Source organism: Eschscholzia californica, unplaced genomic scaffold (assembly GCF_041429995.1).
Source record: "Eschscholzia californica isolate CP2 unplaced genomic scaffold, dmEscCali1.0.p SCAF_6, whole genome shotgun sequence".
NCBI lineage: Eukaryota > Viridiplantae > Streptophyta > Magnoliopsida > Ranunculales > Papaveraceae > Eschscholzia > Eschscholzia californica.
In genome coordinates, this window is record NW_028238483.1 from 42,522,498 (window position 1) to 42,659,620 (window position 137,123).

At 35.9% G+C, this 137,123-nt stretch overlaps 21 protein-coding genes and 4 pseudogenes across 51 annotated transcripts in view; 18 read left to right on the forward strand and 7 right to left on the reverse strand.

Annotated features, from left to right (window-relative positions):
• Positions 1-375: 375 nt before the first annotated feature.
• On the forward strand, positions 376-6,522 carry LOC147535183 (calcium-dependent lipid-binding protein-like). Its single transcript, XM_086646562.1, has 11 exons — positions 376-1,244; positions 2,233-2,334; positions 2,992-3,042; positions 3,407-3,527; positions 4,126-4,247; positions 4,384-4,482; positions 4,633-4,713; positions 4,812-4,894; positions 5,029-5,254; positions 5,625-5,792; positions 5,937-6,522. Exons 1-11 carry the CDS (start codon positions 1,140-1,142, stop codon positions 6,324-6,326), a joined length of 1,548 nt encoding a protein of 515 aa, XP_086502688.1. The 5' UTR covers positions 376-1,139; the 3' UTR covers positions 6,327-6,522.
• Positions 6,523-6,880: 358 nt separating this feature from the next.
• On the reverse strand, positions 6,881-9,650 carry LOC147535184 (uncharacterized). Of its 2 annotated transcripts, none has more exons than XM_086646563.1 (4): positions 9,528-9,650; positions 9,077-9,204; positions 7,953-8,068; positions 6,881-7,804 (listed from the first exon to the last, which is right to left on the reverse strand). In XM_086646563.1, exons 2-4 carry the CDS (start codon positions 9,182-9,184, stop codon positions 7,300-7,302), a joined length of 729 nt encoding a protein of 242 aa, XP_086502689.1. In that variant the 5' UTR covers positions 9,185-9,204; positions 9,528-9,650; the 3' UTR covers positions 6,881-7,299. The 2 variants fall into 2 exon arrangements, with proteins under 2 accessions (XP_086502689.1, XP_086502690.1); XM_086646564.1 differs by having other exon boundaries at positions 9,077-9,211; positions 9,528-9,648.
• A 2,102-nt stretch (positions 9,651-11,752) lies between these two features.
• LOC147535185 (glycosylinositol phosphorylceramide mannosyl transferase 1-like) lies at positions 11,753-15,255 on the forward strand. Of its 2 annotated transcripts, none has more exons than XM_086646568.1 (5): positions 11,753-12,549; positions 13,369-13,765; positions 14,164-14,327; positions 14,419-14,489; positions 14,930-15,255. In XM_086646568.1, exons 1-5 carry the CDS (start codon positions 12,239-12,241, stop codon positions 15,088-15,090), a joined length of 1,104 nt encoding a protein of 367 aa, XP_086502694.1. In that variant the 5' UTR covers positions 11,753-12,238; the 3' UTR covers positions 15,091-15,255. The 2 variants fall into 2 exon arrangements, with proteins under 2 accessions (XP_086502694.1, XP_086502696.1); XM_086646570.1 differs by having other exon boundaries at positions 12,032-12,549; positions 14,167-14,327.
• A 408-nt stretch (positions 15,256-15,663) lies between these two features.
• Positions 15,664-21,500, reverse strand: EDA30 (O-fucosyltransferase family protein). Of its 3 annotated transcripts, none has more exons than XM_086646565.1 (11): positions 21,082-21,500; positions 19,836-20,075; positions 19,589-19,676; positions 19,250-19,320; positions 19,084-19,172; positions 18,705-18,948; positions 18,212-18,324; positions 17,958-18,048; positions 17,590-17,718; positions 16,649-17,202; positions 15,664-16,561 (listed from the first exon to the last, which is right to left on the reverse strand). In XM_086646565.1, the coding sequence occupies exons 2-11, from the start codon at positions 19,995-19,997 to the stop codon at positions 16,105-16,107; spliced, it is 1,998 nt and encodes a 665-aa protein (XP_086502691.1). In that variant the 5' UTR covers positions 19,998-20,075; positions 21,082-21,500; the 3' UTR covers positions 15,664-16,104. The 3 variants fall into 3 exon arrangements, with proteins under 3 accessions (XP_086502691.1, XP_086502693.1, XP_086502692.1); XM_086646567.1 differs by having other exon boundaries at positions 19,836-20,103; positions 21,082-21,472; XM_086646566.1 differs by having other exon boundaries at positions 19,836-20,112; positions 21,082-21,472.
• Positions 21,501-29,202: 7,702 nt separating this feature from the next.
• LOC147535187 (receptor-like serine/threonine-protein kinase At2g45590) lies at positions 29,203-35,783 on the forward strand. Of its 17 annotated transcripts, none has more exons than XR_015227613.1 (5): positions 29,203-31,688; positions 33,315-33,446; positions 33,972-34,242; positions 34,388-34,542; positions 35,431-35,783. XR_015227613.1 is itself a non-coding variant. In XM_086647754.1 (3 exons), the coding sequence occupies exons 1-3, from the start codon at positions 29,578-29,580 to the stop codon at positions 34,691-34,693; spliced, it is 2,217 nt and encodes a 738-aa protein (XP_086503880.1). In that variant the 5' UTR covers positions 29,203-29,577; the 3' UTR covers positions 34,694-35,783. The 17 variants fall into 17 exon arrangements, 3 of the variants coding, with proteins under 3 accessions (XP_086503880.1, XP_086503879.1, XP_086503881.1); XR_015227615.1 differs by having other exon boundaries at positions 33,378-33,446; positions 35,453-35,783; XR_015227609.1 differs by lacking the exon at positions 33,972-34,242 and having other exon boundaries at positions 33,301-33,526; positions 34,480-34,542; positions 35,453-35,783.
• A 6,381-nt stretch (positions 35,784-42,164) lies between these two features.
• On the forward strand, positions 42,165-43,094 carry LOC147535188 (uncharacterized). Its single transcript, XM_086650176.1, has one exon. It carries the CDS (start codon positions 42,165-42,167, stop codon positions 43,092-43,094), a length of 930 nt encoding a protein of 309 aa, XP_086506302.1.
• A 406-nt stretch (positions 43,095-43,500) lies between these two features.
• Positions 43,501-49,825, forward strand: LOC147535189 (BRI1 kinase inhibitor 1-like; annotated as a pseudogene).
• On the forward strand, positions 44,321-46,287 carry LOC147535190 (uncharacterized). The gene is made up of 2 exons (XM_086646571.1): positions 44,321-45,741; positions 46,044-46,287. The coding sequence occupies exons 1-2, from the start codon at positions 44,679-44,681 to the stop codon at positions 46,076-46,078; spliced, it is 1,098 nt and encodes a 365-aa protein (XP_086502697.1). The 5' UTR covers positions 44,321-44,678; the 3' UTR covers positions 46,079-46,287.
• A 922-nt stretch (positions 49,826-50,747) lies between the features above and the next one.
• On the forward strand, positions 50,748-52,282 carry LOC147535191 (transcription factor bHLH118-like). Its single transcript, XM_086649147.1, has 3 exons — positions 50,748-51,007; positions 51,123-51,491; positions 52,171-52,282. The coding sequence occupies exons 1-3, from the start codon at positions 50,912-50,914 to the stop codon at positions 52,255-52,257; spliced, it is 552 nt and encodes a 183-aa protein (XP_086505273.1). The 5' UTR covers positions 50,748-50,911; the 3' UTR covers positions 52,258-52,282.
• A 4,805-nt stretch (positions 52,283-57,087) lies between these two features.
• LOC147535192 (transcription factor bHLH118-like) lies at positions 57,088-60,288 on the forward strand. 2 transcript variants are annotated; one of them, XM_086646573.1, is made up of 5 exons: positions 57,266-57,730; positions 57,854-58,228; positions 58,571-58,627; positions 59,536-59,932; positions 60,136-60,288. In XM_086646573.1, exons 1-4 carry the CDS (start codon positions 57,635-57,637, stop codon positions 59,563-59,565), a joined length of 558 nt encoding a protein of 185 aa, XP_086502699.1. In that variant the 5' UTR covers positions 57,266-57,634; the 3' UTR covers positions 59,566-59,932; positions 60,136-60,288. The 2 variants fall into 2 exon arrangements, with proteins under 2 accessions (XP_086502698.1, XP_086502699.1); XM_086646572.1 differs by lacking the exons at positions 59,536-59,932; positions 60,136-60,288 and having other exon boundaries at positions 57,088-57,730; positions 58,571-58,840.
• A 1,235-nt stretch (positions 60,289-61,523) lies between these two features.
• On the reverse strand, positions 61,524-66,739 carry LOC147535193 (Protein kinase superfamily protein). Of its 2 annotated transcripts, none has more exons than XM_086646574.1 (4): positions 64,726-66,739; positions 64,168-64,557; positions 64,002-64,052; positions 61,524-63,268 (listed from the first exon to the last, which is right to left on the reverse strand). In XM_086646574.1, the coding sequence occupies exons 1-4, from the start codon at positions 65,807-65,809 to the stop codon at positions 61,830-61,832; spliced, it is 2,964 nt and encodes a 987-aa protein (XP_086502700.1). In that variant the 5' UTR covers positions 65,810-66,739; the 3' UTR covers positions 61,524-61,829. The 2 variants fall into 2 exon arrangements, with proteins under 2 accessions (XP_086502700.1, XP_086502701.1); XM_086646575.1 differs by having other exon boundaries at positions 64,846-66,735.
• A 1,003-nt stretch (positions 66,740-67,742) lies between these two features.
• On the forward strand, positions 67,743-68,931 carry LOC147535194 (3-O-acetylpapaveroxine carboxylesterase CXE2 pseudogene; annotated as a pseudogene). The gene has a single exon (XR_015227371.1). The product of XR_015227371.1 is annotated as a 3-O-acetylpapaveroxine carboxylesterase CXE2 pseudogene (transcript).
• Positions 68,932-69,308: 377 nt separating this feature from the next.
• Positions 69,309-71,665, reverse strand: LOC147535195 (3-O-acetylpapaveroxine carboxylesterase CXE2 pseudogene; annotated as a pseudogene). The gene has a single exon (XR_015227373.1). The product of XR_015227373.1 is annotated as a 3-O-acetylpapaveroxine carboxylesterase CXE2 pseudogene (transcript).
• A 936-nt stretch (positions 71,666-72,601) lies between these two features.
• Positions 72,602-74,219, reverse strand: LOC147535196 (3-O-acetylpapaveroxine carboxylesterase CXE2 pseudogene; annotated as a pseudogene). The gene has a single exon (XR_015227372.1). The product of XR_015227372.1 is annotated as a 3-O-acetylpapaveroxine carboxylesterase CXE2 pseudogene (transcript).
• A 795-nt stretch (positions 74,220-75,014) lies between these two features.
• LOC147535197 (3-O-acetylpapaveroxine carboxylesterase CXE2-like) lies at positions 75,015-76,291 on the reverse strand. Its single transcript, XM_086646580.1, has one exon. It carries the CDS (start codon positions 76,187-76,189, stop codon positions 75,173-75,175), a length of 1,017 nt encoding a protein of 338 aa, XP_086502706.1. The 5' UTR covers positions 76,190-76,291; the 3' UTR covers positions 75,015-75,172.
• On the forward strand, positions 76,287-79,466 carry LOC147535198 (glyoxylate/hydroxypyruvate reductase HPR3-like). Its single transcript, XM_086646581.1, has 2 exons — positions 76,287-77,457; positions 78,750-79,466. The coding sequence occupies exons 1-2, from the start codon at positions 76,990-76,992 to the stop codon at positions 79,272-79,274; spliced, it is 993 nt and encodes a 330-aa protein (XP_086502707.1). The 5' UTR covers positions 76,287-76,989; the 3' UTR covers positions 79,275-79,466.
• A 5,789-nt stretch (positions 79,467-85,255) lies between these two features.
• LOC147535199 (gibberellin 20 oxidase 2-like) lies at positions 85,256-87,463 on the forward strand. Its single transcript, XM_086648336.1, has 3 exons — positions 85,256-86,121; positions 86,209-86,530; positions 86,949-87,463. Exons 1-3 carry the CDS (start codon positions 85,610-85,612, stop codon positions 87,210-87,212), a joined length of 1,098 nt encoding a protein of 365 aa, XP_086504462.1. The 5' UTR covers positions 85,256-85,609; the 3' UTR covers positions 87,213-87,463.
• Positions 87,464-98,610: 11,147 nt separating this feature from the next.
• On the reverse strand, positions 98,611-100,504 carry LDOX (leucoanthocyanidin dioxygenase). The gene is made up of 2 exons (XM_086646579.1): positions 99,704-100,504; positions 98,611-99,351 (listed from the first exon to the last, which is right to left on the reverse strand). Exons 1-2 carry the CDS (start codon positions 100,411-100,413, stop codon positions 98,787-98,789), a joined length of 1,275 nt encoding a protein of 424 aa, XP_086502705.1. The 5' UTR covers positions 100,414-100,504; the 3' UTR covers positions 98,611-98,786.
• Positions 100,505-103,391: 2,887 nt separating this feature from the next.
• LOC147535201 (PGR5-like protein 1A, chloroplastic) lies at positions 103,392-107,065 on the forward strand. Its single transcript, XM_086646582.1, has 11 exons — positions 103,392-103,788; positions 104,552-104,661; positions 104,769-104,865; positions 104,956-105,056; positions 105,237-105,293; positions 105,443-105,519; positions 105,948-105,999; positions 106,083-106,193; positions 106,294-106,391; positions 106,487-106,562; positions 106,843-107,065. The coding sequence occupies exons 1-10, from the start codon at positions 103,587-103,589 to the stop codon at positions 106,554-106,556; spliced, it is 975 nt and encodes a 324-aa protein (XP_086502708.1). The 5' UTR covers positions 103,392-103,586; the 3' UTR covers positions 106,557-106,562; positions 106,843-107,065.
• A 1,171-nt stretch (positions 107,066-108,236) lies between these two features.
• Positions 108,237-109,531, forward strand: LOC147535202 (expansin-A7-like). Its single transcript, XM_086647739.1, has 3 exons — positions 108,237-108,479; positions 108,632-108,947; positions 109,136-109,531. The coding sequence occupies exons 1-3, from the start codon at positions 108,299-108,301 to the stop codon at positions 109,446-109,448; spliced, it is 810 nt and encodes a 269-aa protein (XP_086503865.1). The 5' UTR covers positions 108,237-108,298; the 3' UTR covers positions 109,449-109,531.
• Positions 109,532-110,345: 814 nt separating this feature from the next.
• Positions 110,346-113,565, forward strand: LOC147535203 (Peptidyl-tRNA hydrolase family protein). 5 transcript variants are annotated; one of them, XM_086646586.1, is made up of 9 exons: positions 110,346-110,637; positions 110,757-110,985; positions 111,090-111,174; positions 111,273-111,340; positions 111,872-111,922; positions 112,005-112,078; positions 112,515-112,573; positions 112,657-112,733; positions 113,104-113,565. In XM_086646586.1, exons 2-9 carry the CDS (start codon positions 110,827-110,829, stop codon positions 113,233-113,235), a joined length of 705 nt encoding a protein of 234 aa, XP_086502712.1. In that variant the 5' UTR covers positions 110,346-110,637; positions 110,757-110,826; the 3' UTR covers positions 113,236-113,565. The 5 variants fall into 5 exon arrangements, with proteins under 5 accessions (XP_086502712.1, XP_086502717.1, XP_086502714.1 ...); XM_086646591.1 differs by having other exon boundaries at positions 110,387-110,637; positions 110,852-110,985; XM_086646588.1 differs by having other exon boundaries at positions 110,448-110,637; positions 110,804-110,985.
• Positions 113,566-114,507: 942 nt separating this feature from the next.
• On the forward strand, positions 114,508-115,782 carry LOC147535204 (expansin-A18-like). The gene is made up of 3 exons (XM_086648230.1): positions 114,508-114,727; positions 114,934-115,249; positions 115,355-115,782. Exons 1-3 carry the CDS (start codon positions 114,535-114,537, stop codon positions 115,665-115,667), a joined length of 822 nt encoding a protein of 273 aa, XP_086504356.1. The 5' UTR covers positions 114,508-114,534; the 3' UTR covers positions 115,668-115,782.
• Positions 115,783-117,106: 1,324 nt separating this feature from the next.
• On the forward strand, positions 117,107-118,519 carry LOC147535205 (uncharacterized). Its single transcript, XM_086649049.1, has one exon. It carries the CDS (start codon positions 117,197-117,199, stop codon positions 118,136-118,138), a length of 942 nt encoding a protein of 313 aa, XP_086505175.1. The 5' UTR covers positions 117,107-117,196; the 3' UTR covers positions 118,139-118,519.
• A 3,722-nt stretch (positions 118,520-122,241) lies between these two features.
• On the forward strand, positions 122,242-128,029 carry LOC147535206 (B-type cell cycle switch protein ccs52A-like). The gene is made up of 10 exons (XM_086646577.1): positions 122,242-123,123; positions 123,207-123,329; positions 123,479-123,583; positions 125,948-126,127; positions 126,231-126,293; positions 126,378-126,572; positions 126,901-127,002; positions 127,103-127,165; positions 127,282-127,350; positions 127,619-128,029. The coding sequence occupies exons 1-10, from the start codon at positions 122,539-122,541 to the stop codon at positions 127,670-127,672; spliced, it is 1,539 nt and encodes a 512-aa protein (XP_086502703.1). The 5' UTR covers positions 122,242-122,538; the 3' UTR covers positions 127,673-128,029.
• Positions 128,030-136,905: 8,876 nt separating this feature from the next.
• Positions 136,906-137,123, forward strand: part of LOC147535207 (agamous-like MADS-box protein MADS3) — a 6,442-nt gene continuing 6,224 nt past the window's right edge. Inside the window, exon 1 of one of the 2 annotated variants that reach the window (XM_086646585.1) lies at positions 136,906-137,123. This exon is cut by the window's right edge and continues 632 nt beyond it. The gene's annotated coding sequence lies outside the window, so the exon portion shown is untranslated. The other variant, XM_086646584.1, reaches the window with a different exon arrangement.

A 137,123-nucleotide genomic window follows, 5' to 3' on the forward strand; every position in this document is an offset into this window, starting at 1 on the left:
AAATAGTAATATATAGACGATTCAGATTGTAAAAAAAAACTTCACATTTAACTTTTGTTTCGAACATGATCGCATGTATGCCATTGCAACGTAGTAATCTGGAGAATAATTCACTCAATCTTCGGTTCGATTGAAAAGAGAAAGTAAAAGATACATATATTGTAACACTTTGGGTATGATTGTTGGTTTAGAGGAAGTTTTATCAACTCATATGTTTATCATTTTTAAGTCACAAATAGTCATACGTTCTTATGACAGTTCTTCATATTGCTATATGCGAAGTAGGATTCAAAGTCTCACACACAAAATTCATACTAATAATTCGATCACGCAACTTTTAAAAGCTAATTCGCACCCATTGCTTTGTGATTACGAAAAAAGATATCCTAAAAATATTACTACATAAAAGTAGAAAACACATTCTAGGCAAGTTCCAAGTCCCAAATATGACAGTAGTGACGCTCACCCACACCCACGCTATAAGACAGTGAACAAAACCTAAGTTGTAAGTAGGTGAAGAACTCAACCAGATCATGAGATAAAAAAAACTGTCGAAATAAGAAAGAAAACGGACGAACAAGTGGGACTTGAAATTGAGTCTATTCTTGATGAAATAAGTGTTTTCTAGAGAGAGAGAAAATATAGAGAGAGAAGGTGAGGGACCTTCTTTCCTTCTTTGAATGGCCTACTACTACTACTACTAAATAATTCAGTTTCCTCCTAATGGTCTTCTTGAAAGAAAGAAAGAAAGAAAGAGAAGAAGAAACCAAAAGCTCCTCCTCCATTAGTGTGTGTATGTGTGTTTATGTTCGATAGAGACGGATATAGTATAAAGTTTTAGAGAGAGAAAGAGGTCTTCTTCTCTTCATCACTACTTTCGAGAGAGAGAAAGAGAGAGAGAGAGAGAGAGAGAGAGAGAGAGAGAGAGAGGATAATAATTTCAATCTGTGAAAGAAAAAAAAAAAAAACTTATTACACGACGATTGAGAGAGAGAGTCTCATTAATTTCAACTTCATTTTGTAACGCTTCTCTCTTCCTTTTTCTTCTTCTTCATCATACAGTATTGTTTTAGTAGAGAGAGTCCAGATCTTTGAAGAAATTGAAGTTTTAGGGTAAAGTTGAAGAAGAAGAAGAAGATATGGGTTTAATTTCTGGAATGTTGATGGGGATACTTTTTGGGATCGGTTTAATGGCTGGTTGGTGTCGTATGATGAACCATCGAACCACCAAACGGATTTCCAAGGTATACAAACTCTCCGCTTCCTTTATTAAGTACTACTTTCTATTCTTTTGACTCGCTTGTTTGGACTCAAATTTATATGTTTTTGATTGAATGCTGAAAGACCCAAGACCTAGAATTTATCATGTTTCTGTACTCTAAATTTAGAATCTAAATATGGGTCTTCCACATTTCTAGGGTTATGTTTCTTCTGTTCTAGATCAATATATGTGATGTTGATCTTATCAGATTCATCTTGACTAGATAATGGATGGGTATGTTATTTTGAACTACTTTAGAAAAATGGGTTGGAAAGGATTTTAGTTAGATTGTTTATTCAAATGTTATCATTGTATATGTAATGGAGCAAGAAATTAGGTATCTTTTGCTTCTCCAGCCAAAAGCTTGTTCAGGACCATTCTGTACTTGCAATCAACTACATTTTGTATTAAATCCAGACTTGTTTTCAAACTTTAGGAATAAGTGTTTGAGTAAACTTCATTTAGGAGAAACAAAAATTATCGACTCAACATTTCATTTTTTTTTCTTTTGTTCCATTGCTTGTAGAGATGTATTAAGAACACCATCTCAAAAAAATGTTTATGGAAGTTTTTTCTTATCTTGTGTTTAGTTATGGTGGACAAGATTCTGGGTCGTGAAACCAAATGAAACTTTAGTTATTTGTTTTCTTCTTTTTCTTTGTGGTATGGCACTATGGCGATCTGCAGAAGTTCATGTAATGATAACGAGGTGAAGAGATGAGGAATGAAGATTGAGTGTCGCTTTTTCCCCCCTATAAGTGTGATTATGATAAAGAATTAAGGATGACTATCGAACACTTCTCGATTCCTTATGATTTCATTGTATAATTACTGAGTGCCTTAGGACTAGAGAAATAATGCTTTTATCTTGCTCAATGCTCGGGAACTACACTTTCTTGGAATACTATTATGTCTAATTTATGTAAATTAAGTTGTTTGTTGATTGTTCTGCACTGTTATTGATTCCACAGGCAGTTGATATTAAACTTCTGGGATCCCTTAGCAGAGAAGATTTGAAGAAGATCTGTGGTGATAACTTTCCTGAGTGGATATCTTTCCCTGTGTATGAACAGGTTAATTGTTTTTCTAGCTCTATTTCTTCTTTCCCAGTTATATTGCTGAAATTTTAGAAGGTGAGTTATGAACCTTGAAACCTACCCTCTTTTGTTTGCTTATGACAATGTATACCTTTATAAGAAACTGTTTATTTTTCTTAAACTAGTTAGGTTTACTTTAGGTTACGAGTTAAAAGATGTTAGTTACTCAAGTGCCGAGCTAATTGTATCACATCTTTTTGAATTATCAAACAGCAAAATATCATTATATTAGTCCTTGAATCTTATATTTGAACCCTTTCCCTTTATGGTGGGGTGAGAAAATAATTTTTTTATGATGTATCGAGAGGTTAGTCTAACTCTGCTGGTCCAGCATCAGTTTCACTAGTAGGTTTTAGTTCCTGACTGTGATTATGCATTATTGAGCCTGACTAATTATATGAAATACTTACTGCACACTCCTCTCTCGGGGTGTTGCTTTAAAATTATCATACTTATTCGCAAATAGTTTTCTACGTTATCGTCATCTGCACAGAATGTTCATCTGTTTATACTTAGAACTTCATGAGTAACAACGGCATACATGCTATTTCGGCTCCAACTTTGGTGTAGGACATAGATGATGATCTATATGATTTCTATCTCCATGTACTTTACTTATGTTAATTTATACAGGTAAAATGGTTGAACACGCAACTCAGCAAAATGTGGCCTTTTATAGCAGAGGTACCATTCTTTCTCTTTCTCTTAAGCTCATCTATCCACTTTAAGATGTGCTTTCTCTTATTGAACTAAACCGTCACTAGATTCTCTTATATTTATTTTAACAAATATGAATTTCTTAGAGAAAATTACTAGAGGCTAGTGCAGAAACGTACGAAAAAAAACTCCTAGGAAGATATTCTGTTGGATTTAATCTAAGCGAACTACATAGGAGCACACTCTTTCAGTCAGAAAATTACTGTCTACTGACATTTGTTTATATGATCTTACTAATGTTTCATTCGTGTTTCTAGCATGCCATGGACATCTGATGGCTAATTTTTTTTTTCTTTAAGTTGTTAAAGTTGTGCTTGTTGTCACTGCTCAGGCTGCATCAATGGTCATACGAGAATCAGTTGAACCACTATTAGAACAGTATCGTCCCCCAGGAATCACTTCAATGAAATTCAGTAAATTGTCTCTCGGAAACGTGGCTCCTAAAATTGAAGGTTTTATTTTTTTCACCTGTGCTTTAACATGATCTACGTATTTATGGTTAATTTAATGTAATATTTTACCTTCAATTATATTTGTGAATAGAAAGAGGATAACCATTAGTTACACTGCTTATTTTGCTTTATTTCTAAATCTTGACTTCTCTCTTTACATTCTGCAAGCGAAGAATGAATGACTTGACCCACATTAGTAGCACTGGTGGATAGTATAGTCTACCAGATACTCATGTTTGGTTGAAATACTAAATTGTGTCCCTTGCCTCCTTGGTCTAGTTGTGGTTTAGTGTGTGCAGAGGTTAGTAGTTGGTACTTGGTGAAATTACTTCTTAATTAGATGAATCCTATGATCAGGGCATTGATCCAAACAATGTTTTCATCTCTCTTTCGTTTGAAAGCATTAAGCTTCTGACGCTCACATCATATAATTAGGTATTTCAAAGTAAAACAGTCAACTGCAATATCAGTGGTGAGTGTTACTTGGGTATATGTTAATGAGGTTCATTTCATTTGTTCTATTTTATTGCAAATATCGAACATCTCTATTTTATCGTTTGAGGTAGAGATTCACCAGCAGATGCTTGAATTGATGCAGGCATTCGTGTTCAACGTCTTAAGAAAGATCAGATCACAATGGATATTGACCTTCGATGGGGAGGTGATCCAAGCATTATTCTTGCTGTGGAAGCAGCACTTGTTGCTTCAATCCCAATTCAGGTTTGTGGGTCGTCAGCGTCCTCATATTGTCGCACGATACTAAATTTTCTTTTCATTTTCTCCTCTTTTCAGCTTAATAAGTCACCGCTTGGACGAGGACGTTGAAGGCTTAATTATTTATTATGCTCTCTTGCAGTTAAAGGATCTTCAAGTTTACACTGTTATTCGTGTTATCTTCCAACTCACCGATGAAATACCCTGTATTTCTGCTGTTGTTGTTGCTTTACTCTCGGAGGTATACATGATTATAATGTGATTAATGAAACAGAACGTAATTGGCCATCGTTTTTGTTGTGTAATTTCATTTCTTCACTTAACAGTCTTTTTTAAGCTTGAACTATATATTTATGATTTGAGGTTGACTAATATTTGGTACTTAAATCAGCCAAAGCCTAGAATCGATTATACATTGAAGGCTGTTGGAGGAAGCCTAACTGCAATTCCTGGACTTTCAGACATGATAGATGTAAGTTTCATTTACAATGGTCAACATGAATAATTGTCTGATGCATAGACTTTCGATCTCGATTGATTTTAAGCTCCGTTTTTTTCTACCCTTCGCAGAATACTGTGAATACTATTGTGACAGACACGCTTCAATGGCCTAAGAGGATTGTCGTTCCTATTGCTGTAGGTGTAGACACAAGGTAACTATTGATTTACTCAGTTTCTTCTGTTGATATCAATATTTCAGTACCGTTCTTTTTTAGTATATTACTGTACATTTTATTGGACAGTATCTTTTGGGATCGATTGTCGTTCAGAACTGTTCATTTTGCAGCGAGTTGGAACTTAAACCACATGGGAAGCTCACTTTGACTGTAGCCAAAGCAAATGATCTGAAGAATATGGAAATGATTGGTAAATCTGATCCCTATGCGGTTATGTACATTCGACCTCTATTCAAGGTCAAAACAAAGACCATAGACAACAACTTGAATCCTGTTTGGAATGAAACGTTTGAGCTGATTGCTGAAGACAAGGAAACACAATCCGTTATCTTCGAGGTTTGTTTGCTATTATTGTAAATATTTTGATGCTGCACTTCCAATATATTAGAGTAGCCTGCAAACAATTGAAGTAGCAATATGAGGAAGAAAGCTGTAGCCATGTGATACAATAAATATAGGTTGTATACTTGCAATTCACGCCGGTTATCAATGCTTCTATTGGACTGAAAAGTAGTACTAACTTTGGTTTCCGAAAGCATTTCTCTGTTGTATTCGTAAATAGAGTCGTTGTACATTATTATCTGATCCTTTATTTATTTGCCTAAACTAATCCTGATACTATCTATTCTCGGCCATGTCGATACTAAGCTTTTTGACTGATCATTTTTATCCATGAAATAACTGTTTGTCTGCTTTTATGGAACAGGTTTTTGACAAGGACGATGTTACACAAGACAAGCTCTTAGGCATAGCAAAATTACCTCTGGTAGATTTGGAGTCCGAAACTCCAAAAGAGATTGAACTGAGATTACTACCATCTCTCGACATGCTAAGAATTAAAGATAAGAAGGATCGTGGAACTATAACCATAACGGTAAGTCGGTCTACATCATCCTTATTTGAAATAGTTTTTCAAGTTAAACAGGTATCATAAACCATCTTGTTTTCGACAATGATCTGTGTCGGTATATTTCCTCTTATATCTACTTTTGAATGGAGAGATAAATTTGGTACACAGGTCTTGTACCATGAATTCAACAAGGAAGAGCAGATGCAAGCCTTCGAAGAAGAAAAAAGAATCCTGGAAGAGAGGCAAAAACTGAAAGACGCTGGTGTGATAGGGAGCACGATGGATGCACTTGGTTCTGGAGTCGGACTGGTAGGGTCTGGTATTGGAGCTGGTGTTGGGCTTGTTGGCAGTGGACTCGGGGCTGGGGTCGGGCTTGTTGGTAGCGGAATTGGAGCTGGTGCAGGAATTGTTGGGTCGGGTTTTGGTGCTGTTGGGAGCGGCCTCAGCAAAGCAGGGAAGTTCATGGGTAGGACCATTACTGGTGGGCATTCTAGTTCAAAAAGAAATGGCAGTACCACTCCAGGTGCCCCCGAAAATGGGGATCCAAAACAAGCCTGATCTTTTTGTATATACTAAAACTTCAGCGAATACCACTTCAATCTTTGCCATTTTTACGCTTATGAATGTTTGTTACAGATACAATTCTGACTTCTGCTTTTAGTATACAATCTTAAAACCTTGGTTATGCTAGATTATAGTATCCACTTGAAGAGTATGACATAATTCATCAGCAGTTGCTGATATGAACCCTTTATCACCTTGTATTTGGTTATGCTTGAAGTGCAACTTCTTTTCTTCCTAATTTAGTTGAGAAATAGGAGACTGCTATAGGGGTCGAAAAGGAAAAACTGTGGTTCTTTTTCATTTTCCAAGTCCGAATCGTCGTCTGGTTCAAGTGAATCTAAAATCAATCCAAATCAGTTATTTAAACGAGTCCGACATCATTTATCAAATAGAAACATACATTCTAAAGTGTCACTATGAGTCTATTCAGACCTCGAGCCAAATTTCATATGTTCCAACTCAACCTTTGATAGGTAACTTGAACTCAATTTAACTCGAACTCAATTTAACTCGTAGATGTTCTAGGTAACACAGTTGAACTCAATCAGTAAATCTCCGATAATATCATTATATATTCTGAAAGTAGTGCTGATATAGATTTGAGAATAATCGAAGACACTAGTTACAAGGAAGCTGAAGTAACAGTGATCAAAATTCAAGAGTAATTTCACAATTCAGTTTTGAGATGTACACAAAATTCAGTGCCATAGTTGATCCAAGATTCATAGTGTAGTTCAAAAATCATATTTTTATCAAGTACCTTTAGCCTTCAGGAGACCATTTAACCTGAACACCTCTAGGGTTCTTCTCCCCATAATTCAAAACCAAGCACCAGACTTCTCTTCTTTCTCTATCTGATTAATCTGTAAGTATGCGCTTTAGAATCTTCTATTGTTGATTTGTTGAAATTAGATCTAACTGCTTACTCACTTGTACACCCGTCAATATTTAGTTTGACTTCTGATAGTCAACCAAACCCTGGAGGAACATCAGGATCTTCATCACTGCAGTAGATTACTTGCTTATTATCTATAATTGTAGTAAATCCAGGTGGGGCATCCGGGGAATTGTTACTCGATGAGAAATCCTGTTCCCAGCATGGCTCTTCTTTAATCTTTTGAATTGCACCATTTTCATGAGGTGTGGGTAGCTGCTTTTCTTCTTGATCTTCGGCCTTGTCATTGCTTGGCTGTTGATTGGAAGTAGTAAAGCCCGGAGGGTCTTGTAGTTCACTTTCATGCAAATTATCTTCTCTTTCAGAGGCAGAGATTGTTACCGAATTGTTCTTTGGATCTTCGCTGTGCCTTTCTAGGTTATTGTTGATAGAAGATAATTCGTTCACTTCCTCTACTTTGGGGTTCGATAACTTGTTATATACAGACTCAACCGTCTCCCTGATTTCATCTTTCATTCCACTACTTGATCTTATAATTTCCCAGACCCCGTCAGATATCTGACCCATTACTTCGTTCCTGCGAAAGTGATTAACCAATATCTGTAATTATATTGCATTCTAATATTATATCCCTCTCTAAAGGAGGTAAATTTAATTACATAAATACAATCTCCCTATGGTTACCCAGTGAAATGTTCCTTGATAGATGAGATTCACGAACTTACCCGATCTCTTCGTGAATAGCATCTGAAAGTTGTCTAGGTTTCAATTTCTCGGCTCCTAGATTATTAATGGCTGCTGACTGCTTCACAGCTGCAATAATGTTATTGCGTAATTCTTCCTGCAAGGATAGTCATAAAATATAATTATATGATATACAGTAACAAGCAGTCACGAAATTAGCACATCAGTGTCCCTGATTTTCCTTATATGTCTATGCCCTATGGTTTTGTATATATGTATCTGTGAACATCTAAAACAAACATCAAGTTTTTGCAAGGAAGAATGTTCACATGCCTTAAATATGGGTCGAAGTCTTACCCGGGTTGTGACCCAAGAAACCCCCAAAATTTCGGGCCTATCCGTTTACTTATGTTTGCCCTACTCTTTTTTTTTTTTAATATTGTCCTAGTCTTATAAAGGGTTGTTATCAATGTAAGGCGGCATCCAATTTTCGGTTTTGGGGAGAGAGTTACAGGCGGATGAGCGTTTGGATTTTAACGAGTTACCAATACTAAAGCCCTTGAGAAATCTTTGTATCTTGTTTTTCGTTCATACTGAAATTCACCGCATCGTTGTTTGCTGTGGAGTAGGTCTCACCAACACGTAAATTTCTTGTGTATGTGTAACATTTTACTTTCATTATTGCTTTTCTTGGTTTGTTTGTTTGTTCTTCGTCATAACAAAGAGAAACAAAACAGAGTTCGTTCACAGACCATTTACATTCTTTTCTATAATGGCACTATATGTACGCATTCACGGAACTCTATCACCACTAATCCACTATGAAAGGGCTCATCACCATTTGTTTCGTTATGTCTCTTTCGATTATGATAAATTGGACTTTCCTAATCACACCCACAGTTCAGAAAATAACTTTTTGGAAACACCATAACATGAGATAGAAATCGAATTTAGGACATAATTAAAACTTCGATCTACTCAATTTTTTACACCTGCAGAACCCTTCTAATATCAACTTGATCTACTAACATCTAAAATCTAGAAAAGCTTCAACCATTTTCCGAGAGCATTGAAATTTGAAACTATAAAGCTCCTTAGGACCAACAAACCAATGTATTGGACTCAAAAATCAAACCCTAAAGAGAGAAAAATGGAGAGAACTTACATTTTCCTTGAGCTTTCGGATGATCTTGAGACGTAGTCTATCGAAGTCACCTTCATCTTTAAGCTGGGTGATAACCTCATCAGCACTGATGTTACCCACATTCTCCATTCACAATTTGTTTAGTTTTCCTATAACCTAATACAAACTTCTATCAACATAAAAATTGAACTTTCCTTAACATAATAGAAGAGGATATTTAAGATGTAAAACTTAACCTAAAAATCAAGAAAAATAAATACCAAATTTGACGAACTTGGCTTCAATTATACAGACATGGGTATTGAACAATATCAACAAGAATGCATAATCAAACCCATCACAAATTGAATTCTATGAAAGTTCTCAAACATGATTTCGTTTGTAAATTTGTTCAAAGTGTGGGTACGTTAGGATAGATTAAAATTGAAGGATAAAAAGATGAAACCCTAGAGAGAGAGAAAGAAGTACTTACGTTTTCAATCTGAGCTTCTTCGTATAAACCCTAACAAATTCAAATTCACCCTCTTCCTCTTTCGGACTTGTGCTTGTTTCTCTACTGTAGTTGGTTGGAATTGTAAATAATTGCTTAAAAGACGGAGAATTATTCCATGTAACGCTTTTATAATGTTGTTTTATTACGACACAAGGAATAACTTCTATTTAGGTGTTGTTTGTACACCTACTTTTGAAATTTCTTAAGCGACTCTGGAGACAAGATGAAGTGGGTATAAACGACCTACTTTAAAATTCCAAAAGTCACCAGATGGATATTTGATTTTTTTTTTTTGTTGTAAAGGATCCATATTTGATTGAGGTGCACAATTTATCATTTATAGTATATACTTTGTATTATTAACGTCCCATAATTGTCTTTAGATCATATTTTAGTACTAGAATATTATGTCTAATTCCCATCCAAACTTTATTCGAATGAGATTGATTTGTTTGAAGGATATGTTCGACAAATAGGTCAAAAATAAGTCTTATTCTTACACCATTTGGGGCGAAAGATAAGCTATATTTCTTAATAGAGTTTGGTGATTGGTTGATTCATCTCAAGCTTATTCTATTTACATCCCTAAAAACAGGACGATCGTGGTGTGCATTTCTTAATTGTGTTATTAAGGGTACATATAAAAGTAATTTCTTTAGGAATAACTTTTTACGGCGTTTACCCTTCATGAGTGTCTTTAGTAAAATTTCATTGCTATTAGGAGTATATAAAGATCATATAAAGATAGAGGATTGTTTTGTTAAAAGATATTATCATAGAAGGATGAGATTGACTCATCTAAACGACTCATTTGCCAAAGAGGTGGGAACGTTAACATATTTCTTATTCCTAGAAGATTTGGGAGAAAAAGAAAGTTGGTAAACCATATTTATTAATAGAGATTGATGACGATGATATATTAGTTTATTTCAAACCCGCTCCATTACATTTCTAATCAGACAGGCTGATCGTAGTGGTGAGCGATAAAGAAGTACAAAATGCTTTCATGACTGTCAATGTTAGTTAAACTTTATTTGATTGAAAGGTTTTTTTCCATCTTAAAATTTGAATAGGTACAACTAACTTTCTACAATGGATAAAAATTAGAAAGTATCAAAATGATACTGTAGTTGTTAGAGTTATTTCTCAAATAGCCCCTAACTTTGTGACAAGTTTCCTGCCTAACCCCTAACTTTATCAATAATTTCCGTATGACACCCTTTTTCAGTTATCTTTAATATTCCGTTACTCTCTCTGCCACATCATTGATCACGCCACATCATCGTCTTCCCCGACAGGGGTCGCCGGCCAGAAATTTGACCGGTCGGCGACCCCTGTCGGGGAAGACGATGATGTGACGTGATCAGTGATGTGGCAGAGAGAGGAAATGAGCTGGAGGAGAGAGAGTAACGGAAAGTTAAAGATAACTGAAAAAAGATGTCATACGAAAATTATTGATAAAGTTAGGGGCTAGGCAGGAAAATAGTCACAAAGTTAAGGGCTATTTGAGAAATAACCCTACTTGTTATTAGAGAAGAAATAGAATGTCAAAATCTATTACTTAAAGTGCCCTTTTACCATCCCCCAATTCAGTCCCTCCAAAACACTCTTTCTCTATTTCATAAGAAAACAAAAACTTATTCATCTAGACCTTTAATTGCCCCATCATAAGTGGCAATCTCAATTATTTTTCCTATCATTAAAACCTTCAATAAGGTTAGTGTTTAACCATTTTATGAATAATTGAGTTAGCGACAAGTGGAGTAATTACTTTTAGTTTGATGACTTCTGGCAAATTCTAGATGCTTTTTTTTAAACTAACCATTTTCCAGGCTTGTAATTCTCTTCACTGCCTAACTACACGTAATTAAAATTGGGCCAATTGTTTTAATGTAGTAAGAAAGAAGATTATCAATGTTGTCACTACTACAATCGTTATTCTCTAACAAACTTCATATCTTCTCTCAATTCCATGAAACATATATTGTACAATACAACTCAAACTACGTATTGCAACTAGCGGAAAGTAGAGTTCTATATAACAACTCAACTTTTGATGCGTATTTCTCATCAAAAAAAAAAAAAAAAATTTTGATGCGTATGTCATAGTCACATGGCATTTTTCATACTTTTCAACAAAAAAAAAAGTCATTTTTCATACATTGAAATAACTGATGTAAATGCATGTCATAAAGAAATCAAAATTTTAGTTCTCTATAAAGTCATGTCTTTTTTTTGAGAAAATCAGATATCTTTTTCGCACTAAAACTACATAGCAATTCGATGTAACCAAGTGCATTTCTTTTACACTCAAATGTGAGTATATGTTCTTTTTTTCTCCATTGAAGATCATGAGGCCGGCAAACAACAAAGAACATGCTTGTTTCAATCCAACCTTTAAACTTGAACCTTTTTCTAGGGTTAATTTGGTCATTTTGTCAACAATGCAGATGTATATATAAGCGTGGCTCCAAAGCCAAACTGCCTCTATTCTGTATTTGAAAAGCTTCTTTTAAAAACAAAGCTCACTGCTAAACTAGTTATACAGTGTTACCGATCTCATTAGAAGCTCAGGTGAGATAAAAAAAAAATGTCTTCTTTCTCTAAATCACCATGAATCTCGCCTGAACTTAAGCTACAAACTTCAGTGATTTGATCTCTATCGTTCGATTGATGGACGTGGGCCCACAATGGGGCCGTCCATTGTTATGGGTCTGAGAGGAGATCCTCTTTCTCTTTCTTCTTCTTCTTCAACAATTCAAATCGGAAATAATGGCTTTGATTCACCGGCGAAAGAAAAAGCGGCAAGAGTTGGAGTTTACAACTTTAATAGTAGATCTCCGATTTTGATCCGACGGTTAAGATTGATTATTGGGTGTACTAAGATTAAAATCCTTCTTTCCTTATGTATTCTGTTTGTTCTTCTTTGTATTGGTTCTAAAATTGGTATTTTTATGGGATGGAATCCACATTTCCCTTCCTCTGTTAGTTCTCCTTCAAGGTAAATTCCCCCCCTTTTTTTTTCTTGATTGTTTTTAGTTTTTTTTGTTGTGGGTTTTGTTTGATTTGTTGTGGGTAAGTAAGGGTTTTTGTTGAATTAATGATCTGAATTAACAGAAGAAAAAAATGTGCTAAATTTAGTAAGAATCTTTAAAGGAAAATAGGGAGTAAATTTTAGTTGACCAAAGATGATACTTTATGTTGAATTTTATACCATGTTGAAGTAGTAGTACATAAATGGGCTAGGGTTACATATGGATATAATGGTAGTGTTTAATTGAAGTTAAATTAGAAATGCAGTTTATGGAATTCAGATGACAATTTGGAAATCAACTCTAAGAACCCAAAATTAGCTTCGATAACTAGTACCTTTTCTTTGAAATGAGATGGGTGTAGGACTTGTTACTCTGATTAATCTAAATGATCCATCTAGGGATGGAATTTGTCTCAAGTATCGTAATTTGCATTTGTTTTCGAGATAATATTTTCTTCTCCTTCCATTTGGGAAGGTTTTTGTTATTTTTCGGCGGGCTAAGAGTTCTCTGTTTCGTAGCCTTCTGACATACATTTGATCATATTACAAAACTGTATAAGATAGCCTTTTCTATGTCATGGTAGTCGTTTCCTTTCTTGCACTTAGCCTCAACATGAATCAACTAGGCTATAGAATCAATACAGTAATGTATTGATATTACAAATTTACAACTAGTTAACCTACATAATGGCAAAATTGATTTGATTAGACCGACATATGATTATTCTTAAATAGAAGAAATACGAATAGTAATGGTGTATTTGAATACATGACATTTTTTCGCAGGGGTGGGTACACGGTACTGATTAACACGTGGAAACGAAATTCTCTTCTTAAGCAAGCTGTGTCTCATTATGCATCTTGTAATGGAGCTGAGGCAATACATGTGGTGTGGAGCGAACGTGATCCTCCGTCAGACAGTCTTAAAAGTTATCTGAAAAAAATTGTGCTTTCCAAGTCTCAAATGGCCCACAAACCTAACTTTAGGTTTGACCTAAATGAGGATGATAATCTAAATAATAGATTTAAGCCAATCAAAAACCTTGGAACAGATGCAATTTTTTCTGTTGATGATGATGTCGTTGTTCCATGCCATACGTTAGATTTTGCATTCACCGTATGGCAAAGTGCTCCCTCAACAATGGTTGGATTTGTCCCCCGCATGCATTGGCTGGATGGAAAGGTGTGTAGTTCTTTCGTACCCGTGACATTCTTTTATGAAGTTATATCGTGGAAGTAGTACTTACTAGAAGGAAAAAAAAGGAAAGAAAAAGTTTCAAACTTTACTATTCTAGTTTGGAAATTTGAAAGTGGAGATGAAACCGTTCTTACCTAACTTCTAATATAGCTATTCTTATCAACAAAATTGGAAATAGTAAACATGTTTTCTTCTTTCTTTGCGTGATAAAGGCTATAAATTTTTACTGTGAGAAAGATAATAGGATTCAAATATTTTTAGAGATTAAACTTTGGAATGAATATAGATTTATAAAGTACCTATAACCACATTACATGTTTGTAGTCTAATTTCCATGAACCATCATTTATAAAGTTTATTATGGTTTGCTTATTTTACTGTAGAAGGATGGTAATGCATATTACAACTACGGGGATTGGTGGTCAGTTTGGTGGATGGGCACTTACAGTATGGTCCTCTCAAAAGCGGCATTTTTCCACAAAAAGTATTTAGATATGTATACGCTTGAGATGCCCTCGTCGATTCATGATTATGTTTCAAGGGAAAGGTTTGTCTAGAATTCATTTCGTCCTAATCTATTCATTGTAGATTGTGCGTCTTAGGATGCCTAATTCTGATTCTTTCATGTTATCTTGCAGAAATTGTGAAGATATTGCAATGTCTCTTCTTGTTGCCAATGCCACGGGTGCCCCTCCAATCTGGGTAAAAGGTAATTTTTGCTACAGATATGACTCCAAAGTAACATATGATTTTTTTCCATCCTTTTGAGGCACCGTTATCTAGAGTAACGTTGGCATTTGAGAAACTCTGAGATTAAGCGACAAAACTCAAGCATAACGGACACTAAATACTACTACCTAAACAATGTTTGAATACATTTCCCCTGAACGGAGGAACTACAAACCCCACGGTTGGCAAGGTCGTGATTCCACCCACCCACCACACCACCAAAATGCAAGGATATATAAGTATCGTGAGACGACCACATGTCCTCCATCTACATAAATCACCTACTAAATGCTTGGCCCATGTACATTAGAAGAATTAGAAAATGCTCACTTAAAGTGTCTTAACACAGATTCAAGGTTCACTTTTCTTACAGAATCTTTAGTACAGTTAGTGACTTACTGAAACTATCTACATTTGCAGGGAAGATATATGAGATTGGATCAACAGGCATCAGCAGTCTGAACGGCCACAGCAATGCAAGGAATAAATGCCTTAACGATTTTATTTCTCTTTATGGAGAAATGCCTCTAATTTCGACCAACGTCAAGGTGGTGGACTCAAGACATGAATGGTTCTGGTAGCATTGGAGATTGTCTCTCGATTTTCTTATCGGCTTTTCCACTTTTTCCTTAACCTATTTTAGAAGGTTATTAGTTCCTCATTTTGTGTTTTCATTTGTTTTGTGAAGAGAGGGGAGTGTATTCTTGTACTTAGATTTTAGTAGAATCAAATTCCCCATTTGAAAACCCAGCAGATTACTTTGTCTCCATTATTAATTGTTTGTTCTTTTCATTGTCTCTGAAAATGAATTTGCCCTTGAGCGGCTCCTCGTATTTGACCAACTAGTCCACTTAGTCCCTGTATTATGACTAATAGACTACTCCAACCCCTAATTAACAGCCCCTAAATGTAGAGAAATTACGGCATGACAGTCAGACCAGCGAGTTGGCCAAATGTTGGAGCCATTGAGAACTAACCTTTATCTGAATATAAATCTGCTTCAAAAAGATCAAGCAACATTTTAAAATTTAAGAGATGAAGAGTTCATCTTCATAAAAAGAAGAAAACATGAGTTCCCATTTCTGTAAAGAGAAGATTAAAATTGCAGATAAGCTAGAAATTATTCCAATAAACAATTCTTCGACAAGAAGAAAGCGCCAAAAGGTAAAATTGCATTAAAATATGAGGTCAAATACTAACTTTAAATTGTACATATAAAGATCTAATGTGTGTAGGTAAAAAAAAAAAGAAAAAGAAAAAAAATAGCTTTACCCATGGCTGATCTGCTCAAGAATAAAAAAATTTGTAAAACTCTTCCAATGTCGAATCTTCTCTGCACCCAACAGAGCTTCAGTTTTCTGGTCCATTAAAGCCGATCCAATCAGACACTGAAAAAGATTTCGACTATGCCTCTTAGTCTCGGAAGAACTTGTAGATCTTAAGAAAAGAATTATATGTTTGTTTTGTTTCTTGCCCTCAATCATCAAAACTTCGATTCAATAGCGACAATTTCAGCCGGGAAAATGGTTACTGCAAAGTGATTTGCCTCAGAAACTGATGGAGAACTCCGTAATTTATATACATGTATATTCTTCCTAGTCATCAGGGTCCATTTCCTCGTCATGATCCGTGGACGAGTTGGAATCTGTTCTATTACCCGTTTCATCAGATTCTAGTTGCCCGTCAGAATCTGTTTCATCTTCTGATACTTCACTTTCACCTCCGTTGGTATCATCTTTCGAAGTTGTTGATACCGAAGAAACTGTTGAGAATCCATGTTTCATCCATTTGGGACACTCATCTTCACCTCCATAAAGTAATTGATCTTTCTCGTCCTTTATTATTGGAGTTCTGGAAGCTTCTGAGGTTCGACAAGAACATTCTGGGAGTGGGTGAGAAAGGAATGAATTTGGTTTCGACAAACGAGATTCCCTTATTAGGCCTTCCTCACTCAAACTCTTGTTAAGATGTTCTTGAACGGAAAGTGTCCAATTTCGCCTCGGATAATATAAATGATCACTGATATTACTGAACTTCTCAGCAAGAAATTTTCTGTTTTATGAGACCAAATCATCAGACAAAATTATCAAACAATTCAAGCGATAGAAAAAACAGAAAACAGGTCATGAAGTTAATTACCTGTCAGGTCGATATGTTCTAACAGATGCCATCTCATATAACCTATGGCCCATCACTAAGCTTGAAAAGTCAGGCATGCCACTACCATCATTGTTAAAACCCGGAAAGAACGCGTCTGATTCTACTGAAACAATATAATCAAGAGCATCGAATATAAGCCTGTGGGCTTGAGTTCTCAGGTCGATAGGTGAAGGGTCGGGCTCTTTATCTGTCTCAGTGATCCAACCATACCAACCTTCTTTTTCGTGTCGATAAATAGGTCTATCTGGTGGTGGAGGAAGAGGCCGAGGCCTAGGACCAGCCATCTTCCATTCATATTCAAGTTCCTCCTTGCTTTTTGTCAGTAAGGGTTGATATTCCTCTGAAGGAAGAGGAGATTCAGGCCCAAATAGGTTTAATAACTCTTGCTTACTGCACAAGGAAGTAAGATCAACCAAGTTGCCGTACATGGCCCGTAGAGGAATCAGAACTCGTTGTCCGCCAAATATTTCAGAACCCGCTAAGTATATTATTGTTTTAGGAGGATAACCCATGGTACGAAGGAGAAGTCCCACCTGCAAAAGTTAAAACTTATAGCCTTTGCCATGGAAAAAATTGTTTGATATCAAATACAATCTACCATCCATAGATCATCACACGTCTCCTGCTTGGTCTCTTCGGAGAAACCTATAGAAAGCGTTTAAAAAAAAAAAACAGTTGTCTATATCAAAGTTTTAGCTGGGCCAAGAACAGGTCAGTTTCTATGGTAGTTTGGTATGAAAAGATCAAAAGAATGATGAGGAACCAAACAAGTTTCATCAATCCTTTTTCTCATTTTCTTCAGGTAATTACAAAATTGTAGCATTTGAACATAAACCAAACTAGACTTGAATTAGTTACCCATTTTTCAGAGCAAAAAGTGAAAGATTTTGCCATTGGAACTGAAATTGCAGTGCTTTTACCTCTTCAGGCATGAGGGGACACGAGCCGTTTAGTCTTCTCAAATATGAATCGATACTTAGTTCTTCATTTAAAATTCCTTGTTTGATCATCTGTGCCCTTCTGTATTGTATCAGTTCGGTATGAACATCCTAGAAAAACAGAAAACCAGTACAATGATAAATATTCATTTATTCCTTGCCAATCAATGAAGGTGCGAGGAAAGGAAAACACAAACTAGGTAGTAAACCGGCTAAGCATTTCGAGTTGCTAATAGTAAGATCTTTGAACTAATCAAATAGACTAAATCTGTTATTAATAAACATCGAGAGACAAGTAAAGTAGGGAAATAGTTTGAAGAAAACTTGACAAAAGAAGAGGAAAAGGTAACCTGAAAAAGCTCAGCACAACCACTATAAGCCAGTGAATCTCGTTTAAGACCGGGATGAATAGCAAGATATGGTTGGCCCCAAGCTCTTAACCTGTTAAGAAAAAGTGGAACAGTGAATATGTGACGGATAATTTAAGCTTCCAGTGCGACATGAGCATAAGATCCTGCATATGAGGCAGAATATGCGATAACACTTGCAAACTAAAAGTCCGCAATCTCAATGAGTAAGAAATCATATAATGCGAAATCCGTACCTCTCCACCATCTGGTGCCCAACCATCTGAACTTCAGGTCGGAAATGAAGAGCATGGAAGGCCACACGACATCTTAGTCTCTGATACTCGGCCATACTAGGGGGAAGGTGAGACTGCAAATAAAGTGACCATAGCATTAGGGAAAAAAAACTTTGAACCCCCATAGATGATTGAAAATCCACAATCCAACAAGTGATCGAATGAAGGACACAACAAATATCAATATGGATTAGCTCATTAGCCGCACAATCATATGGGTAGAAAAAGAAGCAAGTGGGACTTCGATGCAATAGAAAAGATCAGGAGGTTAAAGGCATCACAAACTATACGCTCTCACTAATGACTACCATAAGTTATAGAATATAAACATCAATAAGAAAACCTAAAGATTAGCCAGTTTATTCAACTCAATTTGCACTGAAGTTTACGTTACTATGCAAAAAAGATGAGCTTGATTGAAATTTTAAACTGCAATACTGGAGTTCGGGAATACCTGTAAGCCTCCACCGTCTGTAAGCACCAATCCAACAACCTTGTTTCTCCTTAACTTCGGCAAGACTTCTCTGATATAGAAATTTGGAGAAGTGGAGCTTTTAGGCTTAAACGTGGGAAACTCATTTCTTTTTCTTGCATCCTTCAAACCTTTTGGCAGACTCCTCACAACGATTACATCTTTTGTAAGAGCCGCAATGAATTGATCCTCGTCGTAAAGATAAGAAAAGCTCTTGAATTTGTAACTGAACATGTATAAGAATAAGAGTTCAAAGGAATTAACTATGAGTATTAAAGTTTTATTTGAGTCTACTACAAGAATAAAATCGGACGGAACAAGAAAATAGGAAGAATTGAAAAAACAAGCAATTAGTAGCAACCTGACGCCTTTTGAGCGGGTGGTATCTTGTATCTCTGGAATGACAAGAGTAGCATTTAGAAGCCTGGATATGGTGACAAGATCACAAATCTAGCAAATTGACAAACATTACAAACTCTCAGTAGCAATTACAATAAAGTGAACTTTCAAGATGAAAAGGTACCCACCGAAGATCTTATCTTCTCGAATCCGCCAAAAATCTTGGCATAAATGAAACCATTGTTCTGCTCATTTGGAACTACAACGAAAATTAACAGTTTATTCATTACGCTTACATATGATGACTGAATACTACAAAATGATACAATACCCAAATTATCAACCAAGTCACTAAATATATGATGAAAGTCGAAAAGAAAAATAAGAAAAATGGCATTTCAAAGTTCAATGCTGAAAAATAATTTATTAATCACCATAGGGGTTTCGGTGCTGCGACGAGGTTCTTTTCAATGCAGCAAGATAAAAAGATAAAATATTTCTATCATTGTACTTCAACTAAGTCTTACCAGGATATTTGTTGCTTCTGGGATTAGCATATGGTTGCAAAAACTCCAAAGGCTTCACGCTCCCCCATAACTTTCTATAGCGAGCGCTCTTCAAGGTTATATACATAAAATTATTAGAGATACGTACAAGTTATCAATTCATACTACATCAAGTACTTCAAATAAATGCAAGAAAATCAAGTCGAGAAAATCAAAGACAACAAATTGAATCAATAAAAGATTAAACAACAGCAAGAGCAAATTTTACCTCTCTGCTAACTCGAAGAGTAAAATCATCACGATTACCCGACCAATTGAACCGTCTTAAATCAGCACTTGAGTACTTGGCCAGAAGAAGATGTACCAGCAAAGACACCAGAGACAATATAAGTCCACCGAGGGCTGCCCATTTTATCTTGGATTTTATCATCTTGCTATACAGCAAGATTTCCCAAGAAGAATACTCCCAAAATTCAACCTATGGCTTGCAAAGTGGTGACATCAACACCTTCGAGACAGCATTAAACCGAAGAAAACTGTAAAATCTGAGAATGAAGGCTAATGAAACCACATGCAGAAAGAGACTCCAATAATAATATTTGAAAATAACAAAACAGTAGGCAGACGTCACTACATCGAAGCTAATCCAGATGACCCAATCGAAAAATTGCTCGCCCTAAACATGTTTTAGGTTGTCTTTATTTTTTAACAATGACATGAGAATTTGTATTACATTTAGTTGAAGTCACTTGTTTAACGTGGGTTTCTCTACGCTTACTATCAAAGTAAAACAAGATCTTAGAACTAGTCATTTTTTTCAAATCCAAATTAAATTTTTAGCTGAAAACAAATGAAGACCACAAAGTCTACTACCACCCCAGCAAACTCCATAAAATCCAGATTCAAGTCTAGAAAAATACCAACTTAGTGACATACTGATGTGGTGAGACATGAAACCAATCTACATATACCCATTCATACATTTATTTGCCCTTGACTTATGTTCCTCTAATAAGGCACTTACGAAAGCTCAGTATAAACTTTCTCTATATAACAAACACTAGTATCCATTTCCATCCAATATACACATTATCAAAAAATTGAAATGCTCAAATCATCAACCAATGAACCCAAAATCAGAACAATGCATCATCAGTCACAGCAAACAAATCCCAAAACTGAGTTAAACCCATTTGTCCCAGTTCATTAGCAAGAAAACTAGAAAAGGAATCACATTTAGAAGTTTATACTAAGTATTACCTTTATTGAGCAGCTTAATATATCATCACTTCAATCAAATAGATCAAAATTTGAATACGATTCATAAGAGATGAATAAGATTCAAATTCTAAATACCCAAATCTTAAAAATGCATGAACATGAAAACCCAGATCAAATAAAGTGTATAAACGATCTAATTAGATCCAGATTAAAGAAACATATAGATCTAGGGTTACTTACATATTTGAAGAAGAATAAAAAAGATAAAAGAGACAAAGCATTAAAAATCAAACCTTGGGATATTGAATTGTTTTTGAGTCTCGAGATCTTAACAACGATTGAGAAAAATTCAACTTTCTTCTTCTTCTCTCTCACGCGGAAGCCGAGTAGCTAAGAAAAGGAGCTTCTTTCAAGTTCCAACTCTATTCAGTTTTTAATAATAATACTCTCTGTTTTATGGGTTAATAAGTCTTCTTCTAAACAAAACAAAATTTCCTGCTTTTTCTGTATTTGTTTATAGTAATGGAAAACATGAATGAATTAACTAGTTTTTTCTTTCATGTAGAGATAGAGATAGAGAGAGAGAGAAAGAGAGAGAAAACCCAAAAAAGTCTTACCGACTGATCGATTTGTTGATTTATACCACCAATTTTTTCAGTCAAAATAGGTTTCTGTACTTTGTTTGGGTGCCCAAATCTGGAACTTTGCTTTTGTATAAACTCCCTCTCATAGGGGGGCCTTATGGTGTTTTTATTATTTTTGTAGTTAATTTCGTTTTGATCCCCAATTTGTGACCAACTGGCTATTTTGTCCTATATAACTAGGGTTAAAGTTTTTTACTTTTACGGATATACCCTTGTGACATTTTTGTAAATATATTGGGTTGTTATTGTTACCCACAACATCACTCTCTCGTGCTTCATTTTCTGAATCCTCTGCATCATATCTCTTTTTCTCCACTTTACCTCTTCTTCCTCACTATGTCTTTGAAAAACATAACTTGAAGAAAGAGAAAAGGAAAAAAAATGTTGTACTTTTCGCTTAAAAAACACATGCAATGAGAAAAAAATAAGAACCGCGAACTTGAAGGTGTATTGAGCTTCAAATTAAATAAAAGGTTCATTCCGCTTTGACCCCTAATTTGTGACTAACTCACCGATTTGGCCTCCATAAGTATATGGCAGTTCGTTTTGGCCCAAACGATAAAAAAATTCAACCTTTGGAGCCCAAAATGAAATTAAACTTAAGTTGTTTTAAGACACATATTTCCACCTCATCTTTCATTCTCTCCTCCACTTCATTCCTCCCTCTCACCACCTCATCCTTCTTCTCCGCCAAAGGGTCGTCGGGCGGAGCGGCAACCTCCGCACGACGACTTTTAACCCAATTTTTTTTTTAAAAACTTCTTCCTATTGTTCGAGAAGATGGATGAGGTGGCGAGAAAGATAGATGAAATGGTGGTGAGAAGTGATGAAATAGAGGAGAGAACGATAGATGAGGTGGAAATAGATGTTTGAAAATATTTAGGTTTAATTTCATTTTGCCCCCTAAGGATATTTTCAAAAAATTGATTATTTTTTATTTATGAGGGTCAAAACGAACTACAGAACACTTATATGAGTAAAAACGATGAAATGGTGACAAATTTGGGAGCAAAACGGAATTAACCCTTCAAAAGACCACCGCATGAACGTTGAAAGCTTAAAAATCGAATATGGTATAGTATTTCTTGTTTTCCAAGCATTTTGTGGTGGGAAAATCCTTCTAATAACCATTAATGAAGCTTTTCAAGTTTTTAAATGGCCAACAGCGGGCAGTCCAGTTAGTAAGTGCATCTACTTCTCAATGCGGAAGTCTCAGGTTCGATTTCATGGAAGTGGAAATCCAGGAATATTGAATTTGGGTATAAAAAAGTAGTTTGTGTGGGCTTTAGGCCACTAATTTTGTCGGCTTTAAGCCAGTAGTAATTCGGCAGTTATCGTGTTTATCACATCGCTTATCTAGTTGGCATAATATTACAAATTTCTTTGACCATTACCTGCTTGTGATCAGTTGACCATACGGGCTTCCTCGATCCAATCAGCGAATTCCAGGCTAACCACTAACTTAATAATGAATACAAATTCAATTTTGAAAAACATAAACAATTAAACTTAACTAGGGTATATCCCGTGCCCTAGGGCACGGACACTTGTATCAATCAAATGTTACGAAATTTATTGTTATATTTTATTGAGAGAGAGAGAATTTTTATTAGTTATTATTTTTTTTTGTTTCTTTTCTCTTAAATTAGTTATTATTTTATTGAGAGAGAGATATTAATTTCTTTTTTTAACCTTTGAATTTTATTTTATTTCTTTTTTTTCTTAAATTAGTTATATTTTATTTCTAAGAAAGAAGCGATTATTGTTTTTTAAATAGGTAACTTTATTTCTACGAAGGACTATATTTTAAATTTTGAGAATGGCATTTAGACAATATCTTATATATAGAGGGAGATTGTTATTAGTTATTATTATTTTTGTTTATTTTCTCTTAAATTAGTTATTATTTTATTGAGAAAGAGATTTAATTTCTTTTTTTAACCCTTGAAATTTATTTTGTTTCTTTTTTTGTTAAATTAGAATTTTTATTTCTAAGTAAGAAACGATTATTGTTTTTTAAATAGGTAACTTTATTTCTACGAAGGATTATATTTTAAATTTGAGAAGGGCTTCTAGACAATATGCATAATTAAAAAAGGATGTTTGTCCCAGTCATCGTTTTCCCTTCTGTTTTATATAATAGATATACGAAATTGGGTCGAAGATACAATTTTAAATTTTTTTTAGTTAAAAAGACAAATTATATATATATATTTTTTTTTGTTAAAAATTCAATTTTTGTATTTTTTTGGTTAAAAACCCAATATTTTTACAAAGGTGTTGCAAGGCGTAGTAAGACATTGCAAAGCCTTTGTAAGGTGTTGCAAGGCGCTCAAAAGATGTTGCAAAGCACTTGTAAAGTTGTCGCAAGGCGTTGCAAAACTGTTGCAAATTAAAAAAGTACCTAGTGAGCTGGAGAGTAAAAAAAATTGACTAATCCTTTTAATCGAAGTCCAAATTTTTTGAGAATTTTGGCCAACTTTCTCTAAACTTAATAAAAAACGTTAACGTAGTTATTGATTAAAGAGTCAAAAATCACAAAGTTGAGAGCAAGGGAGAGGGACTGCAAAGCAAATGTTGTGGAAGACGAGAGAGAGTGGACTGTGGAAGGAGAGAAGAGAATTGACTCAAAGAGACAGTGTTCGTGTTAATGATCTATATATCGGCAACCAGGAGACCTCGCGAAGATGTGTTTAGAAGCCTCTAAGGTTTCATTGTCCAACAATTAGGAGGTCATTTTGAAAGGAAAATTTGGCCAAAAATCCTTAAAAAAATTGAGTTTTGGTTAAAAAGAATTTATCAACTTTTTATAGACTTCAGCTCTCTATGGCATTTTTGTAAATTATCTAACATAGGGAAAAGACGAAACTAACCTTGTTGCTAAGCAGTTTGCAAACCAGATTGCAAAGCTCTGCAAACCAGATTGCAAGATCTTTGCAAGACAAACCAAATTGCAAAGTAGTGCAAACCAGTTTGCAAAGCTCTGCAAACCAGATTGCAAAGCTATGCAAAGTCATTGCAAGGCAAACCAGATTGCAAAGCAATGCAATTCAAGAATGTAAAGCTCTGCAAACCAGATTGCAAAGCTTTGCAGACCATATTGCAAACCAGTTTGCAAAGCAATGCAAACCAAATTGCAAACTAATGCAAACCAGTTTGCAAAGCAGTGCAAACCAGTTAGCAAAGCTTCACAAGCTAAGATTCTAAGGGCAATTTCGGCATTAGAAATGGGAGTGCTTTTAGAATTGTCCTTCAAGACTATTTCCAAACTATATATGGGGCGTAAAAAAACAAAAAAATAATTTGTCTTTTTGACAAAAAAAAACTTGAAATTGGACCGGAGCCCAATTTCCTGATTTTGAAACACCCTTATATTGACCATTGGATCATACCCTCAAAATAAGGGTCACATATATCGGGTAGCGGTGTAGGTCGGGTCGGTCGGTCGGTCAATTCCATCGGACCTTGACCACTCGGGTTCAACGGGACGATAACTCGGTCAAGGCCCTTTTACTACTTCCCGCCCATTATTTATCAGTTTGACAAAACGGGTATGCCCATGATGAGAATCGGGGACCTGCGATTAGGGGTGGGAATCGGACGGGTTCGGACGGGCTCGGGCAACTATGAGCCGGACTCGGGCGGATCGGGCTCGGATAAGCCAAGCCCGCGATAGGGAGTCGGGCGGATCGGGCCGGACCAAACCCTCACTACAGGAGCCCGTAGCCCGTCCGAGCCCGGATGCCCGAACGGGTTCCAACGGGCTCGGGCCAGACGGGTTCGGGTTATTTTATTTAAAAATATTAAAAAGCACAAATCTTATATAAAACAAATAACTACTTAAAATTACATTCATACATCTTTGGAAACAAATAATTACTTAGAATTACATTCATACATTTTGGAAACAAATAATTACTTAAAATTACATTCATACATCTTGGAAACAAATAATTACTTAAAATTACATTCATACATCTTTGGTGTTTCAAAACTTCTATGATCAGATCTGATAAAGCATTTAGTTGGATCCAATCAACAAATTGATCTTCATTCAAATCACTTGATCTTTCTTTCTTCAGAAACACTCTCATGATCATCTTCCACAGATCCATCAAGATCTTCAATTTCCCCATCATTTGAAGTTAAAGAAATCAAACATTCCTTAAAGTTTATTATCATCACCACAAAAACAATTAAAACTTTGTAGGCTTCAACCAACTCATATGAATCTCTTACCTTTACAAAGTCTACAAATTATACAAATTTTTAGAAATGCTACATACCAAAACAGACTTTAGAAATTCTACAAACTAAAACACATCTTGTTAAAAATACAAGATGGAAGATCTGTTAAATGATATTCATATGAAATTCATCATCACCACAAGAAAATAAAAAACTACATGGTATCTCTTATTTTTCTAAATATCTACAAACTAAAGATACCTAAAATTCACATCACAGAAAGTTATATGATCCAAAAAAGAGATAACAAAGCCTCTAAAACATATCATTCACAAAATTTAAAAAAAAACCCTAACAATCCAAACAATCAAATCCACCCAAAATAACAAAATTAATAACCTAAATGCCTAAAAAGAATAAAAATTGATGTTTATAAGCTTTAGAAAGAACCAAAAACAAAAAGATTAGAAGAAATGTTGATCATCTAAATCGTTGGTGGTAGCTGCAAACCCTAGATTTTGTTTATAAGCCAAGTAACAACAGAAACTACATATTATCATCATCACATCAAAATAATTCAAAAAAAAAAGTAACAACGAAGTATAACGAGGTATAACGGAACAATAATTTCCTTCGTTCAGAACCTACATATCACCATCATCACATCGAAAAAAAAAATAACAACAGACTATCATAAAATAAAATCATTCAAAGTTGAGTTCGAAGGCTTAACCGCGTCATTTGATCCGTAAGGCGTATACCACTGAACCGAACATTTAAAGATGATGGAGAATCTCATAGATAAAATCATAAGAAAATCTCATAGATAAGATCATAAGAAAATCATTCAAAGTTAGGTTTCGGTTCGGCTAGTTAGAGAGAGATGCAGAGAGAGGGAGGCGGAGAGAGAGAGAGGGAGGCAGAGAAAGAAGGAGGCAGAGAGAGAGGCAGGTTAGGTTAGGTTTACGGTTTTAGTTTTTGGGGGAGGTTTTTATAAGGAGATGAAGGGCCAAGGTGTTTAGATCCAACGGCTGAGGCCTCTCAACCGTTGGATCTAAACAATTCACGCGGATCGGGGATGTAGGGTTGCCGGGTTTATTTAATAATCGGGCTCGGGTAGCGGGCTGACACTATCGGGCCGGGACTCGGACGGGCTTAACGGGCCGGGACTCGGAATTGAGAACCTGTCCGAGCCCGGCCCTATTAGCCCGTTATATCGGGCCGGGCTAGCCCGACTCGGGGCTGCTTCGGTCATCGGTCTCTCACGGTTCGGGCCGAACGGGCCGGATCGCGGGTTTCCGGACCGTTTTCCCAGCCCTACCTGCGATCCACCTCGGACTCGACTGTACTCGTGTTGGTTTGGGCCTACTTCGAGAACACCACTAATGAAGCTTGAAACTCGAGAATGAATATTGGTTTCAGACAAACTTATGATCGTCTTAATGGAGAGACCGATTTTTCAAAAAAATCTTAAATTAGAAAGGTTTGTGTTAGAAGATTTTTCAAAAAAAAAACTTAAATTAGAAAAAAACATAAATATTTCTAAAGGTTATGGGGTATATGTAGAAGGTTAGAGTGGAAACTGAAAAAAAAAATGAAGTTATAGTAAGGTTTGTGTTAGAAGGTTATAGTAGAATTTTAGAAAAAAAATGAAGTTATATCGTGCCATTATCTTTACAAAGAAGTGAAGAACTACCTTCTTTACTGTATACACTTATTCTTTCCCCTTTCACCCTTTGGCTGTATTTTTTTAAACTCATCAATCCAACCAACTGATGGAAGATCTTCAAGTTGCCTTCTTCCTCAAGCCTATTTTTGATCATATGAGGGCCTTTTGTGGAAAGCAAGGCAACCACAAAAGTCTTACTTTACTAAATTGCAACAAATTTGGTAGTTGTTTGACATTATTACTATCATTTATGGGTCTCATATAAATCTTTATCTGCCTTGCCAGCATAGGATTCTATCCTAGGCAGTGTCTTTCTTGATTTTGTATCCGGATGAGCTCATATAAAATCTTTATCTTTGTTTGGTTCTATAATGTTGATATGCCATCATGCTTGTTGAAATTATCTTATTTTCTTATGTCCTACGAAGTAGACCTTTTTAAAAGTTAGAAACCATTTTCTTTATGTCATTTTAAAACCTTAGAATATGAATGACAAATTCAAGAGCCTTATTGGAATTGGCATCTAAAATAAGTAGAAGTGATAGAGTTATGATCAATTTTTGCAATGACCTACTTCTATGTTTTAAAGGAGATATTTATTTAATGGACAAATTGTTTAGATATGAAAAATAGTAGGCGACTTATTTTTTCTTGACAAATACAAATATTTTACTAGAATGACCAGTTGTAAACATCTCTATCAAACGCAATACCAATGTCACACAACATTTTCTTTTTGGGTTTGACTTCTCATGTAAGTGGGTTTTATTATTATAAAATAATATAGTACTTTAAAATATTTACAAGTGTTAATATAAAAATGGATTTGTTAATGAGATCTCACCCCATCTCCATTATCATAAAATAATGTCTTTTTGGATGGTCGAAATATTTGAGGATAAGTTACCTAATTGACATTAAAAACAATATATCAAGGAATTAAATTTGATTATAGAATTAAAACAAAAAAATTGTGAAATGAACCTATAAAATTTTGTGAATCCACAAAGGGAAAGTGATCGTCTACTTGTGAAAAATGTGTTGAAGTGGACCGCAATTTGAAACAAATGGGCTAGATCTCGCGCCCACTGATCAACGAATAGAGAGTGAAATATGGCCGTCCACATCCAATTTCCATCCCATTTGGCCCATACTATATATATTTTTTTTGTTGAAACAACCCATACTATATATTTTTTTTTGATGAACAACCCATACTATATATTTGGTAGGGGAAACATCACTTGCTGTTTCGTGTGGGTCCTAGATGTTGACGTGTTTCTTCTCTCAACCATTATAGACCATAAGCAAACTATGTCTTTTCCTATCTCTAATTAGTTTGAGAAGTAACAAAAGTCGATTAACATTTTGAAAATTCCAATGTTACCCTCTTACTTCTTCCATCTAGTTCCCCTTGTACGAATCTAAACATGTAAGTATAGATTTATTCCTAGTGTAATTTCGTCATTTAATCTATTTAATAAACTATTTAGTTAAATAACCAGAACATGTCAAAGTAGTACTATTGCTTACGAAAATAGAGCACGCGAAGAACACCAGCAAAACTGTGAAGATGTAAAAAGAACAAAATGTGTTTAGGAAATATCAAAAAGAAGAAAAGTAATCAAAACTTACTAATTATTTTGATTAATACAATTTTTCATAAAAAGAATCTCAAAAGAACAGTTGTTATATGACGAAAATAAAGAGGGTAAATTCCATTTTGCCTCCTATTTGCGAACCAATTGAAAATTTTAACTTATTTCTTCGTCAAACTTAGTCTCTAAACTTAGATTAGCCGTATTTCTTTTCTCTTTGACCGTTTCTCTTCATCTTATTCAACCTGAAGTCAAAGACACTGACAAAGAGCGGCTTTCTTTGTTGACGAGTTTGTTTGGCACTAGAGAGGATCAAGAGAGCGACAAATGGAAGAGGAAAAAGTTTGGAGAGAAAGGGTAAAAGAGTAACGGAAAATGACAAATCAACTTTAGGGTGCGAAATTTGACAGTTGAAAAACACATGGGGGCCAAATTTCCGAGTTTGTCACAAATTGGGGGCTAAAATAGAATTAATCCAACTAAAGAAGTAAAGGATACGCCATTAATGTAGCAGAGCAGTGAAGAAGAAGAAGACGAGAAGTAGTTCTTACAGGAGAGAAGAGATAGAGACTACTAGAGAGAGAAACTGATTTCCAGACTCTTCTTTGGTCTGAAAGCATCAAACTTTGTCCTTCCACAAGTAGTCTTTCAGTCAGTAACCCATGATAAATCTTCATCACTATTATTATCATGCCTTCTCGTCAACTATCATCACCTCCGATGATTTCACAAGCGGTAGCTTTAACATCGCCGCCGATCAACAATCAAACCATAACCGAACAAAGTCAATCTCATCAGAATCACCGCCGTCACTTCCCTGTCGTTCCTATGGTCGTCACCGTCGTCACTGCACTATTTATGTTACTAGTTCTAGCCGTTTTGTACCGGAAACTTTCCCGTAAACGTACTGCTCCGGCAGACCTAAAACCACCGCATCGATTCCCTTACTCGGTCCTCCGCCGCGCTACTTCTTCTTTCTCTGCTTCGAATCGTCTAGGTCAAGGCGGATTTGGTTCCGTTTTTAAAGGTACGCTTCTCTCAGGTCAAGAAATCGCTGTTAAGGTAATGGATTCTGGTTCTTTACAAGGTGAAAGAGAATTCCAAAACGAACTTACTTTGGCGGGAAAAATTGACTCTAAATATGTTGTTTCTTTGATCGGATTTTCTTCTGATCAGAAACGTCGCCGGATGTTGTTAGTTTATGAATTGATGCATAATCGTAGTTTACAAGATGCTTTAATTGATCGGAAATGTCCTGAGTTGATGGAATGGAAGAAACGTTTCACCATTGCCATTGATATTGCTAGAGGACTTGATTTTCTTCATTATTCTTGTGATCCTGTTGTGATTCATGGAGATATTAAACCTAGTAATATTCTATTAGATTTCGATTTCAATGCGAAGATCGCTGATTTTGGTCTTGCTAGATCCAAGATTGAAGAAATTGCTGGTGAAATTGTTCCTGGAGTTTCAGGAGTTGAGATCGCAGAAGAGGAGAAAGAGATCGGCAATGGATCGGAGAAGAAGAAGAAGATTGAGGGATCTGATATTAGTGTAGGCGAGGATAATGGATCTATAATTGAGGAAACAGAGAGTGTTATGACTGTGGAGATTTCTCCGGAGAGATTTAGTAGGGTTCCGGTGGCAGAAGCATCACCGGAGGCCACCGTTGTATTGGAGGTATCACCGGAAACTGTTACTGTGGATGCGTCTGAAATCATGGATAGAACAAGTGTATCAGAAGGAAATTTTGATAAAGTCAGTATGGATAGTAGAAGAGATCTGGTTGGTGATGGAACTCCAAAAAACAGTAGAAAGAAGAGTCTTGCAGGGAAGGATTGGTGGTGGCGACAAGATAGTGGTTGTGGATCTGAATCAGGAGGTGTAAAAGATTATGTAATGGAGTGGATTGGAACTGAAATTAAGAAGGAGAAACCCAAAAATGAGTGGATTTCTTCATTAGGAGATGACACAACTAAAACAAATTCTAAACCAGATAAGAAGAAACAACATAGAAATCCTGAGTGGTGGGCGTCACTAGATGATGAGAAGATGAAGAAGAAGGAAAAAACCAGACCTGCTAGAGAATGGTGGAGGGAAGAATTTTGTGAAGAACTTAGTAAGAAAAAGAAGAAGAGAGAATTGAATTCTAGTAATGGAGGAGAAAATTGGTGGGAGAAAGATGAAGATTTAAATCCTGATCATAAAAACAAGACGAAGAAGAAGAAGAAAACTTTGGGTAGTAGTAAAGGAAGTGTTGATTGGTGGTTAGATGGTTTAAGTGGAGAAATTCGGTCACATCGACGACGAAATAGTCAAGATTTGGTAAGTGGAGAAATTCCTAAAAGTGGTGGAATTAGTAGTACTCCTAGTATGAGAGGCACAGTATGTTATACTGCACCAGAGTATGGTAGTGGTGGGCTTCTCTCTGAGAAATGTGATGTTTATAGCTATGGTGTTCTTTTATTAGTTCTGGTTTCTGGTCGCCGGCCTTTACAAGTTACAGCTTCACCAATGTCGGAATTTGAACGGGCTAATCTCATTTCATGGGCTAGGCATCTTGCTCGAAGTGGGAAACTTCATGAATTATTTGATCCAGCTCTTCAATCTTTGGATCAAGAACAGGCACTTCTTTGTGTCACAGTTGCACTCCTCTGTTTGCAACGATCACCATCTAAACGACCCACTATTAGGGAAATTGTTGGAATGCTTTCCGGTGAGTCTGAAGCTCCCCATTTGCCGTTCGAGTTTTCGCCATCTCCACCATCTGGTTTCTCATTTAAATCCCGTAAGAAGGCTCGGTGAGTTTTTCGAAGGTTTTAATTAACTCGTTTTGTTATGAACAGTAGTTTACTAATGTAGGCTATATTTATTCAACATCTTGTGTAGACGATGATGTAAAGAAAAATAATTGCATTAAATGGTAGTGAGCTCTTTTTCTTTGATTTGTTTCAGCTGTGTACTTAAGTATATTTGTTTGTTTGATCACGACTTTAGTCAAGCAGTTATGCAATAGATTAGAGAGACCAAAGACAAGGATATTCAAATCCCGCTTTTATTATATTCAGAAGTTCACAAATCTTTGGAACTCATAACTGAATCTTTCTACAATTGTTTGTTAATTTGTCGACAATTCGTTCTGCAACTTATCCGAGGTAGGCTTAGCTTTGCCCAAACTCCATTTGCTGAATACATGATTAACATTCTATTATTGGTGATTGCCTTCTGCAACTTTACATATTCTATTGTGTAATATGCAAATATTTACTGTATCTGCTACCAGGGAAGGAGATATCCTTTTTCCGGAAGTAAGAGATCTGAATTTTCGCGGCTTTCTGCTTTAAATGCTCATAGGGCTTTGTCAATTATTCTCATAGTACAAGATCCCATGATTTTGTGTCCTGTTATGACATGTCGAATCGAGCATATTAAGCTCTTTGAAGATCAGGTTTAACTTTCTTGGAAGTCATATATGCTTTAAAAAGCGGGGCTTAGTGCCTAGGCGCCGATTACCTGGAAATCGGCTATGAGCCGATCGACTAAGGCCTGAAGCGCTAACCGATTTTAAAGCCCGAGTAAATCGGCGCGTGTAGCTGACTAGCCCCAAAACGCCTAGTCGGCTAGGCGCCGATTAACTCAGGCCGGGCCAGCATGCTTAACATTTGTTTTTTTTTCTTTTAAAAAACGAGATTTCCTGATCAAGGGGTTTGGGGGTTTCCAAAACAAGCAGCTGAACTCATCTCTCTCACTATCACTAATTTTTCTTCTCTTTCTCTCTCTAAGTAAGCTAGTACTAAGTTCTAACTTGTTTTTCATCTCTATCTTTCTCTATATTGTAATGAATCAAACATGTCTATAATTGCTATAGTGTGAGTTCGTGGACTGATTTTCTCTATAATGTCAATAACTGCTTGAATTTTCTTCAAATTTCGGAGTTTATGGACTAATTTGGCTCATTGATGGACTAATTTGGCTCAATATGGACTGGTTTTGTTATTTAATTGATTGATTTGGCTCTTCAATGTAAATTTTTGGGTTACCCATGAATGAAATATGAGTTTGCAGGCTAATTTGAGTTTTAATAAACTTAATATTGTGTTAATTGTAATTATATTATATTATGTTATCTGAAAGAAATACGAGATTATGAAAAGCCTTTATATTATTCGAGATATTTTGGCTATTCTTGTTAACTTCATTCGTTAAGGAACTCCTATCCAAACTTCATTGGGTATGAGTTTGGTTATAACATGCGCATGACCTTGAAATCTTGAACACATGTCCGTTGACTTCTCATGCATCCATCACTACAATTACACCTCGAACATGAAAAGCCTCTAAAACATTATCATGAAGAGTTAATGTTGAGAATTTTCTGCATATGTAAACGTATTCTGTTTTGTTAATTTTGAGGTACATACTCACAGTCCTTGGTGAAAGCTGTAAAGCTTTCGCATCTCTCATCTCAAGAAACCTAATTCGTTGGTTAGGGAGATGTAAACACGCTTAGAGGCATGGCGAAGTACTGCATCAAAATGGAATTGGTAGGCGAAGACAAGGTACAGAATTTGAACTTCATACATTGCTGGCAGCATGTGTAGGTATTCGACTGGAAAGAACGGAAACACAATCCATATCTGTGAGAAACTACTGCTTGTAGAAATAGCAGGTCTTGTCTTTTCAATTTTTTGTTTGCTAATGTCCTAGTCCTGTTTGCCTTATCTGTTCATGTTTTATATTCTGATGCTGGTCATCTTCATTGAATCATTGAAACGGCTAGAATTGATTCTGCACTCCGGCAGCAGTTCTGACTATTTTTCCGTGCATCTTAAATCCACAACTAATGCTGTTTTTCTTTCTCGTTGTAAAGTTTTTTTTTAATGAAAATATAGGAGTATGATTGGTGTTCAACACCAGACAAGCAGTCAGAGTGTGCGAGTAGAAAACAAAAAGTAAAGGACTTGGATGTGCAGTATATGTGCATAATTTCTTGCCGTCACTTATGCTTTGGTTTTAGTTATTACTTTGTGTTTACTCTCACATAAACAAGATATTACATCATTGCTTATAAATTTTGTTCTTAGATGAGTATAGCGGTGACAATAAAGCTTGGAGGCCCAAAATATCTTCACATCCACTCTAGTATATCAGAGCCCATGGACGTCTGAAGCCCTAATATGGGTGGTGCGCCCCATGTGTCCCTATACCAACTCCTAGATGAGTATGCGCAAGTGCATACAAGTTATAGCAGACAACTTGTATAATAGTGGCAAGTATCCACTGAAATATTCCCTTAGTTTTACACACGCATGTCCATATTGACAAAGCTTCAACGAAATAAATGCAACACAGTAGGTATGTCCACCTCGACTTGTCGTTAGACAGTTGAAGCATAACTGTATTAGTCTGAATGATCTACGCCTACCTATGTGTCGATCAATCTCTAGTAATAACTTTAGTTTCCTTGTCCTTTTTTTCTATTCCGGTTTGAATTTCACAGGTTAGTGATTTTGATGAAGGAATGGTCATTGATCAGATGCCGTCTTTTAGTTTTTGATGCTAGAAGTGTAAATCTGGATGTATTTGATTCAGCTTCAAGATAAGGATGCTTTCTTCGGTGCAAATTCTGGACATATTGGTAAAGATATCTTTCAGGTATTTAATTGATTCTCATCTTGTTGACACTTTCAATTTTCCATGGCTTTGCTGGCGTTGGTTTAGTGTAGCCTCTCGACTGAAACTCTTTTGTTCCAACTGACCTAGATATCTTGGAATTGAATCTTCACAAAAATACCATTTCTCTTGAGTCAGAGTCGAAGGTATTCCTTTACTTCATTTACGTCAGCGACACCTGTTTTTAGCTGGTAAGTCTGTCTTTGGGGCTGAACCCATTCTTCTGGGTTTGGGATTCCCTCTGCTAGGGAATCCTATTCCGCCGTGTACTAAACACTATTTCAGAATGGGATTGTTGATAATTGTGTTCCACTCCAGCAAGCCAAAATGGCCCAAATCCTAATATATAAGCAAACCAACCACTCGAGAGTCTAAAGTCAAGAGGGAAGCAACTTGAACTTGCTTCTCAATGGTGACCGAGTCAGTAACTTCGAAAATGCTTTGCCGGATTGTGTCCGTAGGCATCTTAGGGAAGTAGTCATTTTGGTCTCCGAATGATCCTTGTTTACTTTAGGCCAACAATCTGACACAGCTGATTTGTCTGGATTAGATGAATAAAACGAAAATCACGCGGGTCAGGAATTTTCTTTATGAATTTTATCTTCTTCCACCAATTTCGAAATAGGTTTTCCTTTTTCACTTGCAGCGTAAAACATTTCTGCGATTACACCTTAAGAGTCTTTATTAGATACCATGTTATGAGCTCTTGACACATCTCTCTTTCTTGGAATGAATATTGATGGGACGATTTAGTCTGTGGTGATTTGGGCTTTTGACGGTGTTGATTCGTTTTAAGTTTGTTTAACTTGTGTCTGGTTAGAACATTAGCGAATGAGAATGGCTTTATGTCTTATGACATGTTTTTGACAGGCAGGACCGGTTCAATTTGCAGGGGAGATTCTGTCAGATTATGTTTCATCCATGAACAGCGGGGCGACTTCTATACCCACACTTAGGGCACAGGGTTTTACTATCTAAAGAATGAACCTAGGATCACTGATGATGTCCTTGGCCCAACATTTCACTACTTGAAATTAGTGGATCAGATTGTTATGAGTTATGTTTTGATGAAAACAATTATAATATTGACATCAAAAGTTGACCAGATTCACTTAGCAAAAGTTGGCAAGATTTGATGATCAAACAGTATCATTTTTTTTGTGTGGTTCTCTTCAAGTCCTACCTACTAAATAGTTCTTAATGTGATTGTGTTAAGGATCAAATTATGGAAATCTTTCTCAATTGGCATATTATATCATATCAAGGATTATGTATCTGCCAACCCCACATCCAATGGTGCAAATTTATATTGAGGATAATCATGATTATCCATTGATTTGACATTACTTATCCCACAAACTAGGGTTTTCAAAGTGGATGTCTTAAGATCTTTTTTTTGGATCTTCATCTAAAAAAAAAAGATCTTATTTTTGGAGAGAATAACGTCTTTCTTTTTTTGGATAATTAGACTTAAAGCCCCATCTAAATTATTTATGTCCTAATAACCTCAAGTAATAATATTCCAGAATTCTACCTTCTCTGGAGATCGAATCCGAGACCTTTGGAGTATACGTCAATATCTTAACTACTGGGGCAACCAAGTGTTGAGTGAGAGAACAACATCTTGAACCATGGGAAGAATCACTAAAACTATGTGGCCTCCTAGGAATTTCTGGGTTCCATACTTTCTTTTGACATTTGTCCGTTTGAAAAATACAGTGACAACACGTGGACATTCAGTTGTTAGCACATAATGAATGTGATTGTGTTAATGCCACATAATGAATTGAAAGAACGATTTGGCAGACACTAAGGTATACAAAAGTAATATCAAGAAAAGAATTAGAACGAAGCCTCTGTATATGATTGTGCTAAAGTTAGATACACAGTACGAGAAGCAAACTTAGTAAGCAAATTAGAGCTTGAGTCTTGCATTGGAGATGCTCTTAGGCTTAGTTAGTGGGAAGGGACCCAAGAGTCTAAAGTGTTGGAACAAGTCTTTCCATCAACACATACGATTATTTTTATTTTAAACTTCAATTCAACTACCATAAATCCAATAAATTTCAATTCAACTACACTAAACTCTATAAACATCAATTCAAGTACCCTAAACCCCATAAATTTCAACTCAACGACCCCAAACCATGTAAATTTCAATTCAACTACCCGACCATTTAACTATATAATTCAATTTTCTACATTTATATCTGTCTCATTTCTTCATCTCAAACCACACCAAAATCACTGTTCATTTCTAATCAAGTATTCAAGTTCAACTATACATTATGGAAATTAAGATATTTCAAAAGAAAACCTAATGGATAAAATTTTGCAAGACGAATCAACGTACTTTTGTCGAAAGGGCAAAACCTCTAGATGGATTCCAACATGCCATACAAAGGAATCGACTCCAACACCGGAACCGACTGCAACATTGGTAAACCCTCTCAGATTTACTTTATCATTTTACCAATAGATTTGTTATTCAAGATGCAAACCTATTTACATTTGATGAAGCTTTTGTTGGGAATAACAAATGAAGATTTTCTATACCTTTCAAGAGAGAAGTAGGCGGAATGCACAAAACATTTCAAACTTCTATCACTATCAAGTGGAGATTTTCTATACCGTTATTGATATGCTACTTCAAGAATTAAATGCTCGTGTCACTGAGAAGAAACCGAGTTGCTCCGTTGTGTGGGATGTTTGAGTCCATCTATAAGTTTTGCCCTTTTCGACACAAGTAAGTTGATTTGTCTGGCTGATTTTTATCCGTTAGATTTCAGTAGTGTTGTCACTATGCTACTTAGTTCCCAGCTTGATAATTACATTTACGATATGAGGCAGAATGATGATTTCTCAAAATGTAGATGGGATTTGAGCTCTTGCAAGAACATTGTTGGGAACTGGAAGAGATAAAGTATTATTTAGTGGATTTGCTTATTATTTTAGCATTAACTTTGTCGGTTGCAACTGCCTCGGTTGAAAGAGTTTTTTCATATATGAAGTTAGTCAAGACTCGCTTGACAAACAAGATGAGTTATGCGTGGTTGGATGATAGTTTAGTAGTTTTTATCGAAAAAAGTGTTTTTGTGAAATTGATATTTAGTCGATTATGCAAATATTTTAAAACATTAACTCTCGTAAAGATCAATTGCGTTTGTAATCGTTGATGTATTATTATAACTAGTTATAACCCGTGCCTCCGGCACGAATAATGTTATTGGACTAATTAAGTTTAATTGCTTCGTCGTTTGACACGTACGTGGATTTCTGATGATTCAATCTATGTAAAACGACATTTATGGAAAACATAATAAAACCCTTTAATATATTGTTGTTTTTTTTGGAGTCTCAATCCGAAGAACAAATTTGTGGTAAAATAGTCATTTCCGGTTGTTTCAACCAATAATAGGCTCGTATAGTTGAGACTTATTTTACTCAGATTACAAAAGAGTCCAAAAATGCAAATGCCATAAGTTTGAGTCGGAATCAAATGCACGAGTTGACTATGATATTTGAAATTGGAAAAGAAAACCACTATGGATCATTTAAATTACTCCCAACTCTTGTATCCACGTAATAACTTCATCTACAATTAGGAGAAAAAAAAATAGCAAATATGAAACAAATAACAAAATAATATTTGATTAAGGTGAAGTACACAATCTGGTTTTGTACCATAGACATTGTTTCAAATTAATATGGGTTGTTGATTTTGTGCTTCTGAATGATCGAGGTGATTCTTTTTGTTGAACTATGATCTAGGTAATTGATTTCACAACTCAAGTACGCTTGATTTCAGCTTCATTTTCAATGTATGTGTGAAGAATATATGAATCATTAAGTGCTTTAGCGACAAACTGACAACAATATCCAAATAACTTAGTCTTTCAAGATTTTTTTTGTAAATCATCATAAAACAATGTATATTTAATTTTTGAAACGCACTTAAACGAATATTGTATCCAGATATGCGTATTGAACAACAACACTAACCTTGTTTTAGCAAGATCATTAGGTTCTATAAAGGATCTATGTGCTAATTATGCTCAAATATCTCAATCATCAAAATGTTGTGACGTCATTCGACACTGTATCGATATTTTAACTTATTAAAACGTTGAAATCCTAAAAATCATTGAAAACGAAGTAAGAGAAAGGCAAAGTCTATAAAAATAAAATAAAAGCTTAATTGGTCCGTTATATTAAGGTTTATAGACAAAATACTCAATCTCTTGATCATCCCCTCTAATATAAAAATATAAAAAGTCTTATGATAGAAAAAATATTAACACATAGGAGTGACTAACAAAACTAAAAAAGATATTTCTCCCATTCTACATTGGTTTTCGTATTTATTGTTTCCAAATTGGTTTCGTATTAATTGTTTCCAAATACATCTTTTTTAATAGATGGGTTAATTTTCAAATGACTCCCAACTTTGTGACCAGCTTCCTGCCTAGCTCCCTACTTTAGCAAATATTCCTATATGACCCCCTTTTTCAGTTATCTTTAACTTTCCGTTACTCTCACTCCTCCATCTCATTTCCTCTCTCTGCCAAGTCACCTAACACGCCACATCATCATCTTCTCCGGCATGGGTCGTCGGCCGACCAAATTTTCGGCCGGCGACCTTCAAACCTAAATTTTTTTTCTCTTCTTTTTCCTATCTCTCTCCTGTTTTCTCTCTCCTGCTTTCTCTCTCTTCCCCTCTCTTCTCACTCGTTCTTTCTCTCTAATTTTTTTTTTAATTTCATCTCTCCTCTCTCTAAACTCCGGCGAAGGGGGTTTCCCTTCGCCGGAGGTCAGGCAGACCTTGAAGGTCTGTTCCGGCAGACTGTGAAGGTCTGTTCGAGCAGACCTTGATGCTCGAACAGACCTTCCAGATCTGTCGGAATAGACCATGAAGGTCTGTTTCGGCAGACCTTCAAGGTCTACCCGACCTCCGGCGAAGGGAAACCCCCTTCGCCGGAGTTTAGAGGGAGAGAGAGGAGAGATGAAATTAAAAAAAATATATATTTTTTTTAGAGAGAGAAAGTGAGAAGAGAGGGGAAGAGATAGAGTGAGAATAGAAGGGAAGAGAGAGAGTGAGAAGAAGAAGAAGAGAGATCGAGGAAGAGAATATTTTTTTTTTTTAGGTTTGAAGGTAGTTGACCGGAAATTTGGCCGGTCGGCGACCCATGTCGGAGAAGATGATGATGTGGCGTGTTAGGTGACTTGACAGAGAGAGGAAATGAGATGGAGGAGTGAGAGTGACGGAACGTTAAAGATAACGGAAAAAGGAGGTCATATGGGAATATTTGCTAAAGTAGGGGGCTAGGCAGGAAGCTGATCACAAAGTTGGGGGCTATTTGAGAAATAACGCTTAATAAATCTATTTTCATATAATTTGTTTGGGTATTAATTGTTCCTAAATTAATTTCCGAATTAATGTATGAACTTTAAAATTGCTCGGACAATATATCTTTCTATAGTTTCCAAATTGGACTAAATTTTCTCGGCATGTTTCCATACTATGGCAATTTGGAAACCAACTGGGAATGCCAACTTTTTTGACCTGTTCAATACAGAAAACACTTTTTTTGCCTGTTTCCATACTATAGCAATCCGGGATCCGAGTAATATACTATGGCAATGTATGAATAAAATGTTTCCAAATTGTTTTTTCATGGGTTGGTATTAATTAGGAGAAATCGATTTTATATAATAGATTTGATTTAGACCTTTGATATATCCTTAATAGCAAGGGATTATATTGTAAAAATTAAAGGGCCTCTAGACAATATCCCGTGTAATAATCTATATATTACACGGGATTATTTTGTATAATAGATTTGATTTTTCTAGATATATTTGTATCAATCAAATGTTACGAAATTTATTGTTATATTTTATTGGGAGAGAGAGAGATTTTTATTAGTTATTATTTTTGTTTCTTTTTTCTTAAATTAGTTATTATTTTATTGAGAGAGATATTTAAATTTTTTTTTTAACCCTTGAAATTTATTTTTTTTCTTTTTTTCTTAAATTGGAATTTTTATTTCTAGGAATGAAAAGATTTTTTTTTTAAATAGGTAACTTTATGCATACGACGGACTATGTCTTAAATTTTGAGAAGGGCTTCTAGACAATATCCTTTATAAAAAAAGATTTTTATTTCTCAGAAGGAAAGGATTATTGTTTAGACAATATCATTTATCCAAAAAAGATTTTTAATTATACGAAGGAAAAGATTATTGTTTTTTAAATAGGTAACTTTATTTCTACGAAGGACTATATTTTAAATTTTGAGAAGGGCTTCTAGACAATATGCATAATTAAATAAGGATGTTTGTCCCAGTCATCGTTTTCCCTTCTGTTTTATATAATAGATTAATGAATATAAGTAATTAAATGGAGGTATTCATGGGGCATTCAAGGCCTCTCGTGGTCTTAGGCAAGGGTGTCCTTTGTCACCCTACCTTTTTATTTTAACTACTCAATCTCTATCCCTACTTATTTTTCACTATGAGACTTGTTGTCTGTACAATGGATATAAATTGAATAAAAATAGCCCCCCAATTTCCCACCTACTTTTCGCAGATGATCTGATTCTCTTTGGTGAGGCAAACTTACCAAATCTTCAGGCAATTCTTATGATGATGGAAGAGTATGCTGGTTTTTCAGGACAGGCAGTAAACTTTGATAAGTCTTCTATTTTCTTTGGTGCAGGTGTTCCTCCTGAAATACAAAATGAATACATTGTCAGATTACAAGCTCCTAGAATGACAGATAGAGCTAAGTATTTAGGATCATTGATCATGAAAACTGCAAATAGAGTTGAGAACTACACTTGGTTAACAGACAAATTCAAGAAAACATTGGCAGGATGGAAGCAAGGTCTAATTTCACAAGCAGGGAGGACAGTTCTTATCAAATCTGTTCTAAGTTCATATTGTACTTATGCATTTAGCTATCAAAACATTCCTAAAACAACTATCAAGAATCTAGAGAAGGAAGAGAGATGCTTTTGGTGGGGACATGATGTGGAAAACCATAAATTGCATTTCATAAGGTGGGATATAATAACTTCTCCAAAAAAACTTGGTGGACTTGGTATAAGAAAGTTAAATGAGGTCAATGACTCAATGTTAGCTAAGATGGCATGGAGAATTCTAACAAATAAAGATGCAATGTGGGTTCAAATACTAAAAGCAAAATACCTTACAAATGAGGACTTTTGGGATGTATCAATCAAAAACTCCAACTCCCACTTCTGGAAATCTATGTTACAAATCAGGGAGGTGTTAAAAGCTAATTGCTGTTGGCAAATAGGCAATGGAAAGGAGGTGAAAGTTGCTAAAGACCCCTGGTTAATGGATTTACCACAAAAAAGACCTCAATTAATCAAACCTCTTCCAAATAATATTAGCACAGTATCTGATTTACTATTAGTGGGATCAAATCAGTGGAATCAAGCAATACTCAGTGAATACTTTGATCAACCCAGCATAAATGCTATTAACAGTATATACATTCCCATAACAGATGAAGTTGATAGACTAGTGTGGTGCCCAACAAAACAAGGTAATTTCTCTTCTAAATCTTATTACTCTTTAATGATTTCTCCTCCTGTATTACCAGATACTATAAGGAATTTTCCTTGGCAAAAACTCTGGAATAAAAAGAACATGGATCCTAAAATCCAAGAATTTATCTGGAAACTAATTCATAATGGAGTGGCCACATTGGAGAATATCAACAAAAGAATACATCATATCAATCCTTATTGTAAGCTATGTAATATGCAGGAAGTAGAAAACATATCTCATTTATTTGGTAACTGCCCTATTTTCATTAACCTTATTGGTATTACTAATGATGTGGATCTGTTACAGCTAGGGTTAGATCCTATTTTGAATCTACAGAATATTCTAAACAAAGGCAATGAAGGAAACAAAGTTTGGTATAAATTCACTTATCTGATTTGGATATGGTGGAAGCATCGTAACGAGTTGCATTTCAGGAACAAACCAATCGAGTTGAATAGGGTTTGGCTTTTGACAAAATTAGAGTTAAATCGAAACCCTAATACTTTGATTCACATGCAACCCGAACCTTCACAACAGGATCAAACTTGGATTCCACCATTGCATGGGAGATATAAAGTGAATGTGGATGGAGCTTTCAGATCTCAAGGAGCCTCGGCGGCAGCTGTAGTTAGGGATTCGAATGGAGTAACATGGAGAACAAGAGCAGTGACATTTCCCCCCATTTCGGCGTTACATAGCGAGATGAAAGCTTTTGGCTTGGGGTTACAAATGGTGGAGGAGTTGTCGATATATGAGGCAGAGATTGAAGGCGATTCTAGGGTTATGATTTCCCTACTAACTGAAGCTTCACCAGCTATCCCATGGAGATTGAAGTATGAGGTCGAGCTAATTAGGGTTAAAGCAAGAGAGTACAGGATAAGCTTCACTTATTGCCCGCGGAATGCCAATAATGCCCCTCATGAATTGGCATATGGACTCTTGGTCCCGGGTCCTTAATATTATTTTGTTGTTAATTTCTCGTTACTTTTGTAATGAACTTTGTGATTAATGGAATCAACAGTTTCAAAAAAAAAAAAAAGTATTTTGTTAAGGCCGCGGCTTTGGGGAATAAAGAAAATTCTCTGGGGAATAAAGACTTTTCTTAAAATTAGTCAAATAAGATTGACTTTTTATGTTTCTTTTTATTGCTAAGGGGCTTCTAATTTTAGAAGATGCTATAAAAAAGGCTCCTCCATCTCATCACCTCTCTCTGCCACTTCATCTTCTCGACACCTCATCATCTTCTCCGGCGAAAGTCGCTGGCCGGCCAATTTTCCGGCCGACGACCTTCAAACATAAAAATTTTTTTTTTTTTTAATTTTCTCTTTCTCTAATTTTTTTTCTTTTCTCTCTCTCTCTCTAGAACATATCTAGAGAGAGAGAAGGTCTGTTCGACAAGATTTGTTTGTAGCTTTTACAAACCCTCTTCAACCTTCCTCAACACATGACAAAACCGTCCTTATCTTCATCTGCAATTGATCTTTCCCCTGCTGATGAAATCTTTTTTCATGGCCATCTTCTCCCTCTTGACCTCCTTTCCCACTTACCCATCTCTACCACTTCATCCTTTGATTATCTTACTACCCAAAAACCCATTACAGAACTTGTATTAGAACATTAAAAACCCACCACCATCATCACCAAAAGTGATGATAAGAACAACACAAGCAGTATCAATGATCAGCACCAAAGCAATAATGGAGGAACAAAGAAAAGAATAAAGGCAAAGTCTTTCTCAATATTCAGACCAGCGAAATGGCGAAAGCAATGCGAAAATAAAGATAAGAAAGAAGAAGACACAACAACAACAAAAACCAAGGTGAGATTTGATGCAAGTAATATGTTAAAAAGATATCTAAGAATGGTAAAACCACTTTTGTTCTTTAAAGGGAAGAATAAGAAATGTGAATTGAACAGGAAATCTCATTCATTTTTGACTAATTCGAGTTCGAAATTGAAGCAAGAAGAAAGAGGGATAAGAAGAAATTCAGTATCAGCACCTGTTAGAGAGTCAATCCCACTCGGTCACAACCGAGTGGGTCGGTCTCAATTAAGTCCTAATTCTATTAGGATTACTAGTCTTAGTTCTATTAGGATAAAGATAGAGTTTAGTTTTTCGATTTTACAAGACTCCTAAGTTGTAAACCTATAAATATGTATCTCTATAGCCAATGTAATCATCAAGTTGTAAGTGTTAATAAACAAGGTATTTACCTATCTCTCTCTCACTATCAACTCTCTATCTCTCGGTTCACTCAAGCCTCACCATCATCATCTCTCTCGGTCATAACCGAGAGACGCCATCATCAACTCTCGGTCATACCCGAGAGCTTCAAGCAGTCAAGCTCGGCCATAGCCGAGAGCTTGTCATCATCTTCCTCCTCGGGTTTCAACCGAGAGCTTACTCAATCACTTCATCTCTCTCGGTTTCCACCCGAGTGCTTCCTCCATACCTCGGCTTCATCCGAACTATCACTCATAGGTATTTATCGTTTCACATGGTATAAGAGCCTTCAATTATTTTTTTTTCTCTCTTGAATCATGACTACTCCCGAAGTCTCCGAAACTTCTCAAATTCATGCAATCACTAATAGTGGACCGTTTGAAGTTCATCACTCGGATTCTCCCACTACTATTATCATCACACCGCTTTTAACCGGTGATAACTATTCCTCATGGTCACGAGGAATGTCAAAAGCCTTACGAGCTAAAGGCAAACTCGGTTTTGTTGATGGAAGTATCGATAAACCTACCGATCCTATCGAACTAGAACAATGGGGACGATGTAACGACCTTGTTTCTAGTTGGCTTATTAATTCGGTTGATCCACCTCTTCGATCATCAATATTATATGATGAGACAGCCTATGATATATGGCATAATCTCTATGACCGTTTTCATCAACGGAATGCTCCAAAGATTTTCCAACTCAAGAGAGCAATTTCTTGTCTTAAACAAGACAATTTCGATGTTTCCACATACTTTACCAAACTCAAGGCTCTTCAAGATGAACTCAACTCTTTGCTACTTACCGAGCCTTGTACATGTGGTCATGGTCGTTCCTTGGTTGAACGAACAAATCAAGATAGAGCTATGGAGTTTCTTCAAGGTCTTAATGACCGATTCTCCTCAATTCGGAGTCAAATTTTGTTGATTGAACCATTCCCTTCTATTCTTCGAATTCATTCTCTTATTAAACAAGAAGAGGTTCAACAAAACATTGTTTCTCCTATGAATATAGATAACAATGCTGCTGCCCTAGCCGTTGGTTCCAACGAATATAATCAAAATCGGTCTTATGGTTCCGATAAACAAAGACCCAAACGACAACGACCGTTTTGTGATCATTGTAAACTCCATGGCCATGATATTTCCTCATGCTACAAGCTCCATGGTTATCCACCAAACTACGGTCAACGTGGAAGACCACGTTCTAGGCAAGATTCGGCCACCAACTCGGTCACACATCAAAACGATGTGGGGGTGCCTACAGCAACATCCCTCACCCCGGAACAATATCAATCGGTTTTGGCATTGTTAGATCAACACAAACAGCCCACAACCTCTATCCGTCTCAACAAAGATCCACTCGTTAATCTCACCGGTAAGTATACTTCTTCTTCTTACCCTCCTTGGGTTATTGATTCCGGTGCCGCTAAACATATATGTTCGGTTTTATCCCGATTTTCTTCCTATTCTCTTGCTCCTCCGGATTTATTTGTTAGATTACCCGATGGATCAAGAGTTAAAGTCCACCATATTGGTTCGGTCTATTTTTCAAATAGATTTTATTTACAAGATGTGCTTCATATTCCATCTTTTCAATTTAATCTCATATCTATATCTCAAATTTCTAAATCCCTTCGTTGTACCGTCTTATTTGACAATGACTTATGTCTTTTTCAGGACCGAACAACGAAGATGGAGATTGGGCATGGTAGTCTTCATGACGACCTTTACTTCCTTCGCACGGAGCGTCAAATTCTTTCCGTTTCAAATTTAGTCCAAGATAAATCTAGTCATGAGTCTTTTTCTTTATGGCATTGCCGTTTAGGACATCCATCTTTTTCTCGTTTTCAATTTTTTAATTCAAGACTTCCATGTATGAATTTTAAATTTTTATCAAATAAAGTGCCGTGCGATATTTGTCCACTTTCTAAGCAATGTCGATTGCCTTTTCCTACTAGCACTACTTCTTCCACTCATATATTTGAGTTAGTTCATGCCGATATATGGGGTCCTTTTCCGGTTCCCTCCACCTCCGGGTGTCGTTATTTTTTAACCCTTGTTGACGATTTTTCTCGTTGTACTTGGATATTTCTTCTAAATTCCAAATCGGATTCCACCACTCAAATTCGGAATTTTTCTAATTATGTTCACACACAATTTAATTGTGTGATTAAAACGATTAGATCGGACAATGGTTCCGAATTCATAAATAATTCTCTCCAAAGTTGGTTCCTTGAAAAAGGGATTATCCACCAACGAAGTTGTACTTATACCCCTCAACAAAACGGTGTTGTTGAGCGAAAACATCGCCATATTCTTGAAGTCGCTAGATCCTTACGACTTCAAGCTCACCTCCCTCTTTCGTTTTGGGGAGAATGCGTTCTAACCGCCGTCTATCTCATTAATAAATTACCCACACCAATCCTTGATGGGAAATCCCCTCATGAAATCCTCATGGGTGCTCCTCTGAATCTTTCCCACTTACGTGTATTCGGATGCCTTTGTTATGCCCGTATTCCTTTGGTCAAAACCAAGATGGACGCCCGGTCCTCCGCCGGCATTTTTCTTGGCTACCCAAGTGGACAAAAGGGTTACCGTATCTACGACATCTCTACTCAACGTATTTTCATCTCACGAGACGTTACATTCTTCGAAAGCCGCTTTCCAATGGCTTCTCCACTACCGGCACAAGCTCCTCTCGCCGATCTGTCTCCATCCCTCTCTATTGATGATGACGGCACTTTTGATTTTCCGGTGAATACCGAGCCCCCTCCCGATTCACCATCCGACAACAGCAGGTTCACCGAAGAACCCACTGCCCCGGTTTTGGATTCTGTTTCAGGGGTGCCTACAGACACCCCTGGTAACACACCTTCGGAGGTGCCGACAGATAACCCTACCGTCCCTTCGGGGGTGCCGACAGATATTTCTACCGGGCTCCCTGGTTCAGGGGTGCCGCCAGATTATTCTGACACCCACCCCGCTTCAGGGGTGCCGACAGAACCCCCTATCACCACTCCCGGTTCGGTCTCTTCTCTTCCACCGCCCGCGACCGGTGTTCCCACATCCGGCGATCCCGTCGTTGACTCCGGCAGACCGGTTCGGTCTCGTCAACCTCCTAGTCATCTCAAAGACTATGTTTGCTCCAACACCTCTACCGTCAAGTACCCACTTGAAAACTATTTTTCTATAAATTCTTTTTCAACTTCTCATCAACAATTTCTTTCCTCGGTCTTGTCCTCGACCGAACCCACTTCCTTCACCCAAGCAATGAAATCTTCTCATTGGAAGGAGGCCATGGCTAAGGAAATTTCGGCCTTGGAAGAAAACAAAACATGGACTCTCACTAACTTACCACCCGGCAAGAAGCCTATTGGTTGTAAGTGGGTGTATAAAATAAAGTTCAAGCCCGATGGCTCCATAGAACGCTATAAAGCCCGCTTAGTGGCTAAAGGCTATACTCAAATAGAGGGGTTGGACTACAATGATACTTTTGCTCCGGTTGCTAAACTAGTAACCGTTCGAGTTCTTCTCTCTCTCGCCGCCATTAAAGGCTGGTCTCTCCATCAGTTGGACGTTAACAATGCCTTCCTCCAAGGCGACCTCCATGAGGAAGTTTACATGAAACTTCCCCCCGGATTTTCATCTAAGGGGGAGTCTAAAGTATGCCGCCTTCATAAATCCCTTTATGGTCTAAAACAAGCATCCCGTCAGTGGTTTTCCAAATTTTCCTCCGTTCTAATTGAACGTGGTTTCTCTCAATCTAAAAGTGATTATTCGCTTTTTACCTTTCGTTCCTTCTCCACTCAGATTTATGTTCTAGTCTATGTGGATGACATCATTATCACAGGAAATAATGATCATGCTATTTCCAAATTAAAATCATTCCTCAATAATACTTTCTCGCTAAAGGATCTAGGACGTCTCCAATACTTTCTTGGTATTGAGGTTTCTCGTTCGTCACAAGGCATTTTTTTATGTCAAAGAAAATATGCACTTGATATTTTAAAAGATTCTGGACTAACCGCTGCACGTCCCTCTGAATTCCCTATGGAACAGAAACTTCGACTTAGTCCCACTGACGGTACACCATTGACAGATCCGTCAGTTTACCGTCGCCTAATTGGCCGGCTTCTCTACTTAACAGTTACACGGCCAGATATCGCTTTTGCTGTGAATAACCTCAGTCAATTCATGCAAACACCTAGTCAAGTACACCTAGACGCCGCCCATCGCGTACTACGATACTTGAAAGGTACCCTTGATAAAGGAGTATTTTTATCCGCAGACAGCTCTCTCCATATTACAGGTTACTGTGATTCAGATTGGGCTGGTTGTCCTTCGACCCGTAGATCAACTACAGGATATTTTACAATGTTGGGATCTAGTCCACTTTCATGGAAATCAAAGAAGCAACCCACCGTTGCCAAGTCTTCGGCAGAAGCAGAATATCGAGCTTTAGCCATCCTCACATGCGAATTACAATGGCTCAAGTATTTATTACTTGACTTTGGAATTGATCACTCAGATCCGATGACAGTTTATTGCGACAACAAAGCCGCTCTCCATATTGCTGATAATCCAGTTTTTCACGAACGTACCAAACACATTGAGATAGATTGCCACATCGTTCGTGAGAAGATCAAAGATAACGTCATTGCCACGCGCTTTACAAGTTCAGACTCTCAGCTTGCAGATATCTTCACCAAACCACTCGGGGCAGAACCGTTCAAAAACATTATTGGCAAGTTAGGCGTTACTTCCATTCCCGCTCTAACTTGAGGGGGAGTGTTAGAGAGTCAATCCCACTCGGTCACAACCGAGTGGGTCGGTCTCAATTAAGTCCTAATTCTATTAGGATTACTAGTCTTAGTTCTATTAGGATAAAGATAGAGTTTAGTTTTTCGATTTTACAAGACTCCTAAGTTGTAAACCTATAAATATGTATCTCTATAGCCAATGTAATCATCAAGTTGTAAGTGTTAATAAACAAGGTATTTACCTATCTCTCTCTCACTATCAACTCTCTATCTCTCGGTTCACTCAAGCCTCACCATCATCATCTCTCTCGGTCATAACCGAGAGACGCCATCATCAACTCTCGGTCATACCCGAGAGCTTCAAGCAGTCAAGCTCGGCCATAGCCGAGAGCTTGTCATCATCTTCTTCCTCGGGTTTCAACCGAGAGCTTACTCAATCACTTCATCTCTCTCGGTTTCCACCCGAGTGCTTCCTCCATACCTCGGCTTCATCCGAACTATCACTCATAGGTATTTATCGTTTCACAGCACCTGCATCTTTGCAAACATCAGCTAAAAATATTGGGTCTTCTTTATCAAGAACAACAGTGAAGTTTCCATCTTCAGTGAATGATCATGGAAGTATGGAAGAATCACAAAATGCAATTGAATCTGCAATTGCTCACGAACAGGCCATTGTGGTCTATTCGTGAGAACAGATCTGGTCTGCGTTCGTGAGAACAGACCTTCTCTCTCTCTAGATCTGTTCTAGAGAGAGAGAGGAGAGAAATTTTTTTCTTTTTTTTTTTAATGTTTGAAGTCGCCGGCCGGAAAATTGGCCGGCCGGCGACTTTCGCCTGAGAAGATGATGAGGTGTCGAGAAGATGAAGTGGTAGAGAGAACAGATGAGATGGAGGAGAACTTTAAAAAAAATGTATTCTGTATTGCCTATAAAAATTTATTCCCCGGAGAATTTTCAAAAAAAACTGGATTCCCTCGAGAATTTATTCCCCGGAGAATTTTCTTTATTCCCCAAAGCCGCGGCCTTTTGTTAATTAGTGTTTGCAAAAAAAAAAGTTATCTCGGTATATAGTTTGGCATCCTCTTGGTAGAAATTCTGGATCCATCCCTGCATTCAACCATATTTGTATCATCCATCCATCAAATAGCATCCATTTGGCATACTAATATTTTTCTCATGAGCATTTTGGTTCTCCCAAAGCCCTACATGTGTTTGAGTGTGTGAAAGCAAAAGAAAGTATTTATCTCAATTAGTATGACATTCATACAGTGCCTGTTCAAACGTTTGAAAACCCAAAAAATGTGTCAAAATATCTTTGTCTTACCACAACATCAAGAAACTTTGTCAATCTTTAACAAAAAAAAAAAACTTTGTCATTTTTAGGCCCATCAAATATCTTTTTCCTTAACCTAAATCTTCATTCATCTTTTTTACTCTCTCCCTCTCTCTCTCTCTCAAGGTTAAGAAAATTAAGCATGAACTATAACTCACCAACACACCCTTTAAACCAAACTAATGAGCTATTTTATCAAATCTTTTCACCACCAAATTCTGACCACCAACAACAAACAATTCAACAACAACATAATCAAGATAAGATGAGTGCCCATGATAGATTCAACCCTTGTCATTTTCAAGTACTTTCTGATGATCATCTTCTTCCTCCCAACATATCCAATAACCTGGAGGATAACAACAAATATAAAACTGCTTTGTTTAATACCTCACAAGAGAGTAGTTATCCAAACAAAGATGGTTATGGTCAAAATGATAAGAAGAATAAGATGATTCTTCGTCGAGACATCGAGAAACAAAGAAGACAAGAGATGTCTAGACTTTTCGCCTCGATTCGGTCTTTACTTCCCATAGAATATATTAAGGTACTAACCCATTTCTATCCATTGGTTTTTAGGGTTTGAATTATATTAAAAAATATGTCTGGTCAGTTATGACTAGTTAGTTACTTAGATCTGGGTGGTTTTAATTTTTTATCAGGGGAAGAGATCAACATCTGATCATATGTTTGAAGCCACTAAGTATATAAAAAATCTCCAAAACAAGATTCAGGATATGAAACACAAGAGAGATGGGTTGAAGAAGAGATCAATAATGTTATCTAATGACCCTTATAATATCAATAGATCAGCTGGAAACACTTCATCTCATGAGTCTGATTTCGTGACAGTTCAGCCTTGTTCTTCTGGTTTGGAGATTGTTATAAATACTAGCTTCATCAATGACAATAATGGAGTGTTACCTCTCTCTGGAGTTTTTCAAGTCTTACTTGAAGAAGGACTCGATGTTGTTAGTTGTGTTTCAACTAGGGTTAATGAAAGATCAGTACTACACACTATCCAAGTTGAGGTACTTGGCTTATTCTAACTACCCATGATTTCTTTTTCTTATTATTGTTTTAGGTAATCAAATTCATCAACCCAGTTGGTCAGTGCATATACTCTGCAATGCAGAATCCCACGTTCGATCACATGGAAGTGCAAATCCAGAAATATTGAATTTGAGTATAAATAAAGTAGTTTATGCAGGCTTTAGGTCATTTCATTCGTCAGTCTATAGGCCATTTAATTCGTCGGGCTTTAGGCTCAGTAGTATTTCGGCAGTTATTGTGCTTATCACATCATCTCGAAGTATCAATGTCTTATAACGACTAACGTAGATCGTAGTCGATTTCTCAAAAAAAAAAAATTGATCAACCCTAGTTAGTACATCTATACTTTCATTTCTTTGGCTACTTCCAAACTTAAGTTTCTTTTACGAGTAAGCGACATCCTCGGCTGATTGTTAGAAAAGTGAACCCGATTGGTTGCGGGTTCAACCATTCTGAGTTCAATTCTTAGTTAAATTTTTACCATATGTGAGCTAGCCAAGAAGCAAGACCTGCCTTACTTGCAAATCTGTAAACAGTTGTGTAGCTCTATTAAATCTAGGTATAGACGACAACCGAAGCTCATAAATTGCTAGATGGATGTTTCTCTATATATGTATAAGATTTTAGTAGCTAATGCAAGTTTATAAATACACACAGGTTAGCAATGTCGTCAGAGGAATGAGTAGTACATCTGAGTTAGAATGGAAATTGATGGATTTGGTGCAGAACTGTTCAAGTAACTAGGACAAACTACTCCAGATCCTGTACCAGGAACAACTTATGATATATATAAATTTTCTTTTTCATTTGGGAAATGCTGGAATCGCAAAGGATTTTGAGAAAAGAAGTTGCCCAGGTGATGTGGCGGTTGTGATTTGAAAGTTTGACTAGATCTGGGCAGTTAAGATATGAATATCACAACCGCCACATCAGCTGGGCAACTTTTTTTGCCAAAATCTTTTGTGATTCTAGCATTTCCGTTTTGATTATTGTAGCGGCAACTTAACTATGGTTATGTTCATTATCCGATGTAGTTTCAGTTTCTCTACAATATATATATACCTCTCATTTTGTACCTTAGAAATATGATATATCCTTACCATCACTAAACATGTCAATGCATTTCCTCATTTACGGATTCGCTAAACACATTTATATGCTCATTTTGTATGCGCCTTGTCAGGTCATGTTAATAAATAACTACTGATATATGTTATGATATATGTTACTAACAACATATATCTGTATTGAGACATTCTAGATTTACATCCTATTGCACTATGTGACATCACATATCTCTATTGAGACATTTTAGATGTACATCCTATTACACTATGTGGCAACTAGTAGACCATCTCTAAACATCGGGTGGTAGAATCCTTTTAGGGTTTAATTTGTTATGCCTTCGAGATTAGAAAGTAATGAAACCCAATGGATAATTTTTGACATATTACATAGAAGCTTTATGTTCTTGGTACAACCTTTGAGCAAAGAAGGAAAAATCCAGATGTCCCAGAAATACTGCCCTAGAATAACGATGACATGGTTGACATGTAACAAAGATCGGCATATCGCGTCACATCATCAGTCGGATACGACAACATTTTCAAGTCAGGTAGGGCTGCTGAGCAAAGAAATTGGGCATGATCATGCTTGTTCTTCCATGCAGTGCATGGGCTCATTATTGATACTTCTTACATAGTCGTAAGTTAAATTGTGCAGCACATGTATGCACCAAAAATATTATTACTTGCTCATTTCTCTTTTATTGCTTATGCCAATACCTAAGTTTGTCCAAGTTCTTAGCGTCTTAGGGGATATGCCATCTCGGCCCATCTTAGCCTCTTAGGGGATATTGCACAAGTAGCACCAGCTTCTTTGGTCATAAATATTCCAACTATATCCGACACTTATTCCGGTCTACGTGTCTCGTTAGGATTTTAAGAGAAAGTAAAACACTTTCTCCTCTCTATATTATGTCCAGTCACATATTCCTAGCTGAGATTCTAGTGGAATAAGTGTCTGACAAAGAGAATTTTTGTAGATATTTGATATCAGAAAGAATCCTAAGTTACTTCGAGGACAAAAACTCTTAGGACACGTGTCATTGACATAAACGTTTGATTTTGACTTTATCTAATCACAAGAATGAAAACCAAAATCACATAAGTTGGGAATCTTCACTTTAGTAATCTTTTCCCTACCCACCCATTTTGGAGTGCCTTTTTCTTTTTAACTTATCAGTATGTTACAGACTTTAGAGAGCCCCCCCCCCCCCCCCCCCCCCCCAAATATGATGTTACTGTCGTCTGTGTTTTTCTGTTTGAAGTTTATCTGAGTATCCTGGGCATCTGAGCAACCTCACCTAATTTCAGGGGCTAATAACTAAATTTTACATGTGTCTATGTATTCTATTAGTTAGGTTAAGTACTTACTCTAGTTTTATGATATGAGAATGAAGGATTATATTTAACCAGCTACTAAAGAAAGCACAAAAGAACAAGTGATCGAATTCGAGAATCTCGACTGGTTTTCAAAGGCTGTTCAACATGAACTGTGATAGTCACACTTTACTTGGGAAGCGCACAAAGTCGTGGTTATATGTGCGTGTTCAAGTTTAGTAGGTATCGAAGTTTTTTGGTTGAGCTCATAGAGCCTTAACAAGGAATAAAACTCCATACCTATTGGGCTTGGGTTTGAGTGTAAGAAACAATTGCGATATCGATAATTGATGCTAAGGCTTGGGTGTTAGAGGTGGTATCTTAGCTTAGGACCAAGAGTCGGGGGTTGTTATAGTCCACATTGCTTGGGGATCCAAACCCTTTGTTACATGTGCATGCTCAAAGTTAGTAAGCGTCGAAGTCTTTTGGGTAGGCTCGTGGAACCTTTGTCAGAAATAAAACTCTGTACGTATTAGACTTGGTCTTGAATGTCAGACACTAAGAACATTATGAATAACTGCTAAAGCTTGAGACGTTACACGAATATCCCATGTAACAATCACTTCCTTAAGCATTGAAGCTTGTCTTACTTGTACGTTGAATTGCATGGTTGATTGCATAACATTTGCCATTAGGGAATTGTTTGTACAGTTTTGGGAGATGAATATATTGTTCTATTGAAAGGGGTGCACATGAATGCTTTTTGTTAAGACTATTATGCCTATTTTACAACTGATTTATGTTTACTTAGCACTCTCGTAAAATAATTAAGGTCGCGGTCTCTGCAAGTATATCTTTACTTGCTGGTTGGTACGTAGGATCTTGATACTTCATCATGATGTTTAGATTGAAATTATAAAAAGATTCATTACAAAAAGATAAATATAAGATTAAAACCAAATCAAATAAAATACAACAAAACAAATTGTTCAAAGTTATAAAAAGAAACAAAGCAAGGTCACCTTGTCCAAGTGGGAGGATTAATTAGTCCTAATTAAAAATAGGATATTTGAGAGATCCCCTAAAGATCTTGGCATTGATATAGTTGGTGCCCTAGAATCTTGGTATTGATACAGTAGGTGTCCTAAAAATATTTGATACTGATATAGTTGGTATTAGCATCTTTCTTCCTTTTTCTATAATTATCTTTGCTTACATGTACAAAACTTTGAAGTGACCACCACCCATGTCTTCAACAAGCCCTAATTTTATATCATTCTTACTTTTGCACTCCATTTACATCAATTAATGATTAATCTGTTCTAATAATAGTGTTTTTTTTATATTGATCATAAGGTGTAAAAGAAAGGGTTTTGTGAAGAATGGGTGCATGCACAATATTTATTCAATAGTGACATGTCATTAATCCACTAACTCAACTATTCAATTGCTGTAAGTGATCTTAGTGGATCAGATAGTTTAGATTATGAGATTTGTTTTTATTAAAACAAGTGATAAATCTCCTAATATTGAGATCAAAAGTCGACCAGATTCTTTAATCAAACATGATCATCATCTTTGATTCGTTCTTGGTTTTCTTAGCATTACATCACTGCATACTTCATTGAGTATCATAGACTATATAAGATGAGTATTTAAAGATTAAATTTGTTCATTAAGTTTTATTAGAAACAACATTAGACAATATGAAATTAACCAACTCTAAGATTCGTAGTAACAAATATAAAATTAACCAACATTAGACATATACAAATTGCATAGAAAAGTTCAAATGATAAACCAAAACTTCCAAGAACAAAACTCCATAAAGTTTGTAGTAAACTCCAGTTTTGTTGAATGGTAATATGTGTGATTTGTTTTACAGCACGAGAGGATATCAATTAAAGTACAAATTTTGTCGTTTTAGAAAAAATACATTGAGATGCCCTGATCTACCAAGTCTGAGCTGATTCATACTTAAAGAGTTGAAGACTAGAAAAAATTGAATGATCATTTTTCGCTAAAACAAAAAATTTATGTGATGTATTAACCAAATTTCTCACTTACAAATAGTCGTCTCTGTCTATGTTTCAAATATCTATTTGACCTACATACGAACTATATGACATGGAAACATGGTTGTAGATCCCGAAGACCATGAAAACAATACTTTTATTATTTTTTCGTAGAGAAGGTAAGATAGATTCATTGATAAGAAGATATATAGAAAACACAACCATGTGGAAATCAAGTTGGTTAACCAGCCAAAGCACAAAACTTTTACTACCGTCCATAATCAGTGGCGGACCCAGAAATTTTTGTTTGTGGGGGGGCACATTTGATTATCTTAAAAACATGATGCCTGTGGGTTTCGAAGGTGCAACCTGCTGAACAAACTACTAACACACTTTCAATATTCTCAACAAAAAAAAAAACACACTTTCATTCAAGCCAAGTTTGGTTGTTGTTATTTTGATCCAATTATTTTTCCTTTGAACGTAGTAAGCAGTGGAAACTCAGACCTACTCATACTTTTGAGTCTGGTATGTGGGGGCACGTGTCCCCATAGACCCCAACGTGGGTCCGCCCCTGTCCATAATACATAAAAACCTATATGAGATAATGTACCTAAGAATAAATTACAGTGGCCCTAAGCCCCTAATTCCAACATCTGAATAGTTCAGAGAAATGCAGAAACAACTAGCAACAATTCCATATGCATTTACACCTAAATTTTTAAAACGCAAGTTCAGATGAAACCATCTATTACTAGTTTGGCCTTTTAATGGAAAATGGGCAATATCTATAAATTTAAGTACCAAATCATAAATTTGGATACCCCTAAAATAAGACATATAGCCCTCTTTTTTTGTTGAAAGATAAGACATATAGTCCTAATAGTATAGATAAACAAAAATCTCCCAATCTCCATAAACAGACATAGTATATCTCTTAAATCTGCACGTGCTCCTTTAAACTATAGGGCCAACCCTGACAGTGGGATGACAATGTCCAGATATATACATCATTAAAGAAATGGTCTAACAATCTTTTCCCTGGGTCCCCTACTTGTCTACAGTGTGTGAATGCAAATGGAAGTCTCTCAATGAATATATAATTCATGAAAAATGATATTATGCCCCATCCTCATCTGATACATATAAAGGTGGACGGGCACGATCTAAAGAGAAAAGTACCGATAAAATATAACTCTTGTCTATCACATGCTGTCGGTTTAGTATCGAGTGAACAGTCTCACAGAGTATCAGTTTTCTTAATACATACAGTGCCCACTCAAACTTCATTTTCTCGTAAGACCCCAAAATATGTCATATATATTATCTTTCTCTACCACAACATAAACAATCTTTGGCATCTTTAGGTCTATCAAAGATCTCTCTCTCTCTCTCTCAATACCCATAGCTAGCTATAAATCAAGGGTGAAGAAAAGCATGAATTATGTCTCACCTTCATGCCCTTTTACACCAAAGAAGTGAGCTGTTATAAGATAGATCTCATATCCAAATGTTTCACCAACAGACAATTCAACAACAACAAAATCAAGATAAGATCATATAATTCACTAACCCTAATTATATTTCAAAGTACTTTCTTATCATCTTCTTCTTCTAGCTCCCAACATATCCAAGCTGGCGGATAATAATAAACATAAAAGTGCTTCTTCCAATAACTCTCAAAACAACAATTATCCAAACAAAGAAGATGATAAGAAGAATAAGATGATCCTTCGTAAAGACGTCGAAAGACAACGAAGACAAGAGATGTCTAGTCTTTTCGCTTCCATTCGATCTTTACTTCCTATTGAATATATTAAGGTACTAATAAACCCATTTTCATTTTTTTTTTTTTTATCTTTTATAGGGTTTGAACTATTTTAAAAGTATGTCTAAATTATATATGATTAGTTTCTATGGGTGGTTTTTAATTTTCATAATCAGGGGAAGAGATCAACATCTGATCACATGTATGAAGCAACTAATTATATAAAACATCTCCAAAACAAGATTCAAGATATGAAACACAAGAGAGATGGGTTGAAGAAGAGATCAATAATGTTATGTCATAACCCTTCTGATATCATTAGATCATCATCAGCTGGAAATACTTCATCTCATGAGTCCGATTTCGTGACGGTTCAGCCTTGTTCATCTGGTTTGGAGATTGTTATAAATACTAGCTTCATTAGTGATGATAATGGTATAATGTTACCTCTCTCAGGAGTTGTTCAACTATTACTTGAAGAAGGACTTAATGTTGTTAGTTGTGTTTCAACTAGGGTTAATGAAAGATATCTACACACTATTCAAGCTGAGGTACTATATATACTCTATCTACTCTTCCATGATTTTATGTTTAGGTTTAAGAGTCATTTTTTTTCCGGAAACAGTAAGATTTCGATCGTTAGTCTTGCCAGTTGAGAGGGATTGTCCATGGTTAAGTGTAGCATTAATCGAAGTCGGGCGGATATTAGATTTAGGTCATGGGTTTAGTTTTTGTTAAGATAGTCCATATTGTTGATGGCTAGTTCATAAAGAGCAAATCCCTTTAAGGAATAAGGATTTGTATCAGGCCATAATCTTTTGTTTGAGTGTTTAATGTGTCCAAAGCTTTATTACTTCTTTCATGCCCTAGCTAATGAAAGTTTATATGTACAGGTTTGCAATATTAAAGGAATGAATACATCTGACCTTCAACAAAAACTGATGGAATTGGTAAAGTATTTCAGTCTCACTAGAATGCACACAGGCACAACTTCATCTTCTAGTTTGGTTTGATATTGTTTGTGGAGTAGATGTGAACTTTGATCCAAGTTAGTTAACTTCCTCTGATTATACTGAATACTGCTTATGGAAGCATTGTCGAAACGGAAATGTTATACTGAATTCTTATGAAAAAATCGTACTCACAGTTCATATTTTATCAAACAAGTTGTTCGCCTATTGACCCCCATTGGACCGTCTGGATAATAGGACATGTAAGAGGGAATAGATAGGTTTGAGGGATCAATTTCTAGCTCATTCTCTTGTTATCATACGGTAATGTAGGAGGTCAAGTAGGCAGATACTCGATCTTTATTGGTTTAATAAGTTATAAGATTTTTCTTAACATAATATTTCGTAAACAAATTTTTTGTAAGATTTTTCTTTATTGGTTGCTAGATACCCCTACTCTTATGCGGGACTGTTCTCACATGTTTCCTCACGTGTGGGGTGGTTAACCTAACACGTGTTTTTTTCGGGTGACGTGAAGCACGTGGCTTTTAAGCCTATCACGTGTGGACCTGACTTTGATACCATGTTAAGTTTGTGGTCATCCAACTCAAAACCAATTGGCAATGAGTAGAGAGGACCTAGACATTATATTCCTGGTTGCTAGGTACCCCTTCTTCTATGTGAGACTATTCTCACACTAGGTACTGAAGAAAGTCGATGTAGTTTTAGACCTTTAGTTTCAGGGCATGTTTAGGGTTTTTTTTAGAGCACATCTAGGATTCTTTCCCATGCCAAACTGAGGGTCGTTTCATGATAATTATGTGCTTCCTTATTCCATCATGTGGTGTATCAAATATTATATGATGTAACTAAACCTTGCTTGTATTCATGGTGTAATTTCTATTCAGATGTATCAATTACTCTATCAGAAGATGTGAGCCAAAAACAAGAAACTGAATTGGTAATACTGACATATGTTAACAATGGGTTACTATCCAGACAAGCAGAAATCGGTTCTGACCTAACCAAATTTTGCACAAGTTGGTTTAGTGAATATGTTTTTGGGAGTGGCTATATGCGCCTTTCATTTTTTACTCCTGGCCGTCCTCACTCTTAGCGCTCCACGGATTGGGGCAGCCTTAAGGCACTTGGATTGGGCCTAACCCATACTGGGTTTGAACAACACGGATTAGGCTTAGTCCGAGACCCACGGGAAGTACGAAGAGAGGGGCAGGCCTAGACCAAAAGGATTAGGGGTTATAAGGCACCCTTTTTGTTGTATGTAATACAAAAGCTGCAACTCTAGTGTTTTTTTTTTTTGGAAGTCGACTACGATCTACGTATGATAACCGCCCCCTCAAACACTAACAGAACCGGGCCTATAGCCCAACAAGACATGTCCTAAAGCCCAACAACATTATTTACACCCTAATAACTCCAGGGATTTATGGAGTTTATGTCAACACCTTGGAACCACTTGGGCTACCAACTGTTGACTGCAACTCTAGTGTTGGGATTTAAGTAACTTAATTTTTCTGGGTTGGACAGCAGATTCTCTGCTCATGTGTTTATCTATTTAGGTAGGTTTTTTTTTCTTCGTAAGTTTGTTTTAAAGTCTAGTTTGAGTTGTTAACTCGAATAAAATCAGTATGTTTGTTTTTGTGTGACTTTCGATGTATTATATTATACATATGAATGACTGATTCTGGTTGAGTTTTTGTCTATTTGAGTCTAATAGTTTATATTCAAACCAGTCACATTTAGAGATTGAGAAAAAAAACAAACAACAAACTAGCGGATATGTAATTTCTATATGAATATCAAATTAGTGAGTTGGGATAAATTTTATGGAGGCCACAAATTAACTAGATACACCCCATCCGAACAAAGTTGGGCCAATAGGAGTTCGCCTATAGCCAGTAGAATTTTTCCCTTCAAGAGCATTGACTATGTGGACTAAGATTTTCTGAACAGAGTGGGATTCATTTTAAGCAAAAGAAACCTCCTACTGCAAAGAAAACACCATTAAAACCAGAAAATGACATTACTAGATTATACTTATAACTAAGCCATCAGTGCAAGTGTACATGGGGATAGCCGTAGACTAGCGAGATCATCTAGATATTGTCTAGGACGAAGAAAAGTAACATGACACGCCGCCAACCTGGGGGTGGGAACCGGGCTATGTTTAGGACAACAAAAGGGTACCTCTGATCTGGGCTTGAAGTTTTAGGTAGCTTATATCAAATAATAGTGGACTTAGCTGGTGGGTTTAAGCGGGGCAAAATAAAAAAAAATTCTTAAACAAAGCCAACCGTAGTCACTAACTTGAAACGAGCAACATGGGCAATTGGGTGGGTTGGGTTTGGGACCATTCTCACCTAATGTAAAACGAAAAAACTTGATAAAAAACAAAGAAATTATCCCTTCCATACACCCTAACCCTAATAAAGTTGCAAATTATATTTTATGGACAAATTTCTTCACCATTATCATATATCATCATCAACTTCTGCTGGCATATATGCATAGAGAGAGATGTATAAAAACTACATATAGACATACAAGAATAAGAAAAAAAAAAAAAAGTATTATAACATCTAAAACGGAAAATAATGAAAAGGTTCCATTTTAACTCCCAATTTGTGACCAACTGACAATTTTGGTCCCAATTGTTTATGGGCGTTCTATTTGACCCCCAATCGTGTCTGGACCTTCGAGTTGACCCCTAATATCTTTCAAACTTTCAAATTTTACCCTTATAACATTCTTATAATTATAATTCTTTTTTGACCCATCTCATCCCTCTTTCTCTCCTCGACTTCACTTTGTCCTTCCACTTGCATCAGTATATAAAATTGTCCGTTAAATAATTACACATTTGCAAAGCATGATATGTTCAAAATGCGTAATGTAAACCTATACTTTATCCACTTTCATAATAATAAACATATAAAGCTCCAACAAAAATCTTATATTTAGATTACTTTACAACACACAAAAGTTGGAATACTCGAGTCTCAAGCAAAAATTAATATCGGCTTCACTAATTAGAAGAAACTGTAAGTATATAGACAGTGACCCGTCTGTACACTTAATTACGTGGGAGATTTTGGTAGTTGTGAGAGGCTAGTTTTCGGCCCAGCCTGTAAGATTTATCTTTCATGTGAGAGGTGTACATGTATCATTTTTAATAATCACATCAAATTCCGCTCGGTGCGACGCACGAGAGAGACGATTGCAACTGTAGTAGGTGATGGTAGCAATCTGCAGCACTAGGGCGTTGCTCAGGATTCATATCCAAGCATCTATTCTGCAACTCTCTCAACAACAATGGAATAGCTAACCCACTAGTCTTCACTAACTGTCCAACTCCCCAAACATCAACTTTCACTCCATGCAACCCTCTTCCCATCTCTGGTGCATGCCTTGACCTAATCAAAATCCCACCATTTGGATATATTTGTGGAGCACCAACTGCTTCCTCAAATCCTAATACAAACCATTCATTCTCTCTATCTGATCTCTTCATCACTTTATCCCAACCCAAGTCTCTATGCATAAATGATAGATCATGTAATGCTACTAAAGCTTTTGTTACAAACTTTAAAGCTTCAACAAGTTGTTCACAGTTTGTTGGTTTCAATTTGCATCCTCTTGGTTTGAATGTCAATGCCAAATCTTTCTCTGATGACCTAAAAATGTATTCTGCATGAGGGATGCGTCTATCCAAGAAATCATAAATTTCTTTCACTGCAATGAATTTTCTTCGACTCGAAAATGAACGCCTCACTGTGTTTGGTGTCATTTCGATTAAGTTTCCACCTCCCAAATCTAGTCTTTCGAAGTCGCTGAATGGGAATAAATTCTTGTTGTTGTCCGTGTTGAAGCAACGTTCGGCTAGTAAAGGAAGTAGACCGGCGATTCTCCAACAAGGGACTAGTGATTTGAGTCTATCTACTGGTGTTGAGAGATCTATTGAGTAGAGATCTGTACGAATAACACGATCTTGGGATCGACTTAAAGCACAAAAAGTAATTGAATATCCAACTGCATAGTAGCCTAGTATGTATGGTAGGTCCATGTAACTCCATAAAATTTTCTCTACTATTGAAGAAGATGGATCTATGTTACCTTCTCGAAACCTATCGACTTCTTCTCCTCTCCATAAACAAAGATTTCGAACGAAACCTGTTACGTTTGGCCATTGATCCTGCAAAGTATCTGTTGTCGAAGAAGAACTAGTGCTACTAATAAAGGATGGTTTTCGAACTATAACCATTTCTAAAGAGCAAAATTTCGAGACAACTCGATTAATGCAATCGTCCCAAATAGTGATAAATGAGTCTCTACTTGTTGCTGTGGAGCTACTGATACTTGGGTTTGATCGAGTTATTGAGCTTAAGATATCGAAAGTGATTGATCTGCAGTCTAAGAATTCTGTTGTAGTTGTGAAAAATAACTCTTTTCCTTGAGGTAAGTCTTTGTAGACGTCTTTACGAAGAGGGAAACGTAAATCTTGTGGTGGTGGTTCTTGTAAGTGCCATGAGAGTTCAAATAAGGTAGGAAGGGTTGTTGGTGGAACCTTTAAACACCCAAGGTAGTACTCAGTTGGATCTTGATATTCCCATGGAGGAATAGCTGCAATAAAGAATCAAATAAAATTTCAAGTTAAACAACACTAGAGATCAGATAAACTATTTTGCTTCTTCCAAAAAAAAAAAAAAGAATAGTCTTGTAATTTCATGATCAAATATGTGGAACAATGAATAACATGTCACAGTGTTATCCTAATCAAGGATAAGTACTTTTTAATATCCATTGATATGGCATTTTCCCATATCCATATTTGGTTTTAGCCAAGGTATCTTTGCCTATAGGTTGACAGATTGTAGGGTGAGCTACTCCATGACATGTAATGTTGACAGAAACTCTACCTCATCACTTTAAAGTAGTTTATCTTCTAAGGCTATGTTTCCTAAATTTTAGGTTATTGAATACTTGTAACCCTAACCCTGTCAAGATCATCCAATTGTTGGTGGACAGGGAACCATCTCTTACTTTACCAACCATGTTTTACGTAACAAACTAAAAAAAAAGTCAAACTAATTACAGTATAATACTTTTTTTTTTTTGTTGAGAAATTACAGTATAATACTTTTAAGAGGCAATTCTACTTATTTCTACCAAATTTACATTATGTACCAACCCTACCTTGACGGACTGTAATTTTTCGTTTCATATAAAATTTGTGTCTAGAGTAATATGACTATGTTTTTTCCGCAATAACAGAATAAATATAATGTCGTTAAGGTTTTATAACAATTTTAGGTCAACGAGTAGGCTACTTAAAAAAATGACAATAATAACTTACGTCGATTAGATGGTTCGGATCCTGAAAGTTGGAGCCGCTCGCCAGAGAAACCTAAACATCACCATGAAAAAGAGAAGAAGCTATTGTCAAACTCAATCTTTTTCAAGTCCCAATATTAAAGAAGAATATTGATGGTGAGATCATATAAGAAGACATAAAATCCTACCTAAAGAAGCATTTGAAGACTTTCTTCTACCAAAGACTTTGACTTGTTGACCACAAACAAATTTGTCAATAGAAAATCCTTTCAAAGGTCCATCTTCAAAGGCTTCCATAGTACAACCAGCCATGGTTTCATCCAAGAATGTGATTTCATCTGCATTCAAGAAACTTAACCCTTGAAGCTTAACTCTTCCTCTTTGACAATTTTCTCCTTCTTCATAATCAGCCCATAAATTCACCGATTCATCCCAAGTCATTCTTATCCTCCCAATTCGACGAAGTAGTTCTCTAGACGAAGATGACGAAGGACCTCCAACGTCTTCTGTTGTCCCTCGACCTCCATGCTGATACATTTCTTCAGAACCACCACCCTCCGTGCCTCGTTTGATCCTCCCTGCAACATTTAGTAATTAAACAATAGTGTAGTTTTTTAGATAGTAAGATTGGAATCCTGGTCTCCCTAGCGAACATACATGCGTATCTAGTCAGTCGGTCGACTTTATAAACCTAAAAACGGAAGAAGCCTAAAAATTGAACATAAATAGATATGAAGTACTCTTACCAGAGAGAGAAAGCTGGTCTTCTTCTTTAAATGAAGAAAGTAGTGGTGGTGGTGGTGGTAAAGGAGGTAAAGCTATAATATTTGTACTAGTAGTTAATGGAGGAGGAGGAGATGTAGTACCAGTATCATAAAGATGAGCAGCTGAAATGACAGTTATTCTAGTACTAGTAGAAGAAGCTTTACCACCACCACCAGGTTTGATACCCATAAACTGAGAAAGTTCATTATAAACATCTTCATCAAATGAAGCTGGTAATTTATGAACTTTTCTCTCATAAGGTGATAACCTAAAATAACTTTTTCCATTAACATTTTCTCTCTGATCATCACTACTAGTTGGAATTGATTTTTCCCAATCATAAACTTTTCTAAACTCACCTAACATATTATCCCATTTAGTTCCTGAAGTTTTTGCATCTCTATGAACTCCATTCTTGTTTAGAAATTCAGAAACTTCTTTATCTTTTTCAGCTCTTGTTTTCCCTCTACCACCACCACCACCACCACTAGAGAGAGAAACAACATCATTACTATCATCTCTGTTTCCTACAACTAGTCCTTGGTATTGAATCCTCCAAGCTCTTGCTAACCAAAGCATCTCATTAGGTTTCCAAACTGGACTTACTAACTTCCCCTTTCTAACTTGAAATGTTGTTGTGTCTGTTTGATCTTGACAAGGAGGAGATAAGGGTGATGAAGTTGTTGGAGTAGATGAACTTGTTGTTGTTGTATGTGGTTCTAGTACTACTAATGGGTTTTTTTGTTGATCTTTTGATGGAAGGATCTTCCATTGTCCTCCACTTCCATACTTGGGTCTCTTTGGATTATTATTATTATTGAATATTTCAACTACTCTTTCTTCTTCTTGTTGTTGTTGATGATCATAAACTTGTGATATTGATGAAGTTGGAATAACAACATTATATAGAGATTGATGATGATCAGATAGGGTTAGTAGTGAAGTAGTTGAAATATTTTCATGACTTCTTGATTCCTGAACAAGTAGTGGTGGTGGGTGATCAAGATCTTGAGAAATGATCATCAAACTTTTTTTCTTGATTCCTTCTTTATCTTCACCCATCATATCTCACACTAATAAACTTTACAAAAAAAGAAAACTACCCAAAAACAAAAACCACCATTAAAAGAATAGATAGATAGATATATGTAGTAACTATTTTAGGGTTAGGGTTGAAAACAAATTTGAAAAGATGGGTAACAAAAAGGGAAAGTGAATATGTTTAATAAGTAAAAGAGAAAGGAGGGTGCATATATGATTAGGGTTCAAGTTGAGGAGGACTGGAGGAGAATAGAATAGAATAGGTAGAGAGAGTAGTAGTAGTAGTAATGATTGTAGTGAGAGACTGGGAAATTCGGCGAACAATTTCTGATGGAGAGTTTTATGTTTGAATGTTGGAGGAGAGTGATGATGAGTGGTGGAAGAGACTAGAGAGAGAGAGAGCATTGATTTTAATGTGTTGTTAGGTCGTCGATCATCACTACACTACTGCAAAAAAAAAAAAAGAGCTCTCTCTCTCTCTCTCTCTCTCTGCCTGCCCTTGTTATTTCTTTCATACTCTATTTTCTCCTTTTTACAGGTACTAGCTAGTGTGTACTAATTTGTTTGTCGAAAGAGAGAGAGAGAGAGAGAGAGAGAGAGAGAGAAGGAATTTTGATAGTGATAGATCATGAATGAGTTCTGAATCTGCTAGGTGGTGGCTCTGTCTTCATGAAATTCAGTCGGCTGGGCTACTTTCTCTCTCTCTCTCTCTCTTTAGAAGTCTAAAAATAATAAGAATAATGGACTTTCTTCTTCTTTCTCTCTCTCTCTAGAAATACTAGCAGCAGCAGGCAAAAGCAGCAGCAGCAGAAGGAGCAAGCGAGAGACAGAGGTGGAGGAGACAGATTCACCACCAACCACCTTAAAAAAGTTGAGAATCACTTCACCGCGCCCGCCAACTTTAACCTACTAGTAGTGTAGGACCGACCTCTCACGCTCTCCTTCCGCCCAAACTTCAATGCTTCCCTGCGCCCTAAATACTATCATGGTGGGGAAGGAAGGTCACAGTCCCCAAATTTTGCCATTGATCCCCTCCCTCGTCTCTTAGACCCAGTCCATAGTAGCTAGGAGCTGGCACTTTCAATTTGGGAGCGTCTCAAATTTGGGACTCTCACCAACCCCCACCTTGGAGTTGCTCTTAGCATTTCCTGTGGTTTTTCGACTGAGCACTTCATGCACCGTGCAATTCGAGGGTATTGCACGACTTCAGGTGGTTCAAACCCAACAAAAATTAAGCTCGATCCAAGTGTCCTCGAACAGTCTCGTCCACCTGGGGCTAATAGAGAGGGTGGGCATAGGCAAATATTGGGGACGCCTTTAGACCCTCCCAAAAATCAGCTCTCTCTCTCTCTCATCTTGTCTTTTTCTCTCTAAAAATCTATGCGACGCTTTGCCTTGTATATGTTGTCGTGCATTTCTTTAAGAAAAAGTTATAAAGCCCCTTGAGATAGTTTTATTGGTGCCTCCAACGCCCCTTATGACTTCGTAAATCTAGTTTGGTTGCATTTGGCGAGAGTCCTTCTCAAATTGGTGGGTTCCTTTGGGAGTCTGACTTCCACTTGTATGTTATGCCTTTCTAAACGTTAAGTTTAGGCAGTAAATATTCCAACAGAAAATATCCCCACCTCTTCTTAACAAGACATGTTTTTGTTGGGATATATTGTCCTTTAATTATGACATGTTGGTTGTGTTAAATCAAGTACTAGCTAGGTGTAAATGTCAATGATGTTTGGCTATTATTATCCACATTCCAAAGAAAGGATCATAAGAATGAGGCATTGAAATAATCTACAAGACCCATGACCAAAGTCAATGGATACAATTAGGTTAGTCCAACCATATAAATGGAACAACTTGGAATTATTCCTAATTGCTTGGAATTAATAACTAAAATTAACTATATTTAACCACCAATTGATTTTATTTAAAGTTTAATTTCCTTCCAAACCATCAACAAGAAGATTGATTAAAATTCAAATGGAAGAAGAATCACATGAAGAATCATCAAGAAACTGTCCTTTTGAACAAGAAGATGCAAAAGAAATAACAAACGACGAATCACATATGGAAGTGAAGGTAGATCCTTGCGATTTGCTTAAAATTATTCGGAACAAAGATGGTACCATAACTCGGGTTGGTTATATTCCTACTGTTCCACCTACCGGAGATAATCCAGATACAGACGAAGCTGTAATCACCAAAGATATTACTCTCAACGAGGATAAGAAAACTTGGATAAGATTATACCTGCCCATTAAACTATTATCGAACAATAAAAATGTAGCTACTAAACTCCCTATCATACTTTTCTTCCATTCGGGTGCCTTTGTCATATTTAGCGCTGATACTGCCATGGATAACGAACCATGTACACGTTTTTCTAAAGAAGTAGGTACTATTGTTGTCTCTGTTAATTATCGACTTGCGCCAGAAAATAAACTTCCAGCACCTTACGAAGACGGAGAAGAAGCTATTCTTTGGATCAAGAAACAAGCTATCGAATCCAACGGTGAGAAATGGTTGAAAGACTATGGTGATTTTTCTAGGTTATATGTTATGGGTTGTAGTACTGGTGCTACATGTGCTTATTACACAACATTACGTGCCGTGAGTTTGGATCTTGAACCGGTTAACATATCCGGGTTAATATTAAACCAGCCCTTCTTTTGTGGAACCAAATTAACCAAGTCGGAACGAAAAGGTGTGAATGATTCCATAATACCGCGGTCGTTGACAGAACTAATAGTAGAATTGACATTGCCCGTTGGATCAGATGCAGATCACGAGTATCTGAATCCAATGGTGAAGGGAAGTCATTATGAGAATATAACAAAGTTACCTAGGTGTTTGGTGAGAGGGTTTAAAGGGGACCCATTAATTGACCGTGAGATGGAATTTGTGAGGATGTTAATAAGAAGAGGGATTCCGGTGACAGCTCATTTTGGTGAAATTGGTTTTCATGTGATTGATTATATTGATCCCAAGAGACATTTGTCTATGTTGGGCTATATGAGAGATTTCATTATTTGATACTACTAGTATTATTTTACTCTATCTATCTATCTATCTATCTATCTATCTATGAAACTGTTCAATTACTAATTGATAAAGGAACGATTACGAAATGAACATTTACTTTATGATCACATTTCTATTTTCAACCCTATATTTCAAAAATTCAAGAGTAGTGTCTTCTTAAAGATTCAATTTACTTAACATTATGTTTTCTCTTCTGATTTTATCATTTAATTTGACTTAAGATTTTTGCCCCAACATGGAGTGGCATATCTTGAGATAAAAAGGAATATGTGGCATCACACTCAGATTACGATAATGCAAGCAATTCAGTTCAAACAACACCCTTGAAAATATAGGACTATAATGAGCACCCTTGAAATTTGAGACCAAATTTACAATATACCGACTTAGGTGTATGTCAAGTCATATCAATGAAATATAACAGGTTTCGAGTTTCTTATTTATTTTGTATCGTTATACGATTGGACCATGCATCAATATCATGTGACAGTTAAAATCATGAGGTGCCCATTAGAAGGGTTTAAACTTTAAATAAGAAATAAAATATTTCGTGAAAGATGAACAAGTAGTAGTTATAGATCCACACCTAACTAGCACAACCTTCTGCTTGAAGTACTGCACTAAGAAAACTGGAATATGTCCCACTATAAGTAGGAAAACATTATACTACTATAACATATACCCTTTAATCTTGCTCCAATCACCATTAAACAAGAGGAGGAAAAATGAAATCTCTCAATTTCCCACACAAAATTTGAGTTTGTTTGGGATCAAGGAAAGTCATCCCATGAAACCCACCTTCTTCCATGGAAGCTTCAACCTTTAAACCCTTTTCTTCCAACATCTTTACAAACTCAACTTGACGATCAAACAATGGATCTCCATCACATCCATTCACAAATATCCTCTTTATCACTTTAACATTTCCCCCACCATTATTAGCCATTGGATTACTATATACATGATCTTGATCTACCCCAATTGGCAAACTCAATTTCCACATCAAATCAATCACTGGGTTAGACAAAATCTGATCATCCCTCAGTCTAATCTCTGATTCTGTCCTCTTTGATCCACCAAAAAAGGGTTGGTTCAGTATCAAACCAGAAATCTTTATTGGTTCCAAATCCAATTCACATGCTTTTAAACCAACATGGTATGAAATATTAGCACCAGCACTACAACCCATTAGAAAACACTTTGAGAAATCAGCATAGTCTCTCAACCATGGCTCACCATTAACAGGATCCATGGCTTGATTCCTAACCCAATTTATGACATATGTTGCATCGTCATAGGCTGCGGGAAGACGGTTTTCAGGTGCTAGCCGATACTCTACCGAGACAACCAAAGCTTGTACTTGAGTAGCCATGGATCTGCAGAAGTCATGGAACATAGTTGTGGCTGCACTAAATATGATAAATCCACCACCATGAAAGTAAATTATGATTGGAAGCTTATTTGTGTTGGTGGATTCTGGTCGGAAGAGTCGGATCGAGGTATTGTTCTCAATGTTAAGAGGTAGATCTTTGCAATTGGGGTCATAGGACGGATCCGTACTTGGGAATAGTAGGCCACGAGTGAGTGAATCGTTCTCGGAATCGTAAACAAGTTGCATTACATTATATGGATTGATTTTGGATTTCAGTGGAGATGCAGATTGATCTGCCATTGTTGATGAAAGTTATTGGAAAGAAGAGATGAAGGAATTGAAGATCTGGAGCTATTTCTAACTCAATTTGTGCTTAGTTGCAATCAAACAGTGACATATAAAATGTTTTAGTTTTGTCGATACTATATAGAATATTAAAATGAGACTTGTGAAGAAAATGACTAGTGGGATTTTCGAGGTCGTCCAAAATATTTGAAAAGACGTAGTATTTTTTTTGTAAGTGCAAGATCTATATAGTCAACAGTAGAGAGACACGTGTTACCACTTAAAAACATTCCTACTTCTTTAAATACTTTCTTCGTATAATGGGAAAAAGCAATGTCACGTCTTGTTATTCATTTTTCATTTGTAAATTTTTCATTGTCTTATGGGGGTGCCGTTGCTATTATTTGATTTTGGAAGATTTGTGAGGCGTCATTTGTGTATAAGAAAAACACTTATACCAAAAATTTGAGTGTTCCTTCTTCTCCTTAAGGGCTTCCTCATCCATCCGATTGGTAAATCGGTGAGAAGTGAGAACCCTTCGGAAAGGGCACACTGAAGCAAATGTACGAACCAACTTCATGAGGTTCCAAACATATAACCGTCAAAAATTTTCTTTGAGATTTATTTCTTTTCAACCATTTCAAATTTAATTTTGTTTCATTTTAGATATTGGTGATTTGACTTTTTCTTTTTGCTCATATAAAAATGGTAATGGTAGTGGCTATGGTAATGCTAGGGGTGACTAGTGATGGTGATTTTTTTTTCTTTATAAATGGAGTAGTGGTGGAGGATGATGGTGAAGAGAAGGACAATGCTCAAGGTGTTTATGTATTTTTTTTCTTTTATTTTACTTTTCGTAAATAAATTCTTAGGTAGCATTAGCAATGGTGATTTTATTTTGATTTTTACTCGCAAAGCATATTTTAAGATGGTGCTGGTAATGGAGTGTTTACTCCTTTAGGCTTACTATTTTTGTTAAAAGTACTAAGACAATTTTGGACGTTTGGAAAAAGAATATAACCACCAAGCATGATATTAGAGTAATGTTATTTTGATAATCGCGCTAACTTACATTATTGTTGGGTTTAATAAATGATATGATTCGTAAAGACTTACTATGTCTGTATATTATTTAATTTATGATTTCAAATTCTTTACACCAAACATGGCCCTCACATTTTACCACAAATGGTAAACCCAATGAGCAAAATCAATTACCAATTACTGAGGGTATAAACTCACTTACCATTTTAGGTACTGAGGAGGTAAATAAAAAAGGTCGGTGTTACGAGAAAATAAAGAAATTTTCCGGGGTTTGAAGTTTTGGGTGAAAACAAAAAAGAAATTAGACTTTTTTATTTCTCCCAAACAACCAAATCTTTTTCAGTTTTTTCTTCCTTTCACCTACCACCACCATCTACGGCAACTTCCACCATCTCCGACGATTTTTTTTTCTCCTGCCCTCCATCTCTGGCGAAGGGGAGGAGCCCCTTCGCCGGAGATGGAGAGAAGAAAAAGAGAAGAAAGAGAGAAAAAGAGAAGAAAGAGAAACAGAAGAGAGAGAAGAGAGAGAGAGAGAAGAGAGATAGAGAGAGAGGAGAGATAGAGAGAAAGGGGGAGAGAGAAGATGATGATGTCGCCGGCCGTCGCCGGTAATACCCGGGCGGCGACTTTCCGCCGGCGATGTTAAGGTGCGTTTGGTTACATTTTTTTTGTTTTCCACTGTCTTTCCCTGAAACATTTCTGATTTCCCCAAAGCGGTGGCCCTAAAAAAACCTAATGATAATAAAGCGTTTTTGTGACTGTCAAACATGACGAACGAGAGTCAGGAGTCTGAATTATAAGTGTACGTTTATGCTTAAAAAGTGACGAAACTTTTTGGGTGAACAAAACCCGCACATTTTGGGCTTGAGCTAAAATGTCTAAAGTAGAGACAATATCGAAAACTGTTATGATTAACGTGATGTAATTACTAATTACGGTTCAGACTAATTACGATGTCTAAGTTAGAGTTTCTTGACAGAAGTATGCAGTGAAGAAAAATTTTGTATAGTGACACCCATAAATTTTTCTTTACTACCGAGGGGGTGGGTTAGAAATAAAAATAAATAAATAAATAATTGCGCCAATAAAATAACCCTTAACTAGAGGAAAAAAGTCAAAGTAAACAAACTTATGATGATAGGGAGACTCCCTGGGCATACTCCCAGGAATACTCCCCCTCACAATAACAATGCCATTTTGGTCTTTTCACAATTTTTGTCAGATTGAAAAAACCAAAATGACTTTATCTTCTGAGAAGGATTACACTTGGGAGTATGTCCTATAGAGTCCCAGATTCATTTTCCTTCAATTAATCAAACAAAAACATTAATCAACACATACCCTTTGATCTTGCTCCGCTCTCCATTAAACAACTTGTGAGAGGAAAATGAAATCCTTCAACTTTTTGCAGAAAAAATCAGTTTGTTTGGGATCAAGGAAAGTCATCCCATGAAACCCACCTTCTTCCATGGAAGCTTCAACCTTTAAACCCTTGTCTTCCAACATCTTCACAAACTCAACTTGACGATCAAATAATGGATCTCCATCACATCCATTCACAAATATCCTCTTTATCACTTTAACATTTCCCCCACCATTATTAGCCATTGGATTACTATATACATGATCTTGATCTACCCCAATTGGCAAACTCAATTTCCACATCAAATCAATCACTGGGTTAGACAAAATCTGATCATCCCTCAGTCTAATCTCTGATTCTGTCCTCTTTGATCCACCAAAAAAGGGTTGGTTCAGTATCAAACCAGAAATCTTTATTGGTTCCAAATCCAATTCACATGCTTTTAAACCAACATGGTATGAAATATTAGCACCAGCACTACAACCCATTAGAAAACACTTTGAGAAATCAGCATAGTCTCTCAACCATGGCTCACCATTAACAGGATCCATGGCTTGATTCCTAACCCAATTTATGGCATCTGTTGCATCATCATAAGCTGCCGGAAGACGGTTTTCGGGTGCTAGGCGGTACTCTACTGAGACAACTAAAGCTTGTACTTGGGCAGCCATGGATTTGCAGAAATCATGGAACATACCTGAGGCTGCACTAAACAGGATGAACCCACCACCATGAAAGTAGATTATGATTGGAAGCTTATTTGTGGTGGTTGTTGCAGTGGTAACGCTGGTGGTTGTGGGGGTGGTGATGGTTGTGGGTCTAAAAATTCGAACCCATGTCTTTTTCTCAATGTTGAGAGGTATATCCTTACAATTCGGATCGCCCGACGATTCAATAGTTGGAACAGGAAGATTACATGTGAGAGAATCGGTTTGTGCGTCGTAAACAAGTTGTAGTGCTTCATATGGATTAATATTGGATATAAGTGATGAAGATTTAGCTTCCATTGTTGATAAAAAGAAAAGATTGAAGAAATATTTGAGTTTGATGATGATTTTGATGGAGTTGAAATAAGTTGTTAGAATGAGAAGTTGTGGTAATAAAGATTGGTGGGTAGTGGACCAATGAAATATTTATAAGAAAATGACTTGTGAGATACTCAAGGTCGTCCAAATTGTTTCTTAAAAGACATCTTTTCCTTTGAATAATGGATGGAAAGTTAGGTTTGGAAAAATAGGAGGATGATTGCTACAGCCTAACTAACAGTAGCATGTGAAACTAATTAGTTGAATTACTACTCAAATCCAATTAGTGCTTTTTTTTTTTTGATGAGATAAATCCAATTAGTACTTAAAAAGTATATTAGAAGACGTGGGAACCTTCCAGCCTTTCTTGTTGATGGGTTATTAAACTTTTACGTTTGAATCAACATTTTATTGTTTTTGACTTTCAACTCGTATATGATTCAACATTTTATTGTTTTTGTTTTTGAATACTACTTAGAGCATCTCCAATGCAATACTCAACAAAAACTCATTTAATCCAATGTGTCAAGTATGAGTTAAGTTTCTCTTTCCTAAGTTGCATTATTGAGATACTCAATACAAAATTCATCTCCAATGCAACACTCAAAAAAACTCAACATTTACTTTAGATTTACTTTTGGTTCTTATTTTATTATATAAAATGTTGGTGTGGACCAATTGAGATACAACAATAAATGTTGAGTATCTCAATGTAATCCTATGTGTCAAATTGAGTTTTGTAAATTGAGTGTTGCATTGGAGATGCTCTTAGAGAAGAGCAAGGAAGGCGAGAGGACACTATTGGGTGGGGTAGAGAGCTTAATTTTGAATATTTATTGAGATCCATATATATGCCCAAGAAAGGAGGACACCATATAAGCATTGTTTTGTGGGCTTCATTTCAATGTGGAGACCTTGATATCGATTGGTGTTTTAGACTGGTACAAAATGTTTGTACAAACCATAACTAGTACTATAAACCACTACGTGCGTCGTCGAAGTTTTATTCTTGTCATTTGGATTTACAGAAATTTTTCAATTGCCATCCATTTGAAAGTAGAGATTTATAATGAAGACAAAAATAATAATAATAATAATAAATAATGTGAAGTAAGCATTTATTGATTCAAAAAAACAAGAAAATAAAAAGTGTGAGATTCAAATATGGATCAAATTGATATTCAACTTAAGAAAATGTTGTCTTTTTTGTTTAATTCTCAATCACTCCCCATTTTGTTTCTCTGCGAATTCCATTAACTTTAGACATGAGAGAATATGAAGTCTTTTACTTTCCCAAACAGTACTTGACCTTTCTTAGGATCAAGAAAATATATCCCATGATACCCTCCTTCTACCATCCAAGTGTCAACCTTTACACCTTTCCCTTCCAACATCTTCACAAACTCAATTTGACTATCAAACAATAAATCTCCATTACACCCTGCAACCAAACACCTCCTTATTGATCCAACCATTTCTTTTTCGCCACGTGTCCCATAATCAATGTCATCCATTGGATTGCAGTAAAAATGATCTCTATTAGCTCCAATTGGCAAAGACAATTTCCACATCACATCAGTCATATCAAAGTTGAAGGTTGGATTTTTCATCAATCTCAATTCCGACCCGGTTCTCTTTTCCCCACCAAAAAAAGGTTGGTTCATTATTACCCCTGAAATCTTAATTGGTTCCAAGTCTAATTCCAATGATCTCAAACAAGCATGAAAAGCTATATTTCCACCAGCACTACAACCCATTGTGAAACACTTCGAAAAATCAGCATAGTCTCTCAACCATGGCTCACCATCAATGGAGTCTAAAGCTTGATCCCGAACCCATTTTACGGCCTCCATTGCGTCATCGTAAGCTGCTGGAAGTCGATTTTCTGGGGCGAGACGATAGTCAACGGAAACAATCAAAGCTGATAAATGGGTAGCCATGAATTTACAAAAATTGTGAACCATAGTTGTGGCAGTGCTAAAGAGGATGAATCCACCACCATGGAAATAAATTATGACAGGAAGTTTGTCATGGGTACCTTCTGGATGGGTCATGGGTCGAAAAATTCGAATAGAAGTTTCATTTTGAGTATTGAGAGAGATATCTTTCCAGATGTTTAGATCATCCGTTGCAAGAGTAGATGGATATTGTTCGAGTCGAATGAGTGTGTCGTTTGGGTTGTGAATGATTTTGAGTGCTTCATAAGGATCAATAGTAGTATCAGTAGTAGTATTGGATGATAATGACTTGACCAGGGATGATTGTAGATCAGCCATTGTTGAGAAAAACTGGTAATACCAAGTTTAGTACTGTTAAAGCCAAAAGGGGGATTGATTGATTATATATTTGTAAAGTTGTTGATTTGACTTTTTTTTTTTTCCATTGGAAGCTACATGTGAGATGCTTTGAGATATAAAATTGGGTTGGCAAAAGTGTATATTCATTAATAATGCATCTCAAGAAGATATTATAAAAGATGAATTAAACCAGTCTATACAATAGTTCTTTTATATAAAGAAAGTGATCGGGCATGAAATTGCAATCGGAAATTTAAAACTGACCTACCATCTTGACAACTCTAACTCACTAACTCTATTATTGTTTGAGGAAATGAATAAAGTAAAATTTTATGTAACTTTATATATAAAGGAGAGAAAAGATAATATCATTGTCTTTGGAGAAAGATTTTATAGGTTTTGAGATTCGAGCGTTGCTAACAACCCTTGGTTGGAAAGATTTAATCTTTTACCTTAAAAGTCAAAGAGTTCGAGGCACGCAGACAATTCAAAATAAAAAATGTCTGACTGACAGGCAATTTGGGTTGACTGTCAAAAATCGGAGATGGACAACCAAGATTGATTTGTCAGCTTCTTGTGAGAGGAAATTCAGACCTTTGATTTGAAATTCCTTCCAAAATCTGCCAAGAATTTCCTATATCATGCTGCAGCACTACTACCATGATAGGTATTTTTGTGTGACAGATAAATGAACACGTAGCCTTTCTTGTTTATTCCTTGCTCTAATTACTCACTCACTTTACTCTGTTATTTCATCAACCAAATCGATTAAACAAACAATGACAACACCAAATCAAAAAGAAGAAGAAGAAGATCAAAGACCAGTTGTTCTTACCCTTTTCCCATTCCCAGTCAATCCCAATTTCAAAGAACAATTCACTAAGAAATTCAAAACTCTCATTAAAACAGATAACTCAATCCCCCTTACCCAATTCCTAACCACAAATGCACAATCTGTAAGAGCCCTAATTTGTGGTGATGGTACTACAGCAAAACTCGAAACCCTAAATTGTTTACCATCACTTGGTTGTGTTTTGACAGTTAGTGCTGGTCTTGATCATATTGATTTGATTGAATGTCGTCGCAGAGGAATTGTTGTTGGAAACGCAGGTAGTATATATTCTGATGATGTTGCTGATTTTGCTCTTGGTTTATTAATTGATGTTCTTAGAAGAATTTCTTCTGCCGATCGTTTTGTTCGTTCTGCCCTTTGGCCTCTCAAAGGGGATTTTCCTCTTGGTTCTAAGGTAATCTCTCTCTCTCTCTCTCTTCCTATATATATATATATATATATGTCTGTATCTCGTTCTGATTCGTGTTTTTGATGATTTTGAATGCAATGAAGCGCAAATTGCGTTAACCCACATAGAATTTCTGCCCAGAGTCCGGGCAAGCTTTCTTGTTCCCTATCTCTCTATAAAGCTATCTAAAAAAAAATACTAAATTGAAATCTAAAATCTTCCCATGTCAAGTTTCAAGACCAATTTCAGTATAAAGGGCAAATACAATATGTACTTGGTAGAATAGTTGATTTGGGGAATAACATAATTGACAAGAACAATAATATCATATGACTTTGATACAATAGAAGGATAGAATTAGTTCATAATTGCGTAAAGCTGACATAAAGATCAATGAGAGAACCCTAAATAAGTTTTCCGAAAGAAGACCTAAACATGACACTAGAAAGAAACCAGGATATGGATCTTGTATTCTAATGGCTTTCTTAAAGAAATGTGGGTCTTGGACTAGCCATGATGGTTCATCACTCCCTCTCCTAAAGCTTAAATAAGGTGAATCGGTTGCGCCTAATTATATAAGATATTAAACTATGCGATGGTGTGAAATATGTTTATTGTTTCGATTTGCGCGTTCTGTCTTAGGCTAATATGTTTGTATTATTCAAATTATGTGCATAAAAGATGATGGAATAGTTGGTTAGCTGTAAATGTTTACTTTTTGTCAACTCATTCTTGCATTATAGTTCTTCAATTAACTCTTACATAGTAAAATTTACTAAGTAGAATTATTTGTTGTGAAGAGGGAGAAATATTATATTTGTTTTTTTAATTTGTTAATTCTACATTTATTATTCCCTAGAGTGCAAATTATAGTTGTTTATAAACATGGAACAAATATTTGCAGCTCTTCTTCCTTTGTGTCAATCTTACAATATCAACAGTCTTGTATATATTATATGGCTCTGTTCGGTATTCATTTCAACTTTTAGAAATATACACATTCCCCGGTATTGTTGGTTGTGTTTGTCTCTAAGTGATATCATATGAACCTATTCACAATTTGCTCACATGAATCTCACAAAACAAGGTCTGAAAAGTTCGATTTGTATGTTTGTACTTGAAAGAGAACACCGTCAAAAACCGTAACTTCAACTAGAAATATCTGCAACATTTCACAAAAATACCTAGGGCAAGAAATAGATCAAGTTTATTATCAGTATGATTTTCGCTCTCAAATGATTATTGCAGTTGACGAGTATTTAATTTATCGTTCTTCCGTGTCAATAATGTACTTGCAGTTAAGCGGAAAGAGTGTGGGAATTGTCGGACTGGGAAGTATTGGGTCTGCAGTAGCGAAAAGGCTCGAAGCATTTGATTGCATTATCTCATACAACTCAAGAAAAAAGAAACCATCTATTCCGTTCTTATACTACTCAAGTGTCGTGGATCTTGCATCTAACAATGATGTCGTCATTGTCTGTTGTGAACTAAACAAAGAAACTCACCACATCATAAACAAGGAAGTTTTATCGGCAATGGGTAAGAAAGGAATAATTGTAAATGTTGGAAGAGGAGCTCTTATTGACGAAAAGGAACTTGTTCGATGTTTGGTAGATGGAGAGATTGGTGGTGCTGGACTAGACGTATTTGAGAACGAACCTTACGTTCCTAAAGAATTGTTCGAGTTGGATAATGTTGTATTAGCTCCACATAAAGCTGTTTTAACTCCAGAATCGTTATCAAGTCTTCATGAACTGGTAATTGCTAACTTGGAAGCTTTTTTCTCCGATAAACCATTACTGTCATTAGTTAAGAATGATTGAAATTCCCGATTTTACTCCATTAAAAAGATATAAATTGTGATGTGTCTGTGAGACTTAATATCATGTTCTTGATTGTTGGGTGGGGCAGTCCACATATGAAGATTGATAGCTAAACTTTGTTTAAGTGTTTACTGTAAATGATTCTGAATTAGTTGCTCTATGTTTACATTGGAAGTACCCAAGTTATTTGAACGTGCAACTGTGGGGGGCTCCTGCACTTCTTGAATGAGAATGAAATGAACGTGCGATGTGTTAGAGGCGCCTTCGAAAGTGTTAAAGCTCTCTCTCTCAAAGCAAATCTTAGGTGGACCGTATGAGCAGAGGAGGTGCCTTTAACAAAAGAGGGGGGGAGCTTACAAAACTTCCCAAAGAACATTAGGAACACCAATGCAAATTTTCTAGTGTGGCAAGAAGCATCAGCTAGGCCATAATGTCTCGGTAAAGGGACACCTTCTATGTAACGATGAAAGGTATTGAAATAAGAATTTAGAAATAAGAAAAAATGATCAAGAAAGAAATAAAGAAAAGAAATAAAAATTAAGATGGCATAATAACATTGGGCTGTAACACCATGTAAGTTGGATCTTTCACAATTTCACCTCATTATACGTCTGATGCTATTATAGTTTCCAAGCGGTCTTTATTTTAAAAGTTGTATCATCTTTAGAAGAAAAAAAAAAACACTGTAATATGCGTAAAATTGTAACTCCTCTGGTTTTCTATGTTCTTACCCGTCGAAACCTCATAAGTTTATGTTAGATACGTAAATAAAACATATAGATGTCGCCAACAGACATGAATTATTGAAAAAATGCATTAATGATGGATAACAGACCTAAAAGAAAGAAAATGAGAATCTGCCAGAGCAATTGGGTGATTGGTGCTTGAGATTTTGATACACAACCAATGGAATTGTGGATATTGATAATGGGACAACCTCTTAAAATGTAGTCAACTGCACACAAGAGACAATGAGAGAGAGGATAGAATGGTTTTCTTTTCCCTTGAAGAGATAAAATAATGAACACACAAATATGTGAGATGAGAAAGCAAGTACTAGTGTACAATGAAAAAACAAATCTAAATGGGATTATTCTTGTTCCCCATTATCCTATATTAATGACCCACCAAACATCCCCTTCTCAGGGTAAATGGCACTAAAACTCCATCCCCTTAGAGCAACTCCAACGTGGGGCTCGGGCTCCCAATTTTGGGAGCCCCTGAATTTTGGGAGCCCCGGGGCTTTCCTCAATTCCAACGTTGGGCTCCCAACCGGGGCTCCCAAATCAATATATTATACGTGTGCGAAGTATGTGTGCGAAATTTTGATTTTAAATTTCGACTATAAATTATTAGATTTCGACTATGAATTAAAATGTGATATTATTCGAGAGAGATAATTTCAAAAAGATAAACACAAAAAAAAACACAAAAATAAAAATTAGAGAAAAATACTTAAAAAAGTAGTATTTAAAATAATAAGAATATTAAAAAAAAAATTAGTTTAAAAAAAAAATTAAAAAAATTAAAAAAAAATAAAATAAGGTGGGGTGGATCCCCTTTTTAGGGGATCCACCCCAAAATAGCCGTTGGGAGACCCCCAACGGCTATATTTGGGGCTGGGAGCCCGGGAGCATGGGGCTCCCAGCCCCACCGGGAGCCCAGCCCCGGGGCTCCCGGGTTGGAGGGCTGGGGCTGGGGCTGGGGCTCCCAAAATTTGAATTGGGAGCCCCAGCCCCACCCACGTTGGAGCTGCTCTTAGTGGACAAAAGCTAGAAGCCTTTTCAAGATCATAATACCAAGAGATTCTAGAGTTGTTGTTGTGAAAGCCCTTAGTGATTTCGAATCGAACATATTCATTGAGGGACTTTTGGGTATAAAGTAATACGAAAAGAACTTTGATTTCGACTAAAAGAGGTTCTAATTAGCGTTGAGGGACTTTTGGGTATAAAGTAATACGAAAAGAACTTTGATTTCGACTAAAAGAGGTTCTAATTAGCGTATACATACTATACACTAGCAAAATACGTTTCATTAATCATTCTATAGTAGACTAAGTAATGTCTCTAGCTAGCAAAATGTGGTAGATACTCAGACTTCCAATATATAATCTCTTGAGATTTCATTCTTTTACGTATATTTAGTCTCTTGTAGGAGTACGTTGGCCAACCGGGAGTTTGTATACCTACACGAATCTTTTAACTTCAAATTAGAGTCAAACGAGCACTTCTGTTTTCCGATCCACATTACTAAAAAAAAATGAAAAAGTAAGAATTTTAGAAAAGAGAGAGAGAGAGGGAGCTATCCAAAATTGTTGGGTCTATCAATTTCAAAGTGTGATGGTGTTGATAGAGGGCAACAAAAAATAGCAAATGATCCACCTTTTTATGGGCACGAAAAAGTCCACTTCAATCACCCACCAAAACCTTTTTTCCTCTACCACTTATGTCATATGCTAATAGTCTAGTGTTGGTTTGATAGACCCCACCTCACCAAATCCATACTGTACAAGTGTGAAAACTGATCCAACGATTCCAATTGGTCTTTCACCTTTCAAATTAGACTCACCCAGGCACAGCAACTAGATCCACCTTCTTTTCTATGGTCCCACTATTTTTGTCCTATAATATATTTATTTGTTTTACTTTCAACACGTTTCGATCTATGAAGACTACGATATCATTCCACGAAGAACAATGGGCAAAAGTGTCATACGTCCGTTATAGAGAGTGAATTTTTTCCTTTGATTGTCATATTTAAATCTAGTAACGGAATGCGTGATTTTTTTACATTTTTGCTTATGTCTCAACAAATATATGCATTCCATTAATGATGGAATACATCCAAACATCTTACATGGCTTTGATAACATCATGTGTTTACAAATGTAAATTACAACATGATGATTAGGGAGAGCACTATTACTGCCAAAATTACACATACAAAGACCTCTAAAAGGCCATTACAAAACCCTAAAAGGCTATTCTAAGACCCTTAAAGGCAATTACAAGATCAAGATCTTTACATTATTTATACCATATAATCACAAATTTTTTACATATAAGTAATGAAGACCATCCATATGAATCGAACCCATGATCTCTTGGATTTCAGAGTACCATACGTCTAACACAGTGATTAGTGGAGAACTTTGAGATTTGAAGAGTATGTGGAATAAGTTTCTTTGTCAAAAAAAAAAAAAAATATATGCATTATTATTGAAGGGTTTGGGTCTTTGTGTCACCAAGCTTGTCTAAAACTATGATAGGTCAAAATTTCAAAGTGATAAACTTTAACAAAAAAAAAAAAAGAATTCAAAGTGAGAAACAGTACCTTTCTCATTAAGCTAGAATGAACAAAAGCTAGCCTGGCCACCCCCAACATCTCATAAGTGGAGCACATTAAGGGTTCCAAATAGGTTAAACTCATACCCCATAATCTTGTCTCTTTGCTTGCATGATTTGATTTTTCTTTTCTTCTTTTTGTTTTATGGGTTTAACTTGATTAGATGATTTCCAATCAATCCACCTTTATTATCTTTGGTTTTGACATTGATTTGTGACCAAAGTGGCGATAACTACATTATATATGTACTATATAACTAGCCGTATACTTTTAATTTACATGCTTTAGAATAATATGTAGACGAAGAAAATATTATTTCTATAAACATTATCATTTTGAGAATGTTTTTTTGAGGATAATCACCTTAACATGTGTTTTACATGATATGTGACATGATGGGTAAGTCAAAAGACGAAACAAACAACACGCTCATAAACTACTATAGGAACAACGATCCAATCCCATAAGTTAAGGTATGTGCATTTGTTAGACTATGACCATATTCATGTAACCATTATATAGAGAAGTAGATAACTATGGGGTAGCTAGAAACCAATTTTGAACCTCTGCAAGTAAAACGATTAAAGGTACAAATTTCGAACTTTCCTTCTTGTAAGTTGTACCCATGTAAAACAACATGTATTAGTCATTCACCCTTTAACCTGTTTGGTCAACTAATATGTCCAAATTAACTGATTTCTTGGGTTGGCCCCCCAAAGATTCTCTCCATAATTCACCCTCTTTCTCTTCCCTTTTCTAATTAGTACTACTCCTGTTTAACTAGTACTACTCTTTCAGAAGTTTTAAGTCTAATTGATGAGATCAACTAAATTAAACATAACTAGGGTTTAATTTAATGTGTTGTTAGCTGAGTGAAGTAGGACATTAACCATCTTTTACGAAGATACTTAATACGGGTCTCGAATATTTTGAGAATTTAAAATTAAGACACAGGGAGGGTAGTAGGACATTAGGAGGTGTAATTAGAGGGCAAGGTATCGTGATCCTTGTTACCTGAGGTTGATTGTAAGTCAAGTGAAGATTCTATTCAGAACATCTAGATTGAATGCTCAACGGATCGAATGAGTAACTTGGGAATCTGTTCGGGTTGGGAGATAGCATAAAATCTAGTGGATTTTCTTACTACAGAGTATACAAGGTATGCCTTATTTCTTTACAACCTAGAGGGTATTGATGTGATATATAAAGCTAGTGTGAATAATACTTAAATGGCAGTGTGTGTGCATAAGAAAGTTGTCGAATGTTCATAAAAAAAAAAAAAGAGAGTTGTCGAAGTCTTTAGGATTTTGTAGAATCAATTGAGACAGGAGAACCAAATAATTGTGTTATGTGACAAAACTTTTCCAAACAAGAACTAAATCGTATATGAGCCCACAAATAAACTATTTTGTATGTTGGCAAATAAAAAAGTTAAAAGATAATACTACTATATGAAACCAAATGCATAAATCTTTTACTACTTTTACGAATGAACCACTCAAACAAATTAGGTATAAAAAGGTGTCATTTGGAAGTTCTTTTTGTATGAACCTTCACAATGGACTTAATTATTGGAGTATTAGTTACAAGGATCAAAGTGGGAGTTAGCACTATTTTATCATTACTATTTTTGTAAGATCCCTTTTGTAAATTTAATTTAAATTTGGTTGAAATATTCATTTGGACCACTCATATTACACCTCTTGGATTCTTAACTTGGGAATCTTTTGGTTAAAAATAATAATTATTAGGAAAATAATATTGGACATCAAGCCAAAAGAGAACTTGCCTCTTTTAGAAAGTTTACTTAATATAAAACAATATCCACCATTTAAACTAGAAGTTTGTTTGAATTTATTTTTCGAACAAATTATTCACGGAATGGGTAAGGTTTACGTGATATTGATCTGAAGTCTTGGTCTTACTTATCGCATTGTTACCTTCACCGAAGATGAATTGATTATTTAGTATACAGATATGCAAAAGAACTGCTAAAGTTAAGCTTCTTAGTATTGAGGGATTATTGTAATATAATCTTTGATAGTTTTATGTGATTCGGTTCTGAATCACGTATCACTACAAACCACATAGATTTTATGTCCAGAATATACATAGTTTTTTTTTTCCTATCACTCCTCAATTTTAAAATAGCAAAAGAACTATAACACTGAAAAACAATTATCACACTAACACCCTTATTTCCATTATAAGAGTCCATGCTTAATCACTAGTTATTTTTTTTATGTGATCGTACCAATCACTAGTTAGCTTAGACCATATTTTTATCACAAAATGGCCCACATTAAAAAGAGCTACAAGTGTCCACCGTTCTTTGGTGCAGCGGTTGGACACCGCTTTTAAATCCATGAGATTGTGGGATCGAGCCTCTTTTGGAAACAGTTTGTCATCAAAATTTATCACTTATAATTTAAGTAATATACAATAACTAATATAATATAAATTTGTCAGGGTTTAGGCCTCTCATGTTATCCGGTTAGAGATGCTTTAACCGTAAGTTTGAAAAGATATTACTCATGCCCCCTCCTATAAAGAAGAGCATCCTAGGTTATTCCATATATAGGTTTCTAATACATATTGATTTCATTATAAATATGGGACTCAATTTGCATGTATTCAAAGACATTTAACCTGTAACTTGTATATGTGCAGGGAGAGAGAAAAGTTGGAGAGAGAGAGAGAGAACAACAAAATAGGCAAGAGATTGAAACACCATAAGATTCCAAGTTTTGTTTACCTACTTGTCCAATGGGAAGCCATGGTTTTTCTCTATTCACACTCTTATATCACTCTCATTTCTCTTCTCATTAACAGAAAACCAAACTCTTACCTTTCTCTCTATCTCTCTCTCTCTCTCTCTCTCTATCTATCTAGATATTACTTGATTTCCTTCTCTCTCTAGCTACCTCTCTGTTTTTGTGTTATCTTTTAACTTTGATCATCCAATCATTCATAGAAATTTATTAAGAAAAATGGCTATTGACTGCATTAAAGAAGATAAAAATTCTTCTTTAGTTTTTGATGCATCCATTCTTCAACATGAAAAAAACATACCCGATCAATTTGTATGGCCAGATGAAGAAAAACCATCTTCTTTTGCACCAGAACTCTCTGTTCCTTTAATAGATTTAGGTGGGTTTTTATCAGGAGACTCTGTTTCTGCCATTAAAGCTTCAAAATTAGTTGGTGAAGCTTGTGAAAAACATGGGTTTTTCCTTGCTGTTAATCATGGAGTTGATCTTAATCTTATTAAAGATGCTCATCGTTTTATGGATTATTTCTTTGAAATGTCATTAATGGAAAAACAGAGAGCTCAAAGAAAACCAGGGGAACATTGTGGTTATGCTAGTAGTTTCACTGGTAGATTTTCATCTAAACTTCCATGGAAAGAAACTCTATCTTTTCAATTTTCACCTCAACTTGATCAACCCATTGTTCAAGATTATATGCTTAGAGTTATGGGCGAAAATTTCACCGAATTCGGGTAAGAAAAAACATTGAATTTTTATCTTCTTCATCTTGGGTAGTTTTCGAATTAAACTGATATTTGTGTTTTGATTATGATCATTAGGAGGGTCTATCAGGATTACTGTGAATCAATGAGTAATCTCTCACTAGGAATCATGGAGTTATTGGGATTAAGTCTTGGAATTGGAAGAGAACATTTTAAAGAATTTTTCCAAAAGAATGATTCAATAATGAGACTTAATTATTACCCACCATGTAAAAATCCTGAATTAACATTAGGAACTGGCCCTCATTGTGATCCAACTTCATTAACAATTCTTCATCAAGATCAAGTTGGTGGTTTACAAGTTTTTGTTGATAATCAATGGCATTCAATCCCTCCTAATTCTCAAGCATTCGTCGTTAATATCGGTGATACTTTCATGGTAAGTAGTACTACTACTTCGTATTTGAAGTGACGAGATCCGTACCCTGAATTTTTTATTTATTTATTAAAAGTGTGTTTTCACTTACAAAAAGAAAAATGTTAGTGAACAAGAGAAACTAGGGTGACTCTGTCTAGAAATTTTACGTGTGTTGTTGTGATTCGTGTTTAAGATGATTGTGATCTACTGAACAGCAAATCACGACATGAACGTAAGAATTCCGTTCAGAGTCTGCCTATTTTATCTTTTTCTCTAGCATCATCCCTCACCAAAAATGTAAATTTGCGCATAGGTGGACATGAAAGATTGAGAAGAGGGAAGTGGGATCCATGTTTCTCTCTAAATTCTGCTTCTCCACCTAAGCCTGGTTTATTTGATTAACAGGTTGATGATTAAGGGTTTTGATTGAATTTTGCAGGCATTATCAAATGGGAGATATAAGAGTTGTTTACATAGAGCAGTAGTGAATAGTGAAAGGCCAAGGAAATCACTTGCTTTTTTTTTATGTCCAGAGAAAGAAAAGAAGGTTAGACCACCAATGGAGTTAATCAACATGGAAAATCCAAGAATGTACCCAGATTTCACCTGGGAAACTTTTCTTCAATTCACTCAGAAGCATTACAGATCTGATGAAAGGACCCTTGATGCCTTCTCTAAATGGATTCAACTAAAAGACAACTAATATCTCTCTCTCTCTCTCTAGTACTTTGTAGTTTGTACCCTCTCTCTCTCTCTTTCTCTAGTCCTTTGTACCCTCTTGTCATTGGAGTACTAGGTAGGGGGCAATATTAGGAACAAAAACATAGAGAGAGGGTACAAAGGAATTTGGACCCATAAATGCCTTCTTATTAGGTGTTACAATATTCTAGAGGGTTTTAGTAGTTATATATATATATATATATATATATATATATATATCTAAGTAATGAAAAATATAGAAATTATGGAACAAAGACCTCAATCGATCCATTTTTTATACGTACTTATACGTATTTGCATATGTTTCATCCGATTAATGAAGCTTTGAATATGAAGTTAGGTGTGAACCTTAATAGCTTACAAGTAATTGAACCTAAGACTTGTGAGAAATCGTCAACACAAAAAGACTTGTAAGAAATTATCTCGCCTTAGAACCAACTACACTATTTTTGAGAAAATTAGTATTGTTGAATAATATTTTTTTTAATTTTATTTTGCTTCATATTTTTAAACATGAGAGTATTTCGAAGAATATTTAGATCTTTTTATATGATAATATTAAACTATAAAATAAAACTGAAAAGGGAGAGATTAAATTCAAATGTAAGTTCAGTACACACACATTATATATATGTACATGTACATTATAAATTGTAGTTCAACATTATGGGCATCCATCAAAATCTATAGAATTGTTGGTCTATATTCGAGAAGTGTAGTTGATTACGTCATCACGTGTAAAACAGGCCAGACATGTCACATGTTGTATGATTTAATGATTATTTCGGAAAATACTAGTCCAATGAGGACATGTACAGTTTTGTGAAGGTGCCAGAAAACCAAAATTGGGAGGTTTCCCATGGTTTGGATTTTTTAGGTTTTGGAACTATTCAAGATGGCACTATGTGGGTAATAGGTAAGACTTACCATTTAAAGACTTTACACTATTATTTTTGGGTTTGATTCAATGTCTTGGGTGTTTGTTGACTGCTATATGGATTGTCAATTGTCCTATAAACTTTCGACTTTTTTTTCTTTTTTTTTTGTTAAGTGCTTTCGACTTTTTTTTCAATAGATGAGATTTTTCGTTATCGATGACACTATTTTCCAATGTTGGTCGACACAATGGTCCCCAAGAGGAAACCAAACAAAACAAAAATAACTCCAAATAGCTTCTGAACAAAAGTTGCCCTAACCACTAGTGGCACTATTCCTCCATCGGAAAATAATTGTTCAATAATTTTTCATCGAATAGATTAATGATAATAAGTAGTGTTGGGTAGACAGGAGAGCAAGAGAAGCCATGGGTTCGACATTATCGACCTAGGTAGTTTGGTTAGGCTGTTGGCAACGCTACGATTGGGATCAGAGCAAGCTCGAGCTAATAAAGGCCAAGATATGCAGATCTGCCTGACCCTTATTAATTTGCAAGAAGAGTCAGGGCAGCCCATGGCCTACTTAACTTATCCATCGGTTTGACACGACTAATTAGATAATCTATAACCCACCTATAATTGAAATATGTAAACAAAAATTACAAACACTTCGATAGTCATTATCATTTCAAGGCAACCACACGTTACGAAAAACTCTCAAAACTCATTATAAAGATTGTTCAAGACCATCCAACTACTGTATAAAGGCCCTAAAGGCCATTTAGAAATTAAATTATACTCTGTTTAAGCTATAAACCACATGAGATAACTCAAACGGCACTATCCAACTTAGGACTTCTTAATATTTTAGAGTAACCAAATAGGTTTGGGATTACGATCTCAAATTTAAATATTAGGAACCAAAGCCTAGTCCGGGTGTTTCAAAAGGAGAACTCATGGGTTGGGTTCACAAGGAGTTTTTTTTTTTGAGAATTTGACTACGATCTACGTTAGTTGTTACAAGGCATTGATACATCATGAAGATGTGATAAGCACGATAACCGCACAATTTAAACCACGAATAAAAGAGATCTAAAATCCAACGACATGAAAGAGGCCTAATGCCCGACAAATTGTTACATTATTTAGCCTAAATTAGATAAAATAAATCTTGACGGCAAATTACTTTCATCGAGACTCGATCTCACGACCTCATTGACTTAAGAGGGGTGTCCAACCACTGCACCAAAGGCTGGTGGACTACTCACAAGGGGTTGGAATCCCCCACTTTATTTTATTTTATTTTTTAAAATTTCCTTTTTCTAACTTTTTTTTAGAGTTACTTGTTATTCTTGTTCAATTCTTTGAACCATTTTGTTTTTTTAACCCTTTTTTTATATAAAAGTAAAAGCTTGACACATTTTGAATTTAAAGCCAATAACTCGGTATTCAAAAATTAGAACCAAAATCTTACACATTCATCGGATTGAAAGTCCTTCATTTCAAAGTCTCTCTTTAAATTGAGAACTCAAAAATTTACAGGCTCACAACATCTCGACATCTCCAATGTAAAATTCAACAAAAACTTAAATTATCTTATGTGTCTCAGTCTTAATTAAGATTCTCTTTTCTAAATGACATTGTGGCACTCTAAGAGCATTTCCCTTACAAGACCCGAGAAAGAATCTAAAAAATTTATGTGTCAAGTGTGAAAAGTGGATCTCTAAACGATCTCTTTTCTATTTGACCATTTAGAGACACTCTATTGGGAAACCTTCTCCAATACAACACTCAAGAGAAACTTTAAAAACCTATATTTTAATATCAAATGAATTGATTTGCTTATCTGGCACTTAAAGATCCTCAAGAGGTAGAGTGTCCTCTCAAGAGATCTCTAGGATAAATCTTGACACATCATTTTAGAGTTTCAAGTTGATTTTTTGCATTAGAAATGAATTTTAAAGAGAAACTCTATTAAATTCTATGTGACACTCTAATATTTTGAGTTTGACTGTTGCATTGGAGACGCTCTAAGTTTTTAGAGTTCGGGTGTTCTAAGAGATGCTCTTATTTAAACATCTTAAAATTAAATATTGTCACATCATGTTAAAACCAAAATTAAATCTTTTATTAGAAAAAACTTAAAATATTTTAGGCCACAGTTAGAATTTTTCAATTCAAAACTTACATTGAAGATGCTCCTTGCTAGCTTAGCACCTAGTAAAGGATGACTAACTGATTGAACTTTTACATATTATAGTATAATCATCAAGATGTAATATGTAGGATAGGCATGAGTTTCACCTCCTTTGACAATTGGACATCACATATCAAGAGTTTTGGAGCTTATAGACTACTAACCCAACTATGAAATTTTTTTATTTCAACAAAAAAAAAACTATTAAGTCTTTTTGAATGTTTTTTTCTTTTTCTTTTTCTTTTTCTTTTGGAAATCAAACTTCATTTAAAGGCCAAAAGGCTAATGAGAATTATATCATGAAGTTTAAAAGAACAAAGACAAAACCGCACAAACAAGACTAGTTATGCCCACTTGGAGTGCCTCTAGAGCTGTCTGATCTAACTGGTGGACTAGTCGCCACTAACCAACTAAGGGTAGTTGAATAACTGATGCTTCTTTCACCTTCTTCTCTTCTCGCCGTCAACCGTCGGCGTGCAAATCTCCAGTTTGCGTTACTGTACCCGGTACATCGTAGAGAGAGTTGTAAGTTGATGAAGAAACTCCCAATAGTGATCGATGATCAAAGCACTCATACCTGAATAAAACGAAAAATAAAAAGATCCTAAAGACCAACAAAAGAGGCCCTAAAGACCAACAATATAAACCCTAAAGACCAACAAATAACCATAACATTTATTGTACTTATTATATAGAAAACTAATAGCACTTTCTTCTCCCTTGCTCCGCCACACCATCACCGCCGCAGACCGCACTACTTAAGACAAATCAGAAACCCATCACTAGACTTGAGCAATCCTCACTAACAAATCAGAAACCCATTACAAAAGATAAAACAATTGAATCCCAAAAACGAAAACTTCTAGCATCCTCTATTCATCTTGTTCACATCAATTAGTATCCACACCACCATCCATAAGAAAAGAACCAAATGAGTAAGGCAACTAGCACCACTCTCAAGTCAGTATTTTTATCGAACAGGTTATGATCAATAATCAAATAGAGAAAGAATGAAGATAAATGTTGCACTTTGAGAAGTTCTCTATATTGGGTTGAGATGAAATAGGATTATTGGGTAAGGTGGAGGTTGGGAAGTTAATACACGTGTCGGTTGGTTAGGGGATGGGTCTAGGGGCCAAAATTGGATAGCCCAACTCTTCCTTCCCTCAAAACAAACAAATAAGAGGGGACAGATGTCGGAGTAGGGTAAGACAGACATAGTGGACGTGGTTACCCACGTGCGGGTGTAGCCTCCTCATACCTCTTCACTCTCACTAACTTCCGAATTTCTTCCGTCACGTGGGAATTGTCTTATTCTTTGTCCTTTTCTTCTATTTCTTTTTCTCTTATTCCCAACTCTCTCATAAAATGACAAACCAAAACTCTCCTTTATACTTTTTAATTTTTCTTTTTTCGCCAAAGGTAATTATAAAGCTCAAAATTTGAAGATAATAATAGATTAGACTGAATAATATTATAAGAATTTATTTTTGCACAAATATAATTTTACATCCAAAATGGAATTTCCTACCCAATTCAACACGAAAAATATGTTCGAAAATTAAAAAAAAAAAAAAACTTAGTTTGCTCTCAACAATTTTTAAAATTTTTGAACAAATTCGTTTTTTTCCTCAAAAATTATTTTGCAAAAATATTTCGCATTTTGTCTTTTGCATTTGACGAACACAAATTAACACTAACATTTTAACTAAAGTATTTTTCGATTTGTCTTGTGAAGAAAGAAATGGTTTCCGCATTTTTTGTTTTGCTTTTGACAGAAACATTTAGACTAAAATATTTTTTTATTTGTCGTTTGCAAAAATTAAATTGTATGCATATTATCGTTTGTATTTGACAAACTCATTAACAAACAAATAATATTATATATGTTGTTAACAACATAATTATATATATTGTTCAACATTTTATAACAAATAAGGCAACTCTATATGTTGTCAACATTTTAAAACAACACAATTATATATGGTGAACAATCTCTAGCAACATATTTATATATGTCGTCGACATATAAGAGTAAAAATAGAATCATGGAAAAATATGGTTGTGAAAAGTGCTCAAAAAATGGGGTTTTATGCATTATTTTTTTTAGTGATTTTTTCTTCTACTAGGGCCTAGATTTTGGGTTTTTGATACATTCTTTTTTTTTTCATCTCCCTTTCCTATAGGTAAAATTAGGGGTGAGCAACGGTCGATTTTTTTCGGTTTTGGTTCGAGCCGAAGCCGAACCAATAAGTGGCGGTTTGACTAAATCATTGGTCGAAGTCGAGCCGATCATTCGGCCGACCGACATGGTTCGACTCGGTTTGGTTCGGTTGAGTTCGGTTGATCGGTTTAACCGAGCACAATTTAGAGAAAATGGAAAACTAATGTTATTCATATCATTGCATATATCGAAAAAAAAAATTGAAATTTCATCGTACTTTTGCACCATTACAAACAAAAAAAGAAGTAGAATGAAGAATGCAAAATCTATAATTTTAAGTTACTAACTAAGAATATGTAGTAGTACATAGAAAATCAGTGAAGACTTACCTCTAAAACTTTTCAATCAAGTTGAATAGATTATGGTTGATAATGTCAACAACAACTAGGAAGGTGGACAGACAGTAGTATGGAAGAGTTGATTAAGGGTATTCTATTTTTTTTTCCTTTGTTATTTAATACTTTCTAACTTTACATATATATTATTTCATTTTTCTTTAGGGTTCGGTCGGTTCGATTTGGGCGGTTTCTAGAAACTCAAGTCGGAGCCAAACCAGACCGATTTAGGTTTGACCGGTTTTTCGGCCGAACCGAGTCGAACGGTGATCGGTTCGGCCCAAAAACCGATCGGTGCGGTTCGACTTGGTTTGGTTCGGTTTTTGCTCACCCCTAGGTAAAATGAAAGAGTAATGGTATAAGTATGATGTCTTACGTGATACTCCATAATTTAGTCTCGAAAAAACGCGATCTCACAGTTGTAAAGGACCTCACTAAAATTTGTAGAGGTGAATGGAACAAAGTTGTTTCTGAAATGACAATATTGCTCTCTCTATATATATGCATTAGATAACTATTTCATATATGAATTTCAATTGTTGTAAGTTAGAATTTACACTTACGAATATTGGGCCTCAGTCGACCCGTCCAATGGGCGTCCCACGGGGTTGAGTTTAGGCTCAGTCCCAACTAGGGGTGTATTCGAGTTGAGCCGAGTCGAGTAGTAAGATGTTCAAGTTCGGTTCGTGTATTTGACTGTCGGGCTCGAGCTCGAGCTCGCTCGAGTAATTGTCCACTTGTTCAAGCTCGGTTCGTATAAGTTTGAAAGAGCTCGAGCTCGAGCCCGCATTCTTTTAAACTCATTTATCAAAATACTTCAAATTAAAACTTTCTAAATTATCAAAATACTTCAATGATCATTTGTCACATACAATAATAATGATTAATGATTAATATTCCGATAAATTTTTAATGGTTGATATTTCATGTACAAGTTTCAATACTAATGCGTAATTATGTACTACAATATTATAAGAATATGTTAAACGAGCTGTTCATGAGTAGCTCGTGATACACTAAAGAATGATCAAGCTCGGCTCGTTTACATAAACGAGCATGATTTTGGGCTCATGTTAAGCTCGTGCTCGTTAATATTCGAGTCGAGCACGAACAATAGTCGAGTCGAGCTCGAGCAGCTCGTTAAGAGCTCGGCTCGTATACACTCCTAGTCCCAACCCAACCCTTCTGCTGACCTTACAGATAGGGTCGATTGAAGGGGTCCACCATGACCTTTGGGGTTTCCCCAACGGTCATGTTGGAATGGCAGCGCGAGATACTTATTAAGTCTTCTACGCGACTCAAAAAATTTCTTTTAGTTACTTTTAGTAATCATTATTGTTTAGTTATACTTAAGTAGATTTAAATTTGTAAACAAGTAGTTGTAATCAATGTTGTTTAATCGAACTTATCAAGTAAATTGAGAAATTAAAAATTCAAATTTTATTTACATGCGTCCATTCATCTTATTTTTCTTAGAAATTACACCTTAGTCGTCGTCCAACAGGTAAATTGCTTCACCAAAAAATCTAGTAGAATAATCTAAGCAAGTCAAAGTTGGACCAAATATGTCAATCATAGATGTCTAGCAACTTTATAATTAATGGACTCCTCCCATTGAAGGGGTATAAGGATTTTGTTTTTATTTGCTTTCCCACCAACACCAAGCAAGCTATTGGTGGTAACATCTTTTTCTATCATATTGAGGGCATGTCCCTCATTGATATGGATGTCAAAATCCACAAAATATTTTCACCCTTTTGTGGGCAGTGTCGGACTATTTCTTATAAAAGATTAGATCTTATTAGTTAGACTTGATTTCATAGTAAAGTTAATGATTTCATAAACTATATTGTCTAGCCTTTTATGAACTATGCATGTAAACCACATTTGTGAGTGTAAGTTATCTAGTGTTCGACACCGACTTGTCCGATTAAAGAGTCAGAGTTAGAACGAATGTTTAACTAGTTAGCACATCATATGGCGCGATGTAGGCTAGTATAATTCTGCATCATGGAACAACAAAAAAGATTCGTTCTAGAGTGTCAAAATGTTTTTTTTTTTAATATAAACTAACTACTTTCGATGTAGAACAAAACTTACAAGAAGAGAGTTGAATAGCTAGAAGAGAGGGGAGGCCCTCGTGAAGAAAATCCAACCAAAATCTGGTTGACCGGAGAGAAAAGTTTCCCTCTCCTTCCAGCGACTGCAGAAGAAAAGGAGAGGAAAAACCCTCTTTGTTTCTCCATATCCAACAACATTGAGGATTGGGGAACTCCATTGACAGAGATTTCCAATAAAGTAAAAAAGAGAACAAAAATAAAGAATAAAATACGTCAATTTTGGAGTACGATAACATCATATGTTTCTTTGTTCACGAAAATTGTAAAATTTTTTCTCTTAACAAAAACTACAGCAAGTGTTGGTTGTACGGTCACACTTTCATATGTTCCTATATATTATAAAATTGATAAATAAATATTACGTTATATGATTTTCATTTTATTATAAGTGTGTTGCGTAAATATATAGCTTACTTTTTCCTAAAATACATATATAATTTGAACAGATCGAGATGGCTTAAATAATAAATAGGTGATGCTAAGAAATGTTTACCAAGGAAGCCGACAACTATTAGTATTGTTAGGATCGGATGAGGAGGAAGACCAACAGAGGGACCAAACTCAAATAGATCCAAGAAGTGGTCAATGCCATTATCTATCTTGATATTTGGTGTGGCAGTGCAGACTGATCCCTACAAATATGTCTTTTACTATTTAGACTCTTTAACTTGAATTAACTATTCTTCCTATTTTAAATAGAACTCAAACTTTGTACCTTTTTTTCCATCTAAGTAATAAGAAATCAAGAATCACACTCTGACTAGTTTAAGAAGAATTTTTTTTTACTTAATTTGTGGTTTTCTTATGGGTTAAATCTAATTTACCCCCAATTTGTGGACAACTACAAATTTGGTCTCTAGACTAGTACCGTATGTCTGCTAAAATTTAGCAGTCAATTTTTTTAACACACATTTCAAAACTGTTTACTTTTGTTATATTTTTCTTAACATATTCTTTTTAAGAGAAATGCTAAGTGCATAAAACATCTTGACTTAATTTGTGACATGTTAAGTCACTCAGGTAAAAGGACCGTCCAGATTTTGACTTAATCTGTGAAATGCTAGGTCACTCAGGTAAAAGAATCGTCTAGATCATAATCAAATTTTGATATTTTTTATTGAAGGTGAGTCAGGATGTCATAAATTAAGCCAAATTTTTTTGTACAAATACAAGTTCCATTTGTTTAATACTCTCTGTTTCTTCCTTCCATTAGCACCGCTACTATTAACGCCTCCACCACCAAATCACCAATACCATCTCTCTCTTGTTATTTAGTTTTGATGTGGAGATAACGAGTAACGACATGACTCTTGTGTGTGCTAATTGCTAAACTAGAAATATCAGAGTCTACCGAAACCTTTTGATTCGTAAGGTCTACCGTTAACAGTCTTATAACACCTATATCACCCATTGTGAATTTGTGATCATCTTTCAAATAAAAGACAGAGAAAAGGACAAATTTATAGTTAAGTCCAAATTAGACTAATATTATTGCAAGAGGACATGTTGTTTGTGCTTCTGTCATTCGTCAATATTATAATCTCCATATTAAATAAGACATTGAGACGAATCTATAAAAGTCAGAGACCAAATCAACTATACATTCATATAGGTCAAAAAGTTAATTTGCTTAATGTAAAATATTAGAATTTTAATAATAAAAAAATACACTTAAAAGATAAATTTGTTTGGTCTTCAAATGAATTAAATAGGTTCCTTAGTTTAGTAATTTTAATTTATGTTATTAGAGTTAAAGGTTCAATCACTTCTCGACACCATATGCTTTGATCTTAGAGATTTATTTATATTAAGATAAAAATTTGAGTAACCAATGAGATATAGTTTTATGTTGTTTTAGCACATAAAGTTAAGATACATTGGTTTCATGAATTAAAGACAAGAGTTTGAATAAAAACCAAGAAGATCTATATAGATTAACTAGTCTGGTTGTGGTCTCACTATCTCACAACTTGATTGAAGTCTACGAAAAAAGAATAGATTACCACGATCTTTAAATTAATATAATATCTTATCTGCAGAGAGTAATGCCAATTATACAATATCACAAATTAAATAACACATTTGCGATCCACATTACACCAAAAAATTCCAAAAGAAAAAAAAAAAAGCTAAATAAATTTCCAACAAACAATCAATGACTTCGAAAGTGTCAACTGAACATCTCGTTTTCACTATGTTTAGTGTATGTATATTAACAACGTCTTTCAAAAGTCTTTCCCTATTTGAAAAAATGAATCATATTAATATTATAAGTTTTGAAACTAACAAAATATACATAATAAAGAAGAGAAATAATTACGTTTATTCGGCAATAGACGTAAACTAGACAACCCATTAATCCGGGGCATATTTGAAGATTTAAAAAATGTAGAAATTCGAACCTAATAATTTTTTGGAGATAATATACTCATGATTTAATTTGGAATCTAAAATTCACCTTCTTAGACTTGTATGTGCACGTGAGTCTGTACTCCAATCAAAGCTTCCTTCATTCTAGAGATATTTTTAGTGCAGTTGAATAGTTACAAAATTCTTATTTGTTGATGACGTCCTCCTGCAATAACTTTTTTTTTGGAGAAGAGGGTTTATCTATAAATAACATAAAAATAGTAATCATCACAAAAGAAGACAAAAATGTATCATGTAACAAAAGAAACAACAGAACAAAGTTTCAAAACTTTTTAACTTTAGCCCTTTGTTTTATGACTTTTAAATTATAAACCAAATATCCCCTCGTGCTTCTCTCCAATCAATCACATAAATACAATTATAGGTACTTGTCTCTAGAATATTTAACATTAGCTCCTTCTCTTGATACTTTAATTACATGGGTGTTAATAGTAGGAGGCAGAACATAGTCCATTCCGTATTCCTTTCCCAACACATTCAATTTTAACGAAGATGGATTACGCAAAATTGAAGGGGAAATGCTAATTGTACAAAGTATTTTGACAAAATTCTTGACTAGATGAGTCAGTAAAAGAACAGTTACTTTACTTCGTAGTCAATCTTTGAAATTTTTTATCTTATAATGAAAGTGAATTGACCATGTAGATTTTGTCAAATCCAGAATCTAAGATGGACCAAGTCTGCCTAGCCCCTCGAATTTGACGCCACATACAACAAAGCAAAAACGACTTACAGGAGGCTGAGCATAAGCCCGTTTAATGGACCCAGTTGATTAAAACTGTTAGGTAAGGTCTTACATATATTATCCAATAGATAAGTAAATACATCTAGGTTTTGGTTAGTTTAGGTGGTGGTGGTGGCGATGGAGATAAGAGAGAGAGAGCCGGTGACTCCTCCGCCATCCGCGGTTGACATTTTTTGTTTTGAAATGGGGTGCGGTATTAGAAAACTAAGATTTTGGAAACACTACATTCAACCATGTGTCGGCTTTGTAAAGAGTTTGTGCGCCCTTAACACTTCTCTAATTTTTTTTTTTGGCACTCGATTTTTCTCGCTCCTTTTTGGCCCACTAAGAAGCCCAATAAACAACAATTTTGTGGTAAGCTTTATAGGCACCACAAGAATCTCTTAAGCCCAAGGTCACACCAAATATTAAGTAGTAAACAAAAATAAATTAATTTAACCAGAGACAAAAAAGAATTAACAAATCTATCCAAAGGATTGTATTAGATTCATCTTTTAAAGTTCATAACACACATAAAATAGAAATACAGACTTAACCCAAATGCATTCAAGATTAGGGTTTATGGACTAACACACAAATAAGAATTAAGTTCAAGAAGTAGTAATAATAAAACTTAAAACCCTAATTAAACTTATTTTGATATAATATTTTCTTGAGTTTTCTTGAAGAGCTTCTGCTGAATATGCTGAGCAAATGTTCTTGGTGTAAATAATGGAGGTTCTGAATCACTAACAAGCTCTGGCAATGGCTTTAGAACAATTTTCTCCTTTGGTGGTTCACAAAAAACAGCCCAAGAAATTCTAACTTTTTCTTTATTCACTAATCCTCTATGAAGTATGCTTTTATACTTACCATTACTAAGTATTTCAAGAGTGTCACCGATGTGTACAATTATCGAATCGGGCACACATTTTGCAGTTACCCATTTTTCTTCATAGAAAACTTGAAGACCAGGAACCATATTGTGAAGTATGAAGGTTAGAGCACTTATATCTGTATGAGCTTCGACACCAAGGGCGAGTTCCGGTTGAGGGCATTTTGGGTAATAATTTATTTTTAGTTGGAGTAATAATTCTTCCATGCCCCCTACTTCCTTTTCGAGTCTTCCTTCTTCTAGTCCAAGACCAATCGATAAAATTGATAAGACCTTTGTTACTAGTCCTCGTAATTGCCTTGCATACTCGCTTGTCAACTCACTACATCAAAAACATCAAATCATTGCTCAATTTTTACTAGATTTGTGGCAAAAACAAAAACTTTGTATATACGACGTAAACAACTGGTATGTAACAATTATTTTTCTACTATAGCTACTCTTAATTGTTCCTTAAATAACTGTTATGATCTTAAAAGGGTCCTTTATTTCTATTTTTACCCTTACGCCATTTTTTCGTTTTTGTTCTGATTTTAACCTTTTCTTCAATGTTAACCATTGAGACAAACAAAAATCATTAGATCGAACGGGCTAGTTTTTACTGATTAGTCTGTTTATAATTAAAAAAAAAATGACTACGAAAAGTAAAGGAACGGACATCGAATAGGACTTACATATAATCTGCAGGTGTCTTAGGCCATTGAGACAAATCTCTCTTATCCTCTGGATAAGCAAGATGAAAGAAATAATCTTCCCATTCAAGTCTTCCACTTGCATTATTAGCAAGTTTACTACCATAACCAGAAATCTTACCAGAAGAAGCATCATTAGCATAAACTTCTTTTTCTTCAATTGGAAGATCAAAGAAAGCTTTACCTGCAATTTTAAGTTTATTAATAAGATCATAAGAAATTCCATGGTTAGTTAAATGCATAACTCCCCATGTCATTGCAGCATTCTTCAAGTCTTCCATACATTTCTCTTTCACTACTTTGTCTTCCGAATCGATTCCTTTTAAATCGATTACGGGTATTTGAGGACCGGTATCATACTTCTTTTCTTCTTCGAAAACGTCGTTTATACTATCTCGTTCTTCTTTGGTTCGAATATATTCTTGTGGAATTGATTCAACTCCACTTGTTGCTAAACTTTCAACTCTGTTAATTGTTGTTGGTTCAATAGAGGATGGAAGAAGGTTAGGGTTTTGGTTTTCATGTGTGGTTGTTATTGTACTATCAACTTTGTTACTTGGTTGAAGAGGTAGTACTTGTTCTACTACTTCCACTAATGGAGGAGGGTTTGGTTTTTGGACTTCATTAGTGCTAATTGTTATTAAGCTCTCAAGTTTGTTGCTTGGTGTTATTGCTACTTGGGTTGGAGCCATTAGTACTTATCTCTCTTTCTCACTCTCTCTAGATTTTGTTTTCTTTCTCTCTCTGTCTCTAAGTGATTTGAGTTATGACGTTTGTGAAGACCTTTATATAAAGGAATGGGTTTTGGTAGGTACACTGACCAGACTGGTATGGCACGAGTGGGCACCAACCATTTAACAAATATTTGTTTGTGGTAAGTATATATATGTACTCAAAAGAGACCATGTAATAAAAAATAGAATGTTAAGTTGTCCTCAGAACTTCTACATTTACTAAGGAACAACAAATATATAGTCAAATTGAACTTCATTTTGAATAATAAGATCCGTTAGTTTGTAAAGTCTGCTTAAATTTTTTTGTTCCTTATCAGTACTCGTTTTAAATTTTGGGAAATGATAGAGTGACTTAGAATTTAGTATTGAGATGATGACATATTTCTTTATTTGGAAACAAAAACGGTCCCCACCGTGGTCAAATTTTGAAAAAATCTTGTCTTTTAGTGAATTCCACGTCATTATGTCATCCTCTAAGTAACTCTAACATCTCCCTTAAATTTTAACATAGCCGAACGAGGTTTGTGTTCCAAACACATCCATTTCTAGTCCATTTTGTCATAAAGAAGGAGATAATCCAATCTCTCGCACTTTCTAGTTCTTGCAATTTCCTTTTGGCAATAGTACATTGGAAATGGAAATGATTAAACGTCACGCAAGTTGGCATTGAACTTATATAGTAAAATGTATTAAGCCACGTATGCAACACTGAAAAGAAGATGAAGAGTTGGGTAGTTCTCAAGGAGCTGTCACTTCCACAATGCCTTAGCTAGGGGTGGGAATTCTACCCGAAAGCCCGATACCCGTCACGTTTACCCGCGCCCGACAATGTCCATGGACGCCCGCGCCCGAAGATGGGTACTACCCGCCCAGCCCGATGATTTTTCGTGGGCGGGCTCGGGTAAAAAGCTCTGCCCGCCACCCCGCCCATACCCGAGCCCGATATGCTCACCCGACGGGTGCCTATAGATGCCTATCACTTTGAGTGTCGATTATACTTCACTATAAAGCCCAAAGTAGATTTAAGGTTTCTCCCAAGATATATAAACTACATATTGAAGCAACCCTAATAGTTTACCACATTGAATCTGAAAAATTCGGTAGCATAGAGAGAGAGAAAAAGAATCTACGTTCCCTCTAGCCGTTTCTCTCTTATTTACTAGACCTTCTTGTGCCAACCTTCTTCTCTATTAAATAAGTTATTGGGATCATCTTCCATCTCTATGTAGTGGTCAAATTTTAAGATTATTTTGATGTGAAGGAAGAACAAAGAAGAACTAATGAAACATACAAAGACAAGAAAAAAAGTGGAAGACAACCAAGTCTCATGTTTGCATATATAGATCTATATCAGTTGTTGATTTCTTATGTTACGGAATCTGAGTATTTCTTTCATTCTTGATTTATAAGTTTTGTAAAGTTTTGGTATCAATTTGTTTAAAGAAGCTTATTTGAACAATATCAAATTTCTAGAGTTTTCTGATCTGGTAAAAAAATATCAGATAAAGAAACCCGATGCCCGATTTGCCCGAAGCCCGACTTGCCCGATGCTTTAGTGGGCATGGGCGGGCTTTGATCATAGGAGATTTCAGAAAAGCCCGCCCGAATCCGCCCGAGAACCCGAGTGGGCAGAGGAGAAACTTACCCGACCCGCCCGAGTCCGATTCAGAATTACCCGCGGGTGCCCATACCCGCCCGATTCCCACCCCTAGCCTTAGCTACCATTCTCTTTGTACATTTTTTTTCTTCCTTCAAACTTTCACTTACCATTATATTTGGCAATTTTGGGTTTCTAGTCAAAAAATCTACCCCTAAACACACATTTAGTCCACCCTAATATTAATATAGGATTTTAAGCCAAAATAATAATTATAATGGATATTTAGTCCAACTTAGTTAAAATATGTTTATATGTCAAGGTTACAGTGTTTTTCTGTTTATTGATTTTTGTTTTGTTTCATAAATTACCTGTTATTTATTGTTAAAGTTTCATACTTTATTTCATTTTTTTCATGTGCGTCATACATAACACATTATGTATCAACAATGTTTCTTTAAAACGGAAAAAGACTAAAAACCTATTTTTTTAGAAGATTGGACCTTAAACCCTTTTTGAACTTTATTTTGGACTTAAAACCCATGGACCCTTATATTTGTCCCATCTACAAGTTAAGTTGTATTTGGAGTCACGGATTTAAGATACCTGTGAACTACTTGCTTTAAGTTTTAGAGGTGTCAAGAAGGACAACTAAATTTGGCAACAAAAAATTATATCCATCCCTCAGAGAAGCTCGTAGTCCTAACCCATCTATCGATCAGACGACTTAGGTGGGTGGAGCTCTTGCAGGGTCATTTTTTATTCAACTTTTCATGTTGAGCCCATGTACTCTCCCATTTTATTACTCTATTATCTTATGTCTTGTGAACAATATGAACAACCCAAATCTAAATCACCTATATATATATATTAGTAAAAGTTCGTTTGGGGGTTCAATTCGTTTTCTATTTATGGGTTTAGATCAGGTCGTTATTCATTTCAGTGGCTCTGATTGTTTGCAAGATAAAACGCGGTCGAGCAACATGAGAAACAAATATAAGGAACCTTTGATTCTTCTTTAACAAAAGGTGTCCTGGGTGAGATTGTGAGAACATTGTCTTTTACTAAACAATTTTTTTTAACTAGATCAGATATTCACATGTATTTGTGTATTATTTCGACCGTAATACGTAAACGAACAAGATTTATAAAGAGAAACTCTTATTCATTTTCTTTTTTCTCTAAATTATGCATGTCTACATAATCCAACTAAGACAAAGCATGTATGCTACAAGGGGTGAGAATGATTTTCTCACTAGATTATTAAGCCATCCACGTGTCATGGAGTGTGTATTGAATGACTTGGAATACTTAAAAAGATTATGCAAACAAGAATATTGTTTGGATTCAATAGAATTTAATTTCCCTCCACACATTTGCAATTACCTTATCTTTGAATTTCTCAACCCTTCCCTTCCTCTGTTTCTTTCTCTCTCACCTTTTCTTCCTAACATGTTTACACTAACTTTCTCTCACTGCCACTCAAAACCCACAACACTTTCTCTCACTACTCCTCTTCTCATTAACAAAAAAAATGGTTACCCAATTAGGGTTTACTCTCAATTCTCCTCGCCTTTCATTCTCTCCCCCTCGCCCCAAACTCTTCAACCCTCTCTCTGTTCCTCATTCTTCTTCTTCAAGACTCCACCTCAATTCATCCTTCAAATTTCATAAATTATGTCCACAACCAAGGCTTTTCGTGTTCACTGCTAGGGCTACTGATCAGCAGAACCAAGGTTATTAGCTTATCATCTCCCCTCAAATTCTTCAATTAGGATTTTATTAAAGTTACTAATTTCTTGGTTCATCTTGCCTAGTGTTGCTAAACTAGTTGGTTAATTGTGTTTATGCTATCTATGCCCAAGTATTATGTTCTTACCTTGTTTATTCTTATTAGACCTTATTTACATTGATTGTAAGTCCATATCCCATTCGACAGAGTGTTAATAATGACATGAGAATAGTCCCACATAGACAAATGATACTCCCATAGCCAAGTACATGATATCTAGCTTTCATTTTATCTTCTCCAACAATCACAATGTTTCCTCATGTGGCCAAAATCTACCCAAAAGAGAGAGAGAGACCAAGCCAAGAAGATCATCTTCACAAATATAGGCGACCCTCGACTCACGTCTATTTGGCCGTACTAGAGGTGTAAACTGGGTCACGCTGCCGGAGCCAGACCTGGGGTTTGGACCATGCCAGGCTGGACGGCTCACCTGCGTTAAAAAAGATATAAGATAAGTGGTAATTGGCATATGTAACAACAAATTTTGGTAGTGTTTGTATTTTCTCTCTTTCTCTACTTCGATCCTTTATAAGATTGGGTTGTTATTTTCTTCCGACATATATAAATTTCAAGTGTAAATATTGCTAAAACGCCAAGCATCACTCGAATGTGCTTATATTCGTCGAGCACATGTTACATGTTCTTTTAGGCTCATGGTCGCTTACTACATAAGTGATGTCGTTCTTCTGACTCTAATCTTATTTCAGACCAGGTTATGGAAGAAGGTGTTGACGGTAAAATCATTCAATATTGCAGCTTAGACAAGAAAAAGAAGACAGTAGGAGAGCTTGAGCAGGAGTTTCTTCTAGCACTACAAGTACTAAACCTAGACGAATAAGTCGACTTATATTTTCTTCGTGATGTTAAAAATACTTTTGAACTTCATGTAAATAACATAATGTGTTCGATCTGTTTATGCTTTAGGCATTCTATTATGAGGGGAAAGCAACCATGTCAAACGAAGAATTTGATAATCTCAAGGAAGAACTAATGTGGGAAGGAAGCAGTGTCGTCATGTTAAGTATGTGCAAAACAACAAATTTTGTTTTCAGTAAAATCGTTGACATTTAAGGTTATTCACATTGATGTTGTTAGCTTTGCCTTAATGCAGGTTCCAAAGAACAGAAGTTTCTAGAAGCTTCCATGGCTTATGTTAGTGGGAGCCCAATACTCACAGATAAGGAGTATGACGAGTTGAAGTTGGAATTAAAGGTTTGGACTATCACTATTTGTAATAAAATCACACGAGAAATAAGATTCATTTCGTGGGTGTTCTCTGTGACAAGCAAAATCTTGATCCCCGTTTTCTCAATCGCTTAATTACTACTTGAGATTCTAGACGACTGAAAGTCTTTATTTATTGTGTTTTCCTATGCATAATCATGTTATTAGAAGGAAGGAAGCGAAATCGTCGTGGAAGGTCCAAGATGCAGTCTCCGAAGTAGAAAGGTACTCATCTTTTATTAAGAATTTCTCTCAGAACGACAACCCAATAAAATGTTCTAAGCTCTTCTAGACTAGTTTCAGATGTTAAAAGTGTTTTATTCAAATCATTTGTGTCGAGATGATTTATTTACTTGACATTTTTTGAGTTATAGGTGTACAGTGACTTATCTGTCGACTATTTCAAGATGTTCCTACTCAACGTTCCAGCTGCTGTTATTGCACTTACTCTGTCAGTAACCTATCTTTATGTCTGCACTATATATATATATATATATATATATATATATATATATATAGAGAGAGAGAGAGAGAGAGAGAGAGAGAGAGACGACCCGCCCGATGGGAGCCGGCCACGTCGGCTTTCGGCCTGTGGCCGGCCTATTTTTTCGGGCCGTTTAGCATTGTTGTTTCTCTTGGCATGGGTCTGCCCTGAACCGCCCCTGACTTCCCTACTGACCTGTCTTAGCGGCAAACCCACCCTCGCCTAGGTGATAATATACAAACATTTTCCAAAAAATTGTTCTTAATAAGGGAAAAAAGTCTCACCCCCTAGGTATAGGAATTGTTCAATTTTTCAATTAAAATCTAACTATGGTGAAATCAAAAGATCTAAAGCATGTAAGTTCTTATTTTTTTTCGTTGTGTTGATATTAACAGGTTCTTTTTCTTGGACGATATAACCGGATTTGAGATCACTTATCTTTTGGAGGTTAGTTATATGGTATTTACATCTTAATATACCTCATTCGTACTTCTCGAGCTTAAATATGCTTGAATCACTTAAAAACGCAGCTTCCGGAGCCATTCAGTTTCATTTTCACGTGGTTTGCTGCACTTCCTCTCATATTTTGGGTAGCTCAAGCAATCACAAATGTCATAGTCAAAGATTTTCTTATTCTTAAGGTATGACTTTTAATCCCCTTCCTGCTACAATTTAAAAAAAAAGAATCGCGTGATTTGGTTCGAAATGGCAGACCTGGTAACATATTTTTTTATCATTTAGGGTCCCTGCCCAAACTGTGGAACAGAAAACGTTTCTTTCTTTGGGACTATACTATCAATTGCTAGTGGTGGTACTAGCAATACCGTCAAATGTTCGAAGTAAGTAATCACTACTTGGTGCATGTATATTAGGTTTTGGATCTAAATGGATGATTTTGTTCATGAAACATGGTTTTTTTTTTGTTCTTGCTCAGTTGTAGCACTCCGCTAGTGTTTGATCAAAGAACACGCTTGATTACATTGCCGGAAGGAGCTGAAGCTTAAACGAAGGTACTTTTCTTGTATAATTTATGAACCAGAGTTCTTCGAACCACAAATATCACTTATTCCTACACCAAGCTCTCACAGATAGGAAGCTTCTGATAAATATATTCGCAAAACAATCGACCATGAATATTTGTGAGAATGATCGAAACTAAAATGGGTTGTTCTAATCACTTTCTTTTGAGATTCGTGAAAGAGATCGAGCACCTACAAAAAGACTGCTTACTCTTCTTTTATCCTCGTAAATCGATTAACGCTAATAACTTTGCTCTTTACTATAATGCAGGATGAAATCTACTCGCCTGAAGCTCTACCGTTCTACTTCTGCAAACTCTATATTTTAAGTAACTTTGAGGTCAGCATCAACTTCCGACTGAATCGGAGAAAACGTAAAATCTGTAACTTTAGTTTGTTAATATGTATTGATACCATGATTAAGATCAAGAGATGAAGAAGAAATATGTATACTGTATATTTATTGCCGTTAATAGTAGACTCTCTTCTATGTAGAATTAGTTTCTGTCACACCTTTCTGAAAACGAAATTGCATCGTCGAAGATGTCTACATTAACATCCTTTATGCGCACGATGTATCATAAGGTTGTGCTCTGTAAAAATTGAAAAGAAGCCATAGTTTATGGTTTTGGGAACTCTTTTAGCTGCTAGTAGAGGAAATGTAAATCTGTTTTGGGAACTCTATTGGTCTTTCAAATACCTAGTTGCATTATCTTGTATTTGGGAAGTTAATCTTATAGTATTCTACTCAAAACCCGAAAAAATGGTAAAACTTTTTCCAATAATGACATATGAAAGTATGTGATTTGAGTGATGTCACAACATTCTTGGAGAGAAATGTCTTTACCTTTCTAAATTAGTTACCCACTTTTGAACAATTTGTCAATATTTTTGCCAAAAAAATGATAAGTAATTTGAACACCTATATATGTGGCATGAACAAGACTTCCAATATTCATTTTCCACCTAGTTTGAGCTTTGACTTCATTTATAGGTACAACCGTACACTTAGCTTGAGGGACATTGAAATTCAATAAATAATTACTACAAATAAATAATGGATATTAATCAATTGAATTTTAGAGTATTATTATTTAACAAGAACTCCAAAGAGGTCAATTTGACTTTAAATAGGTGAACTCAAGCCATAGTTGTACTCACGTCGATTCTCATAATATTATTATTCGGAGATGAATATCAAAAGTACACAAGGGACGGTAAACCCTGTCCACCCCAATCTAGCACAAGAGATGAATGAATAGTTTTCAATTATGAAAGTATTTTATTCCAAAAAAGTTGAAGGAACAACTAAAGTAGCTCTAGAAATGCAGTAAGACTTAATTTTTTGTTCTCATTGCACAAATTAAGTACAAGATCTAAAAAGGGTTGTTCGTGTCCGCAAGTACAATTAGGTTAAGAAGTACAGATTCAAATAAACGATAGTGATCAAAGTACAAAACATTGTAAAGAAGTTCCTCCAATACCCAAAAGAGATATAACTTCACTACTGACTCAGTCTCGAGCCAACATAATTAATCACCCATGTCGTCACTCTTATAGAATAATAATATCTTCGTTTCTTTCGCTACTTTTCATAAGGCTTCATGGCTCTCACTACTCCATTTATTTTTCTTCATATAGTTTAGTCAAACACTACAATTGCTTCTAGTTGGTGCACTACCATATAAAAGAGTGGTCCAGTATTCCTAGTTTACTTGACAAGTAAAATGGCTTCAAGTTTTTCTTCATTCCCTTTATGGAACTTCAACTTCTTATTCTTTGGCATGAGCTTAATGCTAATGATGATTATGGAGCATATGGTTACAGAAGCTGCCACTTTTCGGCCATCACCGTGGTATTTTGCTCATGCCACATTTTATGGCGATGAAACAGCCTCCGAAACAATGGGTGTGTATTGGGATATAAAGCCAATCCCCTTTTCCAAAAAAAAAAAGGAACATTTCTTTTCGTTTTTGCTGATAAGATAAGTTTCTAGTTTGTCATTTTAACTCACTTTGTTTGTATTCATACCCACTAATAAAAACTGTTTGGATCTCCAGGAGGAGCATGTGGATATGGAAACTTGTTTAATAGTGGTTATGGGACAGATACAGCAGCATTGAGCACAACATTGTTCAACAATGGCTATTCTTGTGGAGCTTGTTTTCAGATAAGGTGTGTTAACTCTAAGTGGTGCTATAATAGCTATACCTCCACCACCGTTACTGCTACAAATCTTTGCCCACCTAACTGGTACAAGCCAACCAACAATGGAGGATGGTGCAACCCACCTAGAACCCATTTCGATATGTCCAAACCTGCGTTCATGAAAATCGCTCAATGGAGAGCTGGTATTGTGCCCGTTCAATATCGCAGGTACATATATATACTCCTGTTAAGTTTATCATTATCAAACTCAAAATCCACTGACAATGAGTAGGAAGTTCATAGATATTATATTCTTAATCACAAGACTTGTTTTTTGCCCTTGCATTCACAGTATATATACTTGTGAAATCTTTTAGTTTTGCCACACTTACGTCACTAAATATCGATTATTGCAGAGTTCCATGTGTGAAGAGAGGTGGACTTCGATTTGCATTCCAAGGGAATGGGTATTGGTTACTAGTTTACGTAATGAACGTGGGAGGAGGCGGTGACATATTAAGTATGTCAGTGAAAGGAAGCAAAACTAACTGGATCAACATGAGCCATAACTGGGGAGCATCGTACCAGGCATTTGCAACACTGAGAGGGCAATCTCTTTCCTTTAAGATTACATCTTATACTACTAGAGAAACTATCATAGCTTGGAATGTAGCGCCTTCGAATTGGAATGTTGGGTTAACGTACTCAACTTATGTGAATTTCCATTAACTCTAATGTTGTATTGAGTTGGTTAATACATAACCATCTTACCTAATTTTTCTTAAAGTAATGAATCAATAAATAATTTACTATAGTTAGGAACACAACTAGGATTAGCTATGTTGGTTTGCAACAGTTTTTAAGGGTGAAAACAAAAGTGTGGCTTAGAATTACCACATTGTGCAGATGGTGGAATTGTGTCATACAAACTTTGCATCAACTTTGCAACTGTTGCAAAATAATCATTACACGATGTAGAGTGTCGCCTCAATTTTTTGCCGTAATGCCAAACCGTTATTAATTTTATCTCCAATCACAGAAAAATGTTTGCCTAGGGCTTTGACGCATCCACCTTTGGTTGGTTTCTAGACATATAAACTTAGACTCAATCAGGCTTGATTCTGGTTGAATTAGAAGAGAATTTAATCCTGGTCCCCAAAAACTTATATGTTTAATTTTACCCCCTAATTATCTTCTCCATCTTCAGTTCTTCATCTTCACCACCACCCACGATCATCACCGCCACCATTCTCGCCCTGCTCATACTCTTTGTCCCCTTCTGCTCAGACTCTCATTCTCTCTCTAATTCTCCCGAAAACAAAACTCTCTTTGACTATTTCGGCGAAGAGAATAATCCTCTTCATCGAAAATAATCCTCTTCATCGAAACCTCTTTCGTCTGTGAAGGTAGACCAGTCTCGCTTCAGAGACGGAGAAGTTATTATTTCAAGCAAACTCTCATAGAGGGTTTGTGGGGAAACCATCGAACAAGGAAGCTCGTGAAAGGCCTTCCCATAAGATGATCGACCGGCCACAAAACATCTCGTGGTACCATCACGTGGCCTTCAAATCCTACAGGTCTCATGTATCTATTATAGGGACTGTTGTCAACACTTGGTTGCCAAGTGTTGATAGTATAAACTCCAAAACTTTGGAGGTCCCAAGTTCGATATCTAGAAGTGGTGGAATCCATATTATTGTATTTGAGTTATTAAAGTTATTAAACTTCGTTTTCACTTGTCTTCCCCAACCCCAACCATAGAGCCCAACCATAGAGAGAGAGAGAGAGTCAAAGGAGTGAAACGGCTGAACCACTGAAGCATCTTATTCTTCACTTCATTTCTCTTCCACTTAAACCCTAGAGAGAGAAAGGGCGAAACGGCTGAAGCCTCTTCCACTTGGTCCGACGAACCAAGAGAGTAAGTAACAGCTGATATTTCACTGTTTTATATAGATTTCTTCATTTTGTTCTTAGTTGAGTCCGATTACAGTCTGAAATTTCTTGAATAAAATGAAATAACAAAGGTGATTTTTGAAGGTGGTGAAAGATGGGTGGATAAAATCTCATTCTTAAATGGGTGTTAGGTTAAGAAAAAGTTGGGTAAAGCATGATTATTGGTAAATACCTAGCAGGAGGAGGAACTAGAATAAGTGCTTCAAGGCGTTTCTTCTCCACTTCTTCTTCTTCTTCTTCTTTTGAAAAGAAGCCATGGTTGTTTGTGGGTTTGGGCAATCCTGGTCAGAAATACCAAGGCACAAGACACAATGTGAACTTCCTATACCTTATCCTTCATTCATCATTTCTGCTCATTCCTTTTCATCTTTGAAACCCCTTACTTACCTCTATATCTGTATTTTTTTGTTGAAGCAGGTTGGGTTTGAGATGATTGATTCATTTGCACAATCCCATGGAATTTCTATGGATACAGTTCATTGTAAAGCTCTCTTCGGCCAAGGTCGGTTTGATTTCCCCTACTAATTTTGGATCAATTTGAGGTTTCATGTGTAGTTTCATAAACATAAAAAATGATCGAAATTGCCTTTTCTCATCCAGGTTTAATCAGTGATGTTCCAGTTTTTCTTGCGAAACCCCAGACATACATGAATTTGAGTGGTGAATCGGTGAGGACCCTTTCTCTTTTTCTTTATCACTTCACAATTATCATTTGGGGATGAGATTTTTTAAGGCTTTAAGTTTGCTTAAAAATGTTGTGCCTAGTGTAAGAACAAAAACTTGCAAAAAGCTTGAGTTCCCAATGTAATTTCAATATGAACATGATTATAATGCATCAGTTATGAAATTTGACACGAAAAGCTTAGTTTTGCGTTGGGCCCCCAAATCTCACCAGGAACAGATTTTTTCATAATTTGAACGTTGCATTTTTCATTACTATATGAGTTTAAATGATTATTTTGTGAGTTCAGATATTGTCTGCGTGTCTATAGATGAAGTATTTTTGGCGTATAGACATAAGTGGTTTTCGTTAAGTTAGGCATTGATCACATTTATCAGTTAAACTTATCAAGTCGGGCGGATGAATAAAAATATTGTGGCAGGATCAATTTTTTTGAATTTTATGACTTTGGAAGCTTATTTTGTGAATTCCGTACAAGGTCGAGGCATTATATATTAATTTCTTGTGTTGGTTGCAGGCTGGACCCCTTGCAGCATATTATAAGCTACCACTCAATCGTGTGCTTGTGGTACTTCCCTTCCTTCCAGGTTCATTGCTCTAGATATTTGAGTACATCAAACTAATTTGATACTCGTGGTCTGTAATTTTAGTTTTTTGATGACATGAACTTGCCTTGTGGTGTGCTTCGTTTGCATGATAAAGGAGGGCATGGAAGCCATAACGGGTACAAACAATTATCTCACTTTTTTTTTGGTCTCTCTCTCACGCTCTCTCTTTGAACTCCTAAGTGGAGTGAGGATCTTTATTGCGACAATGAAATAACTGCGACGATGATCCAGTTGGGTTATCAGTGTTGCTATTAAAATCGGCGCCTAGTCAGGCGTAAGCACTATTACAGTGCTAGACACCACCAGAGCAATCGGTTTAATGAAGGAGGTGTTAATTGGCGACTAAAGAGCCGACTGCTTGAGTTGGGCAACTAGTCCCTGATTCTTTCAGTAAACGCTCAAAATGGTGTCAAACTATTCAGATTTTTTTTCAGTTAAACGCTTTTTAAACTGGAAATCTGGACAAAGCTAGATACATCTTGTCTTAATGCTTTATTCTGGTTCCTGGTTCTTTGTTGGACAAGTACTCTAACGGCCCTTATTATTGAGCAGTGTGAAGAGTGTGATTCACCATTTTCGAGGGAACAGAGAGTTTGGTCGATTAAGAATTGGTAAGCTAGAAGCTATCTGCTGTTATTGATTAATTTCTTAGCAGCACAAAGAATTATTGTGGTCAACATATTCTCTGTTGCAGGTATAGGAAGGCCTCCAGGTCAAATGGATCCAAAAGCATACATGCTTCAGAAGTTCAATGCAACCGCGCGTGGACGAGTAAGTTTTGATTACTGAACATATGCCCATTTACATCTCACGCAATTGACCCGATTACGAATAAAAGTTTTGGCCTTTGATATCTACAGTCTATATATGTTTTTCGATCCAAATGAACATATTCTAGCTTAACGAAGAACAGTTAACGACCTAATATACAGATCAGAAATGCATTAAACAGATGTTGTTTAGAGTGTTCAGATATACTTGTACTTGGATCATGACTGACAATTTATGTTCTATTTTTAAACTAATTTCGTTGCTCGAATGGAGTGTTTCTTTTTATTGTCTAAAGATCTTTCGCTCGCCTATTTAATGTAGACCCTCATTTCTTTCTTGTAACACTAATGAATATTATTTCTTGGACAAGATTGATGCGGCTTTGCAAGAGGGTGTTGGAGTGTTGAATCTCCTAGTATCAAAAGGCTTAACAGAAAGCGCCAGATGCTTCAACACAGAGCAGAAGTACAAGCATTTAAGACTCCAGACAATGCAGCCTTGAAATTTTCCCAGTTGATGAGCCTCCTCAAGTTTTGTAACCTAGCGCCACTTGGAGTGTCTTCTACAGGTGGATTATCAGCTTTTGTGTGTTCACTCACCGTTACCCTTTTCCAGAAACATCTCCACGGAATGTTTGTCTGCTTCGAGCCCAACATTTACTCGGACGCATACCAGATTTATGGCAGTCAGGGTTTTTAATGTACTTCCATATAACTAGCTCATGAAAGAAAGTAGCTCAAAAAGCAATATTGGAAATCATTGTTATGTGTAAGCTTCAGTTTGTTATTGTGGGTGTGATTTTGAGTGCAATTCCATGTTTTTTTTCATTTCACTTGTGATGCACGACTCATCTAAATGGGTACACAAATTTGTCGATAAATTTGCTTACCTAAGCCTCATTTGTTTTCATAGGCGCCCACTCGTGATGCTTGATTCGTCGAGGAGAGAAAGCATAAGCGTTGTCTTTGATGTTAGACAAACCCTGTAAATACCACATTTTTTCTAATCCAACTTCCTTGTGAGATTTGTACCACAACTATGTCACTAACATCTCCCCAGATTTAATATCCACCTTTGATCAAGAAACCCCTTGGAGAATATCCAAGGAGATCACTGAGCTGTGCGCAGTTACGTTCAATGCACCCATAACTATCAGATATTGTCGCAGTGACGTTCAATTCATACGTGTGGTCACTGGATATATCATGTATATTGTCTTTTTACCATGAAAAATTTGCAATTATCTAATTTGAAATCAATTGACAATGAACAAAGATGTAGGCTTCCACGGGCCAATTCTAACTAGTAAGAAAAGTAGATGTATGGAAGAGTACTTGGTTAGTGGGGCCTTTGAAGCCTATATACAATTTGGGTTAGTGGGGCCCATGTCTTCTCATAAGACTTTTCAAAATCTAGAATTAGTAAACTAAAACAAAAAGGAATTCTTTGGACATAACAATGGAGATTCAACTTGGCCATTGATTAAATACATAGTTCTATATGATGTAAAAGACTGTCATGTTTATACTACCACAACAAAAGTCTTAACATTATATTTTTTTAAGTCAAATTAATATGTATATATATATATATATGTGAATATTGTATATTAAGACATCAAGGATGGTGGACCCTAGTTGCATATGACCAAACCTTCTCATTCTCTTGCTAATTTGTTGACTAAAAACAAAGACATGTCGTCGTGGGAGTCACTAAATTTTTGTCAAACAATTCTATATTATTTAGGCATCTCTATATATATATAGCCACATTTTTAAGTTATAATTATCATCAAGTTTATATGTATACCCAAAACTCAAGAAGCATGTCTTCTTTGTTCCAGTCATGGAACCTCAGTTTCTTCTTCATTCTCACATGTGTATCGATGATGATCATGGTTGTTGAAGCCGGTTATGTGGCTCCATTCAAAGCCACTTCATGGTCATATGCCGATGCTACCTTCTATGGTGACGAATCTGCCTCTGCAACTATGGGTACGTATGTTTATTTTCATTTTCACTATATTTACATAACTATAATGACCATATATATGGCCGTTCCCAAATAATTGGAAAAAATGTGAAGCGGTAATACAAAAAAAAACAAATGTTGTTTCTGTTATTACGACGTTTTAGAAAAGTATATGTATATTTGTGATTGATAAAGCAATGGTTGCTATTATCTTTTGTGATTTTTGCAGGAGGAGCATGTGGTTATGGAAACTTGTTTAATAGTGGTTATGGGACAGATACAGCAGCATTGAGCACAACAATATTCAACAATGGTTATTCTTGTGGAACTTGTTACCAAATCAAATGTGTTAATTCAAAATGGTGCTATCCAGGCTCACCTATCACAACCATTACTTCAACCAACATTTGCCCACCCAATTGGTCTCAGGCTGGTAACAATGGAGGATGGTGCAACCCTCCTAGGATCCATTTCGACATGTCCAAGCCCGCCTTCATGAAAATTGCTCAATGGAAAGCGGGTATTGTTCCCGTAATGTACCGCAGGTAATTTTTTTCCTTTATACTTCTATTTGATCGACTATCAAAAGAGAGATTAATTAACTTAAATCAATTTTAGTGTACTAAATTCATTCACATTTTTTATTACAGGGTTCCATGTATGAAGAAAGGCGGACTACGATTTTCATTCCAAGGGAATGGGTATTGGTTACTAGTTTACATAATGAACGTTGGAGGAGGCGGTGACATATCGAGTATATCAGTGAAAGGAAGCAAAACTAACTGGATTAACATGAGCCACAATTGGGGAGCATCGTACCAAGCATTCGCAACATTAGGAGGGCAATCTCTTTCTTTCAAGATCACTTCTTACACTACTCGTGAAACTATCGTAGCATATAATGTAGCTCCTTCGAACTGGAATACCGGTTTAACTTACTCTTCTTATGTAAATTTTCATTGATTGACGACCAACATCTTCAAAAAGAGAAACTGTTAATGTTTCATTTTTCCTATTTTCTTTACACAAGTTAATTTTGCAAAGAATTCTGATAATATAAAATTAAATGTTTGAATAACATGGAGTATTTTTATGAAGAAAAAAAAAAATTTGTCAAACACAATTTTGACTTTGTATATGTTCTTTAAATAAAGTGGTGGTGGTGGAGTCGCACTCTTTAAATTCCAAAGCTATTGATCATATCATGGATTGTTGGGGGATTATTTTATTGGTAAGGGCCAAAGGAAACTTAAGATTGAACCTTAAGCTCTCCTTAAAAATACCCATTATGTTATTGTTATAGTGGAGGAAGATTATGTTTCCAATCATCACACATGCCAATTAAGATATTCTTCCCTTACCTAGAAATGAATATATTTTTCACCATTTAGGTGGGGATGGGGATTCCAAATTTCTATCACCTACAACTTAAACTTGAAGTCCAGATAATAATATTTTCTTAGTTTCGCATAGTTAGGGATTATGTTGTTTATCTATCAGTTGAATCTTTCGTTCTCGACCATTAGTCGAGTGCTTCAAAATCCTTGAAGATGTAATGCTCTTACCATCTCTTAAAAGAAACATTCTAAACTTAAATGATGGATGTGATCTCAAGTTAGAGACTTTCTGAACAAACTTGCATAGTGTTTTTTAAAACAATTCACCATCTTCAGAGAATTTAGATCCGAGTAGGGAGCTGACGGAATATCAATAACTCCAAGAACTTGGATCATCAGAATATATACATAAAAAAAACCCAAGGAATATATATTCATATGTATAGGATACTCAATATTGTCCCCAAGACTCCAAGCATGATTAGACTAGATAGTCACATAAAGGGCCCCAAGTTGGTGCACGCTAGCAAGATATAGACTTATTCATTGTTTCTTTTCTTTTATTTTCCTTTAAAGTTAGATGTCATCATTTCCTTGTCCTTGTGCTCCAAATTAATCATCTCTTTACCCACCCTGGATTACCCCATTAGAACAAACGACTTCTCATTTTGAAATAGATCAAATTTGAGGTTGATAGGATCAAGGGTGCAAATCTTACTACTCTAGTTGTTATTAGAACATCTATTGGCCCTTATTGATCAAGCAGAGTTTTGACATTGGTGAATAAGAAAGTGACCCAAGATGTTGCACCAAAGTAGCCAAGTGACCTTTATGGAGGAGGAGCCTAGGGCTAGGAGGTATATCTAAGTTGTACATGAATAATGTACCATAAAGAGTAAAGAGGGTTCCAAACCCAACAACTACCTTCCAAAATTCAACTTGTTCTCTCCAAATTCACCCACATATAATTAGAAAGAAAATACATTAACTTCCTTTCTCTCCTTTTTCTTTCATTCTAGCTAGAATACATTTTTTAAATATTAAGTTCTTAAATGTAGTAAAAAATTTTCCTAATCTTCACATAATCACATCTCTCTCTCTCTCTCTCTCTCTTTCTCAAAGGAGCAAATCAAAGCTGGACCAAACTCCTACAGGATGATCATAAGGCCTCCCCTCTCTCTCATTCTTACTATGAATGTTGTTTTCTTTCTTGTTTTTCAATCCAAAAAGTTGGTCGATGCCCACAGCATAATAGATGATACTCTTCTTCTCGATCGTACCCTCGGTGATTACGCTCTACGTTCTTACACAAATCTTCCCAAGACGGGTTTCGTTTACTCGCTGAGTTTACCGACTAATTTGTCTGGTGTTCGAGCGGATATGGTAAGATTAAGGTGTGGAAGTCTAAGGAGGTATGGTACAAATGTTAAAGAGTTTCATCTCGGTACAGGAATTAGTGTTCAACCTTGCTTGGAAAGAGTAGTACTAGTTAGACAAAATTTAGGTCTAAACTTGTCAAAAGTTTACTATGAGAATTACAATGTTTCTGGTTATCAACTTGTTTCTCCTGTTCTTGGGCTTCTTGCTTATGATCCAACAAATTTGAATACTACAAACTTAGCCCATGAGGTAGAGATATTCGCGGAGAAAAAGCCCATTATAATCGATTTTTCAAATGTTACAAGAACTCTCATGACAAGAGTAGGTACTAAACTTTTGTGTGCTAGTTTTGGTGATGATGGGAAGGTTAATATATATGATCAAATATCGTCGGGTATTTGTTTATCGGTAAGAAACGGGCACTTCGGATTGGTAATAGAGAAAAGCCCGTTAACAACATCGAAGGAAGGTGAATTGAGTGAATGGAAAATCATACTTGGAAGTTCAGTAGGAGGTGTATTGGGTGTTTTTCTGTTAGGGTTGTTGTTTATTGCAATGTTTGTTAAGGTGAAGAAAAGGTCTCAAATGGTTGAAATGGAAAGAAAAGCCTATGAAGAAGAAGCTTTGCAAATTGCAATGGTTGGACATGTAAAAATGCCAAAGGCACCTCCAACTAGAACTCAACCTAGTCTTGAACATGAATATTCTCCTCCTTAAAGTTGATCATCTTTTAAGGTCTTGCAAAAATTCTTGAAAAACTATTTAATGAGCTTGAGTTCTTATGATGTTAAATTGGAGTCGAGGTAATGGGCGTGGATCTCACGTGATACAGATAGAGACGTATGAGCTTTCCTCGGACAAAAATCTACAACATATTAACTCAAGGTCCAACTTTGATGTTTGAGGCTGCTAGGGGAGCTCATTAAATCAATATGGCAAAAATTCTTTACTTTTGTTTCTTGTTTTTCTTCTTGAAGGTCTTCCATGAAGAGATGAAATCATGAACATGACTTGTTTAATAATGAAGGGAAAGTACATGTAACTTTTAAGTATGAATGTACCAAGGTACTTCTAAATTTAAACAAGGAAAGTTATGTATGAATGAACTTCTAAATTTTATTCCAATTTGCATAGTGTATGGTAATTTCTTAACCTAGTGCACATTGTGAATTCATTTCTAGAGACTGGTATGATAGTCTGTCATCAACTATCAAATCAACTAAAGGAAGGCTAAGTTTTTCTTTTCTTTTTTGTTAATGAGTGAAGGGATGCGCCTTTAACACTTATAGGAACACCTTAGAACTTCCCAACTTAATTTTAGCCATACCACAAAGTGTGGATAAAGTGTCCAATATTGAGCTGGGCCAAATTTAAGAAAAAAATTATAGGCGCCCTCATGAATTGTTGTGGACGCCCTCAGAAAATTTCGTAGTCTCCCCTTCCATTTTATTTTGCTGTTTGGATTAAAGCTAAACAAGTACAAATTTGTATTGTTGCCGGGAGCTTGGATAATCCCATCTAAAGTGTATGGATATGAGTCGAGCCTGAGCAAATTAACTAAAATTAATTTTCAATCATTGCATCAAATCAAATAAAAAGGTGAACATTCTGGTTTAATTCAAATCAGATAGGATAGCTATAACAATTGTAATTTGTAATAGTCCCACATTGCTCACAAGAGTGTCTAGAGACTGGGCTATATGTGTAAGCTCAAGCTTAGTAAGTACCGAGGCCTTTTGGGTAGGCTTGTGGTGCCTTCGCCAAGGACAAAACTCCGTACCTATGTGAGGTGGTTAAAGCGGGGACAATATCGGCAACTTCTAAGGCTTGGGGCGTTACAAAGTGGTATCAGAGCCGAGGACGGCTCTTCGCTGAGGGTGGGGGATTGTAATAGTCCCACATTGCTCACAAGAGTGTCCAGAGACTGGGCTATATGTGTAAGCTCAAGCTTAGTAAGTACCGAGGCCTCTTGGGAAGGTCTGTGGTGCCTTCGCCAAGACAAAACCTCACACCACGCTGTGTGGTGGCTAAGTGAGGACAAAATCGTGTATGTGGGGGGTCCACGATGTCGCTGCGTGCTCTGATAGGTCGGGCGAATCGCGTGTCTTCGCCCAATACCGAGGCCTTTTGGGTAGGCTTGTGGTGCCTTCGCCAAGGACAAAACCCCGTACCTGTGTGAGGTGGTTAAAGCGGGGACAATATCGGCAACTGCTAAAGCTTGGGGTGTTACAAAGTGGTATCAGAGCCGAGGACGGCTCTTCGCTGAGGGTGGGGGATTGTAATAGTCCCACATTGCTCACAAGAGTGTCCAGAGACTGGGCTATATGTGTAAGCTCAAGCTTAGTAAGTACCGAGGCCTTTTGGGTAGGCTTGTGGTGCCTTCGCCAAGGACAAAACCCCGTACCTATGTGAGGTGGTTAAAGCGGGGACAATATCGGCAACTGCTAAGGCTTGGGGCGTTACAAAGTGGTATCAGAGCCGAGGACGGCTCTTCGCTGAGGGTGGGGGATTGTAATAGTCCCACATTGCTCACAAGAGAGTCCAGAGACTGGGCTATATGTGTAAGCTCAAGCTTAGTAAGTACCGAGACCTTTTGGGTAGGCTTGTGGTGCCTTCGCCAAGGACAAAACCCCGTGCCTATGTGAGGTGGTTAAAGCGGGGACAATATCGGCAACTGCTAAGGCTTGAGGCGTTACATAATTCAAGTCAAGTTTCATAATATTGTGATTGAATGAACAAATATAAATTCAAGAATTATTGGGGTAGTGACACAAATGGTCGGGAATCTTAAGAAAATTATCTTTAGGTCTACCTGTTTTTTTTTGTTTAATTTCCTAATATCAATCATATAATAATCTTTCTTTTTCTACTACTATAGTTTCTAGATCACATACCATATAATATATTATGTTCCAAAATTTCAACAAAAAAAAATATAATTATATGTTCCGAAAATATATAGCATATTTTGGGTAATAGGCTAGACTAAGAAAACTAGCCAAGGGTGACACTATGGATTTACCAATCTACGTTGTCTGTGACTAAAATGGAATCAGTTTTTGTGATAGTCTCACATCGCTCACGAGAGTGTTCGGAGCCTGAGTTATAAATGTACACTCAAGCTTAATAAGTGGTGAGATTTTTTCTGGGAGGGGGCTTCACAAGAAAGCGGGGACAATATCGTTAACTGCGAGACTTAGGATGTCACAAGTGGTATCAGAGTCGAAGACGTCAATTCATTGAAGAGTGAGGGAATTGTGTTAGTCCTACATCGCTCACGAGAGTGTCCGGAGGCCAGGCTATAGGTAAACGCTCAAGCCTAGTAAGTGGTGAAACCTTTTGAGGAGACTCGTAGAACCTTTGTTAAGAATATAACCCCTTGCCCGTGTAAGGTGCGAAATATGAAAACAGTATCGTTAACTGCTAACGCTTGGGGCGTCACATTTTTTTTATTGGTTACCTTATTTACAGAGCCGAGTCATCTTGAGCTCTAGTACCATCTACCACTCAAAGCCTTTGATTCCTTCACACCATCCCAGCTTAATAGACACATGATTTTGTTCTTACAATTAGATTTCACTAACCTATCCAAAGGTGCATTTGGTATAGGAGTCAAGGTTAAGCTGATCCTAATGTAGCTTGAGGCTATCTTAATTGTTGGGTTATCACATACATATCCTGTAATATACAATTTTAATAATGATTTGAATGTGATATATTCATATATATTATCTTTTATATTTTATTAAAGAAACGATATTAACGTGATGTATGCTTCGAAGTTTAAACAGATCAAAAGGTATTCAATCTCTTATGTTTTAGTTGGTTCTCTTATATCTCAATCGCAGGTAATACTACACAATGAATTCTGAATCGTATCAAATTTTAATCGTTACGGGGCTAGATCCAAAAGATATATTTTGCATTTTCAAAAATATCATGAGTAATCAGGAAGAATGGGTTTACATGCCCCAGCATAAGAAGATGTAAGAAAAAAGAAAAAGAGAATTGGATTCTCAAAGTTCTTGTTATGGACCAGAACAAGACATTATAGACCGGAAAAACCGAGAAAATCTAGTTCCAATTTGTTTCAAATTCGGAACTAGCTAGAAAATGACACCTTTGCCTTTGGATGGTTAAAACTTTGGGAGATGTTTTGGGACATTTAGTTTTGGTTGGGGAGCATGTAAACTTTGGGTTAATCTAAGTTGAGTAAAGTAACTGAAGGACAATTTGATCTCGAAGTCAAAAATCATCATGTTTGATTTTTTTTACTTTAACCTTCGTATTCATCGCCACTTTCGACCACCAGCACAACCACTACCACCACTATCAGTTTCTCTCTTTCTATCTCTCGTTCTCTACAATACCCTTTCTCTCTCTCTCTCTCACTTTGTACTCCTCTCTCCTCTTTGTCCTCTCTCTCTTCACAGTTGAGAAAAATTTTTCTCGAGAAAAAAAAATTTCCTTCACGTGAATGGAGAGAAAGAGAGAGTTTGAGAGAGAAAAGGGCAGAACAACAGAGAGAGAATGTCGGTAGTTGTCGGAAATGGTAGTTGTGACTAGAATTGGTGGTTGTAGTGGGAAGTATTGGTTGTAGCTCGAAGTGGCAGTAGTGGTGGTAGAGGTGAATATTAGAAAACAAAAATACAACCAAGTTGATTTTGAGAAAGTGTAATTTAAACTAGTTATTTTGAGGCACATAAGATTGACCCAAAGTTAACATGCCCCCTTCCAAATGTAGATGCCCTCAAGTATCCATCAAGAGCTTTCCCACGGAATCAATAGCTCGAAGAAAAATTACCATATATGAGAAAAATAATTTCTCCCGGGAAAAAAATCTTTCCCGTAAAAAAAACTTAAGAGTAGTTTTTAACAGTATTTCTAAATCCCTCCCAACTAGAGAGAGAGATAGAGAGAGAGATAGAGAGAGAGAGACGAGTCTCCTAGAGATAGAGCTTCACTTTCTCTCTCTACTTTACTTCCCCTCTCTGTCTTCACACGAATCAACCTCTAGGGTTCCAATTTTGTTCCCAAAAAAATTCCCATTTTCCAATTGCTTGATCAAATCAAAGGGTTCTTCTTCTTAGATCAAATCGATCTTTGAAGATCTAACAATGGGTGATCCTTCAACTCCTCCAATTGAAAATAGGTCTTCCATTAGAAGACACAACATATCTTCTTCTTCTTCTCAATTGAATCTTCCACCTGACATGTCTAGATCTTCTCTCTCTCTAGAAACCCCATCTTCATCATCTTATTCTTCTTCTCATGTAGATCAATTGGTAGGTGCAGGTTACCATCCTTCACCTTCAAAAACAATTTATAGTGATCGATTTATTCCAAGTAGATCTGGTTCTAATTTTGCCCTATTTGATATTTCTACTCCTCCATCTAATTCTTCATCTGATGGTCGTGAAGATGGTGGTAATTCTGGTGCTTATTCAACCCTATTAAGAACTGTTCTTTTCGGTAATGACTCTTCTGGAGTTGTTTCACCATTAACACCTGAGAAACATTCTTCATTAGATGGAAGTAGTACTTCTTTTAGTCCACCAAGTAGAAATATTTTTAGGTATAAAACTGAAACTAGGCGTTCTATGTATTCTCTCTCTCCTTTTGGTTTTGATGATACAACAATGCCTGGTGTAGCTCCAAGTCCAACTAAAGCACCTAGAAAAGTACCTAGATCGCCTTACAAGGTAATCTTTTTCGTTCAATTTTAGGGTTTCTTTTGCTTAATATTTAACAGGTTTTGATTTTTAAATGTGGGTTGTTTTTTTAGGTATTGGATGCTCCTGCACTACAAGATGATTTTTATCTAAATCTTGTTGATTGGTCTGCAAATAATGTGTTGGCTGTGGGGTTGGGTAATTGTGTTTATCTATGGAATGCTTGTAGTAGTAAGGTAAGCTATTGGAAAATTTTCGATTTCGGTTTATACTGCTGTGTTTATAGTTGATTATCAAACCTTTTGCGATGTTGTTCTCCTCCATGAATTCTTGTTTTGGCATTAGATCTTAGTTCTAAATCCTGGCATCATTTTGTTATATGAAGGTGACTAAGTTATGTGACTTAGGAATGGATGATAGTGTCTGCTCGGTTGGATGGGCACACCGTGGGACACATCTAGCTGTTGGAACTAATAATGGTAAAGTACAGGTAAGATTTTGTTTTTTTGTTTATAAATTGTGTTTCATGTTTAGACTGTTAGTAAGTGGATCTAGTGTTTTGTTAACTTAGTTAAGAAACCAAGAAGATGTTTAGCATAAAACTAATGTTTGAGTAATCACGGTACAGTTGCTCAAAATGATATAGGAAAACTGGATCTATGTTGAGGTGTATATGATTAGTAACATCAACTACTTTCAGCTCAATATGATGTGTCTGTGGCTTATTCGATCAAAACATGATTTTGTTATTACCCATACAAGATATAGCTGCAGGTTACCCTTAAGAAGCATAGCGCTCTTGCCAGCTGAGATACTCTCACTATATGTCAGCTGTAATGGGTTCCCAACTATACAAAAAATCAGACGATTTGCAGCCCACAAGTGACCCCTGGACCAATTATAGAGATTTCTATTGGTGAAATATATGATTGACTTAGCACCCACTTTCTTCTCTTTGGAAGTAGCTGAGTTTCTGGACTTCTGAATACCCCAACATATTGTTTGTGGAATCATGTTCTAAAAGTTTTTCCTACTTACCGGCACCTTGATTTTTCTCCTTGGAGAAGATCTTCTATTCTTTTGGGGATACACCACATTGCTTGCATCGAGTTTAGGATGTACAACCAAACCTCAACAGCACAACTACAATGAAGTAGGAGTTGATTAATCAATTCACCATCACATTAACGAGTCTACCATGAGGTACCCTCCAGTAGTATTAGTAAGGCTGCTAGCATGTTAGTTCCCAATCATTAAAATGTCGACTGAAAGTAACATTTTAAGTACTTGACCTGTTGACCTTCGAATAACAATCAAACACCTAGAGTTTCTTGGATTCATTTATGGAGTATAGAGTTGGTAATTCTAAATAGAGAGAGGCCTTGTCAAAGCCTAAACTTGTGTCCAGAAAAGAGCATTCTTTCCAAAAAGGCCAAACTTGTGCCCAAAAGACATTCTTCCAACAAAGCCCAAATTTGTGTCTAAATAAAGGTGCAGCTTAACTTGTTTTTGTGTCTCTCTCTGGATATGTTTAGTAATGTTGAAGAGTATATTGCTCTAAGGCCTATGATTGGATTGGCCTCTATAAACTCGAGGCAGATACAAGTTAAGAAAAGTTATTTAACGCTTGAGAAGATATGGTGCATCCATCTTGGGCTCCAGTGAATCTTCGTTCCGCTAGTACTTAGTTGGGTCATGCAAGATTTCCAGAATTTATTTTTGTAAAACAATGCAAACAAGGGAAGATTATGCTAGTGGAGGATGTTCTTTTTTTTTTGAAAATTTGAATTAATATATTAAACGAAGAAACAAAGAAACTGTACAACGATTGGGGAGGACATGAATCTCTCATGATATCCACGCCTCCCAATTGCTCACTACATCAACATACGAAGAGTGTTTAGATTTAGACAAACTTTCAGCCCAACTAAAAATTGTTTCTTTTACATCATCAACATCAAGACTAGAGTTTGCATTTGATTCCTTGAAAATCTTGTTATTCCGATCCGTCCATAGGTTCCAAACAATCACCGCCGGCACTAGAAAGTTCTAAGACAGGTGGCTAGAAAGTTCTAAGACATGGAACGAGTATGAAATTTGAGTGTTGACTTATGCACAGCTTGGGGTTTAAATAATGCAACTCCAATATAGAAAGACTCATTTTCAACTTAATTGTTTACAAGCTAAACCTAAAACAATGTCATAGTGGTTACGAAAGGTCAGAAGATCTCCGTGGTGAACATTTGTACAATCATACATTTTAGATAAATGTTATCAGTGTCAATTTCTGATTATTTTGAAGATATTCATAAACTACTCAAGCTTCTACGAACACACTGAATAAGAACAGAACTTGCAGAAATACTCAAATTGGCAGTAGGTTCACTGTGTTCATTTGGGATACACACTTGAGTAACAGTAGGTTCCCTGTGTTCAGAAAATACTCAAGCTTCTACGAACATACTGAATAAGAACAGAACTTGCAGAAATACTCAAATTAGCACCTATACATGAGAGTCATAGTAGGTTCCCTGTGTTCAGAAAATAATTACTACCTACTGGAATCATATTATTAGGCGAGTAGGTTATGGGTTTTCAATAATGTAGTTTCCACGGGCTTATTTTCCTTGAGCAGTTTTCTGGCTTTCGTTGAAGACATTTCAAGGAGTCAGAAATTTTGCTCTGGCCCAATATCTGTTATGCTCTCATAAATACTCTTTTATGTTTTAACGTTTATCTCTGGTGTACTTCATAGTGCGTTATTTAAAATGAAGCACTTAATTAGCAGCAACTGAACCAACGACATCCGTCAAAATGCTCATTTTCTCTACTATTTACTTTGAACCATCTGTAGATTTGGGATGCATCTCGCTGTAGGAAGGTAAGGACTATGGACGGCCACAGGTTACGTGTTGGGGCTCTTGCGTGGAGTTCGTCTATTTTGTCCTCAGGAAGTAGAGACAAGTCTATCCTTCTCCGTGATATTCGTGCCCAGGAAGATTTTGTTAGTAAGCTTGCTGGCCACAAGTCGGAGGTTAGAGCAAATTCAATTTCGATTGGCCTGTTTAAATTTGTTTTGGATTTAGCTTTTCAACCTTCAAATTCAGTTTAAGTAAGCTCAAAAACTGCTGATTTAGGTTTGCGGACTGAAGTGGTCTTATGATAGCCGTGAGCTAGCATCTGGTGGAAACGATAACAGGGTGAGCGGATTTGATTTTCCCCTGTTCGAACAGTCTTAGTTGACACTTGTCGGTATTGATTTTCTTTCGATATAATATATGCAGCTTTTTGTTTGGAATCAACATTCAACACAACCAGTATTGAAATACTGTGAGCACACTGCAGCTGTAAAAGCAATTGCATGGTCTCCTCATTTACACGGGCTTCTTGCTTCGGGTGGTGGAACAGCAGATCGATGCATTCGTTTTTGGAATACAACCACTAATTCACACCTTAGCTGCATGGATACTGGAAGTCAGGTTATAATCTTGACCCACTTTGCTAATCTTAATTCCTGATTGACTAATCATTGAAATTTCATATGAAGGAAATACATGTAGGAAACAGAGGTTACATGAAAAATGCTCAATTTACTTTCTTCATTGTTATATACTTTATATATCAACAACACATTCAGAAATCCTTATACTTCTGATTTTCTATCTATTTTACGATTTCTTTCAAACTTGACATATAACTACCATATCATATCATATGTTTTACTCAAACGATTTTGTTTAGCAACTCTCTCGTAATATGAGCAGTAGCAATATAATGCTAATCATCACTTTGTATACTTTGAAACAGGTCTGCAACCTTGTGTGGTCTAAAAACGTTAATGAACTTGTCAGCACCCACGGATACTCCCAAAACCAGATAATAGTCTGGAGATATCCTACCATGTCAAAGGTCCGTTAGTTTTCGTTATATAATGTAACATGTCTATCAAATGACTAAATTTTCGAGTTAACCACTTCATGTTTACGATTTTTTCCTTGTTAATGTTTAGTTGGCGACCCTCACTGGACATACATACAGAGTTCTTTATCTTGCCATCTCACCCGATGGGCAGGTAATGATGACAATCTTTTTCCTTCTCTCTACTTTCTGAGCTACAACTTGGTTGGAATTTCCTTCCTTTTTTTGTGCAAACATTCTTTCTTACATTAGACGATTTCCTTTTTTCAGACAATTGTAACAGGAGCAGGTGATGAAACACTTCGATTTTGGAATGTGTTTCCTTCTCCAAAATCTCAGGTAAACATGGATAATTTAGTTGCTTTGTTATAGTTTTGCTTAAAGGAGGTTCCCTAATTAGCCGGGTCAACCTATCAATACGTAGCCAGCCCTATACACACTAGCCATGTCAATAATAAGTCTGGGTTCTTCCCTATTCCTAATCGTTGCAAAATTGCAGTTTCTCTTCAAACTTGACTCATTTCAATTATCTGCTTTATGCCATTCTTTTATGTCAAGTTAAAGATGAATCTGGACTCAAATGTTGTTATTGAAATGCAAATTCCAGAATTCCGATAGCGATATTGGAGCATCATCTCTCGGCAGAACTCAAATTCGGTGACCTCCATTGACAGTAGAAACCGTAGTGGTAGGCAGCACGAACGCTCCACGTAACGAGGAGAAGAGTTCTGTTTCTTCACAGATAACATGAAACATGAAGCTAAACGATATACTGAGAGGCAAGAATCTTGTATTTGTCCTCTCAAAATCCTTGTGTTTTTGTCCAGTGGATTATTTATATAGCGGGAGATTTGTAAATCTCCCTTGTGTGATTCCGGAATCACTCTTCACACGTCTAGCAACAAACAAGACTTTACCACTCTTTTGTAACAAACATTCTTCTGCATATGTAAATAAATTATCATTCATTGACATCTTCTATCTTTTTACATGAGCAATTGATGAAAGTATTCAAATCTACTTTTTGTTTCATTAATGAACATCTCTTTCCTGTGATTTATATACAGTTTTTTTTAATTGATTGTGGACTATTAATTTTTTAGTGAATTACTCTCCCATTTGGGTACTTGGATTGTTGACCTAAAATATGTGCAGTACTTTAGAAACTAAACCCTAAAATAGTCAGCTCTGTTTGGTGTTTTCTGCAAAGTAAGATTGGAAATCTGATCATTCTTCTTTTAAAGCAAACAAAATCTCTGTTAAATCCCCAAAAGTTCAACAAAATGTGGGTGGGGTTTGTACAAATTGGCAAGGTTGGTACATGCCAATTACAATGTGTAGCTAAATTTCACTATTTGGACATGGGTTTGCAAATTCTTCTTTTAGGGAATTCGTCTTCATTCACTAAACAAAAAAGAAAATAAAAAGCACCATATTCTTTTATAAGGATTTTACGATTCTTTACTCGGAAGGCCTAGAACCTTTTGTACACCAATTTTAATAAATTGCCCGGTCAAATCCCCCCCAATTATCTTATGGGACATAAAATTCTACAGCCCGACTGATCCGACTTGATGACGGACTAGAGAGTAAACCCGCGGTAACTTGACACACTATCCCCTGCCGTAGATATATGGATATATCCTGATCCACTAATGATTTTAAGTGATTGCATTTCATAGTTTCCCCTCACAAGATTTGAAATCTACATTTTTCTCTCTTCTCATCAACTTGCATGAATGACCTCCAATGAAATATCAAATCAACTACTAGATATTACTAATCAAACTGATCCTTTTATAAGATCAACCAAGAAATGAGCCAAAAACAGACATGAATAGCTAGGTCTGTGACTAGTGGACCCATATATTCTATGTTAGGTCAAATTATAGATGAGTGAGTGCATTATATATTGGTCTATTAGGGTTTCCCATTTCATTCATTGTAGTGTTATGTACTTTTTCTTCCCTTTAACAAGAAAGCTATGTGGGTAGAGCACTCTCTTCTTCAACCAAAGATTAGAAAGAAGAAATGAGAGTGGAGTTGATGTGATTGAGAAATTACATTCAACCCACCACTCCATGAAAAAAAAAAAATAGTAATTTTACTCTAAAATGGAAACCCTAATTTCAACTTTTTTTCATTTTGGATATATCTTGGGCTCTTCTTAAATTTGGACAATAAGTATTGTCTTTATTAAACAGTGTTTTAGTACTTGTTGAAATATGTTTATGTGGTTCATGAAGAAGATGAATAGTGGTGTTTGAGGGCCCTTTATCTTCCATTCTTGCTTTTCTTGCTTGGTTTCTTTCTTAGTTTCAAACTTTCATGGAGCAAATGTTTGTGGGAGTGTTGTAAAAATTGACAAGTATCTAGCTAACTATGATGGGTGCATATAAAAATTGCATTAAGTGTCGTAAAAATTGCTTACGAAACAATTAATGTGGTATTCAGGGGAAAATTGTGTGCACAAATCAAAACTCTACGACTAAAATAAATTTAAAGGGAAAACATTGTCAAAATTCTTTCTTTTTGTTAAAAGGTTAATACTCCTAGTACTAAATATTTTTTTATAAAAAAGATCATCAATTTCTTTATGCTTTGGTTGTTAGGAGTTTGCACATAGTAAGGTATTACCTGTTCACACATAGTATTTGAGGTTGGTACAATATAAATTTTGAACAAGTTGATATGTATAATGTAAGGTTCCCTAGAATATTTGAGGGGTTTGTATAGAAAAAGTTTGTATAAAATTTACATGGTAACTTAGTAAAAGGTTTGAAAATGGCTAGCTAGCTTGTAACTTTTCTAAAAAAAAATGGGATAAAAGTAAGAAGGAAGTGAATTGGATCATTTACTTAAAAATAGTACTTGGTAGTGGGTATATATAATGGACCACCAAATGAAGCAAAACTGTTAAATTTGGTAGCTGAAATGAAATACTTCTCCTCTTTCACATGATCAACTTCTCAACTTTACCTTTTCCACCTTTCATTTTTCAAATCTCTTTCTTTCTCAAATGCCTTAAAAAGGATAAAAGAATAAGACCCCCCTAAATAGAGTTAAATACCAAACACACCCTTACTCTACAAGAATATCCAAATATGTCTATGTCATTAATTCTCATTTACTTAATTTGGGTAAATGACAATTTGCCCTATATTTTTTCTGAAATGAAAGAGAGACCTAAAGCTTTCAATACACCTGTCTCCTTTCAAAATGCATTTTAGGTTAGGAGTGATTGATAATGGAGGGCATCTTTGCCAATTTAAAATACTTCAATAGTTTTCTCTATTATTCAAGTGTTGGGATGTTTTTAGACCTAATAATCTTCAATCTAGCCTCCTTTGATGAACATGAATATTTTTGGCAACGGTTGCCTCTCTTTTGGCAATGGTCCTAAACTGTTGGCATTTGTAATCCATGTTTAGGGTTATTTCCCAAATAGCTCTCAACTTTATGACTAGCTTCTTGCCTAGCCCCTTATTTTATCAAAAATATCTGGATGACTCCCTTTTTCAGTTACTGTTATAACTCCGTTAACTAGTCATCACCTTTCTCTCCTCCATCTCATCACCTCTTTCTGCCACCCCATCTTCTCGCCACCTCATCGTCTTCACCGGCGAAGGTCGTCGACCAGCCAATTTTCCGGCCGACAACCTTCAAACATTAAAAAAAAATTCTCTCTCTAAAAACTCCGGTGACGGAGTTTTCCTTCGCTGGAAGACTGGTTCACCAGATCTGGTCGCAGACCATTGAAGGTCTGTCGAACAGACCTTCAATGGTCTGTTCGAACCAGACCTCCGGCGAAGGAATACCCTTTCGTCGGAGTGTTTAGAAAGAGAAGAATTTTTTTTCTTTTTTATGTTTGAAGGTCACCGACCGGAAAATGGGCCGACTAGCGACCTTTGCCGATGAAGACGATGAGATGGCAGAGAGGTGATGAGATGGAGGAGAGAGAGGTGATGACTAGTTAACGGAGTTATAGCGGTAACTGAAAAATGGGTCTATCTGAATATTTTTGATAAAGTAGAGGGCTAGGCAGGAAGTTGGTCATAAAATTGAGGGTTATTTAAAAAATAATCTTAAAAAGTAAAATAAATGTATACAAACAGTAAAAAATATATATTTTATAAAAGATTAGAAATATGATTTTGATTGAATTCAGGAAGTCGAGAGTGATATCATGTATATAGTTGAGATTAGACATTTTCTTGGGAAGAGAGAGAGAGAGAAAGAAAGAAAGACATCTAATGAGACTGTGGTGTAACAATTGTTTTGAGAGACAGAGAAAGAGACGCCGCCTGATTCACTGTTGCAATAGTATTGACTATTGACTTTGACGGATATGTGTCCATCGACATCCTCAGCTTTCTTCCTAAACACTTAAACCCCACTTTTTTTTTTTTTTGTTGAACTCACTTAAACCCCACTTAATCTACACATTATAAATTTAACAAACACCCCTAAATTGATTTGTTTGCCTTTTTTATTGGGGACCTATCCTTTCTTTAGAACGGTTGCTTTCATTAGATAATGTCATCAAATTTATGTGTGACAACTCAATTTTGATGATGGAATTTTTTGTTAAAATAATTAAATTTTATGTGACGGTCGTAGTCTTATCAGTTAACGATTGTCTCCTCTTTAGACATCACACATAGGTATGGGCTTTTGTTCTTGACAAACAACCTAAAAGACCTCGACGTGGGCGAAGACATATGATTCGCGCGACCATCAGAATACATAACGATACCGTGGACCACGCACAATGATCTTGTCTTCACTTAGCCACCACCTGTCGTGGTCTGAGGTTTTATTCCACATTGGAGGCCTCGGCAATAACAAAAGTCCATGATAAACCACAAAAAAGTTCATTCTTTCATCAGAGACCTCGTGATAAACCATTAATAACTTTCTCGTTGGGGCTCCCCGCACTGGAAAAATGCTATAACGATAGGGAACTGACCACTAGTTATGAAGCTCCAATACACTAGTTATGAAGCTCCAATAAGGTATCGAGAGGGCTATGACCAGTCAGGTGCTTAGCAATTTCCCCTTTTTGTAAAAAACCCCTCTTCCTATTGAGGGGGTTGAGGTGAGAAATGGCTGGATGAACCAATATGTTCGCTATTATCTTCTTTTTCACCTCTTATCGCTTCTTTTCTTCCCATCTCCGTGCTCTCTCAAGTCTTTTCTCTTCCCTCGAACCCTAAAAACGGCTCGATAGCCTCTTATCTTTCTGATATTGTTTTTCACATTTTTATCTCCTCTCTCTTCCTTCACAAATCACATTAATGAGTTTCCTACAGAGTAACCATTTCGAAGTGGGAATCCCCCCTTCATTAGTATGGAGGGAGGATGTTACTTGTCATATCTTAGATGTCAATCTCTAATATATCTTTAATTGATGGATATTGTTTATGTTTGGGTCTCATGGTTGGACCTCGATCGATCTTATTTCAATCCTTAAATATATTTCAACAGATTAAGCGACAACCTATCAAAGAGGCAAAAATGATCCCCTCAATCAAAGTTCACTTTTATATAGATTTCAGAGTACTTTTTTTTTGTTAACGACTCACATTGTTTTAATAGAGGACTAAAAACTTCAACATGGAAAACGAAACCCCCCAAAAGATGTGGACCTCAATAAATGTTACCACCCTTAGATTTCTAAAATTAAGGGTTGTGATCATTTATAGTTCTATTTCTAAATTGAAATAAAGCTATCTAAAAGAGAAACCAAAACTTACCTATGGAATCCAGTACTTCTATCTCTACAAATGTATAGATATACATATTGCAGCAAGTCATGAAAAAGGGTGATGAAAGGTGAATCCTTATTGGCAAAACCTATAATTGGGTACAAGAATGATTTTGAAAGAGAAGGAACAACCAATGGGTTCATAAATAAGTATTGTCTCTTTCTTTCTCTAAAAATAATTAGGGTACTTCTACAATTATTTCTTTTCACTTTCTATATTTCTCTCTCTAGCATGCAATAGGGTTTAATGTAAGGGTGAGTTAGGGCTTTTGGTAGTAGTGGTCCAAGCAATTGATGTTTAGAGGAATTGCAGGATGGAAAATGACATTGAGGCCATTAGTGTTAAGTTATTTTGTTTTTGTGATCCAAGGATTAAATTGTGAAAATGTGTAAGAATTCCTATTGAGGGAAATTTCATTACATATATTTTAAATTTTACACAAGTAAACATCTTATTTATCTTTTTTTTTTAAAGATGTGACACTATTTACTTAATCGAGATCCACATGGTTTTTAACATCTTCTAATTTATTAACAAATGTTTCCAAAACAACCTACTCAACATTCGATGTGACAATCTAACGTATCTACTGGGGATATTAGGCATGATTTTGCCTTCAGGTATAACTAGTACACGATTTTCTTAGCACGAGTGTACGAGCACATAAAAAAAGCTTTGAGAAACACTGAAGATGTCCTTGCATTCACAGATGTTCTTCAAGAGCGACAGATGCGTATCAATCACATACTACCCTTAGAGTTGATTAGACGTTCCGATCTGGTATTAATTACGACCACCCAACATAACCCTATACAAAATGAGCTCATGTCAATTTTGTCTATGGTTCAACCTCTTCTCCCAAACCCCATCAGGCAGAGGGGTTTGGTACTTGTTTCATATTTGCAAGTCTAAGATTGGGAATGCTCTTTCTTTTTTTTTTTGTTAAAGAGATTGGGAATGCTCTTGGAACTCATTCTAGCAATGTCACACCATATTTGCAAGTCTAAGAGTGAGGAAGTAAGGAGGTCTTCAAAGTTATATTCACCACATAAATTTTCAGAAAACTCTTCCATAACTTTCTAGTAAAATGTAGTATATGATTGATAAGACAAATGATAAAATCAACTATTAAACATACCTACCTTAATGGGTATCCTATCCAATATCTATGATTTATATTAGATGTACAAACCATAGCTTTCTCAAATCCTATTTGAAGGTCATAAGTTTGATACTTACTTGGTGGTACTAGACAGGATCTTTTCAAATCTAAAGAGATAGAACTAGAAAATTACACATTCAAACTTTTTAGTATAAGATGCTAAGAAAAAATAAGTTCATATGTAAAAAAAGGGTTTTTTCAATACTTTCATCAACCTTCAAATTGCAGTTGTTTTGTTAAATTTAGGAATTAAGAATTGTGCTCTTAGGTCTAGAGTAAATGGATATGAGGAAGAGAAGGTGGGATTTGGGTATAGCATTTATTCCCCAAATTTACACCTTATATTGATATGTCTTTAGTTCTAAAGTATAAAAGGATAATGAAGTAGGAGTACCTTTTTCAGTACATCTTACACAATCAATCTCTTTATGCACCTTTTTATCATGGTGATCGATCACCTATGGTTTAGTACTATGTTTTTCATTTGACTGGATGAAGTAATATAATTTCTAAAATGTATCATTAAGTAGAGTGAAAAGGAAGAAAGAAGAGGATGAGAATTATTATAATTTAACTAAGGATTTGATATTTTCTCTTAAAGAAGTTTTTGAGCTTATAAATGACTTCTCCGTTGATATGATCGTGTCAGCACATGCATTTCACCCTCACGAAAAGGGATATATATTTGAGATGGTAACATCGTTTGAGAGGGAGAATGCAGAGTCGGAAATATATGGGTAATCGAGTTCAAACCTTAGTAAAGTTTGAGGAATATTGTGTAGTTCGTGGGACACTAACTTGGAACAAAAATATTTACTAATCGAGTCCGGACCCAATAGGCAAAACTAAGGATAATGTTGCTACCTCCTAAAACTAGAGTCATTAGAAATGATGTCATAGTCAAAGATTGCTCGTCTATAATTGTAGACAGATGTAATAGTCTTTAGTTCATCGCCGGAGAATATATTTATAAACTCAAGCTTAACGAGTAAGCAATTAAGCCGCTTCGGTGGACTCGTGGAGTCTGTGAGAATAGTCCCACATTAGACAATGGGATTCTAGTAACCAAGAATACAAGGTCAAGGTCCTCTCCACTCATTGCCAATTGGTTTTCAGTTGGATGACCACAAACTTAACATGGTATCAGAGCTAGGCCCACACGTGATAGGTAAAAAGCCACACGTGCTCCACGTCGCCCGAAGAAATACACGTGTTAGGGTCAAAGAACCCTACACGTGAGGGGGCGTGTGAGAATAGTCCCACATTGGACAATGGGATTCTAGTAACCAAGAATATAAGGTCAAGGTCCTCTCCACTCATTGCCAATTGGTTTTGAGTTGGATGGCCATAAACTCAACAGAGTCTTCACCAAGAATGAAACTCTACGATCAGAAATATGTCGTTCTTTTCCTTGCTTTTTTTTTTTAACTAGTACAAAATATAATCTTAGATCAAATTCATAGTTAAGTTTTTTGACGGAAGTGGTCATCCTACATCATTGTTTCCGAGACTTGAGAATAATCGTACACGTAAAATGTTGATGACGAACAACAATAGTATAATTAGGGTTTAGGATGCAAAACCGAGTGCAGAAATAGGATCAGAATGGAATGAAAAATAAGAGTAAAATCATCAAGTAAAAATTTATGAGTAAAAGAGGAAAAGAAGACAAGGCACTGTTTTCCCACTGTATTTTCTCAGGGAAACTAATACGATACGACACCTTATCCGGATATTTGTGTATTGCTCAGGAATGTCTGTGTCGGCCTGTTTATTAAGAAGGGCATAAATGTCATTTTCAATGTAAATAACGTCTTCAACAACTTGTTCTCCAAGAAGATCCCATTTTAGTGATAGATAGAGCAGATCTACAGAGAGACAGACACTTTAGAGAGAGAGAGAGAGAGAGAGAGAGAGAGAGAGAGAGAGATAGTGATGAAGGGTGATGTTTTATGGAATATGGATAAGAAAAAAAAATAAAAATAAATGTGAAGGACAATAGAGATGCCTAATGAAAAAAGGTTTATTCTATTTTGGCCCCTGAAATATGAACAACCGCCAAATGATCAGCTTTCGCGATGACCCGTTCTATTCAAAATTCCGTTGGTCAACTTTAACGGTTGTATTTCATTTACTTCTTAACCTTCCTTTCAAAAGTAATTTCTTTGATGTTCTATATCTAGTTCTTCGTCGGAGAAGGGGTGGTTTTCTTTCTCTTCTCTTTCCCCCACCACCATCAGTACTATTGGCAGACCACCAATACTCCCATGTACTATTGGCAGACCACCAATACTCCCATGTCCTTTAATATCATATCTCTTCCCTCCCCTTTTGTGTGATTTTCTATCTTTAGAAGAAATACAACAATTAAGAAGAGTTTAAGTAAGAAGTCAGAGACAATAAAAGATAGAGAGACAAAAAGAAAAATGATGATAAATAAATAGTGGTGGTGGTGGTAAAAAGATAGACAGACAGAGAAAGAAGGCAATTTTCTTTTCTTTTTTGATGAAGGGTCGTCAGTCTGTCTGCTGACTGCCCATTCTTCGACGGAGAAAGAGAGGTAGGTCATGGAGTTAAATAATATTGAAAGGAATGTCAAAGAAGAAGGGAAAAAAAAGTAAATGTTACTAAAGTAAAATTGAAAAACTGAGAGATTTTGGAAGCAAAAGTTATAGAAGAACCTCTTTCGTGATTCCGTGGGAGATCGCCTCCTTATAATACAAGGGGCATTTTGATCTTTTGACCTAGAGAAAAATACCCTTAGTTTTGAAAACTGGCATCATTAAAGGTCCATTTGGTGAGTTATTATATCTTAAGGGGGCAAATGTAATTAAGTAGAGGGTTTAATGACAGTTAGTGGAAGTTAAGTGGACTTATGAACCAAGAATGAAAGATGGATCATTTGACAAGCAAATAATAAAAAAAAGCAAATATCTAAGCGTAGGATGATCGACACGTATCCACTGTCACTTACCACCACACATTAATTACCAACAGTCTCACTTTTTTTTTCTCTCTCTAAAACAAAAACCCTATTTGAGATTTGTTTCCTTGTCTGGAATCTGTATGAGTTCAGTTACTGTAGAGAGAGAGAGAGAGAGAGGAGGAGTTTCACAAAAAAGAAAGGAGTAGAAAAGAAAAAGAGGAATTAAGGGTTTCTATTTTGTTATAAGAGAGAGAGA

Bases quoted from the DNA above. Each gene is read 5' to 3' on its own strand.
- LOC147535197 (XM_086646580.1), bottom strand. From the start codon at position 76,189: ATGGCTGATCTACAATCATCCCTGGTCAAGTCATTATCATCCAATACT.
- LOC147535185 (XM_086646568.1), top strand. From the start codon at position 12,239: ATGGGGCCGTCCATTGTTATGGGTCTGAGAGGAGATCCTCTTTCTCTT. The intron at 13,766-14,163 runs GTGTGTAGTTCT...ATTTTACTGTAG, and splicing joins TGCATTGGCTGGATGGAAAG to AAGGATGGTAATGCATATTA. The intron at 14,328-14,418 runs GTTTGTCTAGAA...GTTATCTTGCAG, and splicing joins GATTATGTTTCAAGGGAAAG to AAATTGTGAAGATATTGCAA.
- LOC147535201 (XM_086646582.1), top strand. From the start codon at position 103,587: ATGGTTACCCAATTAGGGTTTACTCTCAATTCTCCTCGCCTTTCATTC. The intron at 105,057-105,236 runs GTTTGGACTATC...TCATGTTATTAG, and splicing joins AGTTGAAGTTGGAATTAAAG to AAGGAAGGAAGCGAAATCGT. The intron at 106,000-106,082 runs GTTAGTTATATG...TTAAAAACGCAG, and splicing joins AGATCACTTATCTTTTGGAG to CTTCCGGAGCCATTCAGTTT.
- LOC147535187 (XM_086647753.1), top strand. From the start codon at position 29,578: ATGCCTTCTCGTCAACTATCATCACCTCCGATGATTTCACAAGCGGTA. The intron at 31,689-34,479 runs GTGAGTTTTTCG...TATTTGATTCAG, and splicing joins AAATCCCGTAAGAAGGCTCG to CTTCAAGATAAGGATGCTTT. The intron at 34,543-35,430 runs GTATTTAATTGA...TGTTTTTGACAG, and splicing joins TTGGTAAAGATATCTTTCAG to GCAGGACCGGTTCAATTTGC.
- LOC147535183 (XM_086646562.1), top strand. From the start codon at position 1,140: ATGGGTTTAATTTCTGGAATGTTGATGGGGATACTTTTTGGGATCGGT. The intron at 3,043-3,406 runs GTACCATTCTTT...GTCACTGCTCAG, and splicing joins TGTGGCCTTTTATAGCAGAG to GCTGCATCAATGGTCATACG. The intron at 4,483-4,632 runs GTATACATGATT...TACTTAAATCAG, and splicing joins TTGTTGCTTTACTCTCGGAG to CCAAAGCCTAGAATCGATTA.
- EDA30 (XM_086646565.1), bottom strand. From the start codon at position 19,997: ATGATAAAATCCAAGATAAAATGGGCAGCCCTCGGTGGACTTATATTG. The intron at 19,173-19,249 runs GTGGGTACCTTT...TCAATTTGCTAG, and splicing joins TCGAGAAGATAAGATCTTCG to ATTTGTGATCTTGTCACCAT. The intron at 18,325-18,704 runs GTATTCCCGAAC...CTTTATTTGCAG, and splicing joins CAGACGGTGGAGGCTTACAG to TCTCACCTTCCCCCTAGTAT.
- LOC147535204 (XM_086648230.1), top strand. From the start codon at position 114,535: ATGTATACCCAAAACTCAAGAAGCATGTCTTCTTTGTTCCAGTCATGG. The intron at 114,728-114,933 runs GTACGTATGTTT...TGATTTTTGCAG, and splicing joins ATCTGCCTCTGCAACTATGG to GAGGAGCATGTGGTTATGGA. The intron at 115,250-115,354 runs GTAATTTTTTTC...TTTTTATTACAG, and splicing joins GTTCCCGTAATGTACCGCAG to GGTTCCATGTATGAAGAAAG.
- LOC147535192 (XM_086646572.1), top strand. From the start codon at position 57,635: ATGATCCTTCGTAAAGACGTCGAAAGACAACGAAGACAAGAGATGTCT. The intron at 57,731-57,853 runs GTACTAATAAAC...TTTCATAATCAG, and splicing joins TTCCTATTGAATATATTAAG to GGGAAGAGATCAACATCTGA. The intron at 58,229-58,570 runs GTACTATATATA...TTATATGTACAG, and splicing joins TACACACTATTCAAGCTGAG to GTTTGCAATATTAAAGGAAT.
- LOC147535199 (XM_086648336.1), top strand. From the start codon at position 85,610: ATGGCTATTGACTGCATTAAAGAAGATAAAAATTCTTCTTTAGTTTTT. The intron at 86,122-86,208 runs GTAAGAAAAAAC...TATGATCATTAG, and splicing joins GAAAATTTCACCGAATTCGG to GAGGGTCTATCAGGATTACT. The intron at 86,531-86,948 runs GTAAGTAGTACT...TGAATTTTGCAG, and splicing joins ATATCGGTGATACTTTCATG to GCATTATCAAATGGGAGATA.
- LOC147535190 (XM_086646571.1), top strand. From the start codon at position 44,679: ATGACTACTCCCGAAGTCTCCGAAACTTCTCAAATTCATGCAATCACT. The intron at 45,742-46,043 runs GTAAGTATACTT...TGTCTTTTTCAG, and splicing joins TCCACTCGTTAATCTCACCG to GACCGAACAACGAAGATGGA.
- LOC147535191 (XM_086649147.1), top strand. From the start codon at position 50,912: ATGATTCTTCGTCGAGACATCGAGAAACAAAGAAGACAAGAGATGTCT. The intron at 51,008-51,122 runs GTACTAACCCAT...ATTTTTTATCAG, and splicing joins TTCCCATAGAATATATTAAG to GGGAAGAGATCAACATCTGA. The intron at 51,492-52,170 runs GTACTTGGCTTA...AAATACACACAG, and splicing joins TACACACTATCCAAGTTGAG to GTTAGCAATGTCGTCAGAGG.
- LOC147535198 (XM_086646581.1), top strand. From the start codon at position 76,990: ATGACAACACCAAATCAAAAAGAAGAAGAAGAAGATCAAAGACCAGTT. The intron at 77,458-78,749 runs GTAATCTCTCTC...ATGTACTTGCAG, and splicing joins ATTTTCCTCTTGGTTCTAAG to TTAAGCGGAAAGAGTGTGGG.
- LDOX (XM_086646579.1), bottom strand. From the start codon at position 100,413: ATGGCTCCAACCCAAGTAGCAATAACACCAAGCAACAAACTTGAGAGC. The intron at 99,352-99,703 runs GTAAGTCCTATT...TTTTTGATGTAG, and splicing joins AAGACACCTGCAGATTATAT to TGAGTTGACAAGCGAGTATG.
- LOC147535206 (XM_086646577.1), top strand. From the start codon at position 122,539: ATGGGTGATCCTTCAACTCCTCCAATTGAAAATAGGTCTTCCATTAGA. The intron at 123,124-123,206 runs GTAATCTTTTTC...TTGTTTTTTTAG, and splicing joins TACCTAGATCGCCTTACAAG to GTATTGGATGCTCCTGCACT. The intron at 126,128-126,230 runs GTTAGAGCAAAT...CTGCTGATTTAG, and splicing joins TTGCTGGCCACAAGTCGGAG to GTTTGCGGACTGAAGTGGTC.
- LOC147535188 (XM_086650176.1), top strand. From the start codon at position 42,165: ATGATTTCTCCTCCTGTATTACCAGATACTATAAGGAATTTTCCTTGG.
- LOC147535205 (XM_086649049.1), top strand. From the start codon at position 117,197: ATGATCATAAGGCCTCCCCTCTCTCTCATTCTTACTATGAATGTTGTT.
- LOC147535184 (XM_086646563.1), bottom strand. From the start codon at position 9,184: ATGGAGAATGTGGGTAACATCAGTGCTGATGAGGTTATCACCCAGCTT. The intron at 8,069-9,076 runs GTAAGTTCTCTC...CTATCCTTGCAG, and splicing joins TCCGAAAGCTCAAGGAAAAT to GAAGAATTACGCAATAACAT. The intron at 7,805-7,952 runs GTAAGTTCGTGA...TCACTTTCGCAG, and splicing joins GCTATTCACGAAGAGATCGG to GAACGAAGTAATGGGTCAGA.
- LOC147535203 (XM_086646586.1), top strand. From the start codon at position 110,827: ATGATTATTGGTAAATACCTAGCAGGAGGAGGAACTAGAATAAGTGCT. The intron at 111,341-111,871 runs GTGAGGACCCTT...TGTTGGTTGCAG, and splicing joins TGAATTTGAGTGGTGAATCG to GCTGGACCCCTTGCAGCATA. The intron at 112,574-112,656 runs GTAAGCTAGAAG...TCTCTGTTGCAG, and splicing joins GTTTGGTCGATTAAGAATTG to GTATAGGAAGGCCTCCAGGT.
- LOC147535193 (XM_086646574.1), bottom strand. From the start codon at position 65,809: ATGATGGGTGAAGATAAAGAAGGAATCAAGAAAAAAAGTTTGATGATC. The intron at 64,558-64,725 runs GTAAGAGTACTT...TAAATGTTGCAG, and splicing joins AGACCAGCTTTCTCTCTCTG to GGAGGATCAAACGAGGCACG. The intron at 64,053-64,167 runs GTAGGATTTTAT...GGTGATGTTTAG, and splicing joins GTCTTCAAATGCTTCTTTAG to GTTTCTCTGGCGAGCGGCTC.
- LOC147535202 (XM_086647739.1), top strand. From the start codon at position 108,299: ATGGCTTCAAGTTTTTCTTCATTCCCTTTATGGAACTTCAACTTCTTA. The intron at 108,480-108,631 runs GTGTGTATTGGG...TTGGATCTCCAG, and splicing joins AACAGCCTCCGAAACAATGG to GAGGAGCATGTGGATATGGA. The intron at 108,948-109,135 runs GTACATATATAT...CGATTATTGCAG, and splicing joins GTGCCCGTTCAATATCGCAG to AGTTCCATGTGTGAAGAGAG.